Source organism: Lonchura striata, chromosome 10 (genome assembly GCF_050655825.1).
Source record: "Lonchura striata isolate lonStrDom1 chromosome 10, ASM5065582v1, whole genome shotgun sequence".
Taxonomy (NCBI): domain Eukaryota; kingdom Metazoa; phylum Chordata; class Aves; order Passeriformes; family Estrildidae; genus Lonchura; species Lonchura striata.
Window position 1 is genome coordinate 14,088,614 of NC_140712.1, and position 121,896 is coordinate 14,210,509.

Here is a 121,896-nt window from a genome sequence, read left to right on the forward strand (position 1 = left end):
TGTTTCATATATCCCTACAGTCAGCTGCCCAAGTTTGCTTCAGTTTCTCTATTCTTTCTTGCTGATAAGATCCCTGAAGTTGCATAAAATACCATTCTCAGAAATGCACAACATGTAAATACAAAGCTTTTGCTTTAAACTCAACCCCAGATCTTAAGCAAAGTTAATAGGATTGCTGCTGGCTAGCACTAATCTTAGAAAGCCAAAGTAAGCCAGAACTACATTCTCTGTGGGAAATGTAGTTTTATCAGAAGTCTAAATATTTTACAAGAATAGTTCGATGACTTAACTCCTTGATGAGTACTGAAGCAATAAATTTTTATGGGTTTTTTCCCAGTGATATGATTTTCAGTTGCACCAAACTGTTAAGATTATATTTATCATATTTTTGATTTTACAATCATAAAATGAAAATACTGAACATCTCAAAAATTACTTTCCATTCAGTGAAAACTTCATAGATGGGGAAGAGTGTTGGGGAGAAGAGGGGTCTGACACCAAATGAAAACACATTTAGCAGTACAAGATTTTCCTAGGGGTTTAAATTTCCAGGCAGCCACATCCAAATCATTAAAAGAAGATTAAATTCTACTGTGTATTGCTATTCTAAACATGTAAGGAAAATTTCATTAAAACTCCGCATGTTGCCAACTTTCTTAGGCAAAGTAACACTCCTGGTTCCTCTGTACAGTGATTACGTTAAATGGTGAATAGTGTGAGAAAAAAGTGTGATGCAGTTTAATCTCTGTAGCAGTTGTACAAGCTGAAAAGAATACAAAGAATGAAGCAACTCACCAACCAGTCTAAAAGTTGTGTTAAGGCTCTGAATGCCCTTTGTCAGAGTCACCTGAATCTTCATTTTCCACACCATACCAGGCTGAAGCCTTTGCTGCTCTGTACATGTACCCTCACTGCAGCGTACTGCAGTTGTCTAGGCGGAAACCATTGCAGGGACAGGCATGAAAGGTGTGTGAAGTACAGAAGTGTGGTTTCATGAAAGCTTGTGAGCTTTCAATTCTTCAGCTTTCTGCCAAGGCTGAATGGAAATTTATGAGACAACTTCCCATAAAATTATTACAACTCAATCTAAATGTCTGTGTTTCACTTTGGTTATATGCACAAAAAGAGCCTTAAAATAAAAAACTGCTTTCAATTTAGAAGAATAAAAAAATTAAAATGGAGGAGGAGAAAAAAAAAAGAAAGTAACTTTGTATCTATTCCCAAACAGTAAAATGGGGGTGACCACACCAGACATTCCCAACTTTTTTCAAAACCAATGTCCCTAATCAACCTAATTTGGCAAGATATTCTGGTTCATACAAAGTACTTGCTCCCAAAAAACATGCTTTTCTCTGAGAAGAGACTAGCATTGGCAGGCTTGCTGCTCCCCAGAAAGAAGGTCTGATGGACTATACTCATGAACACTGAAGCTGTTGGTTCCTGAAGAAATTACTTGAGCTACATAAGTCCAAGTGATCAAAATGAAACTGAAACAAGACCCTTCAGCTAAAAGTTTGGTCCAGACATGAGTGTAGACTGTGCAGCCCTCCTGCCACCCAGGGAGCTTCCAACCACTGCACCAGAGGAAAAGAGATGTTGTTGGACAGGGAGCTACACCATGTTCAAAAATGCAGTAACACAAGGATGTCTCTCAAAGAAGTAACCACTGACTAGAACCTCAAAAACCTCGTATTTTAAATGCTAATCTCCTACTTAGGAACAGACTCTGGTCCAGACCAGAGCTTCTGGTACTTTACAAAACAGTTGTCATCATTTTATGCATCAGACATACACACAATCTATTTATTGTCCCACTTCCCCATGTGAGCCAAAGAGACTAAAATAAACTTTGCAAAAATCCTTGCCCTTTCATTCAGAAATAACAGCTTCATAGACTGCTTCCAGCTGCAAAAGTAAGACAAACTGGCATCAACAGAAGAAAAAAACATTATTCCTTGGGATAGTGTTCCCAAACACTCCCAGCAAAAATCTTTTTCTTCTAAAGGCTTCCTTTTGGGATGAAAAAAGTCCAAGGCTTTGTCCTCTGCAGGCTGGCATTTACAGCAAGAGCAGATGAGCTCATATGAGGAGTCCTTTGATTCTGGGAGAACAGTTGCAGTGCTGTCAGCAGAGTACATGTGACTTTGCATGTGTCTGGATAAGAAGGGAGCAACAGATGAGAAGGAGAGATCATCGCAGCAGGGAAAGGATCCAGTTTCTAGTCTGAATGCACAGAAGGTGTCACAGTGCAGCTTGCCCTCTGTCTCAACACTTCTTGATTTTGGTTTCTAACATCACAGGCTAAATCAATTTCCCCCTTCTGGACCAGAGCTGGAAGAAAAGCTTAAGTAAAATGTCTTTGTCATAAAGGATATTACTCCCTGCAGTGCCAGATGGGTCTACAGACGTGCAATTCATCCAATATTGGGAGGTGAATATGGGGCTAGCAAAACCATTTTCTCACTACTCTCTTAAGCCTTGCTTTTGCTATCCCCAAGCTGTGGTTCATGGTTTCAGGCTGAGTAAGGAATACAGAACAGGAAGGAAGGAACAACACATGCTGAAGAATATTAACCTAAATTACCTTTCAAAATCAAATCATTAAACAGAGCCATTCTGCAAATACTCTCACTCAAAAGTAAAGTATTAGCATACTCATGAAGGGAGCTTGATCAAATTATTACTACTTTAATTATGAATAAGCAACGAACTAGACTTGCATGAGCTGAACAGTCCATAACAAGCAGCTGACAAGTAGGTAACAGAAAATCCAGAAGAACTGGAGGAGATTTTGTGGCGCTGGGGGGCATTCAGGACACGGTATGGATCCACACACAAGGGGTCTGTACCACACAGAATCTGCTCACAGGAACCTGTCAGTTTTAGGGTCACAGCCTTTAGAGAGAACAGAGCAGGTGCTGACTGCAAACTGTCCCTAAGATTCTGGTAGGGGCTGAAACAGGGAGCAGGAATCATTTCATCCTGGTATGGGGTGCAGGAGCAGGGTAGAATTGCATGGGTTAAACCAAACAATGTTACTGATTTGTGACTCAATCTTCAAGGTACATAGCTTTTAGCCTCCACTTCAGGCAATTTAGAAAGAGAGAGGGAGTTTGCAGAACTCACGACAGTTAGGAACAGGTCATTTACGACCATATCTCTGATTAATTGTGACCTTTTCCTTAGCTGCACAATTCCCTCACTATTGAGAGTAGACACAATTCCTTTGCCTGAGTTTATTTTGTCCAGCTTAAGGGTTTATTGTCATTACTGCATTACTACTGTCTGCAGAAGGCAGAACCCCTCTACCTGGGGAAGCATGAAGTCTCAGCATTATCAAAGAACCTTATCTGAACACATGAAGGACTGTACTGAATACTTGATTATAACAAGGAGTATTGAGAACAAGAGAGAAGACTTGTTCTTTTGACTCCCGCTACTGCAACAAGAATATATAGTTTACCATAGTTTGCACTGCTTCTACCCCAGTTCTCAATTCTAGCTTCTGAAAGCAGAGTAGCTTAACACCCTTCCCAGGAACAACTTTCATTACCTGCAAAGTCTAGAAAATGAAGGGGATAAATAAAGTAAATAAATAAAGTAAAACTATTCTTTGAGCACTGGCACACCTAGAGAAATACCAACAGTTACTGTGGGAAGACAACACTGGGCTAGGCATAGATTCTGCCTGGAAGCTGTTTCTGCATGTCTGAGCTGATGTGTTGCTGTTAGAGAAAACACACATCCCTTACAGGTAATTGCACTCATCTGAATAAATTTCCTGCTCCTCTTTGGCAGACAAAATACATTTACCTCAGTTATATTTTCACTATTTCCTTGCAATTTTGGAGAACTGATGCACATCCTGTTTAAGCCCCATTGCTTGCAAGTGGTCAGAAGATCAGAAGGCACCCAATTAATTCATGCAGTTTTGCATAGCTATAACATGGCACTCATGACATGCAGGGCCCCATCACAAACTTACCCTGCTGACATACAATACCATGACAAGGGGGAAGGCCAGCAGAACAGAGGTAGTTAGGAGCAGGCTATCCCAGCTAGAAGAGACACTTCTTTTGCCTACCAGCCTCTTCCAAGTTATCCCAGGAAGCTGGCCAGATTAATTACCCTGGTAGCCCATGAGTAAGAAGCCTTCTCCTTGAAAAACCGAGTTGAATTATGAAACTCTCTTGTCAAAGGTGCCAGGCTTGAAAAATAATGCTGCACAACTTTACCTTCATTCAGCTGCAGTGCTTTCAGTTGTACTGGTTTAGGATGCAGCCTATTGCACCCTGTTAGCACACTGCTGTTTGAGGGCAAATGCACAGCTGTAGGAGGGGAATGGCAAAACTCACCCAATCCTAGCCTTCTAGTGAGAGGACATCCAGAATATGGATACTGTTTTAATCACAGACACCATCTTTCTACTTTTTATGAATGACTGAAGTAGAGAAATCAGCCAGAATCTTGCTTTCACAAGGTCCAAAGCTGAAGGAATTCTTGTGACTATCAAATCCTGCCAGGTAGGAGAATCCAAGGGACCACACAATGCACACTGGATGGTGACTGAGTTGCCGTTAGATCAACAAGCTTCTGGACAGGCAGAATTTTGTCAGTGACACAGTCCAGTGTTAGTTTCTGGAAGCATTCTTTGAGTATTGAGCAGAAAGGACTACAATTTCTCTATAGTGGAAAAGCTGTGCTTTCTTTGGGTACCTAAAGTGCTAAATAACCTTGCATATATATCTGAAGCAGCACAGCACCTCCCAAGTGACTTACCATGATAGTGATTGATTCTCTACAACCGCACAGCACACAGGCAGGAACCAGAGATGATTTAAGGTGGACCTCACTGTTCCAACCCTTTGTTCTAACACTAGAGTTCACAAAACACCACATACACTTGTGTGAAGCACATGTGTGAACTAAAAGGGAATTGTTCTAAGGTGCTGGACTGTGAGATGGAGTGGATGCATTCCCCTATACCAATTCTGTTGCAGGAAGACAACCTCTAGCAAAGGGACAGTAACAAATTACTGCAGGGCAATGATATCGAAAATGCTGCAGCTGTTTGTTTGGGCACAGAGAAGTCAAGGCAGTCAGCCTTGTTTCAGCAAACAGCAGTGGGCTTGATGAGACCTAGTAGTGGGCACTTCAGACCACAGAGGAAGATTGAATCCAACTATGCCAAGAAAGAGAAATATTAAACAAAATCAGAGAAATTTAGTGTTTGAGAAGCAGCTTGGATGAGAGGAGATTTACTCGAAGGCAGTAACCTGCAAGTTTACCATTGGTAAAAGCAGTAAATAGCTTCCAAGGTTGTCTTCGTAGACACGGAAGAGGATTGCTGCTGGGGACATACTGCTGGGACCACTTCCCATGGTTATTTTCCGCACCTTTTAGGAATGTTTTCCTTTGTCTATCTGAATTCATTTTCACAAAGTACTTGACATCTTTGCATAAGCTTGAAATACTTAGTTTAGTCCTTGCTAATTACATAGCACTTCAGCAATTGATTGTACACTAGCCAAATAAATTCAGAAAATAGTTATCTCAGTAAGACATTGTTTGCAGCAATCCAATGAATAAAACTTTAAATCAATGCTTTAAAATAATAAAATTATACTTTTCTCACTGTTTGTGAAATTGCAGGCAACTTAATTAAGACTATCTTGTTAAAGGCTGAGCAAAATTCTCTGCCAGAAAGGAGGCTTAAAGGTGTGCGGAAGAATGGACATGATATAAAAGAAAGGCAGTACACATCTTTTGGCTACCTACAATGAAAGGTGGCTCCATGGAGTAATACAAACTTCCTAGGAAAAAGAAGTTGTCTTCTAAGGACAAAAAATTTTTCACAAACATCCTCTCAGGAAGTCCTGTTTAGTAAAATTGCAAATGCAGTAAAATCCCCTATTGTCTTCCTGATGGGGCAATGAAAGTCTCAAGTCATCAACAACAGTCATCAAAAAAAACCCATCACAATGACTGTCAGCTGTCAAGGCTCGAGTTAAAATAGCCCTCTATCTCAAAACTTGAATCAATGTTGACAAAAGTTTACCAAAAGACTCAAAAATACATATCCTCTCTGGAATAATGGGAATAAAACAAAACAAAACCAGCCAAAAGTCACCAGGCCGAGCCACAAACCAATCACCACAAGAGAGGCCAAGCAAAGCACAATGAAGCCCAACTTCAACCCTGACAACACTCAGGCATGACCATTATCAATACCACAGCTTCAACAATAACTGAAGCATTTGGCACCAACCTACCACACAAGGAGTCCACTGGTCTTGTAGGAAAGATCCAGAAGCAGTGAAAACATGAGATAAGATGAAGAAACTCATTAAATGCTCAACTAAGTACAACAGCTTAAAATAAAATTATGGGATTACATGATTTTTTGTTTTTAAACTTCTTTTTAAACCTCTTTTGTTTTTTAAACTTCTTCACCATCAAATTTCTTTACAATTCTATATATTACACCTATATTTAAGCAAATCTCTCTCTTTTACGTGGGATAATTTAGAAATAAGGTAGGCATATGCAACAAAATCTAATAGAAAATACACCGTAACATGACTAAGACATACACAAAATGTGGACCTGGCTGTACAACACACAGCCTCAGAATTCCTCACAAATCCTGAATGAGCTCAACCACCAACCCTCCTGCATCATATTGCAGGATTGAGGCCCATTTTAAAATTCTCTTTATAAAACAGCCTGTAGCATAATCTTAACCAAAACCAAGATGAAAACGAAATTAATGTCTGAATAACACAAGTATTTTTTATGCAGAAAAAAGGCAAGGCTTAGTTACATATCACTACAAAATAATGGTGGAATGAAATTATATCTGTCACCCCTGAGCCATCTGTGCTGGTTTCAGAAATGGATACCAGCAGGAGAACAAGTAGTTCTCTGAACTGTTTAGCCACTGATAGCGAAACTTTTGTTTACTGTCCTTTCTCCCCCTCATTCTCTTAAATCTGGACTTCAGAGAATGCACATTAAATGATTTAACAGACCTCAGTGCTGTTTTCTCCCACACCACTTTAAAATAGTAGCATATCAAGAACTTAAAAAGAAATGTTGTACAGTAAAAAAATTACATTTATTCTCTATTAAAACAAGAGTTTCTGTCCAGTTCAGAATTACTTTTCAAATATTAAAATATTTGATACAGTATTAGAGATTATTTGAGAAAATAAACACATATGTTTATAAGTGCTGCAGATTCAGCTGGTGTTGTGAAAAAAATACAGTGTTTCTAAATAAATTATCATTTATCTATAGTACTCAGTATGTAGAATTTCAGAGGGAATATTTGAAACATTGAAAATAGATTGGCATTTACAGTTACTAAGCTCAATACCAAATAGCTTCCATTTAAAACATACAAACCCCACCACAAACGACACAAAAGCTTTAAAGCTGTTTTCACCTGCTTGGATATCCAAGTCTCTCTGACCACAGAGCAATTCAAGGTTTTCAGACTCAGGTGAAACCTTGTTAGAGACTGTTCCCTTAAACATCCACAACTACCATGTGGGTAACTGAGTGCACTGGTACCACTTTGGCCTTTTGTCCAACCTTACAAAAGAAACTTGTCCTTATTCTACTGTAAATACTAATTCACATTCCGCAGGCAACAGAAACCAAACAAGATAATTCTGTAATATGCAACTCACCAAGGCTGCACATATTTTCAAAGTCAGGTTCTGAGAATATTATGGTTTTGATAGATTAAAAGATATCAACAGTCATTACAACTTTTATTGCAAGAGAAAACAAATAAAGCAAAACAGTTACTTACCAATACTAATGACTGCTTCTGCATTAACAAATTAATTACCTTTAGGACTAAGAAAGGGTATTAAGCAAGTTCTGGCACATATTTACTTCACTGGTCAAATGGGAATTAGCAACACTTAGTCATCCACATCCAAAGTAGAATTTTTTTTACCAAAGGTAAAACCCACCATCTAAACAAATATGGTCACATTTTAGGTAAGAGCACTACTGCTGCTATTTCTGCCACAAGTTTCAATCAGTTCTTAGCCACTTATATCACTGAGGAATCAATAAGATGATAGCAAGCAATGCTTTCCTGGACATGTAATTAACAAAGCCCAGGTCCATCTAAGTCACAAATACAGAGTGCACAGAACAGAATGTGTGTGAGAGAGAGGGAGGGAGAGAATTAATTATAAATGCATCTAATTTGGCTATAATACAAGCTGCACATGTGGACTGAGAAGAGTCCACGGCCCACAGTGTGCAAGCTGTCGCCAAATTGCATTTTGCTAATACCTCATCTCTGTAGCCAGCAAATTTAACCAGCCAAAGTGCCTCCTGCCCAGGTAGCTATGCTGTGTTTAGATATCAGTTAGACAGCAGAGCTTGGTTTTGCTTAATATGGTTTCTCTTAAAATTTCGACAGCTGGCTGAATGCTCTAGCAGCTTTTAGTCAAATTATTGCAAAGTTTCAATTTTCATCTTAAACCCTGCAGAAAGGAATGTAATCATATTATGCTAATAAATAACCAATGCTTTCAAGGTCAACAGAGGAAAGAGATCATAAAATTGTACAAATCAAAAATATAAAGAAAAGTCTTAAGCAGGCACAAGTTCTAATTTATTTCACATTGATGCTTCACACTAGTGGTCAAATAAATGCTGTTTTTCTTTCATTTTTGCCATTCATTTTGATATCCCGAGGTATTGCAACCAGCAGGAGGAGAACATTAGCTGTGATGGAACATTTCTTTTCTGAGAGCTCTTAAATTCACCAAATGTCCTCACTTCATATTTGGGTATGTAATGGTAGAGATATACCTGAAGCAGACAGAAACCTTAGAAAAACATCACAACCTTACAGTCTACTCAACCAAGCTAATTTCCTGAGAACAATATATTTAAAAGTATCTAGCCATGACTGTTTTTATCTGAAACAGAGTATTGTGGTAGTAAATATCATTTACACACATAGGTAAATTGCTAGATCCACAATGACCTAGCAATTTAAGTATTTTATTACTAAAGTAGATTATGTTCCTTCAGAACTTGATAAAAAATCAGCTGCAAACATCCAGGACCTATCACTTAAGTTAGAGGCAGAATAATTACAAATGTTGATAAGCGCAGTTGCTGAATAATAGCCTCTCCTCTTGCACCTGAAATTCATCAGCATTTGGATATGACTCCAAAGCATCTGGATTTTTCTTGACAGCTTTGAGATTAGGACCTAGAAGGTCACCAGGGTTTGGTTTGTAAAATTTTCTCACATTCAATATTTTAATTATATTTCATATTCAGTGCAACAAGAGAAAATCAAAGTAAGGTACTCAAATGCATGAATTATCTGGGGTGTTTTTTTTTTTGTTTTTTTGGGTTTTTTTGCCTGTATCTGTATGGATACAGCTATCATTAACACAGGTATGGAACTAAGAACATACAGTTTTCCTTAAAAATGTTAACAACAATTAATATCATTTGCACACCATATTTGCATGCACTCCAATAGGGAACACAGAATGAGGCAGCATGTGACAGAAGCAAGCTCTAGGGAGACAGGGTCACTCCATTAATAAATCCACATGGACTGCAACAGATGCCATCTCCTGTCTCAGTCATTAGAAAACACTTGATCATTTGCTCCTGTTTCATTTGCCATGTACAGAATAATCAAGAAAATTATTTCTCAAGTAACACTTATCTTTAGAACATTATGATTTTTTTACTCCTACACAGAACATTGACACTTGTTTTAAAAGCTATAGATATGGGAGGAACTTGCTAAACTCATCCTGCCAGCACTAGCAGAGACAGCAACGTGCATTTGTTTATCACACTACCCTCTGTGCTTTGCAGGGTCACTGTCTCCAGACAGCTGTGAAGTATCCACCTGCAGACAGACAGACACACAGCATGGATCTGTACAGCACTTGTGGAACTAAACACACAAGGAAACAGTGGTGAGCTACTGAAAGGCAAGGGAGAAACCAAACTGCTCAGGAGTAAACACAACGATACACATGTGCCTGGAGCAAACCCCAAGTGGCTACCACACACCACTGCTTCAGAGACCCATTTCCCACCATTCAACTGCCAAGCAAACACCACCAATAGCACAGACCCTAGAAATCACATGTAGAACAGGCACAAAGAGCAGCAGGAATTAGTTTTCATCTCCCCCTCCAAGTTATCACAGTTCTTCAATACAGAGAACTATTCCCATCTTGCAAAAATCCAAGTAGACTAATAACATTCACCATACACTGTTGCTTTAGCTGTTGGAAGTCTCTACTCCCACCCCTGGATTTTAAAGACATGTTTGGCATGACTGCTCAACCAGATCTGGCTGAAGATCTTAACATGCTCATTCTGCATGAGTACCAGCTGAACAGAAATTGCAGCCACAGAACTCAGCCAAGCATGTTGTTCCCATCACACAGAGCTTGCTACGTTAAACCAGACAAGATTGCAATAACCTTGGGCTTTTAAGACAACAAATACTAATCACCAGCTGACACCAGCAAGTCCTGCTTTCTAGTGAAGAGTTTTCACTTTTGTACATGTCACCTCAAGAATCATCACATTTTTAATTGCTTCAAACATTGCAGTGATGGTGCCAAGGACTCTTATCTTGAACTTGTAAATCACTGGTCTTGCTATGAAATAACATCACAAGGAAATGTTGTTAACCATGGCTAAACATTACCCACAGTACTCCTGTCAGATAGAAAAATAATTTCATTTTTTATATGAAGAACCAATTTATTGAGGGGGAAAAAAGTAAACTGTAGAGCTTTATTGCTACCATAATCATTTTCTGTTATCTGATTCTTTCCTGACTGACTGCACACACAACTGCTTATAAACATCAATAGGAAGTACATAACGACAACTTGGGGAAGGGAGAAATAACCTTCACCAATCTTCCCAACAGTTCTTAGAATTACCCTCTTCTCTCTCAGCTTTGGATAATATATGTGGACATAAGTTATCTGAAAAATAGCTGTAGCCTTTAAACTCTCAAGGTGTAAGCTGGTATATATTTCCTTATAGCAAATGATACTACCTCATTTAACTTGTTTTTAAACTAGCACATATTGAAGCAAACAAATATTACAAAGAGGGCAGGTGGTGTAGCTGATGACATTAATGGGTGTTAGGGAATTGCACAACATAGGAAATGCAAAAGTGCTTTATTTTCAAGTTTGCATCCAACCACAAACACCCGGATAAAAGATTCTCCTAAGTCTGGCAAAAAAACCCCAACAACAATAACAACAAACAAACACAAAAAAACCCAGTCCAAAAGAAGCAAATAAGATAGCATTAAAAAATGCATAAAAATACAGAAATGAAAGAGGGTGTTTGACCTCTGTTGCACAGATGCTTAGGGTGTCAGGCGCTAGTTTTGGAAGGTAAAAACATGTATGGGACACTGAAACTGATAGCTCAGAGATGATACACAAGGGCAACCATATCACTCAAAAATTATTCCCCAGTAGGTACCATTTCAGACTGATAACATAGCCACTATAAACCTCTTTCAGAATTAGCTCTCTCTATTGTTTCTCAATTCCAATACACATAAAAATTACACTGTTTTCTATCCCTGTGGCTGATGTGGGTTTCACATGGGTCCAACACTTCACAAGACATGACAAAGTGGGAAATAGCTTCATCACTTCATGAACATTTTGCATGGCTCAGCTTAACTGAGACAGACAGGTTTCTGTAGGCAAGATGAAAGAGGGGTGTAGGAGGAATCTGACAGGAAAGAAAAACTATGAGCTAAAGAAGGAGCAAACCAACATTCAAACTACAAGAGAGAAGCTATTAGCTGTGAAGAGACAATCTGCCTGCAGCCAGCAGTTACGTGCTTTTCCCAGGGTTAAGGGAAGAGATACAAGATAAATAAGTAAACAAACACATTGGTCCATTGAAGAAAGGGATGAGCAGGGCCAACACATTGACACTTTCAGAGGATGCAGCCGTCAGCAACCAATCCAACCTGTCAGACCTGGAGTCAGCTGGCAAGAACCACCACAAAGAATGGTCAACAAAGTTAATGCAGAAAGGCCCTTCTTTTTTACTATTGGGTGAAGAAATAAATTAACATTCTAGGTGTTGTATAGATAAATCCTACTGGGCAAAACTGCTCCAGCCACAAAAGGCAAGGCACCTAGGCAGATGAGAGAGATAGTCTGATACATGCAAGAGCATATCAGCACTTCAGGCAGCTTCATACCAGAACATCAGCAAGCAGGCTTGAGAGTCAGAGGCAGCTCAGCCATGCAGAGCAGAGTTCAGGTACAACCAGCCCATGTGAAATATTGCCCTCATGCCATCCAAAGCCACAGTACATCTCATGAGCTGGTCAGGAAACAAACCAGGGCCAGAGGCACACAGCTGTGTAACTCTCTCCATATGGCCCATGAGAAACAGTAATCTCATTTCTCACTTATTTCCAAGGATGAACAAGAAGAAGCATACAGGTGTAAACTACACTCTTCCCTGCCTGCTTGCCTTAAATAATGAAAATCCCTTAATGCAACGACCACTTCATGCCTCCCTTAGCACAAAAGCAACATTATGATTTCTACCTTACGCACAGGATCAGCCAAACATATCTTAGAAACCCCTGGAGTTCTTCCCAGTTCTGTACAGGTTAATAATGCTCAGGATGGTCAAATATTTAGCCAATTTTATTTGTATTCAAGCTTTCATAATACAAATTTTGTAAAATAAAGTGTTATTTTCTAAAAAAAAAAAAAAAAAAAAAAAATATATATATAAAGTTCTATTGGAATTATTGGAATACACTTCCTTGCCATGTACCTCACTTACCATGCTTTTTGCTGCTGGGCCAAATGCCAGAACAACTCTGTTTTCCAGATTCCAATCTTGGTTTTCTCTGGATGAGTACTGGAATGAGCAGACTGACAAAGGACAATGCAGTTAAACAAAGATCAAAACATGGCATGGCAGCAGTTTTCCTGCTCCACCAACAGTCGTAGGAAGGCTATAACATGTTCTGCATAGGTAACAATTGCAGTTTATATCCACACACACACATTTGCAAGCACTGTCCCAGTAATATGATGAACAGGACATGCAGTTCCCCTCAGTGAACCATGCTTTGAAAGTTGTCTTCTCTGAACATCTGGAGGAATGCTGCTCTCCCAGTCCTCAAACAGGCCATGAAACAAAAGACTTACTGACAGCCTGGAAGAAGCTCTGATGCAGTACTACACAACAAAGCCAGTTTCTTACAAGCCTTTTCGGGTTCCATGTTGCAGGAGATTTTTATGCTGTCAACTTAATAATGCAATAAAAGGCAGAGGAGAGCTTTAGTTATAAGTACCAAAATATAAAATTCTACCACAGATAGTGCTGGGAAGATAAAGTCTCTTCTCACAGACTAGAAGTGACAGCTTTGCATTAGAAAGCAGCAGTAGATATTCAAAAGCTCCAGGAAAACCTGTAGTAAAGGCACCAAAAATCAAAGTGCAGCTGCTCTTTTTACTGTTTAAATCATTATATATTAGCAACAAATCTTGTTGTTGGCCAACACTCAGAAATGGCATATGGCCAATAAAAGGTTCAGTGGAGTTTTCCATCTGTCACTGGAATCAGCTATGGCTCCAGCTCATACATAGTAAGTTTAGCGTCATAATTATTTGTGTACTAGATGTCAACCACTCAGTCTAACATAATCATTTGACTACACAATTTGCTAAATATACTGCCCAAGCAAAACACACCATAACCATGGAACTGCAGCCCAAGAGAGGCATTTACAGTGTGTAAGGCCAGCACTAACCAGAGATAAACCTGCATGCAGAGGGGGCTGGCTTGCCACAATGGGCTATGCAAACACACCAATGGATTCTCTTGTTGTGTATCAGAGACAGGAAGAGGCACCATGCTCTTACTAAAATCAAAAGTCAAACACCAGAAAGATACCAAGTCAGTGAGTGGATGAGTGAAAGTGGACACAGTATGTTTTTTTGTAGCTCTGCTTGCTCCTTACAGATTCTAAGCATATGGCTTTACTTTGCTCTCTTCACAGTCCTGCCAGCACTAGAAGGCTGACAGACTAAGCTTTAAACTATTTTGTTTCAGTGTAGGTTCAGGAAATACCTTAGTAAGAGTATTGTCTGAGGTCTTTAAAATTCCTTCTACAGCATTTTCCATTCGTTTTTAACAGCTATGGAATGACATTTTTTTTCTCATTACCCCCATAGCACTCCAATGCTATGGATCCTGCACTGATAGGTCTTTAAGGCTGTATTTAGATCTGGATTTTCCAGACACTGGGATTTGTATTTCCATCAGCCAAGAGTCACAGTCTGCTTGTTCCCAGATCTGGGTGCAGGCACAGGCAGATTTCTATTTTTTTAGTTCAGACAGAAAAATCTGTAGTACTCCCAAATGCAGAGCTTTAACAAAGTTAAAGGGGATGTGGGAGCAGGGAGGGGGAAGTGTTTTAAGCTGTGCTGGAAATCAAATGCAAGAACATTTTTGTTTGTGCAAGTTTGCAACTGTATTCTCTCTTCCCTGAGCTCTACATCTGCTCCAAGAGGACTGCCAAAGTACTTTAGAGCTACTGGATCTGACCTGTGGCTGGCTTTTAACATTTAGAACCTGGGAAGGTGGGGACATGGTAAAGAGGGATTCACTGAAACCATTTAGAATATTTAATAATCCCTTTGCACTTTGGTCAGAATTGGCACAACTTCACAGCAGTAAGCTGATTTGCACAGACATGGTGTCATGGATCTAACAGATGCTAACAGCTCACAGAACAATTTTCTGCTGCAAACAAGGTCCTATCCATAGTGTTGTCTTGCTCTAAATAATTTGGAAAGTAGAAATAGATTATTAAAAAAAAATCCAAAACCCCTCAAATAATGAGAATAACTTAAATGCTCAACTCAGTTGCTGAAACATTAGTTACCTTCATCAGAAGTGGAACCTTAGAGTAACCAAGACACTCTGTGAATCTAGCAGCCATAGCAGGACCTATTTCAGAGGAGCAGGGGTAAAGCTGAGGATACTCTTGAGCATCCAAAGGTCAAATACTCCCAATTATGGAACCAGACTGGTGTTTATAACATTTTCAAATTCTTGGACAGTAGAAAATCCCACTAAGCAGATTTCAGTATTCAATATCTCAGGGATGAGTAAATGAAATATTTTAAAAGTCTGTTTATGGTTGCATCATTTTTTTTATTGCTTCAACATTGAAAGACTATTTAAATTAGAAAGCACTTGAAAAAAATGTTTTCAATACGAGATTTTAAAAGCCTTAAGTCCTCTATTGCCAATTGTTTCTCCTGTCTTAAAGTTTACAGATTTTCCTAGGTATCTTACCAAGAGCATAAACTCATTAGATAGGATATAAATAAATGAGAATTTGGGAAAAAAAATTCCTCAAACTAGAAAATTACCAGTTTTGATTCCAAGACCAGTTCACAGGAAAATCCAAGAGTCCACCTAAAGCCATTCCTTGTCCCAAGTGATTTTGCCTTGGCTTCAGTGGGCATAAACACCACAAAACTACAATGAGAGGCTTCACACAGTCTTAACCCAGCCCACATTCATCAAACCCTAAAAAAATCAAGATACATTTCCAGCCAAAAGTGTGGAGACAGTGCACAAAGCTGAAGCTCTCATGACTGCTCCTCTTCAAAGAAATTGAAAAAATGGGGAAAAAATCATCCATTTACCTACAAATTTCTCAGCGTGGCAGGTGAAATCCAGCAGCAACAGACTCAAGAAAGCATAATATTACCTCAATATTTACAAAAACCTCTGAACCAGCTGTTCTCATTCAAAGTGAGAGTGAAGAGGGTCAGAGGTGGGCATAATGGATAAGAGTCAAAGCATCTGAAAGTAGGTCCACTGGATTCACCACTCTGCAGTTGTTACTAGCAGAGTAACAAAGGAGTATTCCATTTTTAGCTGATTTGCTTATATCCCCACAGTTTTTTAATCCCAGCTGGTGGCTTTCATCCTGTTATGCTGAATCAGCTATTCATTTAGGCAAACTCTAGCTGAGAAATCTTTGGCAATGGATGGGAACATCCAAAAATCATCCAGGAAAAGGTAAGTCATAGTTATTTGTAAAAACCTACTATGAGTAAACTAGTCAGTATTGAAACAGCTTACTTGGATAGCAGAAAAAGAACACCAGCGGGAGACCTGGCTGCCATTCCCATCCCCTACTTACAAGAAAAATGGTCCATGAAAGAAGTTATATAAACTTGCATATACTGTGCACATTGTTTCCATGGTCACTGATTATGTTTATCAGTGACAAATCACTACAATGAAATGATGTTTCTAGTGGCCAGGGAACAGATGCATAAGCTAGAAGCTTTTAGATTTCATGATATGTGAGAATATGAGATTTCCATTCTAGCAACAGAAGGATATAATAATTGTTGTATCCTGAGGGAAAAAGTTTCAGCTCTATCACATCAGTTCTTCTGTCAGAAGAACATGATTCTTATGAAAGATACAGTATTATCTGTATATTCTGTGCTAGCAATTAAGGCATCAATATGTTCATTTTTTAAGGTCTGATAGAAACTTAAAAGTTGCCTTAGAATATTGAAAACATTATGTTCCAACATATACAGCAATGACAGAATTACTATAAATACATGAGGTTTTAAATATTCTCCATTTCATAGAGGAGCTTTTTAAAGCTAGCATTGTGAAGGAATCAGTAGTAACTTAGCAGAAGTTTATGTCAGGTTTAGAGACACTCAGTCCTTTGACAAAACACAAACTGCATTTCTGGTGATATCTCATGAGGAAGCAGAATGGGGGCTGCACCAAAGCTCTCTAAAGAGACACACTCTGAGAGATTGCAATTATTCTATCTTTTAGTTGTCTGCACTGCTCAGTTTGAGCAGTAATAGTTCTGTCATCTCCTCTGCATAAGCACAGAATTGATTTTGTTCCTTTGTCCTCATGTAAAGATTGCAGTATTTCCAGAGGAAAGGCAGGCCTCTGCACATATGCAGAACTTTATATTAGTTGGGATATTATTTGCATGAACCCTACCCGAAATATAAACTGGGAGAACTCATTTACCAAGAATTTCCAGCTGAATTTCAGCCAGTTTTCATAAATTCCAGGTTCACAGAGCTATCTATCTAGACCATCTTTTTGCCACACAGCTGTTCATTTATGTTATAGCAGAAAGTTGTTTTCTTCAGTTTGATGCTCTTCATTGCAGAACAGGCTCATGCTCCGCTGTCCAGCCAGGTTGTAACAAAGACCTCTGCCCTGAGAAAACTGCTCTCCACTCTTATTTTCTCAGCAAAAGCACATCCAAAAAGAAACCAAGCTGATTTTTTCCCTGTCAGCCTCACCCCTAAGGCTGCACAGGAGTAAAAGGAGGAAGAAAGAATTTACATTAACATCTCACAACAGACACAAAAGAACAAAGGTTTAGCATCACAGTTACTGCACCAGAAACTGAAGGTGCTTTAAAGGGAAATAAGTCTCCTTTAGACTGATGCACAGTAACATAACCCAGCACACGCAAGTAGAATTTTGCAACACACTGCCTTGTAGCAATCCATTTCTAAACAGAGAAACGTCCTCAAATCAACAACATCTATTACATTGTAAATAATGTTAGTACATGCTGATGTTACCTGGTGGAACAACTTGGTAGCCTATAAGATAGAATTGAATGTGTCCCCTTCCTAGGATGTCAATAATAATTATTTTTCTAATGCTTGTTTAGTTATAGAAATACATGAAAAGAAGCAATTGCGTTGGAGAAAACATGATTTGATGTTGTTTATACAGACACTTAGGTATTGAGAGTTTATTTTATCTCCTGAGATATCACTGAGATTACAGAACTTGCAGGCAATAACCATAAGAATAATATTTTTAATCATAAGAATAATAATTTCCATTTTTATATATGTAGAATATAAATTCCTAAGTACTTGCAAATTCAAGGTCAGCTGAAAGGTGCCAGAGCAGCTAGATTGTTTCATTAGAAGTGCCATGAAAACCAGCAAAACTTCAGCAAACTCGCAGATGCACTGAGACCACAGAGGCTGTGAGACACAGCCTTCAACACACCTCTTGCTCTCCAAAATGCTTCAAGAGAGGTACACTGAAAGGACAGCAGGTAGCAGATGATGACAAGCCTCAAGACAGCCAGAGCAAGAACTGAAGTAAAAAATTTCAGAGCAAACACAGGCTTCAAAGAGTGGAAAAAACAAGCTTGTACTCCAGTGTATGTGCAAGCACAACAATTGGTTGAAGTGTTTGTGCCAACAGGAAGAGGAAAGAAAGCAAGTGGAAGCAGGTCACTGGGAGACCAGAACTCCTTGGTGCATACAACTGGCAGAAAACAGAAGCTTAAAAGTTGCAGGCAAGGAAGGAGTTTTCTGCTCTGTTTTTCTTTTGTCTACAGAAACAAGACTTTCAATAGTTGAGGGAGGGGAGGAAAATAAAACACCAGTCAAGGAAAAACCCACCCAAGATGCTAGCAAAGAAATCCATTACACACTCATTGCCAGTATCTACTCCCATTTATGTGTTGTGGCATATTTACCTAACCCCCTAGCGTAGCAGCGTAGAAATAGAAGTGAATGTGTATTTGGGCTATTCATAAACTCCTGGAGGCATAAAACAGAGCAACCTGAAGTGATCATGGCACAGTATTACTATTATCCATTGGATGCCCCTCACAAGCATCATCATTTTGCTCCATTCTTTGGCCATCCTGCATTCAAACACCTGACTTAAGTGCTTGAAGCAGGCTGGCTCTGTTTAAAATCTTTTTAGACTGTGTGCAATCTTTCAAGCTTCACAGCCTTAAGATGTTCTAAAGGCACTATTGAGACACAAAACAAGAGCTTTATAAAGAAGCTTCTCTATAGCATTATTACTGTCTAGCAATAGCCCTACTCTCTTGGTAAACATAGGTATTTATATATAAGTGTGGCAAGATTTTCTGTTGTGATCAAGCTAGTTAACCATCATCAGTTTTATGATGAAACCATTCAGTTTCATGATATCACAAACACTGACATTCACAATACATTCCAATTTTCTTAATGAGAACTTATAACCAAAAGAAAGCAGTTAACATGGAGGAGCACTCAAATAATACTAGAGAAGTTCTAATTTAAATCTCAAAAACATTTAATCTGAGGCATGTTTCATTTTCAGTTTGAGAGATTCCTTCCATGTCTTAAATGGATGAACAAACCACCTGGTGAGCAAGCTAAGACTATGAGAACTGCTGTAGAACTTTACCACACCGGCAGCAGATGAAATGATAGAAGTCTTTAGGCCTCAAGATGGAAGGTGCAATTTTATACACTTGAATTGCTGGAAAAAATATAAATCCCCAGGCACCAAAATGAACAGATTCAATTTTCTTCAACTAAAAATAGTACACCCTCCTTTAAGCAGGCATTCCCTTGAACTTGAATTCACTTGAGAACCACCAAGCAAAAACATTCTCCTAAGGAGTTTTTAGGTTTTTTGACATTGTGGGTGCCCATAAAATACACCTTTATCTGTGAGCCACACTATCACACATGATGCCTGTACTCCACAACACACATGAAAAATATTCCACAACTACAATCTCCACAGATAAACAGTCTCAACAGCTCCCCACCCTCACCTACCTCCCTTGATTATGTCACCTGAATGCTTCCATGGGCCACATGCCAAAATATCCACATTGCTCACATTCTTAAGAAAGCAGGCAGACAGCACTACTGAAAACTGGAAGCTCCCTGCATTTAGCTCACATATAAATAACACAGTAGTCTAATTATGGACCACCTAAAAAATACAGTGTTCACAACTTCACAGCTTAGAGTCAACAAAACTATTCATCACATGTACAAGGTCAGAACACAAAGGCAAGGAGAACTAAAATAAATTTGATTCACACCAACCACCACAAAACATTCCTCAGCTCAGCAGCTTTCCTGGTTGCCACCAGGGATTGAAGTTGAGTTGTATCTTCCAGTGGTCTTGAGGTATTCCCAGCAAGAGCATTAGGATCTTGGAGCAAAGGGTCAGAAATCAAATCCTTCCCTTTGACCTTGTTCTAAAACCATGAATGAACCTATCACCCCTTTCTTAAATAATGAGATTAGCTTGAAAATAGTGTTGTCGTGTGCTTATTTGCCTCCAGCATTAGATGCTCAGATTCCCATTTTCAAGCTTTCTCTACAACTACTCTTTTGAAAAACAGAGAAAGGAATGATTCTTGTGTGGCTAATGTAAATCAAGCTGATGCTTTAAGAAAAACAGCAGCCATCATGAGAGTTGGCAACTCTCAAATTGGTGGTTATGAAGGAAAGAATATTAAACAGCTATCATCAATCTATCTAGACCCAGGAAGTGAGCCATGAAATGCTGACAAAGGGGGATATCTGATCTGACAATGACAGTATATTTATCTTTTAAATGAAGAATAATGGAGTTACACTGAAGAAACTCATTTTAATTTTGCAATAGTATTTATCTCATCACCTTAGGATGATATCTGAGTACCTCAGGGTCAGAGAATTTATTCTATCAGCTCTTTTAAAGGCCACCATTTTACACTCCAGAGATGCCAGAGGAGCTACACCAATAGAAGAAAGGAGTGTGGAAACTGACCTTCTGAGCAGCCCTAGTGCAGCCTCCCTACTGCAGCAGTAGGCCAGGCAGTCAGTGCCCTGCTCATCCTCAAATTATTTTCTGTCAAATGGGGATACCACCAGATTCTCACAACCATATTGCGGTTTGGGGTACATTTTCAGGATGAAAATATCATCACTTACTTTGTTTCCCAGCATATTAGGCCTTGTGACTGGGAGCATAAGTGGTGTGTACATGCATAGGCTGTCACACAAGAAAAGCATAGCTGTGCACAGGCTCTACATCCTGGGGCAGGAGCCAGAACACTGAGGGATAGCTAACACAAAGCTGCCCTCATATCAGTCCTGGGGCTGTCTGAGCACCCTCATCCAAACTCAGAACAGAGTATTCTTATACAGACCTCTACCCAAAAAAAAAACCCCAAACCCCAAACAAATCCCAAAAACCAAAACTACAAGGCAAGGATGATGCAGACACTGATCTGTTTAAATCACTGTGATTAAAACAGTAGGTTGCAGCTTGAGTTATAGGAAAGATTGGAAATGTGTTTATAATTAAGGAAGCCAGAGAAACTCAGGTTCCTACACAGGTGTGATCCCTTATACCTAAGTTAACCACAGATTCCTGACAAGGATCTATACCACCCTTTCCTTCTCCCAAAAAGACTGGACCCCACACCACACAATAATGCATTTTTGTTGTTATTTTAAGCTAGTTACGAATTCATCACGACATCCCCTTATCCCTTTTATCTAAGGGCTGATCATACCAACAACCAATGCTTCCCTTAAGTTCTGATAAACTCGCCTGCTTTTTTCCCCTCACTATCCATAGTCTGCTCAAATTGTGAAAAAAGTAGAAGAAAAAAACTTCCAAACAATCCTAAACAAGCTCCCTGCTTATAGAAAAGCTCCTTGGTGTTGTGCTGAAGTCCCACTCTCCTGGTAAGAACATGAATACATGTTCTGTGGAGATGTACAACAGCTGATCCCAATTAAGATTTACACAGGTAGGAATCTGTGCCCTAAATTGCACCGTAAGAATAACATTTGTGACTCAGCTGGAGTCACAGCTCTAGACAGCCCAACCTCCTTTTGCTTTGTTGGGCAGCAAACCGACTCCCTGTCCTCAGTTGTGTGGGACATTCAGATGCGTTGTAGCCAGTTCACATCAGATTATGATCACTGGGAAAGGAGCTGCAGCTGCTGTAGTTTGATGCTCCCTTACCCTTTCTGAGGGCAGCCTTTCAGCCTTTCAGCACATCCCACGCGGAGCATTAGTGTTAGCAACCTGACTAGCAAACAGTTGCCCATCTCTCTCCTTCAGAAGCTCTGAAAAATTTCATTATTTTTATTCATTATTTTTATTCATTATTTTTACTACCAGAGAGTAGAAATTTACCTTAATAGCAGCCAAAAAAATGCAGAAGCACACATCGGATCTGCACTAATATTTGACCAACCTCAGCTTCACAGAATGCTCTCTCACACTGCAGTAGCCCAGACTTGGCAGCCAGCAATGCTGAGCCAAAGCCTCCTCTGGCTGCATTTCTGTGCTGGGTCAAGCACCAGACAGGCAGCACGTGGTTCCTCATGCTGGGACACCAGGGAGGGGGGTTCTGTTTGTTGCTCCCTCCAGGGGTATTCTTGGCAAGGAGGGTCCGAGTGCAGCACCCTCACTCAGTAACTTCTCAGCAAACTAAGTGGACTTAAGCCTTCAGTAAAATCAAAGCTCTGTCTTTGCTTCAGCTATGCATGGAGAGGGGGTGACTATAGAAAGGAATTAGAGCTTGAGCACAGAGTAAAAGCAGAGCAGAGCAAAACCTTCAAATCCTGAAATCACATGACTGGGCTTTCCTAACCATGCAGCAAACATCTTGCTGTACCACAGAGCTCATTCCCATCAGAACGGCAGGCTTATAAGTACTTTAAAGCAATTTTTAAAAAAAACACACCAGCAAAAAGTAACTACTTTGAAATGAAGCAGCTCATATTAAAAAACTGTGCTGGAGTTTTAAAAGTAAGCCAATGATACATTTCAAGGAATAGAAGCAGTGGCAAGGAAGCCACTTACCTTGATAACAAAACCCGTTCTGTTGACCTGTGTAAGGAAAGAGCAACCAGTTATTTATACAGGGAATTTTGTACTGTTTTCTCTGGTGGAAAGGGGGATTCAGAAGAAAATCCTTAAATCTTTCCAGATCAAAATGATCTATTTTTTCCTGTAAAGCAGGAGAAGCAGCATCTTCTCTGCAGCAGTCTGATTTTCAGAGAGTACACAGAACTCATTTGTGAAGGTTAGTTGACACAACTAAAAATCTTGACTATTAAAATCAGTCTTGGCTATAGAGGGATCAGAAATGGGAAACAGCAATTACTGCAGAATTTGTGGTTCCAGGCAATTATTTTCATTGCATACTATAATAGTGGTTGTATGATTATGTTTGATTCAATACAAAGGGAAAATACCTGCTTTTTCACCGTATCTCTGCTATCGTAGAGTTGATCACATATTAGCCAAACCATGGATGCAAGGAACTTGAGGAGTTTAGAGGGATTAGATGCAATGAAGCAAAACGATCTGTTCCTGTTTGCACTTCTAGCTCACAAATGTGAGCATTAGCCTTGCACCTCACAAACAAGTAATAAAACAGACATCCCAAAACTCCATTTGGTATCACGAGGTTGCAAATGTTTTTGGGACACATCTGCAAGTGATACAAGAGAAACAACTCTCTTCGTGACAAACCAGTGACTGCAGAAGGGGCAGGGGTGATGACTTTACAAAGCTTAAAGACTGCATTTTACTCTTTAATCTTCAGTTATACACATGACTTCATTGTGAAAAGGTCACCAGACAAAGGAGTTCAGTGAACTTGGTCTGAAGGGAGGAACTATGTGTGGGTCTCAGCTTTGCTCTTGCAAACCATGCCTGTAACTGGCATGGCCATCTGCTCCTCTGCCCCGGTGAAGGGCGAGCCCGGCGCTCACACAGCCCGGCACAGAAATCCTGGGAATCGGTGGGAATAAGCAGAAATTGTCACAGCAGAAAAAAAAAAGGTATTCAGGAGTAAGTTTAAATTCACCTTCTGCATCCCGAGACATCACACAGTACCTGGGTATTGCGGGCAGCACCTTGCATCAAGGCCGATCATGCCATGGCCAAAACCTTCGCTCTCCCCCAGGCACAGGGCAGGACGGGGCGAGGGCCGGAGCGCGGCTCCCTGTGGCCCCTCGGACGCGGCTCGGGCTCGGAAGCGCTGCCCGCAGAGCCCCGGGCCCCTCGCTGCCGGCGGCGAGCGGAGCAGCGCGGAGAGGGGCGGTGGGACCGCCGCGGGATGGAGCGAGCCCCGAGGGGCGGTGGAATTTGGGGGGCGGTGGGACCCCCGAGGGATGGAGCGAGCCCCGAGGGGCGGTGGAATTTGGGGGGCGGTGGAATTTGGAGGGCGGTGGGACCCCCGAGGGGTGTGACGAGCCCCTGAGGGGCGGTGGAATTTGGGGGGCGGTGGAATTTGGGGGGCGGTGGGACCGCCGCCGGATGGAGCGAGCCCCGAGGGGCGGTGGAATTTGGGGGGCGGTGGAATTTGGGGGGCGGTGGGACCCCCGAGGGATGTGACGAGCCCCTGAGGGGCGGTGGAATCTGGGGGGCGGTGGAATTTGGGGGGCGGTGGAATCTGGGGGGCGGTGGGACCCCCGAGGGATGTGACGAGCCCCTGAGGGGCGGTGGAATCTGGGGGGCGGTGGAATTTGGGGGGCGGTGGGACCCCCGAGGGATGTGACGAGCCCCTGAGGGGCGGAGGGGGCGCGGCCCCACGTGACGCCCGCGCCCGGGCCGCGGCTCGCGCCGGAGCCGCTCGCGCCGGAGCCCGCGCGCAGTGCGGGCCATGCGGGCGGGCGCGCGGCGGCGCGCGGCGCTGGTGCTGCTGGCGGCGCTCGCGGCCTGGGGAGCGCGGGCGCAGCGCCCCGGGGACCCCGCGGGTACGGGGGCACCGGGAGGGCACCTGGAGGGCACCGGGGTCCGCTCGAGCGCTGCCAGCCCGTCCCGCGGGCGCCTCTGCCCCGCGCAGGTGTGCGGCGCTCTGGTGGCGTCGCTGCAGCGGTCCTCGCCGTGCTAAAGAGAGAAATCCACCGGAGCGCGAATCCGCAGACGTCCCGGGGCCTGAGGAATGGGAAGATGTCAGGATGTGTAACACTTTTGCACTCAATTTTCAGAAAACGGGACGCGTTGCGTCCTCTCGTCTTCATCGGAGTTTCCTGAAGGATTTTTCACACCGCAGGAGAGGAAGGATGGAGGAATTGTTATCTACTTCATAATTATACTGTACATGTTTTTGGCCGTGTCCATTGTGTGCGATGATTACTTCCTACCTTCCCTAGAGATCATCAGTGAATGTAAGTCACATCCTGATCTTTTTCCTGTAAAACTTAGAAGCTTGGCATAAAACTTTCTCTTTTAAAAAGCTTCAAAGTTAGAGTGCTCTGAAAGAAAACTGAACAAGTTTCACTTTCCATGCACAGATGTGTCCATACAATATTTAATTTGATACACAGGATCAATATTTTACTGAAAAAACCTAGTGATTACACTGCACATGTATTCATTTAATATTTGCTTTCTTTCTGCCTGGAGGAAAATCTTAAGATTCCTCAGTATTGACTAAACTGACAATTTAACTTTGAGTTGCACAGTACTGTGTCCAGGTAACTACTAGTAAAAGAAAAAAATTAGGAGGGATGGTGATGTGTGAAACCAAAACTCTTCCTAGGGTTTGTTTTTCTTTAAAAGTAGTGATGAGCTACTGCTAACATATTAAAGGTATGACACAGGAGGGACAGGAATTCTATGGTTACCACTGTTCTAAGAAATCTAATCAATCTGCAACAATTCCCCTGGCTTCAGCAGACCACTGAAGTAAAGAGATGGTCTTGGCAGGGAGTTCAAATTTTTGCTGTCAAGAATTAACAAAATTCCCTAGGGAAACTCATCCCTGAAATGGAAAACCTCCTCCAAATCAGAACACTTACAGCAAATGTAAGCTGATACACTGCCATAAGAGCTGGTGTTTTGTTTGTTGATGACAAATAAGCATTTGTCAGACATTTGCCTTGGTCAGTCATATGTCCCTGTACTTGGTGTGCAGGACTCGATCCACAGAGTGAGTTACATTCCAGAAAGTCAATTTGCGAGAACAAAAATTTCATTTCTCATAAGCAACACATAGGCTCTTATACTGTCCATACAAAATGAAAATTTGATTTCAAGATCACAGCACTGGTTTGAATTTAACTAATGTTTCCGGTATGTGAAGACACAGTCGTACAGATTTCCCTGGAAGATAGACAGACTTGATATGGATCATATAACAATATCACACTACAGTCCATGGAATTTCCCCACAATTATTCCAATAGGAAATACAGTTAAATTCTACATACAAAAGCTGATTTTACAAGATATATAGAAATAAACTAGCCCAATAGATGAGGCTAATTTTCAATATATTACTTTATGAATCTCATATACATTGACTATATGTAAATAAACTTTAATCTACTAAACTGCAGTAGTAGCTAACATTATTTACTAGTCTAGTGAGAGTAAAGGGTATAGGCTACTGAGGTATCAATTTTTTAAAGCAATTTTTTTCGTTTTGTCCCCAGGCCTTGGCCTCTCACAGGATGTAGCTGGAGCAACTTTTATGGCTGCTGGAAGCTCTGCTCCAGAGCTTGTCACTGCTTTTCTAGGTGAGATGTGTTTTGACTCCCTTATAACTTAGAATTTTTTTTCCTTGCATGCCAAACTGAAACATACCAGAGAATCATTTTCCTTACAGGAGCTTTTGTGACAAAGGGAGATATCGGTGTCAGCACCATCCTTGGATCAGCAATATATAATCTTCTTGGTATTTCTGCAGCTTGTGGGCTGTTTTCCAGTGTGGTATGTATCAGCTTTGCTAATTCTGCTCCTAAGAGTCAAATGGTTATTCAACAAAAGCCAAGAGAGAGACTTACTATGACAACTGCCAAGTTTATTATTTAGTAGCAAAACCAGCATGTAATCAGTTTTAAGATAAGTTGCTATGAAAGTTTTTAAAAACACTAACCTGTTAAATATCATACTTAAGTCATTCCTAAGAATCTTAAATTTTTACATAATATAGAAACGACATATTGATGCAGCATTTACAGCACTTAGTGAAAGTATTACAGCGAGGTTTAAGAAAAGTACATGACTGATCTGCAGGTTTCGAGGCTATCCTGTTGGCCGCTGTTCAGAGACTGTCTGGCATACACCATCAGTGCAGCAGCAGTCCTTGCGATGATATCTGACAACAGAATTTACTGGTAAGAGCACAAGTAGTGTTGAATTCTTGTTGACTGGAGATTTGTGAGACAGAGTTTTGAAAAACAAATTAAAATCCCCAAGCCCCAAACTTCAAGTAGCCTGAACTGCTGTTCACTAACAGAAAACATCCTGTTGGCTTTAAAAAACTTAAAAAGTCATAATGCTTGTAAAGATTACCTAAACATTCAAACTCTGCATATTTATGAAATTCGACCTGCATAGGTTTGTCTGTACAGACTTCACAAAAACAACTGTTCTGACACAGCCATTAGTGTTCAGCATTTACTCCTTTTGAGCTTTTCCTTTCATAGCAGCATTGTTCAGAAAAACATTTGTCTGCCAGAAGGAGATAATGAGTTTCTGACGTTTTAACTCCTCCATCAACACCGAAACTCCTGTTACCTTAACCAGACAGTCAGGTCCAGCATTAAGTCCCTTGAAGTTTATAATTTAAGCATCACATGAAGACTCAATTTTGCAATATCAGGAAAATGTTCAATCAGTAAGATCCCCTGAAAAAACATGCAGCTATACAATATACAAACAAGATTCTGCAGAGGAGGCGAGTTAATCAAACTGCTGAAAGACATGGGGACACTCAAAAACGTCCATGACATTAGCCATACAATTGCAAATAGATGCTTTTGTGTGTTCTCCTTTTGCTATTCATGCAAATTTTCTCTCTCTCTTCTTATGCCAACAATTGAGTTCTTTTATACTACATGTTATATAAAACTTGTTTTTCATTCTAGGTATGAAAGTGCATCCCTATTATTGATATATGGGTGTTATATTCTAGTACTGTGTTTTGACATTAAAATCAACCAATACCTCATGAAGAAGTTCAGTCCCTGCTGTACGTGTTTGACAAAAGCTATGGAAGAGAACACGGAGCAGCAGCCTCTGGTTGGATGGAGGGACGAGAGTGGACCTCTAATTCGTCAACAGTCAAGAACAGACAGCGGAATTTTTCAAGATGAGCTGGACTACTCTCAACTTTCAACAAGCTTACACGGGCTTGATGAAATCTCTGAAGGTACAGGTATTATTACAGCTGTCTCTAGCACTCCACATGCCTGTCTGATCAAGAGCAGATTCTCAGATAGTATTAAGATTTTGCTCACAAAAATATCCAGCCTAGTATTTCAGTAGATCATTATTCCAACTTGGAATATAACACTGAGCAAAATCAGGGTGATGCTTTTCATATGAAGTTAGTTGCTAGAGGAATGCAAGGACAGTTGCTCATTTGTGTCATAGCAGAACTTTTGTCTTTGTTGTGTGTATTTGAGACTTCTCAGCAACACTGCTTGTAAAATCCACTATCACCTGAAAGCCACACAGGTACCGTAGCAGTACACACTGTTTCCTTATGACAGTGGCAGGTTCATAGCCCAAAATATGCATAATATCAAAAGTAAAGGAATAGCTGTGATGTGGTCACAGGTCATTTTTCCTCTTAGGCAAAAAACAGCAGTTGGTACTTACTCTTGGTAAATGCTATGAGCAAACCCTTATAAAGAAATTCATTTTTCATCCACCTTAGTTCTTCCCGGTGATGTAATGAGAAACATGTTAATCACAGCGTAATAGGTTGGAAAGGGATCTCAAGTATCATCTGGTCCAACCTTTCCTGGCAAAGGCATGGTCTCAGATGGGCCAGCTCCAGTTAAGGTGAATCTTAGAATTGTCCAACATTGGGGAATCACCACTTCCTGGGGAGATTATTTTACTGGTGATTATTATTGTGAAGAAATGTTTTTCTCGTGTACAAGCAGAATCTCCCCAGAAGTAACTTTATTTCAGAATTTTGTCCAGGGAGATGTAGGTACTACAGCTGAAATTTGAGGAAGAAGTATTTTTCACCTTTTTTCATATTCTCACGAGGACAGTTATATACTGTATGCTATGGATTCAAATGTAATGCTACAATTCAAAAGTTACTTTTTCTTCGACAGATCATCCAAATGTCTTCACCATGCCTGAAGCAGATATGAAGAGAATTTTGTGGGTGTTATCCCTTCCTATTATCACACTACTCTATTTAACTATACCAGATTGCAGAAGACCGTTTTGGAGGAACTGGTTCATGGTGACATTTTTAATTTCAGCAGTATGGATTTCTGCAATAACTTATGTTCTTGTATGGATGGTAACAATAGCAGGTAAGTACCTAAAGTGGTGTTGCTATACCAGTCAAGAATCACTGAAAAATTCTGTGGTTTCCCTTTAACAGACTGCACTGTAAAAAAAAACACAACAGAAACTTATGTTTGACTGCTTAGTTTGCCACCCTCTTCTATTCAATGATGGAACATTATAGAGTTTAGCTGCTTCCCACTGCTTACCATTACATGAATGAGAACTCAATGCAGCTACAAAAAACCCTATTTTTAAAAACAGAGTTTCACTAAACTGCTTCATTAAGCAAACCAATTAGACACACAGCAATCAACTTGTCATGCTGAAGGCTGACAAACATGAAATCCCCTAAGACTGGAACTATAGGTCAAAGCTTTTGGGAAAAAATCTGTAATTTTTATACCTGTGTTTTTCACAAAAGTTATAGTAAGAGATCTGGCATTAAATTAACTACCAAAAAAGGTCTCAAATGTGCTTATTAAATATTCTTGGAGTGTGTATATGTGGATCTCTTACAAATCTGCATCCTAAAGCGGGGCAGTACAAGGATTGCTTTTAAGCGAGAGAAGGGGTATAAACTTGTATGTAAAAACCATCTCCTAAAAGTACTTTGAGGTATTGAAGGTCTCCTCATTTCATTGTTTCTTTCTCCAGTCAGCTTGAAAGACATCCAGTTTTTATATTTAAGAACAAGTAGAAAACAAAACTAAAACTCTACAGAAATTTTTCAAATTTTCACATTATAGCTCACTAATCCTACTCAAGCATTCTACTAGTTCAGTTATGAAAAACTCCTTGTTCAGTGCAGAAGCAGACCTACACATTCAGTAAACCTTTGAGAAATTACTAGTAGATCGCTGGACACTATAACCCACCATGTTAACCCCTTGATTAAATAATTTTTCACTTGTACCCAGAGAACAAGGGTTCACTGTCTGGATGCTAGAAGCCTTTGAAATAGGATTCAAGTCAACATTATTGCTGTTGTACAAGTATTAATTCATATGAAAGTAGATATGGTAGAGATTCAGAGAGTGTATTATTCACTTTCAAGAGTCATCACAGGTAATACTGGGGTCTTTGGCCCACTACTTCTAGGTAAATTATATTCTATTTACATGTTAAAACACTACAAGTTAAACACACAATATATTCAAGTCCAGGCTCTCATGAAGGTTGAGAACTCAAAGGTTCTATCATTGCATAATCAGCCTATCAGCATGTCACAAAGTATCATAGCTGGGCACTAAACTGGGATGGTCAAGAAGAAACCTAAACTAGTACCTCTTTCTGTTGCTGGCAAAGAAAATTCGACTACTTATAGCAACACATTGCTACTAATACACAAAATTAACAAAAGCCTAGAAAAATTAGACTTTTCTGTCTTAATGGTCAGTTGCCAGAAAATAAACCACTACACATTAAATAAAAGATAAATCTATCTAATAAAATGAAAAAAATAGCTTCTCCTGAGTTTATATTCTGTCTCATAACCTTCAGAGGGCTAGAAACTAATGTTGCGTACATAAGGCTAGTTCATTCATATTTCACCTTGGTTTGAACCATTATTTTCCAGCCTGAATGGTTTATAAAAGCTGTTTTGTTGGTCCCTCATCCTATAAACCTATTAGAAGTGATGGAAGGATAAAGAGAGTACAAATTCTGCAACAGAATCATGTTAGTTCCTCTGAAATCAACAGTTTCAAACATGAATTTACAGGGCTGCCCTAGACTAAGCTGGTAATAGACAAGCATAGGCAATAAGACTGACCTAGCTTAGTGTACTACCTCTTATTTAAATAAAACTTATCTTACTAAATATGTCAAAATATTTCATGTAAGAACTCAGATTTCAACAATAAAAAATATTAAGATACTTTTTACTGAACAAAAATTTTTAAGAAAATTTAATTACTTTGTAGCTTGACTAGAGGTATCAAATACTTCAGCATATTGATGCTTCTGAATGGTACAAATGCTAGAACAGTTTTGAAGAATCCCTGTATTTTAAGTTAGAAATTAATATGGTTACAGGACATTTAGGGCTAAGAAAAACAGAAATTAGGGAAAAACAAACTGCCCTTCTAGTAAGAGTTTAAAACTTTTAATTTAAATTACTATTTAATTACTATTTCCCTTAAGGAACTCACACTTCTAAGGGGTTACTTGTACTTACAAGTCATATAAAAATTATGCACTTCGATTCTCGCAAATCACTTTCTAATTGGAGTGAAATGGTAAAGGCATGTAAGTTGAGACAGTATTCTCATAATATCTTAATGACTGTCCTCCCCAAGCAAACTCCTGTGCTTTTTCCCCACCCCCTGAGGGGACTAAAACAGTAAGTTATTGCTTCATGAGACTTTTGAACACTAACAAGGAGATGCCCAAAACTGTAAGACTATAGTATTTTCAAGAAATTGAGGGGAGGGAAAAAAAAAGGAGTAGTAATTTGTCAGATATTTAAACTTCTACTTTATCTGCAAGAAAAAAAATCATAATTGCTACTGTCTTGGCCACTGCAGACTTGAAGAACAAGGAAAGGATATTTGTTGTTACTCTTTGTTTTTACTGCTTTGTGGTTCAGTCACCTCACATGTAGCTGATACATTCCATATGAAATTACAGTATGATTACTGATTCCTTCTCCAGCAAAGTGCAAAGCACTTTCAGTGGATGAGCCCTAACTAAAACCACACTTGTATTTTCTACCCTTATTTCTCAACTGCAGGGGAAACGCTGGGAATCCCAGAGTCAGTCATGGGTCTCACATTACTTGCAGCAGGAACAAGTGTACCAGACACAGTTGCAAGTGTGCTGGTGGCTCGAAAAGGTAAAGATTTTAGTATTTAGGCTCATGCCAATGGATGTGTTTAAAAGGTACTACAAAAAGAATTCTAGTCACCATTTTGGTAAATTCAAAAAGTAACCTCAAAACCCGTGCTCCAGACTCTAAAGCTTAAGTCTACTAAAAATAATAAATAGCTTACCTGAAAAAGCTGTGGCTCAGACATCTAAAAACTTCTCAGAGTATCTCAGAGAAGTATTCTAGATTGGTTTATTTGTTGTTGATTACATATTACAGTTTTACTGTGGAACACAACTGTAAGTGTGTGTATTTTAAACATAACTGGACTTTATAATAGCCTGTCTAGCTTGATTTTAAGTGCAACTGTGCAGATGCTGGTGATTTAGGGAGACTTTTTATAGTTGTGGTACCCATGTTCTGTAGAATCGTGACTATGTTCTTCCAATGCAAAATCTGTGAGAAACTGAGGGCTGGCAGTCTGTTCCTCCAAAACAGTTTGGCAATTTCATGCAATACAATTAAGCCAACTTATTTGTATTTCTTCTTTTACAGGTAATGGAGATATGGCTATGTCTAACATTGTAGGATCCAATGTATTTGATATGCTCTGTTTGGGAATACCCTGGTTTATAAAAACTGCCTTCATAAATACATCAGGACCCATAGAAGTGAACAGCAATGGTCTGACATACACAGCCATTTCTCTTATCTGCTCTGTTGGTTTTATTTTTCTGGCAGTTCACCTGAATGGCTGGAAAATAGATAAAAAATTGGGAACAATTTGTCTTGTCCTGTACTTAGTATTTACTGTATTATCAATTTTATATGAACTTGGCATCATAGGAAACAATCCTACAAGGGTCTGTGGTAACTAGTTTTAATCAGTGATTATGCTGATGAAAAAAATAAAAGCAGAAGAAAAAGATCAGTTTCTTCATTTAGTCAAAATAAAATTTAAAAAACCAACTCCAAACTCCCATTGGGCTCTAAATCTTATATACAGAACTAAGTCATGCCATTAAAGTAATATTAAGTAGAACAAAAATATCACAGCCTAATTGGAGCCCTTTCTTTTAGAGTCAAGAATTACAGTATGACTACAACGCACATATAAAACCAAAATTCTGAAAAAGACATCTACTTCTTACATTACAATGAAACACACATTTGGCAGGAAAAAAAAGATCAGAAAACACTAAATAAATCCCACTATGCAATCTGGAGATTAACAGAGAAAATGGCTTATTTTATTAAAAACAGTATAACCATTCATTTAAACTGAATGACTAGAGACACTTGGCCTAATTTTCCAAAGGCACTGAGCATCCAAAGCATCCCCGGTCTATAGGGACCTGCAGGTGCTCAGTGGCTCTAAAAAAAACAACAAAATCAGGCAAATTGTCTTTAAAAACCAAACATAGTAAGATTCAGTTAACAAGTATCACAGTATATTAAACACTATACTGTTAAAGGCTGGTGGGATTTAAAAGTTCATTTTTACAGCTTTTGTAAGCATACAATATTACTAAAAATGACTTACTAAGACAGAGAAGCTAAACAGACATAGGAATGTTCCTGAACATACAATTTTAAATTATGCATTGCGATCCAAGCGGACATCAATTTCTCTGCCACTGATTTTTATGCCGTTCATTATCCTACAGGCCTTTTCAGCAGATTCTGGTGAGTCAAATCTGACTGTTCCACAGCCCTTTGATTTTCCATTCTCCATTTTTATTTCTGCAAACATTACATGACCTGAATAAATAAGTTAAACAGCAGTTATTTCAAGTCCTCAGCATACTAACAAAGAACTCAGAAGTAATAAAGTATTATTCTAAATTATAATCTAGGCGAACATGAATTTGGCACTTTCAGACTGATGGCACATTCACTCATTCAGGCAAGGTGACATGGGACAAAAGAGCAGGAAAGAATCCAAATCCAGATCCACTTTCTCCAGTCTTTCCTGAAGTATGCCTGTATTTGACCTCAAGTTTGAAACAAAGTGCCCTATGGAAAGGTTTGTGTTTCATACTGACAGAAGCATAAGTATTGCTAGGCATTAACTGAACTGTAGCTTAATCTAGTCCACCATGTTCATCACAAAAATATACCAAGCAATAGTCACAACCAAGCAATTTTGGTAAGAAGCTGCAGAGCAAAATTAAAGCCTTTAAAACAAAAAAGTCACCAGGCTGGGAGTGGTGGAAAAGTAGCATGCATTATCCAATTCCTGCTGAGTTTCCTTGAGGTTGGACACTCAACTCATAAGGAAATATTTTTATAAAGATATACCTCTGAGAATATTCAGTTCCCTGGAGCTAATGAGTTTTTGTTTATGGTATGTTCTAGCACACCCCTCCTGAGCCCCTGAATGTCACTAGGAAGAAAAACTTTTCCCTGAAATACAAAGCCTTTTATTTTTAAATATCATTTAATACTGTCATTTCACTGAAAGAAATCAAACACTGGGAAACAGTCTTTGTATTTCCTTATGATACTGACGTGAACACAATCTGTTGCTTATAATCATTAGAAGCAACTGAACATAATTACTACATATATTAGCTGACAGAGATAATGAAAAAAAAAATTCTGAACTATTTGAAAGTTGTCCAGGAGGTTAAGACTTAAAAAAAAAGAAAGCACCTGTTGTATTATATCCTCCATCTACAAAGAAAACATCAACACCTTGTAATTTTTCATAATTGAACTGCGAGTTCTTATTTACATCAAATCTGTAAACAGCTGTATGATAACTTTTTTAGGTGTCAGTAGTATGTTTTAAATTATTTATCTTTTCTGTCTATCCAAAAGAAGTCATCCTGTAATTCAGTTACAGCTCTCCATTTTGAAAATGTGTTTTCAAAACATATCATGTATTTTGACAACCAAGCTTTATTTTTCACTTATTTCTGTGAAAAGACCAACTTTTATGAATTAGATAAAACCAATTACTGAATATTTGTAGCAAACTTTTATTTCTTAAAATAAAGGGGAACATTACAGCCTGCAAATATGCTAATCAGGATGATCTATATGTGTAAAACCTGTAATGCTGCACGGACAAAAATTACTAACTCTGATTTGATGCAGCACCATTTCTAAAGTAATGCATGATCTGGACAGATCCAGGATCCTGCACATATTTAACTCATAGAAAACACTACATTATATAATTTTACTGGCCAGGGAATATGTCAGAAAAAGAAAAAAATTCAAAGAGTAATTTTATTAAAGGAATAGGTTAAAGTTTATAGCAAGTGAGAACTCAGAGCCAATACAGCCCATACTGCACCTTGGTCTTGTGTTCTGTCATGCCTAAAAATTATTTATATAACTCAAGAAAGCTGGGTGAAACAAGAAAAATTAAGCCAGCCAGACTCCTCTTCAGAGACAAGACAACAGTCTTCCTGTTGTTTTCTAATAAACACCACAAAACACATGAAGTCTATGGAGATGAACAGGGGTAAGGTTCATATACATACCACATTGACTGAATTTCTCCTTTAGCTTCTGCCAGGTCAAGTCAAAAGGAAGCTAAAATAAAAAAGCATTATTGGTAACAAAATATTACAATGAGAGTAAGAGCAAGCAATCAAAGATACACACAAAATAAGCTTGTACTTTCTATACATTTAATTGCTTACATTTCTCACAAATATCTGGTTGCCTTTAGAGCCTAATCTCTCTCTCATGCCACTTCCCATGGGGCCAGGCACAAATCCTCGATCGATGTCCATGTTCCTGTCCAGGCCTCCACCCATGGCTGGTCCCATTCGATCGAAACCAGAACCCATCCGATCTATTCCCATTCCTCCAGCCATATTGTTCATACCACCCATTCCACCACCTACACAGAGAAAGCAATGGAGGATAAAATAAAATCTTTTAGTAATAAACACACAAGTATTTGGTATCAAACAAAGTTCTTGTGTCAGAAGAACAGCTTTATTAAAAATGCTGTAATATAAACCATAACTTTTATACATGCAGTGCTTTTTAGGAGCATGGCTAGTATTTTATGACAAAGTATTATACAAGATATAGAGTGTCAGTTCTAAAATAGTAAAACCAAACCTGCATCAAGCTATTAGTCACACCATCTAATGTACCAGAATTTTGAACACAAGAATTCAAAGTCTGTCTTGTTTAATTTAAAAAAATATAATACCCTTTACCAAAAAGATCAAATAAATAACTGCAGTAATACTTACAGATAATTTGACCAGATATAATATTGTCTGTTTGGCTTCCTGCATTTATATTCAGCTTAACTTAATGCACCATACCCACACCTAATTATAAAATCTTCTAGAGAAGATTTTTTGCCAAGAACAGAAGTTACTGCAAGTAAAGAGCATGAACTTTATTATGTGTCATGGTTTAAACCCTAATAAAAAGTACATACATGGAATAAAATGTATTAATTTATATAAGTAACTAAGAGCAATAGCATTCAAATACTTTAATATTTCTGGATTCATAATTAAAAATTAATGTACAGTAAAATTATCAAGATCATTCATGAGAGACCCTCTCTTTAAGCCTTAAGTCTTCTAAGACTGGCACTAGCAAGATTTTAGTTTCTCATCTGCTCTAGCCTGAGGAACTCAGAGTTGCTGCAATACAAACTCAGTACTGGAGCTTTGCACAAAATTAAACTGGGGGATAATCTGAAATTCAAGGCTGATTTTTTTTATTTCAATGATGGCAGATTATAAGGTTCAGCTTCACAAAGTTTACTCATAAAACTCTGCCTGCCTTTTTTTCTGAAACACAAGTTTACTTTAATCACTTCTCCCTCCAAACTAGAAGTTGAAACCAATCCAAATCTAAGATTAAGGGAAAGACTTTATTAGCTAGTTTTCCTCTGAACTTTTACCTCAACAAAACAGCTTTGAAAACTGTTAACTTATCACATGCAACAGAGTTCTACTTCCCTCAACAGCGAGACACTATGCTACAGCAAATTCCTCTGACACAAGTGTACACTACATTGTTACATTGCCTATGCATTTATGTTCTATTGAAACAAGTTAACCTACTCATTCCAGATCTTACTGGGCCCATGCTAGGTGCTCCCATTCCTCCTGCAAAAACACCAATCATTGCACCACCTAAACAGAGAAAAATAATGAAGTGACATACACTGAAACCACCAGTTAGTGAAAAAAAAAACAAAGCACACGCTAATAAAGTGCACTGTTCTCAATGTTACCTGGCAATATTTTTCTATAAGGGCACTTTTACGTGTGCCTTTACTATACAAACTAAATAGGAACACCTTGTAAGTAAAGTTAGTTTCTCCTTTTCTACTACAGGATTTAAGCTACTCTGATTTCTTTCTAGCTTTTCTTCCCTCTGACAGCCTGCCAGCAGCACAAACATGGTAAAATTAATTGCGCCACTTCCTACATTGGGAAAAACAACCTCAAAATTCAAGGCTTCATCTTATATGAACTTGATAATATAAAAAAATCAACAATACTGCTGCAAATCAAACATCCTCAATTCCACTCTGATACTATAGCCCAATCAAAGATGCCTTCCTTGATTTCAAGGTTACTAAAAGCAAGGTTACTTCACAGTATTTCTTTTAAGATACCATTAACCTAAATACTGTAACAGGAGTACATCAGAGCCTCCCCTGATCAAACACAGCACTTATTAAAAGTCCCTTCCATTTCCTTCCATTATTTAAGGTTAAGCTGGGAATCTCCAATTTTGGGTCTCAGGATACTATTCAAATGGGCAGATCTGATAGATTGTAAATTGAAGCTTGCTGATCTACTGAATGAAAGACACCCACATCACTTTCCCACAGTGGTTCATGAATTTTTAAACCAACGTGTTATCAGAAGCCCCAGAAGCCTACTGCTTGCAGAAATATTTATAACTTAAGTGGCCTTGCATTTTCACTCAAGAAACAGATGTTTATGCAAGTAGCCAGAGCGAAAGCATACACTTGATTTCTAAGACATTCATTCCAAGGCATTAAGACTAGCTCAAAGGACAAGCTTATTATGTTCTTACCACTTCTACACATTTGTCACTATTCTACACTACACTGTAGAATTGTCAATTCTACATTACTGAAGAGAAGCACACAACAGTTACCCTTTGCTATGAATGGCCTCAACTAATAATTTTTTTTTTTTTTCAAAAATCAACTTTTAGACCAGATGAACCTTAATGCTCTTAGAAGTTCTTCTCTTTTAAGCAGGTGAATTAAGGGAATAGAAAAGTACAATAAACAGGGAAGAGGAAGAACAGCTGTCTCCTATAATGCGTTTTGTGTTCAGTTTCAGGCCCCTTACAACAAGAAAGACATAGAGGTGCTGGAGTGTGTCCAGAAAAAGGTAACACTGCTGATCAAGGCTCTGGAGGGAGCACAAGCCTTTTGAAGAAATGGCTGAGGGAGCTGGGGTGCTCAGCCTGGAGAGGAAGAGATTCGGGGAGGATCTTTCTGCTCTCTGTAACTACCTGAAAGGAGGTTGCAGAGACATGGGATCAGTCTCTTCTATCAAGTAATAAGCAATGGAACAAGAGGAAACGGCCTCAAGTTAAACCAGGGAGGTTTAGATTGGATATTAGGAAAACATGCTTCACAGGAAGAATTGTCAATCATATGAACAGGCTGACCAATGAAGTGGTGGTGTCACCATGCCTGAAGGGATTTAAAAGAAGCATACATGTGGCTCTTGGTAACCTGGTTTAGTGGTGGACTTGTCCGTGTTGGGTTAAAGGCTGGACTTGGTGATCTTTTCCAGCCTAAGGGATTCTGTGATTCATCCAGGTAACAGCATAGTAACAACGGGCAAGAAGACTATTTTTGAGCTCTTCCACACCACTGAAGATGGAAGAGTAACCAATCTGAGGAAGCCCCACTGCCAACAAGACATCATCTATAAACAAAATAATGCTGGCTCAGTTACAGAAGAGACCCATAAATACCATTCTGAGCTATAGGAGCTCAGAAGGCAGGACAAAAACTGAGGGCACCAAAATGCAACACTCCTGTCCAATGCTACCTGAGCTGCAGTAGAAACAGTATTACACCATGCATTTGCAAAATAGGCTCATGGAAGCTACAAAGGCTGCACATGGACACCTTGTCGGGATTATCAGAGGCATATACTTCAACACCCCAAAAGTTTAATACCCTAAAAAATACACAGTATGAAGGTAAATGCTTTCCTCAAACAGCTATTCCATTCATATTTTACAGAGGGAAGAAAACCCTCCACACCTGAACCTCTGTAACAAACATTCAGATTACATCCTTAACAGTAATGACTGGGGTAGAAGAAACAGAAGATGACCAGATGAAACCTCTTCTCCTCTTCTTCTAGCAAAATTCATCCAATACTATGTCACAGAAAATTTAACAGTTACCATACCCATTCTTCCAAAAGACTCTCCAAAACCACGGTTCAATGCCATGTCACCACGACCAAATTCTCTTTCCATGTTTGCTCCCATTCCACCACGGAACATTTCTGAAAAGAACAAAGCAAAAAAACAGGAAGATTCTGTTATTTACATCTAAGTTGATGCTCCACAACACTTGTTTCACAGCTGCTTGTTTAAATAGAAGTGAGTCTAATGCACAAGTCAGAGGCACCTATTACACACTCAACTCTCCTGCCAGTTCCTAGGCCTCCATTCATGCAACTACTTCCTTTGAACTCATGTATATTACCCAGCCCTAAATGGAGAGTATTCAATAAATAAATATTAGCAAACTAGTAGGTGTACAGGAACGGTGTTCAACTACCTCCCATTCGGTTAACTCCAAATCCTCCCATGTTAGGCATTCCTTCCATTCCACGAAATCCAGGAAGTCCTGCAAAATAAGGAAAAGTGTTTTCTATACAGTATTAAAGAAATATTTAATGCAAAAAACTTCACTGCACGTACCGCCTCCCATTCTACTCATTCCACCAAATCCTGGGCCGTCTATTCCCATACCTTTAAAGCAAAAAGATAAAAAACACTTAGTACACCCTAATGGATTTTTAAAAAGTCAGACAGAGTTAATATCTCAAAAGCACACTACACAAAGTTTGCTTTGTCAAAAGTCTGTCATTTTTGCAAACATAGAAATGGCAATTTTAAACTTTAAAAATTTTAAACTAGCTCTGTATAACTTAAAAATAAATAATATGGATTACCTCCCGGACCCATGCTCCCCATTCCACCACCCATGCTCAGCTGTGTTGCACTGATGGGCTGTCCACCTGGTCCAAGTCCCATACCGATGCCACCAAGACCACCTCAAAAACAACAACAACAAAAAAAGTATGATCAGAAGAGAGACTTTCCTCTGCATCACAGAGACCACAGTAAGCAAAAGTATTACTAAACTGTGTGAGAACACTGATCACCATATACTAAGTGCAAGGAGTAGAAAACCAAGCAGGCACTCACGAGGTAATTGTGAGCTTTTGCTGTCCACAACACGGAAGTCTTCATGAGGAACTGATTTGTCATCCTGATAAAAAACAAGGATGTTATGCTATGATCCTTTCAATGCTTTGGCAGAGACATATAAAATAGAAAGAAATGAAAGCAACTTACCATTTTTACATGCATGGGTCTATCAAACAGGAATTGTCCATTGAACATAGCTGAAGAAACAAGTCAAGGAGTCTTAAGAAGATTATTTAACTGTTTCTGAAGAATCAATGTAATAACTTATTATATTTCTGTACAATTACCAAGTCTTGTCTTTCCCTATCTTATTTTTAGAAACCAAATTCAAGGGCCAGAAGATGTAATACAAGCTGTTCAGTACATTAAAGTTAGTTTCACAATTGTCACAGTGTCAGGTATTTTTATTTTCTTCAACATCAGGAGGGACTTTTAGAATTCAGTACTAAATTCAGGAATTACAAATGTAATCTGCACAGTATTACACTCTAGTCCCTATATCATAGCTACAAGGCAAATAAGAACCATTTGTAAAACTATGCTGTCAGAACCATTAAAGACTAATCGATATATAATTAATTATTTTTCAAAACCAAGGATACATATTGCTTGAACAGCTTCAATTGCTTGTTCAAAGGTAACTGTCCCCATTCCTCGACTCTTGCCATCTTTATCTTCTTTGATGTCTGCACGTTTCACAGTTCCAGCAATGCTGAATACCTCCTTCAGTTTCTTCCAGCCAACTTTGAAGTCAAGCTTAAACACAGAAATACATCAGTGATTTCAGTGCACATCTCTGTTCTGCTATTACATTTGGAAGAGATTTTCTGCATTGCTGTTAACTCCTCATTGATGCTTGATAATTGTAAATAGCTGAGATTTTGTAATATACACACACTGTGTCAAAGTCCAAAAAGTCACCCATTGTACATGTATGTACAATACGTGCATGTATTTTACTTTAATGAATATACTACCATTGGGCTGGTTCTTGAGAAGAGCAGCAGTAATTCTGCAAGACCTCATATAAATACAGTAGTCTTTTGTGCTGATAAAGAACTTGAACCACTGTATTTGTGTTGGAACTTTAGTGTGTTAGTCTAAAGTAACTAGCAAGATAAACTAAACTGATGTATATGTTTAATAAAAAAGAAATGCAATTGTAAATAGTGAAGAGATGTATAAAATATTTTTGAATCAACAGATTACTGCAACAATTAGAAGTGCATGTCAGTCTCAAGAGTTTAATGTATCTTTCCATGTCAAAAATCTGAACACATACCCAACTTTTTCAACTGAATATACTAACCGTGAACTATTTCCAACCTCCTCTTTATATTAAATCTCAACTATACAAATGTCAAACATTAAAGTTATAAAATCCTGTTTTAAGCTTACATTGGCAACAAAAATCGTGGATCCAAGCCTGCCTGCTTGCAAATTACTGATAACCTCAGGAGGAATGTTTGGATTATTGAGAATAGAAGGTGGTAAATTCATCATTCCAGGTGCTGCATCAGGTCCATGTCCTCCTGGAAACTGCCCTCCTCCCCGCTGCAGAGCCCTGCGAGCATGTTCCCCCTCAGGATCCTGAAACATGGGTACAAACAAAGCCACTCAACCATCAACAACTGGACGGACAACATAGAAAGTGGTACTACTTGAAATTCTGCATAAACCCATGAAAATTATCAACTAACAAATACACTTGTCCATGTCAGAGGGATGATGAACTGAATTAGCATGGAGACCTAATTCCCTCACCTCTAGAGGTGGGTCCTTTCAGGTGAGGGTTGAGGCATATTGGCAAAGCACTTGTTGAGGAAGCGTGCACTGCCACTTCACATGCTGTACCTAGCCTATGGACAAGTAGAAAAGATTTCAAGCTAAAGGACTATCAGTCTAGCACTTTCTTCCAAGAACTGAATGAATTTAATTAGGTGGTGGTTTTATATTATACCATTGTTAAAACTGTAACAGGACAGGAAGAGCTGCATCTGATACCATGATATACTACAGCACTACAACAGAAATACTGGCATTATTTCACTTTCCAGACATCACAACTTCTCTATTTCCAGCCCCATTTTTGCACATATGTAGTGGTCTAATAACTAGCTCATTCTGTGTTATATTTTGAAGTGGATAAGCAGTGTAAACATAAGATTACCTAGGCTGGAAAAAACCTAAGGTAAGAATATGAAGTAAAGTTGTTTTAACAAAAAACAGCATTAGATTATTTTGATTTTAGGACATGCTTTTTGTCAGTTTATTTGGCATAGTATCCAACCTTTTGCAAGCTAATGGGCAGTTCAGCCCATTAAGAAAATTTCACAAAAAATTAAAGTGGAAATTGCACATCTAAGATTCTCAAAACACTGTATGGTCATCTCAGTAGCTTTAGTATCTTCATTATTTCAAATTGAAAACAGCAGCAATAAACATACCTCTTTAATATTCAGGGGTCTTCCACTAAGATCATATTTGTTCATAGTGTCTAATGCCTTCTTAACAAATTCTTCATCTTTGAATTCAACCACACTTAGAAAGAGATCAAAACATTTAGAGTATTAAAACAAAGTCTAACATACCAAAACTAATAGAATGTTTGGAAAGCAGTGTGCTTCTACACACATAAAAAAAGAAACTTACCCACAACCCTATATCCAGGAGATTTGTCATCATATGTAAAGAGAAAACAAGCAAGAAAAAAAATAAGTTAGTCAGCACATATGACAGAGCAATGAAGATTCTAGTTAAAGATCCCAGCTCACTGTTAAGTAACTCTACAAGTTATTTTCAGCTTCAATATCCATAATATATGCTCTTTAGTGGTAGCCAATCTGAATTTCTCTTACTTTCTCAGCATACATACCATTCAAATGCAAGAGAATACATTGAGTATGCTCTTTGAGTCAAACCAGAATTGGAAAAATGCCACACAGATCCATGTAAGGACAACTAGGAAGAGGAGGTGGGAGGAAAGGGTGGAAAGAAAATAACCCCAAAACATAATCAAAAACCAATCAGGACACTCATCATTTAAAGTTGTCCACTAACTACAAAATTTAAATCTACCTACATCAAGTACACCACTACAATAAAAAAGCAGTCTGCATACCTCGTCAGTACAACATAATTGAGAAATTACCTTATAAGAAAATACCCTTATTGACTGCACCAGCATCCTTCTAATCAAGCAAAGAGTTGAGGATTTCTTAAAGCATAGCAAAGCTAACAGTATGTTTTAGTTTTAACAAATATTAAAGAAAATAATTTGCAACAATTGATACAGTTAAGACTCAAACCTGCATTTCTCATGTTCTCACTGCAGGCTTGGAGCTGCTATTGGCCAAACTTTTGACTATTATTAAGACGACAGAGGAGCTTTAACAATCTTCACTATTAGTGCCTCATTGCAGGCACTCTGTTGGCTACCAACCATATCCATCCATTTAGTTTTAAGAACGTAAATACATTGAGCCAGTGTTTAAAAAGTACCAATCCTGCAAAGCTGTGAAATCAGGCACTTCACCCAGTATATTCTTAGCTAACATTTTATACTTATTGGCCCCAAGAAGAGCATACTACACTAAAATAATTTAAATAAAATGACTGGTTTATTGAACATCCTTAATATGAAACAGATTTGTACCAAGACAAAGGTGTTGGCTAAAAAGAAGAATTAAGTAAAAGCCATTTGTTAACATTTACAGAAGTACTTTGTCCCTTACAACCAACTAGTGTGAGTTGCATGAAGGTGTCAGACTACTTCTAATTCAGAATCCTCAAGGCTACCTTAATGAAAATCAGTGTAAAAATGAAACTTACTTTCTAATAACTGGTACAGGTATTATACAAAAATAAAACTGCTGAGGAACTTTTAAACCTCTAGCAGATTGTTGCCCACGGCACTTACCCTTGATTTTCCTTCAGCATCCTTAAACAGCTCCACGTATGTAACCTCACCAACTACATAAGACATACAAAGGGAAAATACCAAGAGACAATGCATTTAAACACCAGTATCTTTCTTTACTGTGCCCCTGTGCACAAGTCTACAGAGAATCACCTATTATTCACCAACAATCAAAACCAGACCAACCACACCTCCTGTCAATGGCTATATAATTTAGCTAGTTTTCAGAAATATGCAGCAGCCACATTCTCAAAAGCTAAAAACAAACAACTATATTTAACCTAATTCATACTACAGATCATATTTTGGCCAGTATGATATAGTTGGTGAACAAATTCAGATATAGACAGTCCCTTAACCTAACAAATGAAACGTCAACGTTCACTGAAAAAGTGTTACATTTATCATCCTACTCACAACACCTGTTTTAAGGTGACTTTCTACCTGAATATCTTCAATCAAAAGTTTGCCTTCAATAATAACCAAATTTACACATCAAATATTTCACAGCAAGCAACTCACTTTCTAAAGTAGGAAGTTTAAATAAATAAACCAATCAAATAGTCACGTCACCTTACAACAGATAAGCCAGCAGTTACAGAAGGGGGGTCTGGCATTTTTCACAGCCTAAAAACCAAGTATGCTTTGCATTACTTTTGAAGAATCAATTTTTCAAGGAAAACACAGAACTAACTTTTTACAAAATCCATATATTATAATTATTTTACCCCAAATTTAAAATAAAATTTTTGGGGTAGTCAGGTTTCTCTATCAGAACTGCAACAATAGGAACAAGCTTTTAATACAAAGCTCCAGACAAACAGTCATGGCAGTAATGACAATGCAGACAAAATTAATGCCACAGCCAGATTCCACCAAAGAAATACAAAACAACTTTTGAAAGCCATCCCTTATTATCAGGTTAACACACTTCATGTGTTGCTTAAATACAAAAGCCCTTAGAGAAAAATAAATCTACAAGAACTACAACTAGACAAAACACAGTCTCTTTAAGAACTCGTGAGGTCATGCATATACTCTCTACTATCACACCGGAGTGGCAGAAGATTGTGAGCACTGCATTTACCCAGCCTACCCTGCAATGCAATTGTCTCAGATGAAAGAGGGGAAGGGAGATAGATGTACCAAGTACAGGCCAAACCAAAAAAAGTCAAATCAAATCTGTGTGGCTCAAAGGACACATCGGTTGCATTTAAGCCCTACTGGTTTCTGTGTGAAGTGTATTACAAGGAGTGAGTTACCTTTCTCTCTCATCAGGTCTTTAATAGCTTGCCATTTCATGTCATACGGGATGTTGCTAATAAAAACTCTGTTGCGACTAACAGCCTTCTTGTCTCCAGAGCCTGCATTCTTCTCCTTTGCATAGGGGTGGAATTTATTCTTGTTTCCAAGAGAAGGGATTGCCTTTGCTTTTGCAACAAACTTTTCTTTCACAGGTGTTTTCCCTTCTTTTGCTGTCTCATCATTATCCCTACATTAAAAAACAAAAATCCAGACAAAAACACTGTTAGTCTTGTGTTGGATCATTAGACTACCCCACTTCCTACCTATATAACTGAATATTTCCTATGCTATTGGAACTCCTAGGATGTCAAATGCTGCTTTTCAAATTAGGAAAAATAAATTCATGCTATCAGAGTAATTCCAAAATACACTACTTTATCAAGAACAAAAAAAATGTTCTAATACAAAGTAAAGAAAGTACATCATACTAATTCACTTACATTTCATTTCAGAGAATCACAGAATCCTAAAATGGTTTAGGTGGCAAGGGACCTTAAAGATCATTTCATTCCAAGCCCCCTGCCATGGGCAGGGATCACCTTACTCAGGGCTCCATTCAACTTTTAACACTTCCAGGGATGGGGCATCCACAATTCTAGACAACCTGTGCCAGCACATCTTCTCTGTCAAGAACTCAGAAAGATGGAACTATGAAACTACTACAAAGACCAAAACAGAAGGAGTGAAACATGACCTCTAGTATCTGTGCCTTGGTGCTTTAGTAATTTTCACACCTCACTTGGACAAGTTACAGGATACTCACCACAGAAGTGGGAGTAGAAACAGTCTAAGCTTGACAGTTGAAACAGCTTGGGATGTTTAATTCAATGGAATAATATCAAAATTAACTCTAATAGGCTTTACATCAAATTATGTTTTATCTACCCCATAAATTATCTTTATTCACCATTTGTGAAGATACAGCCAGACTACTGTTAGACAGAAATTAAAATTCAACTAAGAACAAGAAATATTTTTTCAGTTTCACTGCTTAACACTACTAGAATTTGAAAACTTGCTAAATGCATAGGAAACAGCTGTATTAAGCCATGCTATGAATCTAAGACTAATTAGGTAACTAGGTATTATCCACTAAAAAAAACAAAGCAGACACCTGGCCCTCAGTCTTTCAAAACTTCACCAATAGCACCGAAATCCTCCTTTTAAAATATTTTTATTTTTCAGATGAAAATGCAAGAAAATTGGCTGCTTTTCTTTTACAGCAGTCCAAATCTCAACTTCAGTAAGACCATACAATTTTAACAGAATTAGAAGAAGTATCTGTAACTCTTCAGCACTCCTGATATTATCACAAGGTCATTTAGCATGCTAACAGAGGCTCAAGGACCTGAATTGTTACTTTTGAAAAGGAGAACTGCTGAACTGAATGAATTCACTGAAGGAAGCCACACAAATGTGATCCACTAAACAGATGCTATTTAGCATCTTTAACTACACATCACTGTCTACTTAGAGAAACTTTAAAAGTACTTCTATTAAAACATGTATTTTAAAATGCCAGAATTAGCATCTTCAGTTAGAACAATTAGAAGGTGATGTCCTACAGGACTGACAGAAATGAATGATTGTGAACACTCCTTAAATTACATCACTATCTTTGTAGTATATTTCCCCCATTTCAGAAGGCTTATTTTTTATAGTTTTTCTCACTGAGACACTTTGGAAGGTTTCAAGCATTTCAGCTTTACAACCACAACATATGGCAAAACCAGTGATTTTGATTAACTGACAAGTTTTCAGCTCTCTGTACAGTTAACAAAATAGTAAGTGGCAGTCCTGCACTCAAAAGCACATGCAAGGAGCTTTTTCATTATCTACTCAAGCCTGGGTACATTTCAGGGAGGAGTACATTCAAATACGTCTGTATTACTCCCCTGACTTTTTCCCCGGTTTTGAAATACATGATATTAACTTCACAACCCTTGTGTTTATATATAGATTAAGAGTGGATCAGCAACTGGGAAATGCATGGATACTCCCCTGGGGCAAGTATTTGTAAAATTTAAAACATCTCAAGTCAACAATATGTTATCTGGTTCAAGCTTTCTCCAACATCCCCCTACATCATCCCTCCTCCACACCATCCTGTCTGTGTGACAACACAATTCCTGTGTGGCTGTGTGGTGAAGTGAAATGAAGGGAACAATGCAGAAACTAGAGGGATTCAAGGGAGGAGGCAAAGAGCAGAGTACCAGGTCTTCCAGTCAGATCAGTTCCTTCCAATCCAACCCCATTTGCAAATGCAAAACTCCTGCCCAACGAGACTCCTAGTAAAAATCTGAGTTCTTCCTTAAGTTTTAGGATTAGAACAATGGATTCTCTTCAGCCTTTTAAGCTCTTTCCTGCTTAAAGGATTATGAAACAGCTCCTTGGTGCTCAATGTAGTGCACAGGATGAGACAGGTCTCCAAATATGGAATCCAGAGGCTCTGCAAGACCTGGCTGTACAAATCAGTAGAGAGCACAGAAGATATAAGCTTGGCATAAACTCCTAAATCTGGGAAACAAAGCGACACTGCACTTAGTCTGGGAATCACAGCCAGGCTGCTGAAAATAGAGGATTAATTAAAGAAACAATCCTTCTTGCAAAACTCATCTGCCAAAACCAACACAGACCAGTGACCAGGGCAGAGGCAGAAATCCTTTACAATTCTTACCCTCCTCCTTGAATATTAACAATAATTTCAATCATAAATACATTCAAAGCAATGTCACATTACTCACCTACAGACTACAGAAAAGCCAGACTCAGAAATTATACACGGACATTTTCATGGGGGAAAAACAATAATAATTTCTAATCTTTACTTTCTGTATGAGCTACACACTCCATACATTAATCTTTGCCTGTGAAATCACAGACCATCACCGTTCTTAGGACTAGAAAAAAGATGTCTAATTAGTTCTTCAAAAAAAAGTGCATATGCTCATTGATTTGAAAGACCAATTATACCTTTTGGAAAAAAAAAAAAAACTTTTGAACATTACATAAAGTTCTGAAGACAAAAGACAAGTTTTCCACATGCAAAACTAGAAGCCTATAAATAATAAGCACAAGATACATCAACATGAAAGCCCTAAAATTTGAATTTTTAAAAGAAACTTCTACTCCTCCTCACAAGTGTCCATAATAAGATAAGCAGACAGAAATGGAAAAAGTTCACACCATGTGATTTCAAACCACATGGATCACTTTAGCTTTGTTGTGCTGAACAGTTCCACTGCCCAATACAAAAAAAAACCTACGGAAGTGTGCAAACTGAGTCAGGATTCCTCTCCAGTTTAACAAATGCTAAGCAAACCAGGTTAACAAAATCCCTTTTTTTAAGTAATACACTTAACCCACAGACTGACAGCTTAATACTTTTTACACCCATTTGGGGGAAGATTACAAACTGTATGTGAAAGAATAAGATTTGAATCTCTGCTACCAAGAGCCTCCATTGCTTTCAAACTTCAAATTGTGACTTCTACCAGGCAGAATGACTGGGATTTTTCATTTGCTTGTGAGGTTTTGGAGGGAAGATACTGTTGACAGGAGGGATACAGAGAAAATACCTCATTTCAACAGCAGCAACCTCAAAAGGTAATAAAATTTATTCTCTTAAAAGGGGCAAAAAGGGTGACATCCTGTGAAAATTCAATTCCAATCTATGCAGTTTGGAAGCTGAGGGCCAGATTAGGAGGAAGAAAAACCAAATCCACAAATTCCATTTTCCTTGTAAACTGAAATAAATTTTACAGGGAGTCAAGTAAAGGCATGAAGTACATGTTTATTCCTCCAGCTTTATATTAAAAATTATCCCATATGCATTTTTTAAAAATACAACAGTATCAGAAGAGGACTGCTTAGAACATGTCAAAACTTCACAGACGCCAGCAGCTTTGATGTACTGTAAGTCTACTGTAAATGCATTTTCCCTCCAAGATCTGAATGAGATTGGAAGAGATATTGAAATTCCAACGATCTGAGGCCAAGATCTAGTTCAGGTAGAGTGACAACCCTCCAAGCCTGACATCAAGAACAACCACACAAAGTTATTCATGGTATTGTTCCAGAGAGCTGGTATTTCCAGCTCCTTTATACTAAGTTCCTTTTAGACCTACTACACAAGGCACAATTCTACATACTCCGTGTATGAAAATGTTACAGCTTCCAAGAAACATGCATGCATATGCGGGGTTTGTTTTTAGAAAGTAAATTACTATAGGGCTGTTTTACCATCCTCACGTAAACAAAGACTATTTCAACGGCTTTAGAAATTAGATCGTTTTGGCAAGAAGTGTTAACGTAAACGGCACCTGAAGCGATGCGGAACGCTCCTGGAAAGGTATCCCGCGGGAACCGGTCCGCCAGGTACCAGAGCCCGGGGCTCGGAGCCCAGCCCAGCCCTGCGGGGCGGCCTCGCACCGCCCGCCCGCAGCGGCCGCTGACCGGAGCGGCCACCGGCCCCGGCCCGGGCCGCGGCCGCCCCGAGCGCCCGGGCGGGAGGCCCCGGCCCCGGCCCCGCCGAGGAGGAGCCATGGGGCCGGGGGCTCCGGCCACCTCCTCCCGCCGCCCTCCGGCCGCGTTGCCCCCGCCGCCCTCCCGGCCCTGCCCTCACACACATTTTGACGCCATTTGCGCTGCCCGCGCCGCTACCGGGTGCCGCGGCCGCCGCCGCCTCCTCATCCTGCAGCGGCTGTTGCTGCGGCTGTTGTTGCGGTGCCGGCTGCTGCTGTTGCTGCGGCGGCGGCTGCGGCGCCTGGCCGGCCGCCTCCTCGGCCCGGCGCGGCGCGGCCGCCTCCGCCCTGTCGCTCTCCGCCATCTCGCGCGGGCCGCGGCCCAGCGACCGCCGGTTTGAAACGGGCCCGACCGCCTCGGCCTCGCCGCGCCGCGCCAAGTCTCGCGAGAGCGCCGCGCGCGGCCGGGCAGGGCGCGCGCGCCGAGGCTTTGTGCGTTGCCATGGCGGCGCGGGGCCGGGCCCGGGCGGGGCGGCGCCTCACGGCAGCGCCTCACTGAGCCTCTGAGGCGCTCGGTCGCAGAAACCATTCGGGTTGGAAAAGACCTCCGAGGTCTTCAAGTGCACTCTTTAGTATAGCACTGCTAAGTACACTACTAAGCCAAGTACCCAAGTGGCACATCTTAACGTCTTTTAAATCCCTCCTGCAATGGTGACTCCACCACGTCCCTGTGCAGCCTGTGCCAGTGATGGACAACCCGTTCCGTGAAGGAATTTTTCCTAATATCCAACCTAAACTTCCTTTGGTGCAAGTTAAGGCCATTTCCTATCACCCTATCACTTGTTCCATGGAAGAAGTGACCAACTCCCACCTGGCTACATCCTCCATTCAGGCAGTCGAGAGTGATAATGTCCCTCCTGAGACTCCTTTTCTCCAGGCTGAACACTCCCTCAAATGCTCCTTACAAGACTTATGCTCCAGACCCTTGATCAGCTGCCCTTCTCTGGACACACTTCTGCACCTCAATGTCCTTCTTGCTGTGAAGGGCCCAAAACTGAACACAGGATTCATTGTGCAACCTCACTAGTGTGAGTAGTTGGGGAAGATCACTATTCTATAGTCCTGCTGGCCACCCCATTTCTGATTTAAAATATCTTGTATGGTCTTTTTTCAAACACTTCAGTACCCCTCTATATTAATAAGATCCACATATTAATCATGAAGACTCCCAGATTCTGAAGGATTTGGACACAGAATCAACCCTTATCTGTGTTGCGACAGCTCATACCAAATATAGAATCACAGAATATGCTGAGTGGGAAGGGACTCACCAGGATCATCCAGTCCAACTCCTGGCCCTGCACAGGACGCCCCAAGAGTCACACTGTGTTCCCAAGAACATTGTCCAAACACTTCTGGAACTTTCTCAGGCTTGGTGCTGTGACCATTTCCCCAGGGAGGGTGTTTCAGTGCTTAACCACCCTCTGGGTGAAAAACCTCCTGATCTAACCTAAACCTCTCCCGACTCAGCATTGCGTTGTTTCCTCCAGTCCTGTCACTGGTCACCAGAGAGAACAGATCCGTAGCTGTGCTTCTGCTTCCCCTTGTGACAATGTTGAAGATCCCAATGAGGTGTCCCCTCTGTCTCCTCCAGGCTGGCCAAGTGACCTCAGTTACTCCTCCAGACATTCCACCATCTTTGTTGCCTCCTTTGGACACTCTCTAATAAGCAATATTTTTAAAAGAAGAAAAAAGCATTTATCATGTGGACCAAGTTGAATCATTTTGCTAACGACAAGTATAAAAGCCTTTCTAAAGGGGTAACTAAATATTATATAACTATCTATTATATAAAGAAAGCCGTTCAGTCCTCTGCAATGAATTTAGATTGGTGGCTTCTGGTTGCTAACCCACAGACCTGTACTAATGTGGCTTTTGGAAGTAAACTCCTTATGAGTTTACTACTGGGACTCATTTTTGTCTGTCCTCATGATTGTCGTAGCAGGTGTTGGTAATGTGAGATTTTGGAGAAAGCACTCAAAACTACTGCAAAATACTCCAGTAACCTTCATTCCAGATGAAGGTAGAAAGGCATGTCCAGAGGTCTGATAAGAGATGTAATTCTGTTCACACATTAACCATAATTAGATAAATATCTTGGTGTTTGTGAAAATAATCACTGGTGGAATAGTTAATGTTTAATTGATATTGCTGTCATTGCATTTTACAGCTCTCACTTCTTCAGGATGAAAGGGTGTGATTCCCATGTTCAGGTTACCAGACCCTCTGTTTGATTGTGCTTTGCACAGAGCATCTCAAGTGTTGGAATCCTATACTCCCCAAAGCAGTATTATGGCACCAAGCAGCTGACACTGAATTCCTGTGCTGATAGGCCTGTGCATATAACAGGATTTGCTGACTTTCTTACACACAGTTTGCCTACTTGTTCTGGGAAATCTACTGGCTGTCCAATTGCTGCCTCCCCACTTTTGTGTGCCTTTTGGGCCTATGGGGCTGGCTGAAGTGAAGTCAGTTTTCCCCAGAGCAGCCCTCAGTGCTGTGCTCTGTACTGGAAAGGAGTTGGTAACTTGTTGGTGCTTGCTGGGACAGCATCACAGGTGTATCTCCAACATTCCCCTCTCACCAGTAGGCTGAGGGTGGGCAAGATCTTGGGACAGGACATAGCCAGGACAGCTGGCCCAAACTACCCAAAGGGATATTCCACATCATATGACATCTGCACAGCAACAAAAGCCAAGAAAAAGGAGAGGAAAGGGTGAGGAGAGAGGGCATTTGTTATGAAATTTTTCTTGCAGAGCAACTGCTATGTGCACTGCTTCCCAGGAAATGGCTAGACATTACCTACTGATGGGAAATAGAGTGTAAATCTGTTTTCCTTGGCTTCCATATGCAGTCTTTGCTTTATTCAACTGCCTTTATGTTGATCCATGAGTTTTTTCCATCTTGTTTTCTCCCACCCCATTCTGCTGAAGAGTGCCAGAGCAAATTGGTGGGCACCTGATGGCCAGCCAAGATCCACCCACCATTAGCCCAGTGCACAGAGTTTTGTACCAGTAAACTCCGCTGTGAAAGGATGGGTTTTGCAATAAATACTCAGAACTGCACAATCCATACAGATCCAAAGATGAAGAGGTGTTTTGTATTAAGGCTGCACTGGGGCACAGTCTGGCTAAAAGCCTGGAGGAGTTATGGTAGCTTTGCCTTGTCTTCCTCACACAACTCCAATTTAGAGCATTCTGTTCAGATCAGTGGCCTGTGTCAGGATTTTTATGGGAGTCTTGCCTCCTATTCTATAAGTCTCATACACAATCACTCAGTATTTCTGTCTTCAAAGAACAATAATAAAAATGGAAGAGTAATGCCACAAAGAGCTGTTAGGGACCTGACAGGGGTGAACTGGAATTAAAAAGTACAATATCTTTGGTCTACAAAACTGTGTTGAAAAATGGTTAAGGTTTTCCCTAGGAAGACTCTTGAGTATAAAATGATTGCTTTTTTTTTTTTTTTCTTAAATCTACTTACCATAGTTAAGTGAACAAAAGGAAACCACTGTCTTTCCATGCCATTTCCTGTGCTGAGAAAGTCTTTGTTACACACTACTGGGCCCTCCTGAGAATATTTTAAAATTATCTTTTGATATACGGGCTTCCAACATCTCTTCTGCCTCTGTTCACGTTCTTACAGGAGACAGACAAGATTTTTGAGGAATGTTCCTATTAAAAGGGGGGGTCTTTCATTTAGTACAACACTATTACAAGTGTTTTTGATCTGCTGTCCTAACAAATTCCTCTTGTTATTCTCTAACATAAATAGTGTTTCACAGTTATAGGTAAAGCGTATGGCATAATAGCTGTACAGTCTTGGCAAGCACAGAGTTGACAGCACTAATTTGCACACAGAGTTGAGGATAATGGAATATAATTAATGTTCTTGCATATATATGTAAATATAAGCAACTGTAAAGGAACTACTACTGAAAGTGTCTTGTACAAGTAGTTACTGAGGTAAAATAATTATGTGTATTTGAAGTATCAGCATTCTTTTCAAAACAGTAACTCTAAATTCAAGTATCAAGTCCTCAGTGACAAACAAGGCACAGCTCCCAATATGCTAATGAACAAATATGTATCATCATCCTTTTAGAAGGGACCACTTTCATTCATCTTTTGTCTCAATATTTTTTTAAATGTTGTTTCTGGTGAAGCCATGATCAAAAGCAGTTCATTAATACTTTTATCAGGTGGAACTTGTGAAAAAAAAAATCTGTGTTCCTGAAAGTCAGTTTGTATGGCTGGGAACTTTGAGCCTCATAGCTTTTAAATCCATTTGACATTTCTTTTGTAAATGACTGGTTTTGGTTCTCATCTGTATGATGCCTGCATGGTGGATATGTCACATATAATTCTTCTTCTTTTGTTTGCCATGGTACCTAAATATGCTTAGCATTTTTTAGACCCTGTCCCTTCTCCAGGAAGGCCCAAGTACAGCTGGAGAAGAGTTCCTTTAGCAATATATTTGCTTTGTAAATATTTTTTACTTTCATACCTTATTTAAAGATTCCTTTCCACACAGAGACAAGTATTTTCAGACCAGTCTGCACTGCCTAAGGCTGCATCCAACCTGCACTGCTTTACTTTGTGCTAAAAATAATTAAATTAACCCTATTCTGCATACTTCTGCATACTTATAGTGGACCTATAGTAAAGCAAATAAAGGCTCTCTTTGCATTTAAGCATTATCTTTCTGGGCTGAGAAACATGGTATCAGTCACACAGGAGACCTGCTCTACTTGATCTGCAGGGACCTACTTTTTTGTCCCCCATGGCAGGCTTACATCTCCCTAAGTCTCATAAAATCTGTTTTTATTGTTGTGCAACCCTTGACCACAGCTTAAATCTCAATCGTAATCACCTATTTTTTACCCCTAAAAGGCTGCATAAAACCAGACTTTTGGCAGCATTTTTACTGTTCCTAGATGGAAACAATTCACATTATCCCTCTTCCCCCAGACATTACTCTAGCTGCTGAATTACGAAGGAAAATACTGAGCAACCTGCTTTTTTGTTGGTCCTTCTTCCATTGTCAGGCTGAGTGCCCCTAAGGTACCCACCACCTCTGCCTTTCAAGTGAGGCAGCAAACACCTCCCTCCTAAAGGGAGCTCATCCTTCCCTAGCTGGCTGAGGGCTCACACAATGCCAGGCTGGAAGAGCTGGAGATGCACAGGAGATCCACTGGAGATGCACCAGTTGCCTCCTCATGGACCAACTCTCCCGTCCCACCCACACAAGGTGGCACTGTTGGTTTTCACTGTAGTCATGCACTCTTCCACCTCCCCAACACTGACACTGATTGAACTTAAAGGGTGTGATTTTCAACCTTCTTCAGTCTCTGAATCCCTATGCTTTTCCTAATTGAAGAGTGGGACTAGTCAGACATTTAACATGGGGAGACTGCTTTGCAGGTCTTGTTTTTCTGCCTCATTCCTAAAGTCACCACAGCAGTGCCCTACAGACCCACAGGGCTGTAGATTCTGTGCTGCTGGTAAAGTCAGTGTCTACTAAAAGCACAGCCTTTGAACAAGCACAAGTAGAGATTCAGATCTTTTAAGACTATGTAAAAAAACCATGGTAGAATAGAAATGTTTATTCTTTTAAAAATGATAAATACCTTGAATTAAATTGCATAAAATAATTCCAAGTTGCAACTGTGGTCAATACATCAATTAATATATAATCCACCCGCTTTTGCTGTGCACCTCTATTACTGCTTTTATCTTCCCTATATACTATTGCTTTCTGATTATGCATATTCTCAAAAAACTTGCTTAAATTTGCTTAGGAGGGGAGTTTCAACTTGATCTGTTTCTTCTGTGCACAATATTTTTCACTGACTCTGCCACTTCAGCCCATTTAAAATTTCTAGCAACTAAAGAGAGAGTTTGTTTGCCAATGAACATGCAAAGAGCTGTTTAAAGCTAAGCTGAAAAGCAAGTTACAAGGGAGTTAGCTATCCCTCAAAACAGTTACATTTTCTTGACACCTACACCACTCAAGTGATCTTTAAACATTAAAAGTATTGACCAGCTAATAGTTCTAAGACTTCTACATTGCCTTTCATTCACCTGGCACCCACGTGGCTTTAAGTGTCTTGCCCAACCTTAAATTAGGCCAGTTGAATTTGCCAACTCAACATAACAAATTACCAGATGATTATAAAATCTATTTGTGATCAAGGGCTCTCCTTTGAGGAAAAACAGCACTCCCTAAATAAGGATCAAATCAACAGCAAATATGATTGAAGTCAGATGAAAGTGACAGTAACTGTTAGTTGAACACAAAAGATGGATCCTGATAAAGAAATTGAAAGCAAAGAGTAGCAAATGGTCCCTTGGTCCATATATCCAGGATGAGTCACATACACTGCTCCTCATTACCTTACCAAAAAATCACTTTTCCCATGCAAAAGAAAAATTTGTGAATTTCAAGTGAAAAAGAAACAAAATGCAGAAAAATATTGTTATTCCATCCCTTTTCCATTTTAAAATATACCATCTTGAACAGAAAGACAGTGCTACTTGTCTACTGACAACTGGTAGATGAAGAAGGAGACTCATTGCCTATTGCTGGCTGTCAGTTTCTTTTCCAGTTTCAATTCCAGAAAAGTGGATCTTCAATACATAAAGTCAGAAGTCTTCAGAATAGAACATGAGTGTCAGATTCCTAGAAATAAACACACAATTTCAGCAACTTCTACCATGCCAGAGTACAAGAAGGACAATTATTTCAGTATTAAAATAAATCTTTTAAGTTCAATCCTCTAAGGATAATGAGACAAAAGGGTAATGTATCTATAAGGAGTAATATCCCACAAGTAAACCCTTCCCAGGAAAATGGCAGTGAAAGGCCCAGCATCCATGTCTAAAATCTGGCAGAAGAGGCAAGACACACCCCCTCAGAATGTGTTTCTATTGTCAATGCTGTCCCTCACTCCCAGCCACAGCAGTCAGAGTGGTCCTGGCTACTCCCCAAGTCATATTTCCCATAAGGTTCTCCAAGTATAGCAATGCTCAGCAATTATTAGGAATCCCTGGATTTCTGTCACTCTCCCTTAACAATTATGCTAGGTTGATGAAGCACTCTGAAATTCTGAGACGTCCCAAAATTTCAACCTACAGCTTTCTGTCTAGTGAGAGACCTTCATGGGGCCCCCAAGTAAATCAGGGACAGAGCTAAAAAAGAAATCTAGAGCTCCTTAGGAACAGTAGGGGTTCTATATACATATTCTGAAAACACAATCTTATACTATTTTAAACTATCTATTTATAAAGTCTTCATGGATCTTTAAATATGAGAGGCACTTCAAAAATTAGCTTGATTTACAGACGTTTATCACGACTAATCATGCAGCATTAGAAAATCAAACCAATAACCATTAGCAAGTACACAGTTAACCATCAGTTTAACCATTAGTTTTAACAGCAGGAGAAAGCTGCATTTTGACTCAGTGCTTGGAAGTTCACTGCAGTCACAGCAGAGGAATTGGGCATTAAAATGGCAGGCAAGGCAAAACCCTTTTTTTCCCCAGATCGTTTCAAGAAGGGTTAACCTATCATAGTGTTATTATTGCATGTAGCAAGAAACATGAGAACTAAATCTATTAGTAGGTCTACAGCAGTCTCATAAGTCTTGTGATGCATGACAGTGTGATACAGTCTTGTTCCACTGACCCACGTGCATCCCTGCAGGGGTGTATTCACCCAGATGATTTACAAATATGGAATCACTATCATTTGAAACAGATCAGTGATTTATTAATGCAATGTATACAGATCCAGCTTTGGGAAAATGAATCTTCTTTCCTAATCCAACTTAAACACCTGCTGTTGTGGCAAATAGAAACCTCACTAATATACAACCAGCATCAGCTAAACGCAGCTAATGAAAGCATATAAAGCGAGGTCTGTCCTTTAATCGTTATTACTATTAGAGCTGCTGGGAGGACCCGAGGCCACACTGCGGGCTCAGCCTAAGAGGCTTTCGGCTCAGCACGCCCCACTCAGACAGACGAGCGTGTGAAAGCCTGCCCGCTGTTCCAGGGCGAGCAGCGGCCCCGCCGCCCCGAGCGCGGCTCCACAGGTCCTGCTCGGCGCCGGCGGGGTCGCGCCTCTCGGCGGTAGCGGGGCCCGGGAGGGATGCAGCCCCTCCTGCGGGTACCGCAGCCCCGTCCTCCATCACTGCAGGGACCACCCGGCCTTCAAGGCCCCGGTGCCCGGCCTGGGCGGCGGTAGCGGAGCGGAGGAGGGAGGGCTGCTCCCGCCCCGCTCCGCAGCGGCCCCGGCCCGGCCCTTACCGATGCACCGCACGTAGTGTTTTGCAGGAAGTTTCCACGCTCCTGGGTTTAATCCGCGAAAAGCGGGGCTGGAGAAGAGCGCGGCTGAATAGCGATGGAAAGGGGCGGGCGAAGAGGTGGAGGAGGAGGCGGTAGCAGCAGCGGCCGTGTTTAATTTTTTAATTAGGGCGGTTTGAGCATCTCCCGGCGGGGTCGCATCGCCGGGCGGCGAGGGGAGCCCGAGCGAGCTGCCCCCGCCGCCCGGGAGCACGCCGTAGCCCGAGCCGCCGGGACTCCGGGCTGGGCTTTGGACAGCGGGAGCCGGAGGCGCGGAGCTCCGCGCTCCGCCGCCATGGGCAGCGCGGGCGCGCAGGACAAGGGTTCGTAGCGCGGGCGGCGCGGCGGGGCCGGCGGGCGGAGCGCGGGGCTGACCTTGCGGCGCCGCCCGGCCCGGCCCGGCGGGGCAGGGAGGGACGGAGGGAGGCAGCCGGGGCGGCGGAGGGAGCAGGGCAGGGTAAGCCCTAAATCTGCCTTCCCCGGGGTAGCGGGGCCGGTGAACGCGAAAGCTGGGCGCGCCATCCTACAGCAACAATTGCTTTGCAGGTGCTCGGTTTCTCTCAGCCTCCATACCCTGGGAAGCAGGCAACACTTTTCCACATTGCCAAGTTAAGGATGATGCTAGTAAACGTTTTCTTTTCCTGCATCCCTATATTATCCAAATCTAGACCACGTATACGAATTCACAACACAGAAGCTCTTGTCCAGTGAAGACTCCAGGCTCATATATATTTGCTACAGATAAAAATCTTAAATTGCAATTCCCTGTTGGAAGGCTGGAAGGGTCACAGCTCCGCTGCTGCTTCATTGCAGGGGAATGCTGTTTATGTGGAAATGTGTTGCTTGCACCAAGTTACCATGCTGCATAAAAGAGTGTAGGGCTCTCTTTGCAGAGCAGTAAGCCATGACTTCATTTGCTGAGCATCCATGTCCTGGCATTCTTACCCTCACCTCCCTAAATGTCTTAGAACCCATACCCTAAAGATACACTGTTCTCCCCAGCAATTTAGAGAAAACAGGCACGCATTGTGCACAGGAGTATGACAAGTCGGCTGTGTGGTCACAGTGCTCCTTTTGCAGCATTTCTGGCCCTGTGTTACTAACTCAGGTAGCTCAGAGTCTTCAGAGAATTCCATATTCATGCTGATTTCTATTTCTAGTCTACTTTCTAGGACTTCTCCATTGTTAATCTTTCCATCTTGCCACCTATTACCAGTTTCTGTAATAGTATTTCTGGAATACAGTTTTGTTTTCCTGAACAGATAGGTAATGGCAAATGAGGTGCTACCAATGCTACCAGAGAATGCCTGTTTATATGTCCCTTTCCAAGTTAGGTTTGCTGTTACTCAAGCACAAGCTCAGGACTGAAGCTATTCAAAGTACTTTCAGAATAACCACATCCATGAACCAGCAGCTAGGCTGTAGACATCCAAGAAGAGAACAGATGGCCACTAATGTGGTTAATTTTGTTACAAACTGTCATTTAGGAAGTGAGGTTTTATGCACCTGAGGCTTAGTCATGCCAAGAGGATGAATGCTCCCAGCTTGAGATCGTGTAAAGATACTAGTTTCCTGAGTACTGAGCCACTAGAAAAAAATCCCGTAGGGGGTTCTGTGAGAGAAGGACTGAAACCCAGAACCCCAGGAAGATTATCCTGCTTACTTTGTTGATCTTCTTAAATCTGTCTGTAAACCTGAGAGTAAAGGCTAGATCAAAAAAAAATATGACACCCTGTCACCCCAAACCACCAAATAGCTGAGGCTGGGATCTTCAATCCACACCAAACACTGGCAGAGTTGGGCTGGTGATTCTGCTAGAGAAAAAGAATTTTCCTTCCAGCTGCCTCACAATACCTAGTGCCCGTGGTGTTCCCTTTCGTCCCCCCATAGGTGCAGCCAGCACCCCCAGCTCATACCTCCATTTTTCTTAGCTCAGAATTAAGCTATTTTCCTCATTCCTATTTTCTTGAGGATTCTGATTGTTTCTTCTGGCCTCAGGAGGACTTCCAGTGGCCTTCTTTTATTTCATAGCAGGATGTTAAGGAGCCTTTCTTTTTGCCAGTGTTTATATGGGTAACGAGTCAAAGGAGGAGAAGAATCCTGACCTGTAAAAAAAAGATTGAGCTCTGTCTGGGGCTAGCCTTCACAAAATGGCTCTGCAGATTATAAATGATACAATGCCTGTCCCCATGATGCAGTCCTAAAGGCTATCTTTGAGGATTTTGGGATCCAGGCCAGGTTAGTTAGCATTCAGAGTCTTCTGACTCAGGACTTTGACAGATACACTGCAGCAAATGAAAAGGTATCTGACTAACTGGGAGAGGACATCCAACCTGTGTGCAGCACTAAAATGTGAAAGCAATAAAAGGTACTCAAGATACCATGGGTTTGGGGATACATAATTAGAACAAAATTTCCTGTGAACTTTAAGGCTTCAATTACAGCTTCTGAAATTCAGGACAATGAACAGAAGAACACAAAGCTGCACATTAGAGTTTCCCAGAACCAATCCCCCCCCACCCCAGGCAAAATACAGTTTTCTCCTGCAGCTTTTTCAGGCAAACTTTTGTTAAATAAGACTAAGATATCAATTTCTCTACATTTCAGCATAAATCAAGCTTTGCACAGAGATTTGTCCCATAATGTCGCCTGACAAGCACATAATGTACAAACAAATCTCATCTAATTCCAGTGTGTAAGCTGCAAAATTACTAAGACTGGAAGTCATATTCTTAGGAAATTACTCTGTGGTGAAGAAATGTTATGTCAAACACAAACCTATTTGTCTGGACTCAGCTCAAATTCAGGGTTCTCCATGGCCAGCCTACCCCTAACATTCTTCTCAATGTCTTTCAAGAGAGCAACTGGGATTTTTGGGTCTGGCTTTTCCAGGTAGTGACTATGTATCATTTTCCTGTATAAGCCTTGCTTTTAATTTTTATAACCCAGTATCCCAGGACTTTTGGAAAGTACTTTTTTTTCCTTGACTGGCTTTTACTCAAATCAACTGACTTCTAACAGAAATTTGTGATATTTAACTTTCTGTAATTTTTTTTTTCCTGCAGAAGGTCAAACTTAATAGAAAAAGTGGAAGTATGCCCAATGAAAATCCATATAGCAGGTGGGCTTTACCTATGATGTATTTTTCAGAAAATAAATATTGCTTGTTGTTGACATTATTTCTAATTCCTATAGGCTGCATCTGGATCTTTCTTCCAGCTTAGCAGGAATTAAACAGCATGACCCAAAGAGCAGAATATAATTCAAAACAAGGAAGGATCTCATACACAGGTCTATAGAATAAACAGAACATAGGTTACTATGCTCTGGTTAATGTGCAAAGACTAACAGGAAACATTATATAATATCTACTGTATTGAGCTTTATTGAAAAAAAAAAGACATTGTGTTTTGCCCTTTTGCTCCTTGTTCTAAAATTTTTGTTCTTTAGGATAATAGTCAAAAATGCCACAACTTTTGAAATGAGAAAGGAGACACCAAACAAGAGAAAAGTTCTGTCAATTTCTGTCTGCTTGGGAATACGAAAAGTTATTTTTACTTTTTCTGTTATTTTTACTTGTAGGCTTACTCAGAGTATGGTTCCTCTCAGCCATGGCTGCAGTACAGAGTAGAGATACTGGAACTCCCTTTAACCTGGCTGAGCAGTGCAGGTACCTGAAGCAGTGTAGCCATGGCAGCACAGAGCTCTGAGTGGCCTAATTACTCTGCCAAGAAATAAATGGATACTAGCAATTCCCTGGGGAAAAAGAGGTTGAATTGTTAACAAAAAGAGTTTCCCCTGAGGCACATTCATTAAATAGGTGTTAGCAAGAGCCAGAAAACCTCAAGTTCTAACCTTACAATAAAAACGTCTTTGTCCTTTGGCACTTTTGATGTCACAACCTTCCAATTCTCCCACTGTCTATAGATACAAAAGAAAGATGTGATTCAAATATTTGATGGAAAACCTAACATAAAGCAAATGATCCCCACCCCCATCTAAAATCTATAGGTAAGATCTCCTTAGAAAGCCAAATACAAGAAGTTTCTCCTTCCTGGAAACATGCAGAGCTCTCCTGGTGGCAGCAGTAGGGTGGAGCTGCTTGAGCATCCTGCTTCCCTAGGACACACATCAGGGTCAGTCCCTGAGCAACTCGAGGAGCACGGGCAGATCTCCTGTTTACTGTGCCTGTGAAAATGGCAGGGTATGTATGGTGAAGACCAAGGAGAAGAAAGAAATGAGAGCAAGATTTATGGGAAAGGGATTTAATTCTGTTATCTCTTTTTCCACCAATCTTTGCTCATACACAAGAGTGGATGAGTACAGAGAAAGGTGAAGAGTTTTTCTCTGTCTGCTCACTTTCTTACAAAGCTCAAAATACACCCAGCATTTTTTTCTGAAACTGGAGCCCAAGACTTCAGTAAAATTGCACACACAATCTTTTATTTTACAAGTTGGATCTATTTAGGTAGACTCTGAGCTAAATCAAATGAGTAAAATCCACATTATTTAGCTGAAATTGCCTTTGAGGTCAATGCAAGTTTAAGTAGCTTAAGCACAGAGATGTAAAGCTACTTCAGGAAACATACTGGGTTTCTGCATATTGAGACCTTAGAGAGTATTACCAAATCATGATCTATAGACTTGTGCCCAGTCTGACAAAATGCTGTTTGCAACAACTGAAATTCCTGGTTTGAGGAGACAGAAAGCCAGAAAATTGTGAGTTAGCTGTCTCAAAACAGAGGCCAGTAAGTGCATGGTGTGTAGAGGCTAATAGTTGCCATTTTATCACATTAATTTAAACATGAAAAAACAACAGGACACTTCTAAAATCCAAGCTGGTTTTCATTTTCAAATGCTCATATGTTACAGCTCAGATATATGCACCCCATTTAGAGCTAACCACACTGATTTGACATTTCCATGCAGGCAAAGAAGCAATAGAGGTGAAAATCCCTCAGAGCCACCAGGATGTGATGCCCAATGATGAGCAGTAATTACTGCAGCAACACTTCAGCCAGTATGAGTGTCAACGAAATGTCTGCCTTCCCTCTGACTTTAGAACAAAAAACTGGCTTTGCCTTTGTGGGGATTTTGTGTGTTTTCTTGGGACTTCTAATTATCAGATGCTTCAAAATCTTGCTAGACCCCTACAGCAGTATGCCTTCTTCCACGTGGGAAGATGAAGTTGAGGGGTTGGATAAAGGAACATTTGAATATGCTCTTGCATGAAAACTCACAGAATATCCTGCCTTAAATTTGATGTTGATTTCATTTTGGAAACCAACTGTTGTTACATTTGTTATACATACCTGCATTTTGGAGATATGTTGGTGGCATCCATTTTGTTAAATAAATATTTGTTGCAAACCCAAAAGGTACTTCATGTTGCTTTTATTTGATGAACAGAAGAATGGTAGATAAGAAATGGCTAAAAGCAAACAAATACACAAAATATCACTAGAAAGGTACCATGGCCAGTATTTTAAGGATCAATGATATCTAGCTCTTCAGAGGAGGATCTCATGTCTACTGTGTCTCATGACAGGCTGAAGAAAAAAGACAGGCTCATGAATGGTGAATGTTTAAGTGGTAGCCCCCTGCCCTCCTCATCCAGCTCAATTTTATGAAACTCAGTGTATGTATGTACTTGTACACTGAGGATGCAAAAGTGGAGGACAACAAATGGTTGTGGCTTAGAGGAGGTGCCTGCAGGAGGTGTGTGTTTATGTTTTTATTCCACTTGGTTACAGAAGATGATTCACTTTAAAGTGGAACTTAAGCTGTCTGCTTAACAGCTCCCAGCAATAATTACACCAGTCTGGCAAGGCCACAGCAGACACAAACATGCTGGTTACCCAATTTTACCCAGTCCTCAAGGAGGGATGGGGTCCAGAGCTCTGTACACTCCATCACTCTCCACAGCTGATTCTTCTGCTTGTGCTCCTGCAGTTGTGCAGTGTATGATCTGAACTGTCACTGATGAACTGATCATGGGAGAACCCATCAAAGCAGAAGTGGAAGAGCGAAAGCAGAGATTCAAGTCTGGATATTCAAGGTCACCCTCATACACACAGCTGTTTAGCAAGTGTGACAGTACTTGACAGAAATTCAATTCCGTTTTTAAGAGACTGGCATTAGAATTTTAGGCACTGTCACTTTTGCTAAACAGATCTGTTTGCAGTGAGGAGCTAAGACAAGGAGATCAGTTACAGCAGTTGTTTTCTTTTTCCTGTATTCTGAAAAATACATGTTATTCCTTTTGCCCTATATACTAGGCAAAGGCAGACAGTGGAACAGCAGACCTTAAGTAAAATACTCTATTGTACAGAGAAAGACATTAATCTCCTGTCTGAAAAATACAAGAAATCAACAGCCAATATTAATCTACACTGGTCCATTTAAATTATAAAACATAAAAAATTTTGTGAATGTAAAGGCTTTCAACTGCTTCAGATTAGACATAAGAAAAAATTCCAGACCCTCAGTGATTCAGTATATTACATTTATCCTAGTTAATTTAGCCATAAAATTCAAGGTAGATATCAGTACGATGATTCATGTGACCTGTTATTGCTGGATAGGATCATCCACTGCAGAGACCTGACACGGCCATTTTTTTTTATGTACATCTAATCAGCACAGCTGAGCTCTGGGCTGTCAGGTTAGAGTGCTGCAGGTACTTAAGTTATCTGGGTTAAATATACTTATCTCTAAACTGCACAGCAAACACTGCAAACATATCCAAAGAACCCCAATATTGTCTCATTATTTTTGGTTTTGACCTAATCTATTGCTGGAAGCAAATTATCTAATTCCCTTCTAATTACAAAGCTTCATCATTTCCTGCCTGCTCTTTTCTTCACCACAAAAAGACTAGGAAGTCAGCCTTCCCAGCAACAATACAGAGAAAATAAGTTTTCAAAGGCTTATTAAATATACAGAGTAAAACTTTAAATAGGGGCAGAAGTAAATGGTTTAAAACTGCATGTAGGACAAGAAGACCCCCCCCAAAGAATGATCCCACTGACTTCACTGAATTTTCTGCATAAAATGCACTGAGCAGATCCTGTCCTGAACTCTTGTTATCTCCATGACTATATATGCAGAACTGAGAGATAGAGAGAGTATGATCTGTGCAGAATCAGGCATAGCAGGGAGGGAAATAGAGATAACAAAAGCATTTTCAGGCCCCCTTAGAAATTTCACAATGCCATAAACCCAGTAATTGTAATGGATAGGTACATTTGCTGGTTAAAAGTTAACAAGCTAGAATGCCTTTCTAAATCACCATCTAGAAATGTTTTGAAAGAGAGGGATTGGATGGTCTACTCAGTATATTAAACAAGAGAAAAATCTGGCCAATGAGGCAAAGTCTGTAATGCCTCAAAGAGAGGGTCACACTATATACAAGAATAAAAGAGGCAGATTGTCCTTCCAAAAACACAGGATTGAGTGGTAAGTTAAATTACCCTGAATAAGGTAGACTTGATTATATATGCATAATGCTGGAAAACTAAACACAAAGTTAATGGCAGATAACAGTTCAGAGTTCTCTGGAAATACATTGTGAAAACCTAAGTATTATTTTCAAGAACAGCAGAAAGGTAAGAGATTTTACTTTTCCTAGCAAAACACTAATATGGAAATAGGACTATGAAATGACAGAATCATTTTACTTGGCAGCAAACATTTAATTGTCATCAAAGAATCAGGATTTCATTCACTCATGGAGATGGAAACAAACATAGCTTCACTGACCTTAATGATAGAAGATTTGCCTTTGCTTCTTCAGGCCTGAAGATGAAACACTTCTTTGTAACTTTCAAAGGCTGAAGGAAGCAAAATACTATGATCATAAATGTGTAATAATAATAATAGCCAGTAGAGGTAAAATAAACTAAATAAATGTAATATGTTGCTATGAGTCTTATACAACATTAAGCAGGAAAACTAACATAAATATGCAGTGACAAAGAGGTGTCTTAGCAGAGAAGTGACAGCAGAATATTACCTATAGCTGATGGAAGAAATAAGAAAATATACTTCAGCTGTAACTCCTACTGAAGATGGAAGATATCTGATTACCAGTTCTTCAAATTATAATTTGGATATGTGATTTTAGAGAAAATTTACATTGTTGAACTATAAATATTGATGCCGTGTTTTATCTTTCAGTGTCAAAGGGCCAAATCATTGAGACATTTAAACTGAAAAAATCCTAGGGGTTCATCTAGTCCAACCTCTTGCAAAAATATGGAACTTTTAAAACATGTCTGTAATGAGCATATTTTTCTAGATTTTCATATATTGGTTTATAAGAAATATTTTGTTTCTAAAACTTTATGCTTTTACAAATGCTTGCAGAGTTTCAATGTCTAAGCATGCTCTGGTTTAGTGCCTTTGAACAAGCTGGGCTACTACTGAATTATACAAGTCTATACAACCACATTTCCTAATCTCCTTAGAAATATGCTTCAAGACAAATGATTGCCATCATTTCAAGAGCTTCAGGGCTTTCTAAGCCACACTTTAAATTGCTGCAAAGGTACTTAACCTACTAAAGGCCTTAAATATACATACCCCTCTTCTCTTGGCGTTTTTGTTTGCTTGTGTGTTTTCTTTGAGGAGATCTGTGTGGGAAAGAGGAGGTGAGAAGCAGATTATACAGCTGAGTGTTCACTTCTCTATGGGCTGTCACTCAGGGGGACCTAGACAGGCCAGCAGGAATCTCATGACATTCAATGAGGACAAATACCAATCCTGTACTTCAAACAGATTTAACATCTGTACTGTACAGGGAGCAACTCTCCTGGAAGGGATTGCGGGAGCAGGCTACAGAGGAGTGAGCCCCATGCTATCCATGTGTTAATTGCATGATCATGCTCCAAGCTTGTGTACATGGATGCTCACCATGTCACCCTGATCTTCTGTGGGTTTTCATAAAACAGATTGAAACTAGAGGAGTCCTTGGCCCATTTAACAGCTCAGGCCTTGTCCTCCTCTGGAGCTTGTACCCAAATACTCCTGGTTTGGTTAGGGTGTCAAGTGCATCAATCACAGATGGAACATCTCCACAAGCTCTTGTCTTTTCTTCAACTATGTTTTTACTCAAGTCATAGGATGACAGTCCCATGGATAATTGGCGAGGCAGGAGAGAGGGGAGAGCTTGTGGTGGAACACTTATCTAACCATGCAAGATAATAGAAAATAGTTTATTTATATCTTTTATAGCAGTAAGCCAGCAGCCAACATCAGGAAGACTGCTTAGAAATTCAAGAGAAAATTCTCAGCCCTTCATTACTTGAGAAGCAAAGGTCGATATGCAACAGCACTAAACCCTTGGCTGTGTCTGCACCTGTGTGGCTGCAGCCACAGAAGAGTACACAGATCAGTGACCCAAGTCTGTAGCATCCCTGAAGATGTCAATGAACAATGCACCAAATGTATTCTTGGATCCAAATGCAAATCGGTTTCAAGTTAACATTATTAATGAAGACCATGACAACAATGAAACAACCCAAGAGGATGTAGGCTCTGACCCACCACATTATGAAGAAACATCTTTCACTGATGAAACACATAACAGACTAAGAATCAGTTATAGACCAGGAAAAAGAGAATTATATGACAATTTCCGGCAAAATGGGGAGAAAACAGAAGCTAGTTTACATCCCTATGACACTCACAGTAAAATGTATTATCTACAAACTTTTGGCCATAACACAATGGACCCAGTTCCCAAAATTGATTATTACAGAAACACTGGCAGCATCAGTGGAAATAAGCTCAGCAGACCAAGCTTATTAGAAATTCATGAACAACTGGCAAAGGTAAGTGAAAAGGAAAGATATAATTTTTCTCTGTTCCATTTCCAGACTGTTAATTCTGTTTATTAAGAGAAAGTCCTTAAATTCACGGACCTTGCCCAAGAGAAGAAGTACAAGTAACTACTTACCATATTTCCTTTGGTAGATGCAGTTTGTTGTCTGCTCTGTACCCTGCTCAAATATTTTTATTAAAAGGAAATTGCAATGTGCTTGATAAGCAGAAAAACATAGCTTAATCTTGTCTAGAAGTATGGATCTACCAAATCTCTTCTGTTTCACATAAGAGTTAGGATGGCAGATGGTGAATGTCAATTCATACTTTAACCAAACTACACAATTCACACATTCTAAACTTGAATTTTACATCAATGCATACTAATTTTTAAAAGATTCCTCCATTTTACTCATTAACCAATATAAGTATTATTAAAGAAAAATATGTGAAACAAATGCAATTTCAGTTAATCAGATGTCCACAGCACTACCTGTTTGTTGCTGTAACAAACCCAAACAGCAAGAAAGAATCCAGAACAAGGGTGTTGAGGGATAGCAGACAACACTTCTCAGGTGCTGATTCAATAAACAAATTTGAGGTTAATATACACTTATCAGGGCAGGGCTGGAAAGAGAAATATCATTGCTATAGTTAAATTGCGACTAAAAGTGTCAATATGCAGCAAAATCTCCCATTCTTTTTTTGAGTTAGGCAATTGTGAAATGAGAAAACTTGAGAGAAAATAAGCTCTCATCCCTATTCTGCTCAGTTCTTCCTACTTCTGAGGTCTGAATAATTTGGACAAGCTTCTGATTTTTGAATGCTTGTCCAGATCTTGTTCAGATTTCTGTTCTCTGGCAATTCTTCTTTCCTATGGAGGGTTAATATAAAGTAATGAAATCAAGAGAAAAATATAGCCATTAGTCAATTAGGAGTTGATTCTTTAGGATTCTATTAGGGCAGCTTCCTAGTTTTGGCCTGACTTTTATTAAGCTTTATTTAAATTAAGCTCTTCATAGGCCTGTGTAAAATGGCTTAAAAGGACAAACATTTCCAAAGATTAAAACAAAGCAGATGTGAAAAGGGAAACATAATAATTTAGTACCCCTACTCATTTGTACAAACTGCTACTCAAAGGACTAAACACATTTCCATACTCAGAAGAAATATCCTCTTATAGAAATAATTTATTTCAGTAGTGGCCAGAAAGGAGTAAAACTGCATCTCGGCTTTGAGCATAATGCTGAATGAATATGTACTGAACATCAGCACATTAAAAGATTTTCAGTTTTGATGGTAACCAGAAAATTCTGGGTTTTTTACTGTTGTATCTCTCAATGGCCTGCATATTTTAAACAAAATATATTTTTTAGGTTTTTTTTTTAAGGCTTTCACTTAAAGATGATTAAAAAGAAGGCAGATTACATCACAGAGTAAAATGAAGAGAAAATTGTTTCACATGTTGGGACTGTTAGGAAAAAGAGAAAAAAGCGTAACCTAATTTAGAGATTTCCAGAGTTTTTCCAGTATCCATCTTACAGAAAGATAATCTCATGTCTTTCAAAAAAGGAAGGTGAATGTCATAGGTAATGGGATTTTTGTTACACTGGCAACCTGCTGTGCCCTTTTGTGGGTTGTGGCCCTGGTCTGGGAGCACAACCACAGCTCTGGAACAAACGATGCCCCATTAGCATGGCTGGAGCCCATTCCTGCCTGTCCCATGATCTCACTTGCTGACCTTGGACAAATCACTTCTGTCTGCAGAGCTTTTGCTGGAGAATGAACAAACACGAGGTCACCAAATAGGAGCTTAGTAGGGAAGGGAATGGAGATGTCTGAGAAGGCAGAGCTCCTCTCAGGAGGCACAGGCTGTGCATGCCTTGGACGGGGCACCAGCCCCCGGCAGGGAGGGGAGGAGAAGCCGCACTGAGCGTGGACAGGAGTCACAGTAATAGCTCAAGGTGCACTTCTGAAGCAGATTCTTTATTCCTTTTTGACTTAACCACTAAAATCTGGGTTTACCACACCATACCCCAAGGCAATCCCACCCCCCTTGCCCCAGCTTTGAAACTCAAGTTTTTGAAGACAACTGTTCTGTCAGAGCCCATTGCAAGATTCTGATAAGATGTGGCATATGTTTGACTTCAGATTGCTAAACATCACATAAGCATTCCCATTGTGCTTTGATGCTGAGCTAAACATCAGAAGATAAACATTAATATTGAATACATTTTTAATATGTAATTTTTGAAATGTCAGAATGTAAGACAGGCTGAAAGGAACTTCAAATATCTAGTTTCCACACTGCTGGAGTAAAATGTGTGTCATCTTTTAGCAAGACATGTCAGTTTTTGCAGACATTAAGCCAATTAAATCCCTAAAAAATAGTCTAAGTGCTATTTTACAGCTGATGGCTGGTGATAATTACTTGGGCTTAATATTTACCCTACATAAGAAATAATCTAACCTTTCTTCCTCTTGGCTATTCTCCACACTTGTTATGGAGTTTTGATGAGCTCATCATCTTTAGCCCCAGGAGAGATGAAGACTAAGCCATTCTGAAACAAGGAAAGGAAAATGTTTGGGTTAGTTTTTTGAGTTTTTTTTAAAGCAGTTGTTTTTATTTTAGTAACTTTTCAAAATGTTCTGTCAATTTATTCCACATCCTTAATGCATGAGTAGCACAGGTACAGCTGCTTGGAAAATAACCAATCATTCACTAAAGCACACCAATTTAAAATGCATTTATGGAAGGTTTAAGGCCATAATTTATGATAACGGCTTGGAGAGGACAAATTAATTCAAACTACAGAGGAAACAACTTGTTTCAAGTACAAAGACCAAGCCCTTTTAATTTTTTGTCTTTGAAATTCTAACCACTGTAGCAAAAGCTTGTCATATTATTCTGCTAATCTTCCTTCATTGACTTCAATCATTTATTATATTTTGAGCAAACACAGACATTCTTACCCTTATTTCAGGGTAAGAATTGTCAAAATTATCTAAGTATCTCAAAGGAGCTCAAAGTCACAGGCTTTCAACACATCTTGTATTCCCACTTTTCTTTGGGCGAGCAGGGAAATAGGCACCAAGTTTAGCCCATGTCAAAACATATTATCCAGTCACTTATTTTTCAATTGTGAGCAAAGTCAGGATTTACTGTGTCAAAGGCATTCTAAAACTTCTAAAATTACAATGAAATTAAAAGACAATTACAATGAGTACAAATCTCAGCACCATGAGTAATTCCTATTCAAGGCACAAGAAACATATCATTGGGCTAAATTGCATCAAAGATTCCGGAGCAAGAGAGCTGAAGAGAAAATGTACATTTATGTCTGTAACTGATGTGAACAATCTAAAATTCTGAGCTACTTACTCTGGTTGCAACATAAATATGGCAATTCTTAATCCTATCTACTATGACACCAGTTGTGGCTAAGCCACAGAAAAGATTATATAATTTCTACATTTCACTGGTATTTCTCTAATTGTTTTCAGGAATATGTTACACATCTGCTGCTGCAGTTATGTTTGTACTTCATTCAATAGGAAACACTAGATTTCATCACAGAATTTAACCAGGCTGCACTCAGATCTCTTTTACTGTTAGCAATTATCCCCATTTCTACACTTAGTGTTATTCATAAATTTTTGCAAGAGAATGCAGAGGCCAACCACAAGACCTTCATTATGTTAGATGCTCTACTAACATGTCAAAACAACATATATGTGGAATAGCTTACAATAAAAACAGGGTAGTATCAGATCAGGTAGTAATTTATTTACTCTCCTTAAGTGATTCTTTCATCTCCTCTCCTTGTTAGCAAGCCTACCTGCTGATGCCTTGTGTGAGCAGAATATTGCTCTCTACTCCAGTGATTGTAAAATGTGATCTTTGCAATTCTTTTCTGTCTCCCTTATGCAGCCAGGTGTCCTCTGCCTGGCCCACAAAATGTAATTGTTTTGTGTGTGATCCTCCAGAACATTGCTGTGAGCACCGGCTCAGTCGAGAGAGTGGCGAATGGAGAAAGCACTGCTGGAGATGAGACAGCAGGCAGCAAGGACGAGGAAAACAAAACAGGATTTGTCAAGTTCGGATGGGTAAAGGGTGTGCTGGTGAGAAACTTACCTGCATTTCTAAAAAGATAATTAAAAGAAAAGAAAATCAGTTCTGTTACACTTAAGTCTTTGAAGAATTAAGAGAGGGAGGCAGATTTCAGGGATGTTTGGGGTGAAATGCACTGTATCACCCTTCTGGTTTTAAACATTACTTTCAACCTTGAATTAATGCAGTTATTTTTCTTTAAAACCTAGGTAAGATGCATGCTTAATATCTGGGGTGTGATGCTCTTTATTCGTCTTTCCTGGATTGTAGGTCAAGCAGGAATTGGTATGTATCTTATTCAATATCATTTTCCACAGTGAAAGGGATAAAGAGGATAAACTATACATGATCATGATTAATATATAATCTGAGATGTGCGTTTGCATGTTAAACTAAATAATGTTTTCAAATGCTTGCCAGGGTAAAAAGACATTAATCCTCCAAACTATTGGAATTTTCCAGACTCATAGCCAAATTACTGCTTAGAGGCATAGATCTGTTAACTATGCATATGATCATCACATTTGAATATTTCTGAGCTTTAGTGAAATTTGTATTTAGATCCTGTAACAGATGTAAACTTTATGACTCGGGCCAATATCTAATATGTGCGTACAGAGTTAACCTTTAAGAGTTCACACTTTGCTTATCTGTGAAACCCAAACCTTGTCATCTACATATTATAAACAACACTTCTTCACACTTCTCTGCCAAGATGAAAACAGTACTGGAAGGAAGTCTCATCTCATCAGGATTTTGTTATTTTTAACTACAGAACAGCACTTGATACTAGTGTACTATGAAAGACTAAGTTTTAAAAACTCTGCTACAGCTTTCATATAAATGAAATAAGTACATTTCATTGTGTGCTGTATCTTTGCTTCTTCATTGTGCAATTTAATTAATCCAAATTCCAGATCCCTGGGAGACTGGGCTCCGAGGCCTCCATCCAGTATATTGTAGAGTGTTCCGTGAAACCAGTGAGAGGGAAGTGCTCCCAACACTGCAGGAGCAGCTCAGCAAGGTGCAATATCCCACAGCTGGCTGCTGCAACTCCCTTTTCAGAGCGACTGCTCTGGGGAAGCACAGAAACCTGAGCTGCCCAGGCAGTTCCCTCTGCGATCCCTGATCACACAATTAGACCAATGGGACCCTGATCTTTGACTGGCACCCAGATGTTATAAAAAACAGCAAAGGCAGGATGGCAAGTAGTCCAGCTTGGATGTTCACAGAATGGAAATAGTCAGTAATATTAAGGGATGTCAGCTCTGCTGGACTTCAATAAAAGTCAGAACTCAAAATCAGATTGAATATAACTATCATTTATGTCCTTGTCAATTGATGTGAAATGAAACATTTCCAAAATTTTGCATGAAATCTCATTTCCAATAAAAAAGTAGTAGCTTCAAGTTTCACTTGAGCAAGACTGAGCTTTTAATAAAAAATAACAAATCAACCACTTATTAAGAAAAAAAAAAAAATCACAAACTTACAGAGACACAAATAGGAAAAGAAAAAACAGCCCAACAATAAAAGATCTAGAACTAAGCGGAAGAACTTAACTACTTCTGCAGCGCTCCACGCATGGCTCCAGCACTGTGCCTGACAAAAGGGTGCTTTCTGATTTTATGATGCATACCAAATGAGCACATACAGCCCAGGGCACTCATAACTATATGCCTTGCCATGAAAATTCTGCATCTTAATATTGCCAAGACTTTGCTCTAGGGTTTCATGCAAAATTAGTTTTTAAGGGCAGTTTAGTAACTTATTGAGATCATCAAGAAGTATTACTTTGTTTTGAGGTGTGAGAATAGCCATAGGCAAGAGTAATTCATTTTGGAACAACTTACTTAGGAGCCATATGCCTGGTTTTCAATCTAAACTTTAATCAGATTTTAGCATTAATTTGCACCAACATCAGTTACAACTTTTCTGCTTTCAGTTTTAATTTTACCATTTTAACTCATTGGTAAGCAGGCTCTTCTTTCTTACAGTTTATTGCTCTGCTGTTGCTTTTTTAAATTGCATGTGCTATGCAAGGGGGTTACTTTTACTTTTGAAAATGAGATGTCAAATTCCATTTGAATAATTTCTCAATGCATTTTTTGGAATGCCTTATAAGCAATAAGCTTTAAGTCCCCAGCCAAGCTGCTTAAGGAGAACAGTGATAGAAACTCATCATCACCAAGGCTCAGGGATTTCACCAGGTACTGCTCCTAACGTGGAAATTAAATGAGACAGTTAAACCACCATCTGGGCACCATTTACATCCCCATCATTAGAGGGCCAAAGAGAGACAACCCAATTATTTCCATACTCTGATAGGCTGTCTTGGGCAAAAAATAGGATTCTGCAAGGTTCTCTGGCTATCATCAGCTAGGAAAAAAAAAAAAAAAAAAAAAAAAAGGGACAGTATGGTTCTAACAAGATTCCAGGTCCAAAACTAGTCTGCTATTTCCACCTAATATCTTTGGACTCTCTGAAATTTGTATTTGTGCCTGTACATGGAATGGTTAGACAAAGGCAGGGAAAACCAAGTTTATGCTACCTGAAAATCTGGCCCCAAATATTAAAATTTTGTTACGTTATATTATATTACAATGCTATTTTGGTTGAGACACTTCACTTTATGCACTTTTCTTCTTAAATGCTAAAATATTTTTTTTAAATTATCATTAAAGCCTTCCCATGAAAATGCTGCATCAGATTAGCAAAATATATGACCCTATTTATCACATACATGTTAACAATATGAATTGTGAAATGCAATAGGACATCCCTGAAAAGTATCCTTAGGATGTTTACATATACTTAGCAAATAATTTTAAAACTGCTTTGAGAATTATGTGTCCAACTTACTCAATTTAAAAGTTAACAGCTCTTAAAGTCACTTCTCAGACACAAAATTTGCATGGTTGGACAATATCCTTCAAAGCACATCCTGCTCAATAGTAGCTGACCAAAAGAAATGACAATTTGGATTTTTTTATTCAGATGTGCACATAAAACACTTGCATAACTAATTATAGTAAGATAAACATGATTTATTAGAGGCTCAAATCACTTTAAATATCCTACACTATGTTAAATATCATTTATGGCTCACACATTACATTGCTTTATCTTAAAAGATTGTGATAACATGGCTATAATTTAAGCAGCAAAGAACATTAATTCAGGGACTGGATGTCTATAACCATCCAGTATGAACTGAACTGTAAGTCAGATGGTAGAAATCTGATCTGTAAGTCAGATGGTAGAAATACAGCAGATAAATCAATAAGTTTGTAGTGCTTCTAGCTCAATGTCAATTCTAGGATCTAAGTTTCAATTTGGATGAGCCCTGGCCAATAAATACAGCTACAAGCAATGCATATTCTCCACTTCCACACTGAATGCCCATGTACCCTATGGAAAAAAGACAGATACTGCATATGCCTTAGCAAGTTCAGATAAAACCAAGAACAGCTTCCATGCTTGGCACTAAACTGTAATTCTTTAGTTTTTTTTCCTGGTTTTCTCCCTCCATTCTCATAGATAGAAATAAGAATAAAAGCAGTAAAGTTGAGAGAAAAACATTATATTTTTTCTTTACCCGACTTGAAACAAAAAGGAGATCTGGAACTACAGAGACAAACTCCTCTAGGTAGTGCCATAAATGTAACAGCAACAGCTGCAATTGTACCTTGGGAGGTGCAGTTTGTGCATATTTTATTGGGCAGATAGTCTAGCCCTAGAACATGTAATCCAAAGAGGCTGTGGGATCTTTATCCATGGAGGTTTTCAAGAGCCAGCTAGCCAAGGTCATCACTGATTTAATCCTGTGTTGGCAGCAGTTCTGCTATGACCAGGAGGCTGAGCTACAGACCTTCCAAAATCACTTCAAACCAAAGCTTCTATGATTAACTCATACAAAGCACATCCTGCTCATATAGTTTCTAGCAGTTTTACAAAGTTGAAAGAAACCCAGCCATATAGCCAAAGACTGGAAACATTCTCAGATTTCAGTCTTACACTGAAACTCAGTTACCTATAATTAATCACCTGTCACTGATATTCTGATATCTGATTATCATTGTGACATCAGCTAAAAAAAAGAAAGATATTCTAAGTTCTCTATGACTATACATTACAAGTCACTTGTTGAAGTAAATGGCATCTAAAAAGCAGCATTTCTATTTTCAAGTGTTTGTTTTGTGTTAGAGTAAAACTACTTTTTGCAGGGAAAGAGGCAGAGAGCAGAGAGTGGGAAAGCCCAGCATTTGACAGTTTAGCAAGTGAGGATGTAGAAGGCTCCCACTCAGGTCTTGTCCCTCTGCCTGACAGACTCTTTGTCTTCATGCACTGTGAACCTAAACAGTCAGTCTTCCTCTGAGTCAACATTTAATTAACTGATTAATTACAACTGCATTTTTACAAGAGCTCTGGTTCATGTGCCTATATCTTCATTTAAACAGCTAGGATGTGTGATAAAGATAGATATAACCATCCATGTGAAGGGATGCCTGTTTATTTCCTCCATCCTTTGGAGATCATAAGAAGTCCTGGAGAGGGTACTCCTATCAGAATCACTGCTTGAAGACTGATGGGAATAATTTACTATCGTGACATGGACTTCATGAAAATGTTCTGCAAGCTGCAAGTGGTCAACAAACCATCTCTTCAGTTTATTGTTCTGATTCTGGCCTGAAAATTCAATTTAAAGAAAGAATGATTTGTAGGAAAAATGGAACATGAGTAAAATATTTTATCTTCTTATTACTGACAGGTCTTGGAGTAATCATAATTCTTCTCGCCACGATGGTAACCTCAATTACTGGGTTGTCAACTTCTGCAATAGCAACTAATGGGTTTGTCCGTGGAGGTAAAAATCTTAGGGTTACTAATGTTTTCAAACCCCAGAAGGTATTTATGTATTATTTTCCTATGAGACAAACCAGTGGGACCATAAACCAAAGGGCACATCTAGTGGAACTGGAAGGTAAAAATTCTAGCCTCCTCTCATCACAATTTCAGGCGTGTTTGAGCTGTCACTTCTAATAAAGCACAGATTTCAGTTCAGTCTGAGAAGTACATTTCAGATGTTCCTGCCAACTGCTGAGCAAGGGATGGCTCTGGCTTTTCATGGAATTCTTTCACCTTTCAGCTGGTCTTTCCTATTCAGAGCATTCCAGGTTGGACATTCTTCAACAAACTGAGCATGAGACATCTCTTCCTGTCATTTTGAAGACTGATGCAGATCAGTGGACATCTTTTTAACACTCCTTAAATTTCAGCCCCTCCTTGGAAGACGGGTAAATAATTTGGCTGTAACACTCCATATCAGGTATTTTGTGAAACAAAGTTTTGGTGCATTTCAGAGCCTTTAAGTTTTAACTGGTCTGGTCTAAGCCCTGTGGAAAATGGAAAGTTCTTACTACATCCCTAAAGCAGAACAGGTACTGGAACACACTTGCATATACTTTCTTTTTCGGATCTTTCAGGTCTTGGAATCATAGTTATTGCTCTGAGTGTAGTAGTAACAACATTGACAGGTATCTCCATGTCTGCCATTTGCACTAATGGAGTAGTAAGAGGAGGTAAGTGAATATGATCTCATGAAAAATACAAAAATCTGCAGATTTGAATTAGAAAAATAAGTGGAATTGAGATAACTGTGTTATAAGCAAACAAGTAATATGTATATTTGCAGTGATTTCTCCCAGTGGATCAACAGCAAATTGAAATGTGTATAGATTAATTGCAAAAGACATTAAAGATTCACTGCATCACTATGATTCAGGGACTTAAACAATGTACCACAGAACATGACCTTTCATGTTAACATTGGGATAGGGCCATGTAAGTTAGAACCTTTTTGGAAGTGAAGTTCTCTCTTCCTTTGTGTTACTGTATCGTGCATCATGAAAAATTATAACAAGGTCCACTTTTGCATGCAAATATGCATTAAAAAGATTTCTGGAATAGAAGGGCATACTGAAAAGCCTGAAGGCAGAACCAGTGTAAAACGCATTGCTTTTTTGCAGTGTCCCCTATTAATGCAGGGCAAATATTGATTATATTTGTGAGATTAAAAGCACAGATTTCTCCAATAACAGTTGTGTCGGGGGAAAAAAAAGCAAAAGCTGAGTTTAGTTGTGCTGAAATAACAATCATTTGTCTGCAGGTGGAGCATACTATCTTATCTCAAGAAGTCTGGGCCCAGAGTTTGGTGGATCTATAGGACTTATCTTTGCATTTGCGAATGCAGTGGCAGTTGCCATGTATGTAGTTGGATTTGCTGAAACAGTTGTAGAACTTCTTAAGGTAAATACAGATGTTTCATGTATACTATGAAATTGGCTCAGTTTTGTTTTGTGTGGCTTTTTTTGGGGGGGGGGTGGTGGTGATGGTGGTGTTTGTTTTACATAATGCATTTGCATAAGTAGTGATATGTTTTTGTTAAAGCTTGAGGGGGATCTTTAGCAGGGAACAAGCTGGTCTGTCTAAATATGCCACAAAGTGCTTCTTCATTACTTCTGCCTTTTGAATATATTTCATACATTTCTTGACAAGAATCTCGAAATCAGAATAGGAACAGACATCCCATTAGCCAAATAACCCCAACTGCAAAAAGCCAGCTGGAACATGGCATTCAAACACTTGGTCTCACAAAGCTCTGAAACTTTGACAGCTTACTGCTTTCTATTTCACCTTGTTACTTGATCCCACCAGTAGAGCAGAGAAAGACTGGTTCACATAACATTTCTAACCACTTTCAGGAGAGTGATACACTGATGGTAGATGAGTCCAATGACATCAGAATCATAGGGACCATCACTGTGGTGTGTCTTCTTGGCATCTCTGTTGCTGGCATGGAATGGGAAGCAAAGGTAAACATTTAAAAAATATAAAAGCAAACAGTATATTAACTTGCTTTACAGCATTAGTGTGTGAGGAATGCTATTCAACAGATGGAATTTTCAGAAGCACTCAGTTTCAGTTTATGCTTAATCTTTCTAAAAGCAATAGCAGTTTCATCATTACATTCAATGAAAGCAAAGTCACTCTAAATGCTTCCTTGAACATAGATTGAAAAGTAAAGAGTAAGCTTGGATTTTGCAGACAGCTTGGTTATATTAATTTTTATAATTCATGGCATCATTTAGAGCCTGGGCTGTGTGCCCCTTTTGTCCTTATTTTTAATGCAGTTTCATAAAAATATGGTGCTATTGCTGTACTCTCTCAAGCTCTACTCAGCAGAAGTGCTCTATTTGTTACCCATTCTTTAATCTCTAATGATTTCTACTATTCCTTCACCTGTAAAAAAGGTCAGAATGCAAATTCAAATGGAAATACTTTAGAGAGTAGAATAGAGCTACTGAAATCAGGTCCAGAAATCAGGTTCAACAGGACCCTTGTTTTTGCTGTGATGGAGACTAGAACAACTTGTAAAAGAGATCAGAAAATAATTTGATATTATAAGCTTTGAAGTGACAACCCCCTCCAACTAAAAAAAAATGTCTCATACTTGATACTAATGCATTAGCTGTCCCATTTTGCCTTTTCTTGTAAGGAAGCTAACCTAAAATTAAACTACAACTCTATATTTCATTTTTCCCTTAGTAAAAAGCATCTGCTGTTGTCATTAGCTGATTCAGCTATCCTGACTCCTGGTATTTTCAAAAACTATAGAAATGAATAACCTTTTATAGAGAACAGATACAGATAACTTACTATATAGCCATCTCCACAGCAACAGGTAAAAACAACAGGATGATCTCTTTGTTTCTATTAATAGGCTCAAGTTATTCTTCTAATTGTTCTCCTTATTGCCATTGCAAATTTCTTTATTGGGACGGTCATTCCTACCAACACTGAGAAGAAGGCAAGAGGCTTTTTTAATTACCAAGGTAAGCAACCTTGCTCTTGCTATCTATCATAAAATTATGTCTGCATTCTTTTGACTTAATAGTAAGCTAAGGATTCCACTGAAAAATGTCACAAGATCAGAATCTTCTGCCCAAGTTTGAGTTTGCAAACAAAGGGAATGGATTTCATCTCTAATTTTGAATCTGCCTCTGCTGCTGCAGCTGACAGCACAGTAAGATGCAGCTTGAGTCATTTATACATCAGTAGAGCACAGGAAAACTTTAACTTTACAGAGCTAAGAGCAAGTGCTGCAGTGACACTTCTGTCACTTCAATATGGTCTGTAGCTCTGAGAAGCAGACAAGCACATCCTTCTGGGGAGCAGACTAAGGAAATCAAATTCACTTTGCTTGTGATGAGACAGATTCAAACCCGGTTGTCCAGATGTGAAAGACTGGCTTACTCACCTCCTTCGTTAAGTAATTTTGGAAACAAATCCTGTTTTTATATTTCATTCTCACTCTATTTTCAGCATCAATATTTGCAGAAAACTTTGGACCAGATTTCAGAAGTGGAGAAGGATTTTTTTCAGTGTTTGCCATTTTTTTCCCAGCTGCTACTGGCATTCTTGCAGGAGCCAATATCTCAGGAGATCTGAAAGTATGTATTTCATGAACTTCATAATATTAGCCATAGGGTGGAAAAATAACAAGAAAACCAATCATGAATCAACACTCTATTCAGTTTTAAATCATGTCTTAATTTGGGAAGCAAAGCTCTCTCTTTTAAGTACCTGCTTTATTATTTTAAAACATCAATTCACAAATCCTCTCATAATGCATTATGGGTATTCACAGAAATTACTGTAGCTAGATTTGGGTTTCTATATAATTTCAAAATATGTTTTTCCCAAAAACCATACCTGGGAAGCTCATGTTTGTGCTCACAAGAATCAGTGGAGATGTCATTCTCCATTCTCCTCTTGCAGTGTAGCAGTTATAGGAGATGGAATTTCCAGTATCTAAACATATGGATAAATTAAAGACAGGGATTCAGTTTTGAATGCTCTCAAGTTTTCATGACAAAAACAAACAAACCAACCAAAAACTCAAACAAACCAACCAAAATAAATAAATTTTTTAAAGTCATCAACAAGACATGGCTCACAGCTTGGTAACTCTACCATGTCAAATGAAGTTATTTGGCCTTATCCTATAAATCCATTGCCTTGCAGACCTTAAAGGATTCAACAATTTCTGTATTGGCACAGCAGTCACAAGTTCACCAGAACCTACCACCCCTGAGAGCCAATTCTCTTTCCCTTCCTCACCCTGAGCTGCATGCTTCAGTTCCTTTGTTTTCAGAGGACTGCTTTTCAAGCCAAGCACAGAGAAAATACGTAGCAACCGAGGCACTGATAGCGTCAGTGACATTCCATTTTTAATTAAAAAAACAAAAACCATTGTACTTCTGCCCAGTGAGACTGCACCAGCCTCACACAACCTCCATCCTTTTATCAAACAAAAATAATTCTTTTGCCATATATGGTGCTCTGTCTGCATGGCAGACTCCCAAAGCAGCAGCACTTCTTTCATCAGCTGTTTGAAACAGTCTGAGCAGACCTAGGGAAGCAGTTCCCCCATTGGATCTCTGCAGTTGTTTCAGTCTCACAATAAGTGGACTTCTGTAATCAAATCCTCCAGGCAGCAGATTCCCCACTGAGCATGTTTAGATGCATTAGACAAGTCTAATTAAATTAACCAGCCTCTCCAGAATCTAAAATACAAGCTAAGGAGTGCTTAACAAGTGTAAAATTTACCAATCAAACTTTCTTTAGAATTTGTTGTAAACACCTTTGTCCATGCTCCTGCAGCCACTACACACTCAAGTTGTGTCCTACTCCAGAGCCTGCTTATAGGGACAGCTTAATAGGGGCTTCCTACTGACTTCAGTGGGGTTGAGCCCCTAAAGTGCTAACAGCATAGTATATATGGGTTTAAAAACATAAAACATGGTTTAAAAACATAAAACACAAAAATTGTTAAGTTGTAAGAAACGTTAACCTCTGTAATGTTACAGAGTTTAAGATAACCACAAGATTCCACACAAACAATTACCTAAAACACGTACATCAGAACTGCACAGAGTCACCATGGTCTGAGTGCAAAGGCTCTTATGCAGCAAAAGTAACTCCACAATTATTTTCCAGCTCCATAAATCCTTACCTCGTTTAAAAATTATATTAATTACTAATTCAGTTATGCAACTCATGTATACTTCACAATAAACTCCAAATTTGTATTTTGATTTTTTACCCTGCAACAAGAGTCTGTGACTTCAAATGCATTCACCAAACCTTTGATTTAAAAAGAACTATGCTAAATCAACTTAAGAAGAAAATTCATAATAAATTCTTCCTAGCATAAACAAATGCAGACTAAATTGTAAGATTATCTAGCATTAAAAATCCCTTCAAAATGTACAGTACAGATCTTTGAACTCATACTTACACTTGCATTATCAAAGCTGATACTGTTATGAGCCTGTAGAAGAAGTCTGTAAACATTATAACACAGCCTCATTAAATTACCTAAATTCAGTCAATACAGTGAAAGAAAGTAGCTGTTTTGAAGACCCAACTAACAATTACTGCTTGCAAAGCACAGAAGTGCTGGATTCTGTACAGGGTGACTACATCTGTCTTGCCAATTAACCAAAAATGGTCCCATCTTGTCATCCAAAAGGGTCTGATAGTTCAGTAACTATTTACCCACTACATCATCAAACATTAAAATAAAGCCAATTGCAATGTAAAGAGAATTTGGAGCTCAAGAAACACAGACCTCAGGACAATTCTGTTGGTATAAATGTGAGTCTGCTCGTGCAGAACATCCTTCCTATGTGCAGGGTAGGAGTGCTGCACCACAGGAGCTGTGCTGTGCCTGCATGCTGGGACCAGAAATGTTGGCTCAGGTCAGAGTGATAAAAATCTGCTCTCTGGGGTATCTTCCTACCACAGTGGCAGAACTGCCAGCATGCAAATGCAATCAGGCTGCAGCACACCAACTCACAGTGTTTCTTGTGTCACTGCTTTCTTTAAGGACCCACAAAGTGCCATACCCCAGGGAACAATGCTGGCCATTCTGATCACCACAATTGCTTACATTGCTGTTGCAATCTGTGCAGGTAAGTACAGAACCTCTGCTTCACTTGTATAGTTAAGTTTGAAAGCTTGGCATGCAAATGAATTATTAGCCTCACTGCTTTTTCATGCCATGGATTTATTATGTAGAGAGACAGTAGTTTTGATTCTACAGCATGTCAAAACAGTGGTTAAAAAAAAAGCAGCAATCAGTAGAAACAAAAGTCCCCATTTGGCAGCTGGACCTTCAGGCAATTTGTATGGTCATTTTTGCATAAGATTCAGTGACAAAGACCACCAGCATATAGTATCCATTAGCATAATAAAGATCAAAGGAACCTCTGATCAATCTGGTGATCTTTTGTTCCTGGTTCACATTGAAATTTCACATTCTTCTGCTTGTCTTCTTACTGAACACTCATGAGAATCATAGGAACAGGGTAAAACACACATTTTGTACATTATAAGTCAAAGACAGAAATCAGTTGCCTTTCTCAAAGGAACTATACAACTACACGTTCTACAGTAGTGGGCTGTGAGGTAACAAAATGGGCATGAGTGAAAGAGGCCTGAACTGAAACCATGAACTGTGTTGGAGAATTACGTAGTTAAATTCTCATTACAAGCATACAATAACTCTCTGGTCAAAAAAGAAAAAAAATCCATTTGTATTTAATAGTATTGTAAGAAAGAGCTGTAAGCAACAGACTTGTAAGCAAATACCCCAATATCACAAGAAAGCCCTGCAGAGATCTCCCTTTTCTGGGAAATGACTCTCAAGTCTTCTTAACTTCTGTGGTTTTTGAACTTCATGCATAAGGTAGAATACTTGACTCAAGCCTCAGCTCAGGACATTGTATTATTTGGATCAAATTTTGCCCTGCAATTGAAATTGAAGTAGTCATTCTTCCCTTTCTTTTATAAATTCACTTTACTTTATAAATTGTTTGCTCTGAATACTGGCACTTTTAAAGTGGTAACAGAAAGCCAAAAGACTTCTGAGTTAGTCAATTTATTGTTGATCTCTGTCTGGGTCTCTAATCTTAGAAATATGCTAATCCTTATTAGTTAATTAGCTGATGATTTTAAAAGCAACAGAAGCAAATATTTGCTTACAGACACCATGAGAAACTCAGTCATAGTACATGAAAGTAAATCCCTGCCCAACATGAAATGTTGCTCTTTGGGATGAGTCTAAGGCAGCAGTTGTACAAAAAGTGTGCAATTTAGGAGTCAAAGAGTGGCAAGAATATTCTTTCAAAGTCACAAGGAAGCAAAATTACAATATATCATTTTTTCCACAGCCTCCTGTGTTGTAAGAGATGCTACCGGGAACGTCAATGATACAATTGTACCTGGAATGAGCTGCAATGGATCATCTGCCTGTGGCCTAGGCTATGATTTTTCCAGATGTGCAAGTCAGCCATGTGATTATGGGCTGATGAATAATTTTCAGGTTTTAGTCAGATAATATGTATTAGCATATAAGCATATATTAGCATGAAAAGCAATACACGAATACTTAAGTACAAAAGTGCAAAACCATTATTTGCAGACAACTACAACAGGACAACCACTTTTATCTAAAAAAGTAAACTATGGGAATGATGAGAGACAAAAATTCCCTGCATTTCACATTTACCTTCACGCTGCCCATCACTAGCCTTCCTAACACTCTGGTAAGGCCTTATCTCCTCTTTTAACTAGTACCATGCAGCAGTATATGTTGTAATATCTTCAAACTGAAAGCCCAGACTTAAGAGAGACCTCAGGAACTCCTGTTAGATGAGGAACTCACCTCACTGCTCTTGACACATGGATGTGATTTTACCTCAGGGGTGCTGTGGTCACAGTTAAAGGGTTGTGTCACAGTATAAAAACCAGAGTTCTGACTTCTTTTAAAAAAGTATCCAAAAATAGTAGAGCAAAAAATCAAGTGGGAAGTAATGGATTCTTTCTCCTAGGCCAGATACTGTCTGCCATTTTTATTCTTCAAAATAAAGCTTAGGCTAAGCATCAAAGTAAAGCAGTTCTTAGCCTGACAACCACAGGTCCCAGATCTCTGTTCAGCCCCTGTGCTTCATGGGCAGTGAGAAGAATTCACCACCCACCTACACATGCTTTTCAACAAGTCATTTGTAGCTTTTAAAAGTCACTCGCTTTTTTCCCAGCTGGCTCTGCTAAATGACAGGGCTGGGTAACCACCTTGAAAGAGATATGCTGTCCCTTTCATGGACTACTTTCCCTTCCTTCCTTGATCATTTACCATCCTTACTCCCACCTCAGTTCAGCTGCCCACACTAAGGGCACCCCTTAAAATTGGGACCTCACGACAGCCAGACAAACTTCCACTTCTTGCATTTACCCCTGCCAGACTAGAGCCATAAAATGGTATGACTGCATCTGACAAATCTTCAGGATTCACCAGTTTCGCTCCTGAATCACTGCCCACACACCACCAATCACACCCATCCATCTTTTAGTTCCCTTCTCTGGTGCTTCTCCACAGCCTTTTCTCTTCAGTAGTCCCTGAGGCCAGCCCAGCACTCCTGGCCTGACACTGACCATCATTACTGTTTGCAGCACTGCAGTTACATCAGGCATTTTCTCTCTTTTTAGCCATATTAAATAGTCAAGGGAAAAAAAAAACCAACCCAAACAAAATAAAGTAGCTCCAACCACATTTCATACATTGGTGCTTTTTCCTGCCATTTCCATTTTCTTGTCTGCTACAAGCTGACTATTTACTCATCAAGTAGAGGCTGTTACAGCAATCAGTTAGTAAAGGCAGTGAGGAAATCTCAGAGTACTCATCTGCCCCAGCAGACAGCTGCATATTTGAATAAAAATTTAGCTTTGCCTCCATTGCTTTTAACTAAACCAGAAATAATAGTACAGTTTGTAGCAGATGAAATTTAAAACCATGAAAAGCAGAAACACATAGAGCATTTGAATGGGTTTGTCATTAAAAACCACATCCAAATGCAAGCCTATTCTTTTTACCTTCATTTTTTTCCTAAAGGTGATGAGCATGGTGTCTGGCTTTGGTCCTCTCATCACAGCTGGCATCTTCTCAGCTACTCTGTCATCAGCTCTAGCATCTCTTGTCAGCGCACCCAAAGTTTTCCAGGTAAAATTAAAGTAACATTTCCTTATACTTGGTTTTACTTCAGAGACAAAGTTGATCAGTGTGGCAAATATAATGTATATTTAGCAAGACCAACACTTTGGCAGGAAGAGGCAGGGAAAACAATCTGTAGAATGTTTTTCAGCAGAAAAAGACAGGTCTTATCATCATACAAGGGTGATAATGTTCCTTTGGTCAGAGCTCAGCTTTGCTGCAGGAGCAGGGGATACTCATGTGCCTGTCATAAATAGCTTCAAGGGTACTTCAGGACCACTTCTGTCTTCTTACAAAAAGCAACCTGTAGGCACAGGAGCAAGAGGAGCCCTCAGGTCCATGAGATTCAGGTGCTGTCAGGTGTGCTCTTAACAGGCTGTCCAGAAGCTGTCTGGGCAGCAGCAACGTGGACAGACTGGGAGCAGAGGGCATGGGAGAGATAAGCTATACAAATTACACCAAGCCACTGACTTATGCTTCAGCTTCTCCCAATTTAGACTCTAATTAGCTATTTAATTACCTTTTTCTTTTAAAACACTGAATAAGCATTAAATGCCTGTGATTCTATTTCCCGTGATACAATAAGATAATAGCACGTTGTCTTACCTTATTTAAATGTTCACATGCCACAAGAGTTGATAAACTAGAAACACTGAGATTTAACTTTTGTTTAGCAAAAGCCTACCATGCTGCCACTCACAGACAGTGACTTCTGGTGCAAGAAAGTGCTGTTAATAGAGTTCTGTGCTGATTTTCTTACCAGGCTCTTTGCAAGGACAACGTCTACAAAGGGCTAGAATTCTTTGCGAAAGGATATGGAAAAAACAACGAGCCTATCAGGGGATATGTCCTCACTTTTGTGATCGCCATGGCATTCATTTTGATTGGTTTGTATAACATTACACAGCTGCTATACTGTCATGTTCTGAAATTATACAAACTGATACTATAATACAATTAGTAGCCATGGTTTGGAAAATTCCCAGTCGGCTAAGCTCTGACATAAGCATGCTCCAAGACCTAGTAGCAATTCCACTGTTCTTAATGAAAGCAAAAAGAAACTATTGGGGATTCCAGCGACATACCACCACCTCACTTTCCAAGATGCAGAGTAGCTGCAATTCCTGTTCACTCTGCTGTAAGAGGGCAGTGCTTAGGACTCTGTCAGATAAGGCAAAGTCACAATCTTTGAAAATGGTTTTCCAGTTTAAACTGCACATAGCTCTGAGATAATTTTGAGATAATTAGGAAGCCTATTCTGCCCAAGCCTTTCTCACAGTCAGCTCCAAAGCAAATCCCAGTTTACCGGCACTGGAGAAAGAAAATCCCAGCTACCACATTTAGGGTTGCAGGGATTATTATCAATTTTTCCAAGATTTGAAATTCAAACTGTCTTACACTAAGTAAATAGGATGTGTAGTAGAGAATTCAGATTCCCACTAAGTGAGAACTGCAAATTTTTTAAATGCATCCATCCTGCCAGTTATGTATTTAAAATTCTGAGCTTTACATCAGATCTACATCATTAAGAGACAGCATGCTGAATCACAGTATCAAGTATAACATTGCATAGCACATAACGCTATTAAAATCAGGATTAACAGACATAATTAATATGAATGAAGGTAGATTAAGGTGGCCTTAAATTAATAAGATAGGAAAATACCCAAGCTCTCCCTAGATGATAAATGCAGACAATGTTCAGATTTAATGCATTAATGAAACAGCTAGCCAACAGTCCAGGAAAGTGGTGCCTCTGTCTAACTTGTGTATGTATCTTGCAGCTGAACTGAATACCATAGCTCCCATCATCTCCAATTTCTTCCTGGCTTCATATGCTTTGATTAATTTCTCCTGCTTTCATGCCTCATATGCAAAATCTCCAGGTGAGTCTGCATTCAGCAGTGATTTAAATACGGGCTTTATAGTCTGATCTCTGGAAGGTTCATACTATATGTCAGAGAAAATTGCAGTATGTGTAAAGCATCTAAGTTATGTGATCTGATGTCTTATTGAATATGATGGCATTCTATTTATCTCCAAAAGATAAAAATAATGCCTCTAAGTCCTTATAATGCCAACAAGTTGTACAGGATGAGGTGCATCCCACTGGAGAAAAAAAAAGTGCTCCTCAGGGTGATATTTTTTCCCCTCATGATTAAAAAACATGTGGGTAAAAGCTTATGCCAACTCTGGCCAATGAAGCAAGCAAGGTACAGTGGGGAGTCATCACTCCCCTCTCCAAATGTACAGCGAAACGCACAGGGAGATTCCCAATCACAGTAACAGTGCTACAAGTGATGCTGCCTGGAGGGGAACATGCAGAGCAAGAGCAGGTCCATCAAACAGCACCAGCACAGCCCTGCAGTGCCTAGAAGCAGAATTGTAAAGCAGAATTGTAAAGCACAATGAAGTCCTGTTCAGAGGTAACTTGAGATCCTCCCTCTACATTTTCAGCAAAGGAACATTCTGGCTGTCAGATTCATGCATTGCCACAGCAGAATGATTCTCACCATCTCATGAATGAAGGGGTGACACCTTCAGGAATAAAGTCAATCAGCTGAACACTAGTTTGGCACACAGGAAAGATGATTTCCTGCTTTATGAATTAATTATTCAATTTAAGGAGCAAGGAATTCACTTTCGATTTCTAGAAACTGCAGTAGCAACAAAAATGCCTGCATCAACTTCCTTCCTATAGATGTACACAGTGCCATTTGTTTAGAGGGCAGAAAAGATGAGCACTTCTGCTAATTACCTGCACAGCTGAATAAATGCAGATCTACTCCGTGCAGCCTTGGCACTGAGTGACAATTACCTCTACAGATTCCATCTGCCTACAGCTGACTACTCTGCCACTTCTTAACGTTTCAGACAGAACTGCAGCCATTTTTCTGTTCTCATTTCCTCCAGTTAATTTCTGCCAATTCACAATGATAAATTATAATAATTGCAAGGCTGCAGGACAGAAAATTTCTTCCCAGCAGGTCCTTCCCATTCTCTCATTATAAAGATGATCCAAGATAGGGTTGCTCAGCCTCTTGTATCTTCTGTGTTTTTCCCCTCTCCAAAGTCTGCTCTGTAGAACACCTGGCAGAGACCTGCAAACCATGAAGGCTCAGTGCTTGCCTCATCATTTTAATTGGTAGCAGGGGTGGAATCAGTACTGCAGCTGAAAAGCAGCAGGAATAATATCTTTTTAAAGTCAATCGCAGATTATTTTCTTTTTCTGCCACAAGGCCAGGCAATTTCCAAGTTTAAGACAGGTGCACTTACAGTATTGGGATAAACACTCCTCTCAGTAAGCGTTCAGCTACCAATAGTAAGTTCTGTATATATGCATCAAAAGTACTCAATCATCAATTATCTGGAGTTACAGGTAATCTCCTTCTAATGTTCTGAAATATTAATTTTGCAAAAATACATATAAACAGAATAGCTATTTAAAGCCAGGCTGAAAAAAGCAGTAGGAAAGATAATAGTAGAATACCTGTAAGACCAGTATTCTATAAATTTAAAAATATAAATATTTTATATAAATATATTTATAAAAATATAAATATATAAATTTAAGCCTACATCAGCTATAACACCTCAAAGTAGCTGTACATAGAGTGCCTAAGAATTTACAGATATCTCTCCCATCCCTTCTGACAGAGCCTGAAACAAACTGCATGTGGGGTTTTATAAAAAAAATCATGGATCATCATTTTATCAATATATTTTATGCTCTTCCAATTTCTTCAATTCTCTTTAACAGGTTGGAGACCTGCATTCAGATATTATAACATGTGGGTGTCACTTTTTGGAGCCCTGCTGTGCTGTGGGGTGATGTTTGTCATCAACTGGTGGGCAGCTCTCATCACTTATGCCATTGAGCTCTTCCTATATATTTATGTAACATATAAGAAGCCAGGTAAGGCCAAACCCCACTATTATTACATGTACATGTTGTGCTGCTAGACTGGATTTTAAAGGACTTAATTTTGCTAACAGAACTAAAAATTATTTTTCTGTGCTATCTTTATTTAGAGGGAAGTCTGAAGGATCCCATTAAACTCCACTTTATCTAATACAAATTAAGGTGATAGTCTGGTGGCTACCTGTTTAACAAGCAGCTCAAGTGTGGTTCAAGGTTTTCTGTAAACATTCCAGCAGACTCGTTTACTCCCACCACATCTTTATGACATTTGGGCTTTTACTTGAGTAGCTCTCATAATTTTTTTCCATCCACACACAAAACCTTACCTGAATTTTGCAGTGCTCTTAAGCTGACTCATGCAGGGTCCTCACTCAAAATGTAAACCTGCTGTCCATTATACAGCAAAAATGCAAGCTGAATTACTTATGAACTGATCATCCTCCAGCACCTCCTTACAATTCCCCCATAAATCAAGACAGATGGGCCCACTTTACTGCTGGAAAAAAACACTTAGTAGCTCAGCAAATCTACAGGAGCTGTCCTCAAAAACCTGTGTGCTGTACAAGCCAGACAGTCTGGCTATTCACATCCAGGACAAAACTAACCCAGGTCCAGATTTAGGTGCTAAACACCTGAATTACTTCTGCAGCAGAAACCATAAAACAAAACCAACAAATAAAAAAGGCAGAGTTCCCAGCAACAGATGTACTTTTATTGGAGTTATCTTGGGACAGCAACACCTGGTCTGAGACTGTGTTATTGTTTCTCTTGCTGTTGTCTGTCCTCCCTATCTGTGCTCTTTCACACCCACTGGGATGGTCTGTGCTTCTGTCCCTGTAAATGTATCATCAGCTGCAGGAAAGCAAACCTATCTCCAGAAAAACATTTCATTATTTCTGCCCTTTCCTTGAACATTGCCAGTGTCCCTGATGCAAAGTAGAACCTTAAAGCTTAGCTAAATTCACTGAAGCTGCTGTACAAAAGCCCTCTGTCTCCTGCTAAGAGAGTGAGTTTTGTTCAGCAGTAATTTACCAGCAACTGGAGGGTTTGGAAAAAACTAATATTCCTGAGCAAAGGTGACTTAACACAGACCTCCACTTAGTTGCACTTAATATTGGCTTTGTTCTTGGTATAACAGGACTTGATCTGCATTCATGTAAATCTCAAAGTGTAGAAAGACATTTTTTATATGTCTGCACTGATCAAACAGTTGCACAATAATGAGAATAGATGTATATGCTAAAATGGGGTTTGGAGCCCCATTTTTGGCCTATACAATAGAACAGAGCAAACAGGCACTAGCAGTGTTTCTTTCTACTGGTTTCATTTGCACCTCCTGAAATTCCACGCCACATACATGACTCAGGGCTGTCCATTTTCTAAATGGGAGAAGGACACAAAGTTAATGTAACAAACAAGAAAATAAATTTTAAGCAGGGGAAGAACATTCCCTACAACATTTAAATAAAGAATGAAACTATTTACTTGCATGGGGTTTTCTGCATCACACAAGCAAAACCAATTCCTTCTATTATGAAGCACAAAGAACAACAGATCTGTATCTATGAAGTACAAGAGAATATACTCTGCTCTTCATAGAGAACACCATTGCTCATTTTTGCAACAGAATGTAGGGAGAAGCCTGTGGTTTAACATGCATTATTTATCTTTATTATATGCAGAGGTAAACTGGGGCTCCTCTACGCAGGCTCTGTACTTTGTTAATGCCTTAGACAGCGCTCTGGCATTAACGACAGTGGAAGACCACGTTAAAAACTTCAGGTAAGATTTCTAGTGAACACTAGAATGGCTTGTCCTGAATCTGTACAAATTATATACAACCTCTTTTTTCCCCATCAGACCCCAGTGCCTAGCATTAACAGGAGCTCCTATGGTCAGGCCTGCTCTGCTGGACATCACCCATGCCTTCACGAAGAACAACGGGCTGTGTATCTGCTGTGAAGTGTACACGGTAAGGGGACTCACCCCAGTCTGCACACCCAGCACTACTGGGGGCTGCAGTTCTCTGTTACACATCCTGCTCTCACCCAGCCCACGGTGTTCCCACTGGTGCTGACTGGCAGCTGTGCACGCCACCAAAAAGATTTGTCATAATTCTTGACACGAAAGCTATCAACTGATATAAAGCCTGCTGGTAAATGCCTCACTGAGATGCATATCAAAATTCATAGTAGGTGAACCAAAAAATGGTTTGGAGGAAAAAAAATATTACAAGGAAAGACTTTAGGCTTAGAAAACAGAAAGCCCCCAAATCACGCAAAACACAAAATTTGAAGAGTTATTGTGATAGAGTCAAATTACCAGGTTCAATTTTCAGCTTTGTCACTGATTTTTAGAGTTGGGGTTTCGCAAGTAATTCAGCTCTCTTTGCAGTGGTTCCTGCAAAACCGTTACAATGCTAATTTTGAGGATAAACATGCTCTTCTGATATCTAGAGAGAGGAGTAAAGCGAATTTCTAGATATAAACACACAGCAAATTATGTATCTTAGAGGATGAAAATCTAGTCTCTCATTAGGACAGAAGAAAAATAGATAGGTTTATAGTGTAGGGAGAAAATGTTAAGTATTACAGTCCCCTTTTAATTTTGAGAGGGAAAAAAACCCAAAACAGCTCGTGGCACTAAATGGAACTGCAGAATCTAGAAAATAATCTGTCCAGCCAAGATAATGTATTCCTCTAGAGCAGTAAAGGAATAATTCGTTTGACACTGCCACATTGCAGAAACAGTGTACAGAAGATCCACACGTGATACTTCCCAAATCAAATGAATCTATAAAAAATGAATGGTCCTAATTCTTCCCTACCATAATTATTGTTAGATTTCCCACTGCATTCATTAAGCATAGATCCAATCACAACAAGATCCTGAAACTATGCAGCTTCCTAAAGTTAAGTTTCAGCAAGTTTTCTGAATTCTTAGGCATGTTTCTCTAATATTAATACTTTCTATGAAGAACTGAGATTTCATTCCTGTCTATACCAAAAAAAAAAAAAACCCAAACACTCTTCTGTTAATATAAACTTTGTAATTGTTTGTTTACCCTCCTTACTTACAATGAAACTTCAAGCTTATTGTTCAAGTTATTATTCCCAGCTCTTCACACATCCAGCATCAAATCCTTCTTAAGTTATATCAATGTTCTGTGACTTGGATATGTACATGGATTTTTTCCCATTAAATTACCAGATGACCACTGAAAGAAAACGGGCAACAAAGGCATTTGCATCTTTAATTACAGAGCATCAACTCTTTTCTCTTATGTCAGTAGACAGGAACTTAACCATGTATACTTAGATCTGCTGAGACTCTTTTACACAGTCAAGCCAGGGAGGGACTTTTATTCACTCTGAAATGCTTTATCATACCTTAGATGTTTTTTTAAGATGTTACAATCCATAGTACTCCTTCCTTCTGTCAGAATCACTGCATTTAAGTAGCATTAACAGCCTCAGCCCTCTCAAACAGAATGTGAATAATGTTTGCAGCACAGATATTTTCAAAGGTCTGAATCTCTGTGGACCCTTTTTGGAAAGTATTTTTCTGACTCTCTCCATTTGCTCCCACAGCAGACTAGGTAACTCCTTCAAAATCACTGTGTGATGTACAATACAAAGCCTTAATAATAATATTTTACTGTATCATGCAGGGACCACGCAAGCTGTGTGTTAAGGAGATGAACAGTGGCATGGAAAAAAAGCAGGCCTGGCTCACAAAGAACAAAAGAAAAGCCTTTTATGCAGCAGTGGCAGCTGACAGCTTCAGAGATGGAGTCAAAAGTCTACTTCAAGTAAGCTTTTTGTTTACAGAACACACAGGAGAGTGTACATCAAAGCATCCCTTTATGTGAGATATCACTATTAGCTTGTGAAGAAGCTCTACATATATATGGGCAATGTTATAGACAGAAGGGGCATTCTAGGAGTCCATGTAAATTATATTACAGATTATTTCATAAAGATCTAATCTATGATACAAGGCAGACTGATTCTCTCCTAAATGAACAAGACACTATTATGAAAAAAAGAGAAGCATCTACAGAGCAACATATGAATGTCTATGCAGCTGACACTTGATACACTTCAAATCAATTATATTGTTTGGTATTATACAGTATATTAAATATCTGAGAATGTTTTGGCAATAAATGAAAACTGAAAATGTGTAATATACATTTTCTGCAAATAGCGAGAAGGTCATTTAAATAAAAGTCTGCAATATTTTTCTATTACTCTAAGAATGCAGGAGATAATTTCCAACAGTCCATTTAAAATGGCCATAATGAAGGCACAGAGACACTGTTTTCATTTTTCCATCTCCTTTCCTCTCTCACATATATGAATATTTAAACATATAGGTACTGAGGCAAAATGTAGAGAAAATTCATATCCTTTGCACAAAATACACTGCTGAAAAGACACCAGTGCCAACTGAGACAGTAGGGAGCCAACTGAAATATTCTGGGTAAGTCACCCACTGGTGTCCTACCAGGGCTCTTTGTACACTTGCTGAATGGACAGTACAATTGAGCATGATGAAATGCTATTAATAAAGATCCCTTTGTTCTGTAAAAGCCTCACAAAGACACTTCATCTTATACATTGTCTCAGTAGGAGATCTTTCTGATGTTTTTGAGAACTGCTACAGTCTGATTATCTCTTTCTTTCCTTACTACTTAAGCACTATTGACAAAGTCAACTACTGGACCCTAAATAATTCTCTTCCAGCAAACAGGATAACCATATCATCATTATCACAACCTAAGGACATTGGCAACAATTGCTGATTTCAACACAAACAGTGCTACTCAAAAAACCCACCAAGGTTCCAAGAGTTTTTACCTATTTTCTGTTTGCTAGTAGTAAAAAGTTGGCAAGTGTAGCAACTTTACAAGCTGGTGTTTTGTGTGTCTCCACCTAAAGGTTCCCAATACACTGAATATTTAGATTTCTATAAACACTAGGTTAGCTGAATCTACATCTGACTTCCCTTACTAGTCCAGATTTTAACATCCAGAACCAGTTTTAAAGGCAAACTAATATCTCGACAAACCACTTCTTTTCCCTGTTTATAAACCACCATTTTATCTACAAAGTATGCTCAGTTGATTTTGAATAATCTTTTGAAAAGAACAAAGCAAATGAAACAGCAACAGTTTCCAAACTGAAGGCAAAAAACATTGTTAGGAGCCTATGGCTTCTCTGTGTATCTGAGATGTTTTAAAAGACTACAGACCCATTTCATCTACTGAGTATTCTGAAGCTGATAAAAGCTTTATGACATTATATTAGAATGAACATACAAACAGTTCTTGAACTCCCTCTTGATTCCAAGTTATTGAACCATTTTAATGAGAGCATGTCAGAAGAAATGCAAATGCATGCTAATTTAGCAAAACTACACTTCTGTCATCTAAAATAATTTATAGTTGGAATGATTTAAAGCTAATCTTTTTGCTTTGTGCATGGGTATGAGCATGAAGGGCATTTATGAAATGCAATCTAGTTGTGTCTCCAGAACATTACTTCAGTTATCTTTTGCCATTACTTTTCATTTACAGTAAAGGCATGTATGTGTACCTCTCTCAAGCAGTGTTTTAATATTGGCAGGCCTCAGGCTTGGGTAGAATGAAACCCAACACCCTGGTAGTCGGATTTAAGAAGGACTGGAGAAGTGCACCTGCCACTCAAGTTGAGAACTATGTGGGCATTATACAGTAAGTCAGCTCAGTACCTCCTTTTTCACTCCTCTTAAACTCGATTAATGTAGCATTTCCATAGAGAATCTGATGTGTAGAAACAATGCAAGGACATCGGTACAAACCTGGGCTCATACATCCTAGCCCTGTGGCTGAAGTTATTGCCCATCAAAAAGGCTCATGGGCTTCTCCACCTTGTAGGATCTGCTTAGCAAACACCTGCCATCATCAGAGCTGATGTGGCTTGACAATGCTAAAGAAGCTGCACTGCTGTCAGCAATGCCTTTGCAGAATTATATTTTCCCATTTTTAGTGGGCAGGAGCTCAGAGAAAAACAACTCTAATGTACATACTAAGGGAATAAGAGAACATCATGGAATTCTTCTTTTAAGCCTAGGAGACAGAGGAAGAGCTTTGCTTCAAATCTCATGTGTGCCTAAGGCTCAGCAGCTCTGTGGGTTGGGATTTAGCTAGGAACAGTCATTTTAGAACAGGGTTCTCATAGATGCTTGCTCAAAATTCACTGTAAAGCTGAAGCAAGTTACAGAGCAACAAAACCCACCTCAGCTGTGTTATTTCCTCAGAGAAGGGAGAAAAAAAATACCCTATAGCAACCTAGTTCCTAAAAAAGTGCTGTCTGAAAGACCCATTTCAGGAATAGCTGATCTGTTCCAATGCCCAATCAAACTTTTTTTAAATGAGGGAAGATAATACTACAAATTTATCTTGGACAATTCCTTCTGCAATTTTACCTGTCTGTCCTCTCTGTGAACACTTTAACTGATGTTTTCAAAATAGCTTTCCTCATCAACATGCACAATGGAAAATCATGTTTACTCTTCTTTTTCTTTCTTTCCAGTGATGCCTTTGATTTTGAGCTCGGTGTAATTATCATCAGAATTAGCCAAGGATTTGATATATCTCAGGTCCTTCAGGTTCAAGGTATGTAGTGACTCGACAGCTGAGTATCTCTGCTGGTTAGATGCACAGCATAAGGAGGACTCTGACACTCCTTATGTCACCATCTGCTTTCTAGAATAGTTCTAGAATAGTTCCCACACTGACAACGTCCACAGTTCATCTTTGTTTGTGCAGTTTAAATCCTGCCTGAAATCCTTCCTGATCACTGGCAGTGCCAGGAGTCCAAGCCCGACACCTTAAGGGGCTTTTCACACCAGAGAACTGAACTGCCAAAGCAGTTCCAGCACAGGCACAGACTAAAGCAATAAAGTCATATTGTGCCACAGCCACCTTGCTGCACGTTTCCTTCCTGCTCTTGGCACACCTTCCTCCATCTGCCTCTGATACCTCTGGGACAGACAGGAAATGGGAAGCTGCACTTTTGGTCCCATTTCTGTGGAACTCTGAGTCCCACAGAGCTCCCACCCACACAAAAATCTGAAATCCGCAGTAAACACCCGTTCTCCCTCCCCTTTCCTTGCTCATTCTTCCTTAGGTTAGCAGTGCGTATCTCAGGGGGAGAGGGCAACCCTTCTGCCATACCGCCACCATTTCGGGAGAGAAGTCTTTGGGTGGCAAAGGGAAGGAGCTCCCGGATCTCCCGACTCCCTGTATCTCCCGACTCCCCGATCTCCCGACTCCCTGTATCTCCCGACTCCCTGTATCTCCCGACTCCCGTATCTCCCGACTCCCGGATCTCCCGACTCCCCGGATCTCCCGACTCCCCGATCTCCCGACTCCCCGTATCTCCCGACTCCCCGGATCTCCCGACTCCCCGATCTCCCGACTCCCTGTATCTCCCGACTCCCGGATCTCCCGACTCCCCGGATCTCCCGACTCCCCGATCTCCCGACTCCCGGATCTCCCGACTCCCCGATCTCCCGACTCCCCGATCTCCCGACTCCCGGACCCCCCGCAGCACGGCTCTCCCGCCGGCCCGGTTGGCCCGGAGCAGCCGGGCCGGGCCCGCGGCTCTCTGCCGCCGCCCGCTGGCCGCCCGCCGCCACGGCCGCTCAGCGCCCCGCGGAGCGGGAAGGGGCCGGAGACTCCTTCGAGTGACGGGGTAGATGAGCACTCAGCACCGGTAGCTTGATGTGCTCCGAGACCCACGGGGCAAAACTACAGGCACTCAGAAAAGATTCCAAAATAATCAGCCTTTTCTTCACCCCCTGGTGATTTCTGAGAGGTATCTGCCCGTCTCTGAGTGATGCGAGTCAGAAACTGAGTGCTCAAAATACACACTCATTGAACACCTGTAAAAATGCAGTGGAAAACAACTCTGCGATCTTACAAATCAGAAAATGTTCTCCAAGTGTTATGACACAAGGAGTCAGAAAGAATTAAGGGGGGAGCCTCAAATACAAGAAAATGCTTTGAAGCAGATACAGAGTCATTGTAGTGGAAAACAATTATCATTGTGTTCTCTTATACTTGGTACAGCATTCTGTTCCATAGAATAACTGAAATTTTAGTTTTGAGCAACCATTAAGCTTGTAGCTGTCACCATGTCTAATAATCACAAGTATATGTCATTGGTTAAAAAGTAAAAGAAAGTATAATCTTTCTGTTGGCAACAGAGAGTGCTAACAGAGCTAATAGCATCTAGCTAGCAAGGGTTTATTCTACTTTTTTAACACGTCTTAAATGAACTTACCTCATATTTAGCTAATGTATTACTCAAACAGAAGATCTCCTTATGAAAAAACTTTTCTGCAGGAAAATGCCTGGATCATATTAATTACTGCCTCACCATAATATATTCCACAATAACACATGGTACCTTTTTCTCAACAAAAGTCTAATATTGCTAAGATTAAATTGTTCTTGTGTATTACTAAGTTTACAGAGTTAACTAGCTAAATCTTACATCTTTACAACTAATGCTTTAAAAAACCATGAAAAATACTTCTTCATCAAGAATGATTGTATATTCATAATCCTTATGTATTTCTGAGATTTTCAAAGTACAAACCACGAGACTTTGTTCTAAGAAAGGAGACCCACAAGCTAGAACTAAATACCTCCATTTCCTGAGTGTAGGAAAACAGCTTTCCTAATGTCTTTTCAAATTCTTGGCTAAAGAAACCAACTAAGCATCCACAAACATAATCCAATAAATAATATCTCCTGCAACTATAAAATGTCATAACAATGAATTTGATTTAGAAGAGACAACCTGAGAGCATCTGGCACACCACAGTGTTGTAGGCACAGGCACCCCAATCTAGGGCTTCCAGAGGTGATCTCAGCTTCCTTCTCCCTACTGGTTTGCAAAAAAAAAAAAATCATTTAAAAAGAAATTTTCATACCAGGAGCTTTACATTGTCTACAAAGTACCACAACACCAATTACAGCATCACCATTAGCTCAGTAAGGGATTAAATTTAAAAGACAAGCAATGTGTTACCAGTTCTCTTACTTTTTCTGATATACAGAGGAATTAGAGAAACTGGAGCAGGAGAGATTGGCACTCGAAGCCACCATTAAAGAAAATGATTTTGAAGAAGGAAAAAGGGGCATCTGTGGATTCTTCAAAAAAGCCAGCACATTGAATATCTCAAAACACGAAACAAAGAAGGGTAAGTTCCAAAATGACAACTTATCCCCAACCCTTCAATGCATCACACTTTTATCAATATGCAAACTGGAATTTACTCCAAGCCAAAAACTCCTGAGCCACACAGAAGCCCCTGGAACAGCACCTCCCTTGTGCAAACCATGGTGGCCACAGCCCTGTAATGCAGCACAGTGACATCCTCTGCTCACAGGACATTCTGTCTGCAGCACAACCATCTCCCCTCACTTGCTAGGCAAACTTCTCAGCTCAGCTTATGTTCACTTCTACCTGACAAAAACAGAACTTGGTTATTAAAGTTTGAGGAATTCAGATCAAGTTGATTCAGGGGTTTTGGGATTGGTTTTGTCTTTTTAATAGGGTGTTTTAAGCTTTAAAACAGAGGCCTTTTTTCCCCCTCTCTAAAGAAAATAAGAACATATGCATAATATGCACAGAACAAGCATTCTTACTTTACTTAACATACACACACACAAATTCAGTACACAGCTGAAAAACAGGTAAAAATAGCACAACTACTCTATAGTCTTAGCATAATTTCATAAAAATGCACAAGTGAAGGTGGTAAAAGTACTGAAAGTATATATACAGCATACTGTCAAATAACTAACACATTAATGTGTAGGTGATGAAGTCAATATTACATTTCAGATTTAGTGAAATGATACAGACCCAATTTAAGGTCTCATTTCACAACTGCTAGGCTGTAATGATAATGACCCACCTGAAGCCATGCTTGTACACAAACATGTATTTTGAGAGTTTTCACCTGCAGAGACAATTACAACTGGCTGTGCATGCAACTCCCGCAGGTGCCAGGAGAATCTACAGACTGGGAACATAAAATGCCATTATTCTTCAGCTGGCAGGCTTCAGTTCATTTTGTTTCAGTAGAATATGTTTTTATGAAAAGTGCACCAAGACTGTGTACCCCTGTTTTGACTTCCCTTTTCAATTTAGTTGAGAAATGCATAAAGTAAATATATATTGCACATTTTGGCTCTCTGTATTAGCTAGATTATGTTAATAAATAGCCCCACCTCTCTGTTTTGTTTTTATGTTCATACTCCCTAGAGTTGTTCAATCTCCCAGTAGAGATGCTAGAACTGTAGAGGAAAGCCAATAACTGCTTTGGAACTATCCTGTACACACTCCACAAACACAGGAAAACCAAACAAGGCATTTTCAGAACCTATATCAGAGTAAAACCTCTAAAGAAGCCTGTTTGCTCCACTTAGAATACTGCTCTGACACCACCTCTTTGAAATCATTGAAAGAGAAGCAGAAATAAAGCCAGAGGCCTCCAAAGGTGGAATGAGAGAAGTTATTCTTAGTAGAGAGTCAAGACTGTATCTTTTAAAGCCAGCCAGGCAAACAGCAAGAACCAAAATTTATTTCCAATTACCAGGGACCATGTCAGCATAGGGAAACAGCCATATGTGCTTGTGTTTTCTAACTTGCAGCTTCACCTATGCTACCCCTGCACCCCATCAGCTCATTTCATCCACTCTGACTGTACCTTTCACGGAGCTCTGTATTTTACAAAACAGCTGAGCTTGTAAAGGATGCAAAATGACACATTTACTTCTAAAATCTATCAGATATTTCCCAGTTGCTTTTTAAGGCCCCAGTGAATTTTACATTTACTAAAAAGAGAGAGAACAAATAATCAAGTAACCTTTTTCAAAACGTTATAGTCTAGTGACAATGTCTTACACAAGCATCGGTTTGTGTGTATGAGAAAATTAGAAGTCCAAAGCATCTACTCTGTACCTTCTTTTTCAGATTTAAAGGGTAGAAATTATTTCAGAAACAGTTCATTTTCCAGAAGCTTTCCCTCCATTTGGCTCCCTAAAGCTACTTATTGCCTCACTTATCAGACATCCTTCCACATTTTTTTCTTTCTCATTACAGAGAGCACCATTAACACCATGCAGTCAATGCACGTGGGTGAATTCAATCAGAGGCTGCTAGAAGCCAGCACTCAATTTAAGAAGAAGCAAGGAAAAGGTACAATTGACATTTGGTGGCTGTTCGATGATGGAGGTAAGGAATTTGAGTAAGAATCATAGGGAGAGAGAGTTCTCTGTTACCAAATATAAAAACAGACTTGAAGTTGCATAAAACTGATTTTATTAAGTTTACATACTCAACTTTAGGTCAGCCTTAAATGTTTTAAAATTAACTTACATCCAATACTGCTGAAGTGAAAGATGGAATTTTTACCATACAATGCCCTCATTTGATATTCTTCCAATTTTCTGTGTTGTTTCAGGTCTAACAATCCTAATTCCTTACATTCTAACTATCAGGAAGAAGTGGAAGAATTGTAAATTAAGGATCTTCACTGGAGGAAAAGTCAACAGGATTGAAGAAGAAAAACTAGTGTAAATATAACTTTATTTGTCTCACTTGTTTAAAGAATTAGAATTGATGCTGAATATAATGCATATACAGCAGGAAGGTGGGAAATTTTCACCACAACTGGTTTGTGGTACTGTGGGCAGCATGAAAAAAAAAAGTACTTGATTGAAAGGTGTTAAGCTTATGGCATACCCTTAAGGTTCTGCAAATGGTAATTACCAAAGGAAACTCACATCCAGCACTTTTTCCCATTAATAGCTCATATTCCCTTCTCTGAGAAGTGCAGTCTGCCCTCTGTAATGAGAATATAATTACTTTTATGGGATTCACATGAGATAGTCCAGGTAACAGGAAGTAAAATTGCACATGAAGCTCTCATATGCAAATAGCATGGACAGATAACTCACATAAATGTGATTAACTGTGGTAAAATATAAAGAAGTTAAAGTGCAAGTTAATCAACTTTAAGGTCAAGTTGATTTTACTCAGTGTTTTAAAGTCTAGATTTCATAATCATCATTTGTCTTTGAGCAAATGAAAGGTACAAATACAAATTTATTTTTATCACCACTGGAAGTAGGACCTTTCCTTCCTAAGCACTTTACACATTACAGGCACAGCCACTTCAGCACCAGCGGAAGCAGCTCAGTTTGGGATGAAAGTTAGTGACTTCTTAACAAAGAGCAGAAGCACCATGTAGAAAATTAAAAACAACATCTCCAGCCAAAACTCCAGGGGCAAACAAGTGAGAGAGGTGCAAAGACAGGGGTTAGAATCACCAGCTTCACTAGGATTACAACACAGTGCCTTGGAAAGGCAGCTGCCACAGGATGCTCCCTTAAAGAAAAGGGAATGCATAGAGCAAAGTTCACTGTGGTTCCATCCATTTTAAACATGTACCTCTGCAGAAGAGATTCACAAGTGTTTGTACAAACTATCCTTATAATTAGGTAAAAAAAGCCCTAGAGCTGCTCAAGGACCTGCTGGGAAGTGTTCTCTGTCCCTTATCCAGAGTCTGCCCAGTTTTGGCTGCTCAGGATTGCAAACAGGCTCCTGAACCTGAACTCTCTAGTCACCTGATTTTGCTGCAAGTAGGAAATTTTGAAAATGGGATTTGTCAAAACACAAAGTTTCCACAGAGGCAGTTCTGACACCTGCAGACACTGCTTATCCCACACAGGCCCAAGTAAACAGCATGGTTAGGACAGCTGAGAAGGACGCAGCTTGTCCCCAAGAAAGCTTTATGTGTCTGTATTGCTACCTAAACACCAGCCTTCTTCAAAACATGGCCTACATGTAAAAGCCTTCAAAGAGACAAATCTGGACTGGGTGATTGCTCCATTCCCTAGGCAGATCTAATACAAAATCATCCAAGTACAATTTCAGCCATGTATTTTGAATTCAGAAGTCAAATTTTTACTAGCATGTAATTCCCCAAATATTAAAACCTTTTCACAGAAGTTGAGATTTTACTCTTTATCATGTTCAAAACAGGGACTGCCACCAGGGACATCAAGATTTATAAAAGCTGTATGCTCTTTTTATATAAATACATTAAAAAGAAAGTGTAAACTCTCAGGTCATAAACAAATATGTGTTTGTACTGTGGTTTGCTCCGAGGAAATCTCTGACCTTTTCAAAATCCAAAGCTTACATGCCAAAAATAGAAACAAAAAAAGTCAAAAAGGAGGTGGGAGAAGGAGGTGTGGATAAGAACCACAAGATCCCAACCATGAGTTTAAACAAGGGCAAAACTGACCTAGTTAAACCTCTCTATCCTCAGCACAAACACACAAAAAACTATCAACTATTCCTTCTGCCAAGTGGGGCAGAAAAGAAAACTATTTTTTAATGAACATGTGTAAAGACAACATGTGAGTGGATCAACATAAATTCATAAATGAAAAAGATGATTCTTTAAGTATTGGACTTTCTGGACCAAATTTTCACCAACACATGCACTACCAGTATTGTAAAACTCCATCCACAACATTCTGACAGTAACAGAGTAACAGAAGCCTTCTGTAAATCTTAGAGAATTCTGACCTACTGTATATTGACTATTCTTCCTTTATAACTCAAGCCTTTGGGAATACTTTGAGTATCATTATTTTCCCAAAATGTAAACATCCTCTGTCTGCTATTAATTTCTTTCTATTTTGTGATTTTTCATCAATCATCAATTAAATGAATTATGCTACAGCAATCACATTAATCCAGTTCTGTAACTAGAAATTGAAACACTAAAGCATTTAAAGTAATTTGTCATATAGTTAGATAAGATATAAAATGCAGCTGTCTAACTCATTTACAAGTGTTCTTTGATATAAGGCACTCCAAAGTACAGTGATAAAACATTCTCTCTTTTGTTTTCAGGATGGCTTCACTCCTAAGCAAATTCAGAATAAAATTTGCTGATATTAATATCATTTGTGATATCAATATAAAGCCCAACAAAGAGAGGTAAGAAGCATTACCAAAATCCACTATTTAGTAGCCAGCCTTTATCTAGAGTTTATTTCTTTCATGTTGAAAATTAAAAGAAAAAAAAACAACAAAGCACAATACAGAAAATAACACTGACACTTCATGGTTATAATTTTCTAAGTACCAACAGCAGGAAAAATAAAAGAACTTTTAACAAGCACAGCTTAAAGGGTCAAAACCATGTGTAGTATTTTTCTTTATGTTATAAAGACTAATTAGAGACCATACTTATAAGCCACTAAATTTAACAGACATTTTGTGATGACTTCTCGTATTTATTTAGGCTGCAATAGACTCCAGTCAGTCACAATTCTCCTGTAAATTTACCATAACTGTCAACTCAGTCTTCTGGGTTTTACAATAAATTCACAACATTTTTCTGGTCAAACACAAGCATACTTCCTCTCTCCTATGAGGTCAATCGTATAATGTTCCCCTATCATTCAGATATAATGAAGGCTTAATAGTTTTAAAAATTAACTTATCGACATAAGTAATGCTCTTAAACAGAGGTTAGGAAGTTGGTAAAACAATGCTCAAAAAGCTCCACCTCCAACTGTGTTAGTTAAATTTAAAAAACAACCCAAAACTTAAAGTCCTTGTTTTTGAAAACATATCTACATAGATATTGTCTATTTGTTCTGCTTATGTAGAAAAAAGTATACAGCAGGCTGTTCAGGTGATAACTGAATCCTAAATTCAATTCACAGTATTGTTTAATCTTAAAATTCCATAAATGTGCCCACCTTACCATACTCTCTGCCATCCCACTCCTTACTCCAACCAAAGCCTTCCCACTGGGTTCAAGTGCAATCCCAGATTAGGCTCTTCATCATTCTCTGTCCTGTTCCTACACACACATAGAACTTTGCAGAAACAATATAGGGTTCACCAGAGTTTCTATGGACCATTGGAGATTTGGACTGAAGAAATGCAGATAAAGAATATAAAGGTTTTCTAACTAGATACCTAAAGTCTCCTTTTAGTGTCCTCTTGATCTCTCAGGTAAAATCTTTTAATCATATAAAGAACTGTGCAATACATAGCTTGTTTTCCCTCTAGTACAATGCAGTGATTTTACATAAGGTATCAAAAAGAATTAATATCTGGCACTAACATAAAAAAACACACGTTTGCTGCATCAGCACTATCTGAACTGAACAAATCAGTTATACGCCAGACACTTCCTAGACAGACCCACTGGATCTCTCTTCCAGCTGGCACCCCATCTATTTCATTAATAATAAGAGGATTATCACTATTTTACATACTGAAAGAGACAATAAGGATGTTGACAAACTCTGACAACTTAGCAACAGCAACTCTAAATGCTGCATGTCACAGCCTTTAACCCATCTTTTGGCTTCCTGGCCATACAGCCAAGGCTAGCCTGTGCCCAGTCTGCCACAATGAGGCCCATCAGCACCAAGTGCTCAGGGAAATACACTCACATCCACACAAAAGAAACTCCCTGAGGTCTCTGTGGCATACTAGAAATTTTCAACAATGGGCAAGCAAGGAAGTATTGAAGGACAATAAGGTTCTCCAGATGAAAACTTTCAAAAGTTCAAGAAACAACTTGAAATTTAGAGAAAATCTGAACGCAATTCTGAGTCCACATATAGCAAAAAAACCCTACAATGTTTCCTTCTCCCCTTGTCACAGGAATTTGTATCACCTGTTTATCCATTGCATTAAAACCATCAGTAAAACCATTTCAGTGAGGTGATTGGTCCACTTAGTGCTAAAATAATAAACAAGGAGACTCATATTCATTGTTAATATTAGTAACCAATATACTGCAGTTTGCAATTACTGTAAAACCCATTTCAGTATTTTTGCTAGAACCAGGATAACACAGAAAATTCTCTGCTAAATGCAGTGTTTAATTATCCTTATATAACCTTTTAATTCTTCTCAAATAACCCAAACATACAGAAGTGGCACAGATATAACTTGGGGCACAATATAGCAAAGAATAGTTAAAGATTTTGCATGTTTTTCAGCTATAATTATTATCAGTGAGGCCCGTCATACACAGTGACTGTGAAATAAGTTTGTGAGTTCATACCCTGCAGCAAGGCCTCCTTTGTAATTCCTGTTTCAGCTGGAAATTCTTTGAAGAGATGATTGAACCATATCGCCTGCACGAAAGCTGCAAAGATATCACAACTGCTGAGAAATTAAAGCGAGAGGCTCCATGGAAAATTACAGATGCAGAGCTGGAAGCATTCAAGGAGAAGGTAAAGCCTTGCCTACCTACCTCTTTACATATGCACCTTTTCTTACCCTCCAGATGTTTGAAGAGATTAGTAAGAAAAAGTGAAATACCAGATATGGCATTAGAAACATGATATGTACAAACCTGTATTTGATATTTACAGATTGGATTTATATTGTAAACACTGCAGAGGTGTGTTATGATTGCATTATTGAGCTCTCTCAGACTTTGGCATGCTTACACAGTATTTTCTAGGCTGATGAGAAGCTCTGCCCACATCAAAGCCAGCCAGATGAAAACCACCTCTGAACCAGAAGCCACAGTTACTGCACTGAGCCTGAGATAATTGAGTCTGCTGAGGTTTATTAAATGGCTCCACTGTTTTGGAGCTTGACTCAAAGAGTGCAGTTCCAAACATTCACCACTTTGGGCAATTTAGAACTGCGTCCAGACACTTCAACTAAACTAGAAATTTCTCCAAAGGCAGGGTTGAGCATGAATTCTTACCTTATTGGCAGGGTGAAGACTAAACCAGTCTACCATGCAGGAGCTCTCCTGCAGTTCAGAGGAAGTTCAAGGCTGATGCTGGCTGATCCACTGGGTCAATTACAACCCAGTCTGCTCTTTATATTTGTTGGAAAAATACATTTTTCCCAATGAACCACCAGCTTCATCAGGCCAGTGACAAAAGGATGCAAACTCTTTCACCCTTGAGACAAGTTCTCCTCTAACTCACAGAGAATTAATCTAGCAATTTTAGTTATGGTTCCTGTGGAATTACCCTGAGTACACTGGGAGTTTAATTATCTCCACTTTATGGTCCTGGTAACTTCCTCAACAGAGCAAGGATGAGCTCAGAGCTGCCAGAAGTCACAGCCTGACATATTAACATAAGCAGAAATCAATAATGATTTAAGATCACACAAGACTACTGACTGCAGCAGCTGGGAAGCAGACTGACTGCTCACTGTGCTACCCGCATCATGGAGCTGATAATCAGCAGAAGGTTATATAGTCAGCTATGGGCAGAAATCCTTAGAATTAGTCTCACCTTAAATTACCAAAAAGTGAGACTCGGAGCTCTTAAAACACCTCAGTATAAAAGACAACAGGAATATAATCAGAGACAATTGCATGCAGAACTAGTGAGGAAACAACAGAAAAAAAATGTGATTAAACTTGGTCTGGTCTAGGTCACTAATTAAGGAACTGGAAAAATTCCTCAAAAGTTGAAGAGAAACAGCAATATGAAAATGCCAAATTACTCTGTAAAACAAGGACAACAAAAAGTTTAGCTTACACATCTGGAAAGACATGCTCCTTACCTTCAGAAGTAGGGCAGTTCTGGGAATTTACAGAGCACATTAGAACACATTTACAATTCAACAGATAAAAACCTGTCAGCACAAGCAAAGGGTGATGTTATAGGATGATTCTCATGAGGTTACAGCTGGCTACATTATGAGGGTTCTTACCTACATAACAAGAACAGTGACTTCTGTAAAGGAAAATTTAAGATCTGAATGGAGAAAAATCTTTTTACTTTCTCCAGGAAAAGAGAAAATAATTTACAAAAATCAGTTGAGATACATCTATCTTAATAAACCTGCCCTGGTCTCTTGTTCCCTGTGACTTGTGGTTAAGCCATAAAAATATCGAGGGCTTGAGCTCAATCATAAAGTAAGTTCAGTACAAAAATAATCCCTATCTCCAGGAAACCTTACATGGGGTGAACATTAGAGAGGCCCTAAAATAACTACACCAATCAAAAAGTGTGGCATAGCCTCATATTTTGCCATGGCTGAGACTCTGGACCTGGCTTCCAGTGCTGCCAAAGCAACAGCAGAAAATCTTGCAGGCAAGGGGGAGTGTGGAAGTCCATAAGGCACCAGAGCTGAGGATCACTGACCTAACTGGTATTTTTCTTTTCCTGTTGTGTTTTAATCAGAGTTATCGCCAAGTCCGTCTGAATGAACTCTTACAAGAGCACTCGAGAGCAGCCAACCTCATTGTCCTGTGAGTTGCAAGATTTTTGATTCTAAGAATAATGTGTAATGGGATTCTGAACTGGAGCTACAGAAACCCTTGTGGTAATTCACTGAGCACAAAGTAATCCTTTAAGTACCTTCTGGAGGACTTGCATCTGGACTGATGCTTCTCTGTGATTGCACTGAGTATGAATCTTCCTTGTATAAAGGAAAAGAGGCCACCAATAAATTACCAAAAAAGGCCCTTTCCAGAATCTATTTTTATTTACAGACACATTTTTTTATACACAGCTTCAATAAATTAGCTTGCACCTGTGATGCACAGATAAAACTCTACAGTTCTATCAATTCAGTCTCAAAAACAGGGATGGTCATATAGTGCTTACCACAAATTGACCCAAATTTTAAAACTCCCATCTCACAGCATCTGCAGATCAGAAAATAGGTTGATGGACAGCAAAATTGTTCATGTGTTGGCTTTTTATCCTTTTTAAACAATCATACTATGTGTGAGTTTTATGACACCAAAAATATTCTTTACCAGTTTGAGGTTACAATCAAAAGCAGTTCATACCCAGTACAATCACGTGAGCAAGGGTTTGCAAATTAAGGCCTAATGATATGAAAACAATCTTGTAATTATATCAGAGTTTTATATGAACAGTAATGTTTTCTGCTACCCTGCCTTCATAATGATAATTATATTTTTCCCTCTGCCCAAACAGGAGCCTCCCTGTGGCAAGAAAAGGAGCAGTGTCTGATTACCTGTACATGGCTTGGCTAGAAATTCTCTCCAAGAACCTTCCTCCAGTCTTAATGGTCAGAGGCAACCACAAAAATGTACTGACTTTCTATTCTTAGAAAAACATCAGTGCCTGGAACATGCCTTGCTTGGTTCCAATAGCTATGTTTTTAATGGCAATGGTTCATCAAAGACACATTCATTTAATGCCAATCTAAATTTTTAATAATTGACAGATTTTTTTCAAAAATCCAAAGCAAAGAATTAGAAAATAAAAATGTAAATGGTCCCTTCCAGTGTTAAACTCCAGTACAGGCAAAAGAAGGAAAATCTACCCATATGTCATATGAGACAGCAAATATTTTGAGCACAAAGTAAGAAATTCTTCTGATTTATAAAGTATTAAAAGGTTTTTGATATTTATCCTAGAAAGCAAAAAATAACTGTGATAAAGCAGAAAGGATTAAATCTCTAAATATTTTTTTCAAACTGTACTATCATAGTTGCTAATGGGCACACAGTAGGATTAAAATGAAATGCACCAACTTGTGAGACAAAAACCTGTATGGCATCCATCAGGTGTAACTCATGAATTAACAGAATGCAAGTAGAATACATGCTATGATTTTTTATTGTAATATTACCAAATTAAGGCCTATGCCTACAGCAGATGCTTTTACCTAAAATGTTCTGCTAATTTAAATTCATTCAAACATTTCTAATTTATTCACAAAAAAAAGATATATAAAAATATGGACTTTATTACAAGACTTGATAATGCATTTTCAAGCTCTGACATGCAATGGAATGCGTGATTTAAATAATTAAATGTTGTAAGCAAATTTCACAAAAAATTAGTAAAACACTAAATATTCTGACAATTTTTGCTATGAATGTTAGGGTTAATACAATCTGACATTATACATTGGGAAAATAAGTACAGTGATTTATGTGATTAGAAAACAAAAAACTCATTAGCTGAGTTGAATGCTTTACTTTTGATTTATAGAAAAAGATTTCTCTCTTTTTTGACTTCCTAAATAATATTAATTATACACTAACTTAAAATAAAGGCAATTCATTAAGTTGTGTAATTTTTCTATTTTCTACTCTGCAATGTTATGGTACTTTATAATTTCAGCTGTCAAGAAAAACAGCTTCTCTTTTTAATGGGTAAAGCTATATCCTATGTGTAAGCACTATTTAAATTAAAGACCATCAAGGAACATTTATTTATTTTCTGTAGTCCTGCAACTCCTTTGCAGAGATCAACCAACATGAAAGCCTCATGAAAGCCAGGGAACCCTGAATTTCACCAAATGTATATTTTAAAGCAAGCCTCAGCTTCCATCTTGATTGAATTATTAGAATTTAACTTGTAGTGGGTTTAGCACTTTGTCTCCAAAAATGACAAATATTTAATATTCATATTTCTTCTAAGTTCAACAGTAGCAATTCAGCAGAACATGGTAATGTAGCCCAGTAATCCATGCTTCATTTTCTCTACTAAAGGCAGGATATTAAATATTGATATTTTCTCATAATGTTCTTCCTTTGCTTCTCACACATTTAGAACCAGGCTGAAGGATCATTTTACAATCTAACTGCATTACACAGAAGTTTCCTCCATCTACCAAACTTCCTGCACAACCCTGAGCAAACCAAAGCTCACATTCTGCACCTGCAAAACAAGATTATTTTTATCCTTCACAGTGATGTCAGCAGTGATACAGGAGCTTGCTGCATGCTGCCAGGTCCTTGCAGCTCCTTGTAGAATTGTAATAGTCACCATGCTCTCTGCCTCAGATACAACCTCAGTGACACCCAGCCAAAGCCAAGCCTTTAGGGAGGCTCCACTTAGGCTTTGTGGGTTTCTTATCACAACCTACACAAGGACCTGGAGGAATTCTAGCCCTTTAACTATGTATATGACTGGGGATTGTTTCTATTTTAATCATCAAGGTAGTAACTAAATTAATTACATGTCTGACATCCCTAGGAAAAAATACAGCTCTAATGCTGTCTAACACATTTTTAGATTACATCAACTACCAGTTCTACAAGTTTATATAGTTTAGGTTGGATTTGGTCAGTCACAAAAAAAGCTAGCATGGGTAAAGTGACCAGGGACATTTAAGTGTGAAAATACCATTGCTATGAAGCGAAAATAAAGAATATGTTGAATTTTGTTCAAAAGCCTAGGCATCCTGCACAGCTAAGTTTGTGCCTAAGGGCTGTTAAAATGATCCACTACTGTTCCTCTCATCAGTGAATCTTACCTTTCCCTCCTAATGTTAGTGGAGTTCCAACAGGTATCACAGAAGGCATTTCATCATAGTTGAGAGACTACACTTTCCTTACATCTTTTTACAATCACTGGCAAGTTGCCCATCTTGATCACATACCCCTAAAGCACAGTCCAGATTATGCTGTCCAGAACAGTATTCTTCCAATGTGTTTTTCACTAGATCACAACAGAGATTCTTTTTGAGGGGATTGTTTCTTTATTTTATTTTTAAATCAGCTACCCAACAGTGCAAGTAGAAGAGCTACCTAACCAAAAAGGCATTGCATTGTGAGGATTAACAACTGTAACTACACTGCAAAAACAAGTTGTTATCCTACTTCACACTTGAAGGAGTTTCCACTCAATCTTCATCATCACAAAGTACAGAGCTCCAGCCACCAGCACAGGAAATTTCATCAGTCTTAAACCTCAGCAATTTTCATTACATCTTTGAAAAGTCCTACCAAAAGCTTTCCTGACTAAGCAACACTAATCCTCAAAACACCTAGACATTTATCATTTTTTCTCACTTCTTCTCTAATTCCATATGGGATTTCAAGATCTTTTCAGCAAAAGGAGTTTCAGCACCTGATCATCAGTTTTCAAACCAGAGACGTCAACAGGTAAAGGAATCTGCACTGCAGTTGTACATATGGGGCAAATAGCTACAGGCAGTCTTGGCTGCTACTGACTCACTTAACTCCCCTTAGCTGTTTATCACCTCTCCTCAGGCAGAGGTCCCTGGCCTGTCAGCAAAGCTGGGGGGACAGAATGTGAGTAACCATCAGTATTTTCAGCTTGAATTTCAGGGGTCTCTGTCACCCTGATTCTTAAGACTTCCTAAAGCCTTCTGAGTTTACATTCCTTTGGAGAACTTTCCCACACAATTTCTGTAAACAACATATTGTTTACATTCTTTTATGGGGGTGGAGAACACTTGATGTACTGGTGGTTTGTCCAATATCTTTGGAGAGGTGGCCCATTCACTCTCCAATCCAATGTCACCTTTGGGAAAGTACAAAAGACAGAGTCAGATAATAAACTTTCTTTTTTACCTTGCAAATAGCAGGTGAAATGAGTGACTCAGTTAAGATGAGGAAAGTCAAGGTTTTGCAAGTGTTGTGCTTCAGCAGAGGTCAGGCCACTGTTGAAAAATCTGTCCATGCTGGTACCTAGGGCACAGCCCCCTGGCAGCTGTGTGGACTATCGAGACCCTGTGGCCATCACTGCTGAGGGAACACCTCACACTGGCCTTGGCTCTGCAAGGAAAAATGGAAACAAAAAAATACAGCAAGCTGCAGCTCACATTCTCCACAAACAAGTGCAATATCCCACAGTCATGCCACTGGCTGGAACTTCATCAGAGGAAATTAAGTTTCAAACAAAATCAAACACACTGAGGTTGTCTGGAACAGAGTAAAAAGCAATGGCAAAATTCCACAACCCCCATGCTGTGCTGCAAACATGCAATCAAAAACAGAGTTTCATTATAAACAGACAACATCATAACAGCCTTTTTAAATTACAAACCTTAATCACTGTGAAAGAGACAGCTGTGCTAAGTAAGAATGGGGTGGGAAGTCACTGTTTTAAAGCCAGTTTTCTTCTAACAAAAATCCCCATTTTAACACCAAAACTTAATTGGGGAGAATTTTGTGGCTATTACCGTGAAAGAGGCTCTGTTTCTTCCTGTGTCTAACAAAGCAGCCTCCACTCCTGCTCTCAGTCCAGGCAAAAAGGCAGATGATTTCAGTTTATCTCAGTATTGTTTTTCAAAGTCAGGAGGAAATACCTGATGGAGAGCAGTACTAATCAGCAATCAGGAATGCTGGAAGGTTTACTGACTCTACAGAGCAAGCAACACATTCCCAGAACCAAGGTAAACTTGGTTTTAGGCTGGGGGTGTTCCCCTTGTAAAGATCTGGAATGAAACAAGTGTTACTCAGCTGAGTCCCTTCTCCTTAATAATATTTTTGGATGAGTCCTCCTCTCTATTATTCATGGGCTTCCAGGCTACCTCAAGCAGAGTTTAGAACCCAGCCTGCCTCACCAAGTTTGGCCAGTCTCGTTCCTTTCTATGCTATAATGAAGGATGCAGTTGTAAACTCCATGAAGCCCTGCTTGTATAAATAAACATTTACAATTAGATTAGTTTGATACAAATTCAATTCCTATTAACTTCAATTTTTGGATAGCTTACATCAGAAACCATGAAATATTTTCAGTAGTTTTTCACATGTCTGTGTTACATATATATTCTCCTTCAAACAGTTCATATTTAGACTTAAAATACTGAACAGGAATAAAACAAACATCCATAAAAATACCTTTCACAACTGAACTGCAATGTGTAGTAAAGGTTTCACTGCCATCTGGCTGCATTTAGAAAATGTAACACAGCAAGGAGACAATCCCACACACTTCAGAGTTTAAAACAAAAAATTACAAAGACCAGTTGTTAGACAAAATCTAGACCAGCAAAAAGTCTGTAGCTATTATGCAGGGTCAAGTAACTCCACTAGCCTCACCAGGGACAGCTCTGAAACTATGACTCCAATGGATACTTTTCAGCCCATAGCAGAGCCATGGGGGAATTCAGGAAATTCCCTAGTCCTAGGGATATAGATATGTCCTGTAGAATATATCTATATATAGATAGATACATAGAAAGAGATAGATATAGGAAAAATAGGGGGGGGAATAAATAATAAATTGAATGTCAAGATGGCAGAGCATATTAAACACAATAAAACAATCTTCTGCTTCAAGACAGAAGAACAGGGCAGGCCTAGCATTGGCAGGTTTTCCCATCCACCTCATCGTCAAAAAATGTTCTCCTCTCGTAAGGCAAACCCTTGCAAACACTTTTGCCGTGGCCTGACCATTTCCGAAGGAGTCTCTTTCTACCTCTACTCTGTGCAACGTGCTCTAAGCAGCTCTGCTTTAACAGCAGGACTAGACTGGATGCTCTCCAGAGGTCCCTCTCAGCCCGAACCACCCAGTCACTGTGGAGGACAGCTGCCGTTTGCCACGCGGCTGTGCGGGGCGGGAACAAGAACGAGAACGGCCCCGGGGCTCCTCGGCGGCGCCGGGCGCGGCCCCGCCCGCCCGTGCAGCCGCAATCGCGTCCCCCGGCAACGCCGCGCGGCCCGCGGGGTCCGCCCGGAGCCTGCGGCAGCGCCGCCGCACCCGAGGCGCCGCGGGCCGGACTGCTGCCCGCGGGGTGCGGCAGGTAGAGCCCGGGCACGGGGAGAACGGAGCGCCGGCACCCCGCCCGTTCCCCGTGAGCCGTGCGGACCGCGGCGGGGAGCCCGGGCTAGCGGCCCGTGGCGCGCTTCCCGCACGGCAGCGGCGGCGGCGCTATGTTGGTCCGGTGCCTCCGGTGGCTCCGGCACGCCTGCGGGCGCTGTAAGGAGGGGTGGGGCAGCTGCGGGGCAGCACACACTGCCCAACCCGCAGGTCTCGGGGGCTCTGGGGGATACACACCCCGCAGGCGCACCGCGGGCCGCTCGGCGCCCCTCAGGGGCCGCCCGGCAGTGACGCAGCGGCGCGGGGCGGTGGGCGAGCCCCGCCTGACAGACGGGGCGGGACCCTCGGTGCGGGCGCGGGGGGCCCAGGAGGAGCTGGGCGAGGCCATTCTCACCGAGGGGGGAATGGGGTTGCTCCGCGCGCGGAGAGGCCGCGGATGGGCCGGTTCCCCCCCTTGCTCCCGCCCCCATGGGCCGCGCCGGGTTTTGGCGGGTTTTCGGCGGGCGGGCGGCAGTCCCTCACAGCGTCTGTCCCGCTCCCTCAGCCATGCCCGCCTCCGAGGCCGTGCCGCTGCCGTCGCCCAGCAAGAGGCAGAAGGGCTCGGGGCCTGCAGAGGCCTCCGCACGTCTGCGCTTCACCAAGCTGTCCGAGAACGCCTTCGCCCCCTCCCGGGGCTCCGCCCGGGCTGCGGGCTACGATCTGTACAGGTGAGGGAGGGTGAGGGCACGGCACCCGCGGCGGCAGCCCGCGCTCGATGCCGCCCCGCTCGGCGAGCCCCGGGCACTCCAGGGGCTCCGGCGGCCGAGGGGGCCCTCGCGGCCTCTTGCCGAGCTGAGCCCCTGGACAGTCTCGCTGGCCATGCAGGAGTGGAGGCCAGAGCTGTCACAGCTTCTTCGCTCCTCCATCCCTGATCATTTCCTGGTATCTGTGGTCCAGCCATGTTAAAGGATTGATTTCATGAGGCACAGATGCCGCCGTTGGCTAAAAGTCAGGCTTGACAGAGCATCCAGAGTTGCTGTTGGTGCCCACACTGGCCAGGTTGCGTTCCTGTTGAAAGGAAAAAGCGGTAGTGCATGTGGGCCCTTCTTGCCAGCACTTGTGCTTTTCCACTTTCCTCTTGGCTCCGGGGTTGCTGCCTGGCAAAGGGCCTTGCAGCAGTTTGTTAGCGCTCCTAGCTGGAAACCACGTGAGTTGATGTACAGACTTAGGTTTTGGTTTGTTTGAATTAATAATGACCCTTATTCCTTGGCTTTCACTATGTTCAGGAATACCTGTAGCTAGACTTGGGGCTGTTTGCATAGTGCTTCTGTGATTAAGTCGCTAGTTTTGAACGAGTGAACTTTGCTGCTGCCACTTCTAACTTACCTTTTTTAATATTATGTAAAATAACCAGCCTTTTTCTCTCTTCACCTCTCTGACTTCTTTCCTGAAGATTTACTGCACCACACCTTACCCTTAATTCTTTTTATCCCTTTCATCTCCCCAGGTTTGTTTTTGTTCTTGTTCCAATGTTGCACGGTAGACCTGGAAAAACTGTGTTTTATAGAAAACCTTTCAGTGCTTCCCAGCATTTAAAAAACAGTTCTTTGTCAAGGTCAAGACATGACAAGTATTGTCACCACTGCTTTTCATTAGGCCTTCAGTTGGGTAGCTTCAGCAAGCTCTTAAAATCTCTGTAGCTCAGGTTTTCCAGGAGAATCATGAACTGTCAGACTGCTCAGAAAAAAAAAATTGTTGCCTAAAAGTTAACTTAATAGATTATTAATTTTGACTACAACTAGTTCATCTGCTGTAGAAAGCTTAATCAGATTGTATTATTGATAAAGTTTTTGCTATTGCACAAAAAATGCACAACCACGTTCACCTAATGGTTACTTTAAACTTTTTTTTTTTAATATCTTACTAATTAAAAGCCATTTGAAACTGGCAATTGCAGGAGTATACTGTTCAAATGACATTTCTGGAATCTTAAACTAGCACCATCAGAAAGGCAACATCTTGTGTTTCTGGATCTGTGTTAAATTTCACAAATCTGTAAATATTTGTTGTTTAAATTTCATGGTATAAATTCCCTGGCAGATTAATTCTGGGTAATTTTGTCCCTTAAGTTACAGTAAAGAAACTTTAAAAAATATTCTATAGAAACTAGTGTTTCTTTTTTTAATGTAGTGCCTATGACTGTGTGATACCACCCATGGAGAAGGCTGTGGTGAAAACAGACATTCAAATAGCACTTCCTTCTGGATGCTATGGCCGAGTAGGTGAGTATGCAGCTGTCAGAAGGTTGCAGAGTCATTCTAGAACAGCTTTGACACCATCTTCACATTTAGATTCTGCCTAAAGCTTTCAGAATTTGTCAACACAAAAAAAGGGGATGCCACATGGCTGTGTGATTTACTGAATCTTGCAGTATTTTCCTGTTACCTGTTGTCAGATGCATTTGAGGTTTGGTGTATGTCAGGTGACCAATGGATGATCTGTACTCTACATACAACTTTATAGGCTCCACAGTAGTTCATTATTTGTATGCAGTTTCAGAATTCAAATCACAAAATCTCATAGGTGTTGGACATACAGAAAATGCATCCCTGGTTGCTTAAAAATAAACCCCAGAGCATCAGTGTAGTAGAATTTGATTACATATTGTCATAGAATAGTTGAGAGGACCTGTACAATATATTCTGTTTATTTTGTGCATTCTTTATCTGAATTATGTATAAGTTCTTAAAGTAAAAAAGCAATAGCCACTCCAGGGGAAGAAAATTATCAGAATTTGCCATGTCCTTTTATGTAAAAGAGCACATGCATTTCTCTTATCCCGAAGAAAATTTTAAAGATCATGTAATTTTTAGTTCCTCATCCTAGTAGGCTAAGGTAAGTAAAAACCCAAATCCCCACACATAATTTATCTGTGTATAATTCTGCTTAGGAAATGCCTTGCCAGGTATTGTTTTCCTTCATAACTTAAATAGATTGATCTAATATTCTTCTGAGATGATGCTGAACCAGTGATAGTCACCAAAAATAAACCAAGATTAGATAGTCTAATCTAGTTGCCTCCCTTGGAGAAAACTACTCTGCAATTGCAGGTCAAATAAAGATATGTTTCCATTACTTAAAAATTGCAATTTTATTGTAGCCTGTTGCAGCTGTTACTCTGTTTAATATATATGTAAACTCTTACAGTAATTCCTGTAATATGTTTATCTTAAAAAGACTGTGGAAACAATTGTCATTGCCAAGACTGTGCAAACACACTGTATAAACTATAAATACTGTCTTTTTAAAGAAATAAATTGTAATACTTAAAAAAAATTCTTTTCTAGCACCACGTTCTGGTTTAGCTGCAAAGCACTTCATAGATGTTGGAGGTAAGCTTTTTGTTCTTTTTATTAAGACTTGGTAAGTATTGCTCACAGAAGTGCCTTAGTTTCACACTGTAAGGTGCAAATAAATGATGGTTTCTTGGGGATTCTGGCAAAAGAGAGAGACCTGAGAGAGACAGGTCATCATAATTAATGTTAAAGTGTTCTTAATTATTAAAAAATACAGATTTTTTTAAATAATACTATATCATAATTCTATAGACAGTGTCTGCCATAGAAGTTACTTTGTGGTTTAGACATTACAGATGCTTCTTACATGCTGGTTTCTCCATTTTTTTTATCCAGCAAGTTAACTTGAGAGTTGCAGGTTTTTCTAAATTTTCAAAAATTGCGATACTTCCAGTGTTACTAGCACCTTAATTAGGAAGTTAAGAAATGCCATTGGATTAACCCAAAACATTATATAAGAATGCTGTGTAAATACCTTTTCCATACTGGATGTAGTGCAGAGATTGCAGGGTAACTAGGGATCATTTGCACTACAATTTTTTTTCAAAAGCTGAAGGAACTACTTTAAAAAATAGGTTTTTATTCTTAAGTGTGCATTTTGTGGTTCAACATTTAAAACTTCAAGGTACACTCATAATACAGTTTCCTCTGGTGTTAGTAAGCCCTAATTACATTGTATAAGCTGGGGAATGTCTTGGAATGGCATTTAATTTTAGTATGTAAATTATTTCTGCAAGTAGACTTCAAAATACATGCTTGGGACCACAGGGAGGCCCAAACTCATGTTTTCTACTGGAATTACATTTCCTCTATCTGAGAGAGAAACTCTAAAGAAGCAGAATATAATTGCTTTAATGTAGCCAATCTTCTGAACTATGTAGTTAATACAGTCATACAAAATACAAGAGTAAGCTAGTTTTATAGTCTTGGTACTAGAATATAGCTGTGTGACAGTCATTTCCTTACACCTCTGATTCTGTTACCTTGCCAGAGGGACAGGATTTGGATCTGTGCAAATCCATAGCTCTCAAATGAAATATTAGAGTTAAGAACAGATTTCTGCTTGACACTGAATAAGCTGAAGTTAGCAGAACAAATGGGGCCTGAATTTAGTCCAGCTGTCTTGATTTCAGAAAAGGTATTACTACTAAAATTAGTAGCACAGTGGTAAAGCACTTCTTGACATGTGATGGTGTTTTTCAGTTCCTTTTGCAAGATGGATAAGCATTTTTAGATGTCTCAGTATTTGCATATATATTGTTAGTTGTGCATCAGAAATATAAAGGATATAATTATGAGATACTGTAATCATTAATTGAAACCTTATCTAATCTAGTTATCTCATACACTGACATTTACTAACTGGGTATGTCTCGAAATTCTCTCTCGTGACAGCTGGTGTTATTGATGAGGATTACAGGGGAAATGTTGGTGTGGTACTGTTCAACTTTGGCAAGGAGACGTTTGAAGGTAGGTGTTAAGCCTGGCAGAACCTATTTTCAGCCATCTGACTGGGAACGAGAAACTAATTTTTTTAAGTTTATGCAGAGGTAGAATTAGCTGGGAACATTTTTATTCTCTCAGTTAACAAAAACACAGATATTTCAAAACGTCCTGTCAAGGGAACATGTAAAGATTCTACTCATAGCTAATTAAGCAGCATTCAAAAAAACTGTTCCCAAAACCACCACACCACCACAAAAGCAAACCAAAACATCCCTACCTAGCTAAGCTTTAGATTCACAAGCTGTACTGAAATGTAACTTTTATTAAGTTATTACCTTTCTCTGAAAAAAAAAAATAGCTGAGCAATTTAAAAAAAACTTTCTCCAGAATCCTGGGAAGCATGAGGATTTTCTCTTTATTACACTGTCTTTCTGCAAAAAGTCAGTTTTAAGTTTCAGTGCCCAGTTGTAAGAGATGTGCTTTTGTGGCCTCTTCTGCATCTTCACATCATAAGCTGCTTATGGAAGTTCTGTGAGCCAGACTGGTTATTAGTGAGAAACTCGGTTTTCCTTTTATCAGTTTGCCTTTTTCACCCCAAATTCCTGGGTCCAGTTCATAAAAGGAGCAACATTATCCATACAGCTGTCTCTCCATCTCTGCAGTACTTATATATAATGAACTTAGGATGCCAGAGAATGGCAGCAGGAATGAATGGAAAGGCCTTGAGGTGGTACAGCTGCCGACAGTCACCACAGAAGGACCAAACAAAAGTTTATCTTAACCTGTATTTTTCTGGGTCTGTTAACATCTGTTTAGATAGGTTTCTAATAAGTGTTTTCACTTTTAGTATATTCTGATACTCTTTAAAGGAGATTGTTTAAAGTCTGTATTTGTTGTTCACTTTTTTGAAGGAACTAATAATATTTTAACTTCTCTGCAGTTAAAAAAGGAGATAGAATTGCCCAGCTCATCTGTGAACGCATTTATTATCCTGAGCTAGAAGAAGTTGAAGTAAGTTGCCAAAAGAAAATATTTCTGCATTTTCAGTGATTATTAGTTAAGATACTTGTATATAAGAGGAAATTTATTATATAAATAAATATTGGCTAAAATTACTTTCAGTGGTAAAACTGCATAGCAGCAGTACTACCTGAATGAAATTATATTTGATTCTTTGTACATACTTACCAAAAAAGAAAAAATCTATGCAAGTTTTCAGAGTTTTTGAGGAGCAGTTCAATATATACTAGAAAAGGTTGTCTCAGAAGCATTTGTTCAAGCTTGTGCAAAAGATATTCTAAAGAGTCTTGCATACAGTTTTTGTTTCTTAATTATAGCTGTTGTTACAAGTAAATGGTAGATAATATCTCTTGTACAGAAACAAAAGGCACTAAGCCAGCTTATTTTAATTGATGTCTTTCAGGCTCTGGATGATACAGAACGTGGTGAAGGTGGCTTTGGCTCTACTGGAAAGAACTGAAAATTACTTGAATACGCTTTCTATTTTTGGTTTTTTGTTCTATGTTTTCTAAATTTCCATCTGAATTAGAATTTTTGGAGTACATAAAAATATTTCAAATTTTATTGAGACTTCTCTGTATCTGTGCTGCAGTGAATTTGTCTGCATAATGAGGAAATATGCATGACTGGCTTAACTTAGTAGTTGATGTATTATTTTCTCTTTCAAGATGTTTGGTCCTCAGCAATAAGAACACATTGTTTATGTGACAATTATACTGTAATAAACGAAGAAATAACTTAATGACCTAAAATACAACAGCCAGTTGTTCCCTTGCCAGTTTTTTTAGACTTCTGAAAGCTATCTTCAACATGGTTAAAGATTTCATACTGAGAGCCTGTTTCATACAGCCTCAGTGACAGCATCAATAGGACTTTCCATTCTGACATCAAAATCAGAATAAGAAAAGATATTTAATATTGCACCCTCTACAACCTGTCCAAATACTTGTGTTTCTGTTCAAAGCTAAAGTTCTGACTTTGATCCTTAGCTCATCTTCAAGTGGCCAATTTTTCAGCTCTCTTATATTAAAAG

General features: G+C 39.4%; 5 protein-coding genes and 3 long non-coding RNA genes across 16 annotated transcripts; 4 read left to right on the plus strand and 4 right to left on the minus strand.

Moving 5' to 3' along the window:
• Positions 1 to 24,529: 24,529 nt before the first annotated feature.
• On the plus strand, positions 24,530 to 32,891 carry SLC24A5 (solute carrier family 24 member 5). Its single transcript, XM_021537487.3, has 9 exons — positions 24,530 to 24,647; positions 24,882 to 25,061; positions 26,331 to 26,414; positions 26,504 to 26,607; positions 26,914 to 27,014; positions 27,768 to 28,051; positions 28,974 to 29,180; positions 31,889 to 31,990; positions 32,519 to 32,891. Exons 1-9 carry the CDS (start codon positions 24,554 to 24,556, stop codon positions 32,839 to 32,841), a joined length of 1,479 nt encoding a protein of 492 aa, XP_021393162.2. The 5' UTR covers positions 24,530 to 24,553; the 3' UTR covers positions 32,842 to 32,891.
• MYEF2 (myelin expression factor 2) lies at positions 32,828 to 50,517 on the minus strand. Its single transcript, XM_021537482.3, has 17 exons — positions 50,258 to 50,517; positions 45,587 to 45,816; positions 44,325 to 44,377; positions 43,058 to 43,065; positions 42,853 to 42,946; positions 41,804 to 41,995; positions 41,008 to 41,161; positions 40,553 to 40,602; positions 40,403 to 40,466; positions 40,147 to 40,248; positions 39,893 to 39,943; positions 39,750 to 39,818; positions 39,373 to 39,471; positions 37,018 to 37,089; positions 35,620 to 35,822; positions 35,458 to 35,509; positions 32,828 to 33,724 (listed from the first exon to the last, which is right to left on the minus strand). The coding sequence occupies exons 1-17, from the start codon at positions 50,455 to 50,457 to the stop codon at positions 33,561 to 33,563; spliced, it is 1,857 nt and encodes a 618-aa protein (XP_021393157.2). The 5' UTR covers positions 50,458 to 50,517; the 3' UTR covers positions 32,828 to 33,560.
• A 5,225-nt stretch (positions 50,518 to 55,742) lies between these two features.
• Positions 55,743 to 58,707, minus strand: LOC110474240 (uncharacterized). The gene is made up of 2 exons (XR_002466044.4): positions 58,464 to 58,707; positions 55,743 to 56,833 (listed from the first exon to the last, which is right to left on the minus strand). It is a non-coding gene; the product is annotated as an uncharacterized LOC110474240 (long non-coding RNA).
• Positions 58,683 to 63,876, plus strand: CTXN2 (cortexin 2). Of its 3 annotated transcripts, XM_021537488.4 has the most exons (3): positions 58,683 to 58,822; positions 61,565 to 61,620; positions 63,429 to 63,876. In XM_021537488.4, the coding sequence occupies exon 3, from the start codon at positions 63,483 to 63,485 to the stop codon at positions 63,729 to 63,731; it is 249 nt and encodes an 82-aa protein (XP_021393163.1). In that variant the 5' UTR covers positions 58,683 to 58,822; positions 61,565 to 61,620; positions 63,429 to 63,482; the 3' UTR covers positions 63,732 to 63,876. The 3 variants fall into 3 exon arrangements, with proteins under 3 accessions (XP_021393163.1, XP_021393164.1, XP_077642026.1); XM_021537489.4 differs by lacking the exon at positions 61,565 to 61,620 and having other exon boundaries at positions 58,684 to 58,822; XM_077785900.2 differs by lacking the exons at positions 58,683 to 58,822; positions 61,565 to 61,620 and adding an exon at positions 62,068 to 62,169.
• On the minus strand, positions 63,808 to 70,893 carry LOC146766527 (uncharacterized). Its single transcript, XR_014957525.1, has 4 exons — positions 70,792 to 70,893; positions 67,083 to 67,132; positions 66,261 to 66,331; positions 63,808 to 63,930 (listed from the first exon to the last, which is right to left on the minus strand). It is a non-coding gene; the product is annotated as an uncharacterized LOC146766527 (long non-coding RNA).
• On the plus strand, positions 65,866 to 110,756 carry SLC12A1 (solute carrier family 12 member 1). Of its 4 annotated transcripts, XM_077785901.2 has the most exons (28): positions 65,947 to 66,106; positions 67,734 to 68,332; positions 72,309 to 72,443; positions 72,642 to 72,717; positions 77,204 to 77,299; positions 77,919 to 78,014; positions 78,602 to 78,741; positions 79,197 to 79,307; positions 80,216 to 80,327; positions 80,818 to 80,945; positions 83,387 to 83,471; positions 84,732 to 84,883; positions 86,450 to 86,557; positions 87,312 to 87,435; positions 88,333 to 88,434; positions 90,309 to 90,464; positions 92,153 to 92,252; positions 92,331 to 92,442; positions 94,141 to 94,281; positions 96,101 to 96,207; positions 97,049 to 97,131; positions 99,585 to 99,728; positions 101,639 to 101,770; positions 102,000 to 102,111; positions 104,465 to 104,551; positions 106,683 to 106,818; positions 108,745 to 108,812; positions 109,510 to 110,756. In XM_077785901.2, exons 2-28 carry the CDS (start codon positions 67,922 to 67,924, stop codon positions 109,643 to 109,645), a joined length of 3,390 nt encoding a protein of 1,129 aa, XP_077642027.1. In that variant the 5' UTR covers positions 65,947 to 66,106; positions 67,734 to 67,921; the 3' UTR covers positions 109,646 to 110,756. The 4 variants fall into 4 exon arrangements, with proteins under 4 accessions (XP_085444410.1, XP_085444409.1, XP_085444411.1 ...); XM_085588284.1 differs by lacking the exon at positions 77,919 to 78,014 and having other exon boundaries at positions 65,866 to 65,957; XM_085588283.1 differs by lacking the exon at positions 77,919 to 78,014 and having other exon boundaries at positions 65,945 to 66,106.
• On the minus strand, positions 78,806 to 113,607 carry LOC144246950 (uncharacterized). Its single transcript, XR_014957521.1, has 6 exons — positions 113,480 to 113,607; positions 112,869 to 113,072; positions 106,647 to 106,730; positions 81,208 to 81,306; positions 80,753 to 80,939; positions 78,806 to 79,284 (listed from the first exon to the last, which is right to left on the minus strand). It is a non-coding gene; the product is annotated as an uncharacterized LOC144246950 (long non-coding RNA).
• A 1,318-nt stretch (positions 113,608 to 114,925) lies between these two features.
• On the plus strand, positions 114,926 to 121,622 carry DUT (deoxyuridine triphosphatase). 4 transcript variants are annotated; one of them, XM_085588289.1, is made up of 7 exons: positions 114,926 to 115,221; positions 115,607 to 115,769; positions 117,232 to 117,323; positions 118,389 to 118,433; positions 119,793 to 119,867; positions 120,784 to 120,854; positions 121,267 to 121,622. In XM_085588289.1, the coding sequence occupies exons 1-7, from the start codon at positions 115,176 to 115,178 to the stop codon at positions 121,321 to 121,323; spliced, it is 549 nt and encodes a 182-aa protein (XP_085444415.1). In that variant the 5' UTR covers positions 114,926 to 115,175; the 3' UTR covers positions 121,324 to 121,622. The 4 variants fall into 4 exon arrangements, with proteins under 4 accessions (XP_085444415.1, XP_021393170.1, XP_021393171.2 ...); XM_021537495.4 differs by having other exon boundaries at positions 114,926 to 115,045; XM_021537496.4 differs by having other exon boundaries at positions 114,958 to 115,272.
• The last annotated feature ends 274 nt before the right edge of the window (positions 121,623 to 121,896 follow it).

Coding starts and splice junctions, on each gene's coding strand:
- SLC24A5 (XM_021537487.3), top strand. CDS start 24,554: ATGCGGGCGGGCGCGCGGCGGCGCGCGGCGCTGGTGCTGCTGGCGGCG. Junction 24,648..24,881: donor GCGCCCCGGGGACCCCGCGG/GTACGGGGGCAC, acceptor CTCAATTTTCAG/AAAACGGGACGCGTTGCGTC. Junction 31,991..32,518: donor TGTGCTGGTGGCTCGAAAAG/GTAAAGATTTTA, acceptor CTTCTTTTACAG/GTAATGGAGATATGGCTATG.
- MYEF2 (XM_021537482.3), bottom strand. CDS start 50,457: ATGGCGGAGAGCGACAGGGCGGAGGCGGCCGCGCCGCGCCGGGCCGAG. Junction 44,378..45,586: donor AGACCTGATGAGAGAGAAAG/GTAACTCACTCC, acceptor TGTCTTATGTAG/TTGGTGAGGTTACATACGTG. Junction 39,472..39,749: donor TGGAGTTAACCGAATGGGAG/GTAGTTGAACAC, acceptor TGTTCTTTTCAG/AAATGTTCCGTGGTGGAATG.
- CTXN2 (XM_021537488.4), top strand. CDS start 63,483: ATGATGAGCAGTAATTACTGCAGCAACACTTCAGCCAGTATGAGTGTC.
- SLC12A1 (XM_077785901.2), top strand. CDS start 67,922: ATGTCAATGAACAATGCACCAAATGTATTCTTGGATCCAAATGCAAAT. Junction 68,333..72,308: donor TTCATGAACAACTGGCAAAG/GTAAGTGAAAAG, acceptor GTGATCCTCCAG/AACATTGCTGTGAGCACCGG. Junction 94,282..96,100: donor GAGTCAAAAGTCTACTTCAA/GTAAGCTTTTTG, acceptor TAATATTGGCAG/GCCTCAGGCTTGGGTAGAAT.
- DUT (XM_021537496.4), top strand. CDS start 115,176: ATGTTGGTCCGGTGCCTCCGGTGGCTCCGGCACGCCTGCGGGCGCTGT. Junction 115,273..115,606: donor ACACACTGCCCAACCCGCAG/GTCTCGGGGGCT, acceptor CCGCTCCCTCAG/CCATGCCCGCCTCCGAGGCC. Junction 120,855..121,266: donor CTGAGCTAGAAGAAGTTGAA/GTAAGTTGCCAA, acceptor GATGTCTTTCAG/GCTCTGGATGATACAGAACG.